Source organism: Ischnura elegans, chromosome 10 (genome assembly GCF_921293095.1).
Source record: "Ischnura elegans chromosome 10, ioIscEleg1.1, whole genome shotgun sequence".
Taxonomy (NCBI): domain Eukaryota; kingdom Metazoa; phylum Arthropoda; class Insecta; order Odonata; family Coenagrionidae; genus Ischnura; species Ischnura elegans.
Window position 1 is genome coordinate 66,294,498 of NC_060255.1, and position 115,507 is coordinate 66,410,004.

The window sequence follows — 115,507 nt, forward strand, 5'->3', positions numbered from 1 at the left end:
CCTTGTCAAGGCGGGAATTCTTGTATTATTTGTTGAATAAACTCGATGAAACCTTGCTCCCGGACAAGGATAAATTTTACAACAGATTGAACGATGAGCATGTATCTGACGAAGATTATCAACATGTAGAATATGTATGGGATGTATTTAAATGTAGAAGACTTGGTGATTACAGCGATGTGTATTTGAAAAGTGACGTCACTCTTCTTGCTGATGTTTTTGAGAACTTTCGCGACGTATGCTACGGAGCCTACAAATTAGATCCTGCATGGTATTTTACTGCACCAGGTTTAACTTGTGATGCAATGCTAAAATATACTAAAATAGAATTAGACCTTTTGACCGACTATGATATGATACTCATGATTGAGAACGGTATCCGTGGTGGAATTTCACAGTGTTGTAAAAGATACTGTGAATCTAACAATAAGTACATATCAGGTTATGACCCAGATAAAGAAACGATATATTTAACCTATCTAGATGCAAACAATCTTTACGGTTGGGCCTTGTCAAGACCACTCCCATATTCAAATTTTAGGTGGTTGAGCCGTGAGGAAATTGACGATTTTAGCGTGGAAAATGTTCCCGAGGTTTCATATGGAAATTTTATTGTCAAAGAATTGGCAATCATCGCTGTCCAGAATAAATGCTGTAATACGTGTGTGGCGGCACAATTCAAATCCGCGCGCCAGCCGTTGGTGCGTCTGGCGACCGGTAATTGTCGCGAGAGTTTGGAGACGCCACCGCCAGAGGTCGCAATGGTCGACCCACGCCGCTGACTGGGCACCGCCATTACTTTTCCGGGAGTCTGACCGAATCTTGTGAGCTGTACGCACGCTACCGTGACCACGCCAACCGGCGTTATTCTGTATCGAACGATCTATCACGAAAATACATTGTTATTGTTAAATTGAGGTGGTTTATTTGACTCTACTGCACCTTCCCCCTTACGTGGTTATTTAAATCACCACAAAGATTGCTCTTTACAAAAGTCTTCTTGGCTGAGAAACAACTACCACGGCTTGTGCGAATACTCTGGAGATGTGGATTATTCAGAATTGGAGTGTATACTTCACAATTACACTAAACATTTTTAATATCTATTCACAAAGGGTGCTCAAAAAGCAGCTTTCTTAACCCTTAGGCTGCGGGAACGTTTTTAAACGGTCTGCATGTTGAGTGCGGGAAAAACTTTTTTCTACGTTTGACCAGATTTTCTTACCACTGGCAGCCTTTCCTGAAGATTTTATTGCCATCCTTTCCGCGGTAGCTTGAACTCGGCCCAACCTAGTGGCAGAGAGCACAAAGGCGTCTTTCGAGGACTGGATACCCTCACCACGGGGAGCGCTACCCAGATTATCCCTTCTTTGAGAGAGAGGTCTCTCTGCTCTCCGCGGCACATTCACGAAGAAAACAATTCCAATGAATCCTTGCATTTCCTAGGAATTTTTTTATCTTGTCATTGTCCATTAGCCGGGGAAACTTATTTGAAAGCATTGGTTATTCTTTCTTATACTTTCGGTGGTGGGTCTGTCGCACCTGCGTAATTACCAAGGACATTTATTTCCTTTGAGTATTATAATCTCGTTCTGGATTTCCCACCGAATGGGTTTCCCTTCGAATATCCTGTATTTTCCACATGCTCTATTGATCTTCGCTCAGTTTATCCAGAGTTTCGGTGGTGCACGTTTGCTCCTAATCAAGTACCTACTCGAGTGACTACATTTTGTGAATCTCTTCATTTATTTTCAATATGGATAGTGAAAATTTGCTATCTCGGCCAAAAAGGAGAAAGGTTTCTCTCGAGGATGAAGTTCTCAATATTTTATTCGACTCTGATTGTTAAAGTGAGGACGGAAATTTTTCCGATGTCTGTCTACCAGGGATACTGAGACGGATGAGGATGATGGTGGTCCATTCAATTTGGCTGAAGACATTGCATCCGCATCATCTTCTTGGTCCAGGACTGATGATTCTACTCCTCATATTTTCCAGTTCGACAGCTCCTTATCTGGTGTAATATCGGACCACCTTCATGAGAGAAGTAGCGAGGTAGATTTTTTCCCGTTGTTTTTTGGAACTGATTTGATGTCATACATTGTGGATGAAACAAATATATATGGATATGCTTTGGCAAGTTCCACTAATCTATCACCCAAAAGCCGAATGAAATCATGGGAAAATGTTAGTTTCAATTAGTTTTACGTATTTCTTGCCCTTAGTTTTCTTATGCCAAACGTAAGAAAACATTCCATTCAAGAGTATTGGTCCCGAGATCCGCTAATTCGCACCATGATTTTTGGAAAGTGTATGCCGAGGACAGATTTATTTTAATTTTGCGCTGTCTTCATTTTGTGGATAACAACAATCCATCAACTAGTGACCCGTTATGGAAAATTAGACGTGTTTTCCCACCTCAAGTTGAAATTTTCGGAGATGTTTCACCCATTCCGTAAACTAGTGATCGACGAATCATTAGTTTTATTCAAAGGATGCCTGGGCTTCAAGCAATATATTCCGTCAAAAAGACACAGGTTTGGAATTAAGATTCTTGTTTTGTGTGATTGTGAAACTGGATTTATAGTGGACATGATAGTGTACACCGGAGCCAAAACTGAAATTAACCACTGTGGAGATTTGGGATTGTCTGGTGAAGTAGTTAAGAGGTTAATGGAGAGTTATCTTGGTAAAAGACATGTATTGTTCGCAGATAACTACTACACCAGTCCTAAATTGTGCGAATTTCTTTAAAAAAATAAAACTGGATTGTGTGGTACGGTAAGAGTGAATAGAAAAAAAATGCCAAAATTTGAAAAACAAAAAATGGTCAGAGGTGATTACGAAATGCAATGCAATGGCAATGTACTCGCCATGAAATGGCATGATAAACGTGATGTTTGCTTGTTATCCACTGTTCATTCAGGCCAAATGATTGACAGCGGAAAAAATGTTATCGGACAAACAACGTAATTTTCAAACCAGACGCTGTTGTTGATTATGTAAAAAATATTAGATTGGTTAACAAATCCGATATGATGATTGGATCATTGGAATGTATGAGGAAGTCAGTGAAGTGGTACAAGAAACTGTTTTCCACCTGCTTGATGTAACTTTGTTAAACGCCTTTTATGTATTCAAGTTGAAAACTAAAAAGACAATTATTTATAGAAAATTTGTACAGGCTGTTGCAGACCAGCTACTAAAAATATAGTGTTTTAGGAACCGACGACACAATATTGCAAGAAAACTTTCAGGCTGGTGCTAACGTTCCTGAAAGATTAAAAGCTAGGCATTTTATTGAAAAAATACCTGATTGTGAGGGCAGAAAAAACACCCAGAGAGCATGTTTCGTGTGTAATAATACCAAAAAAAAGGGATCAAAAGAGAAAAGACACGCGCTTTTGGTGCAGAGACTGTCAGAAAGCTCTATGTATGGGTTGTTTTAGAGATTATCATTCAAATATTGATTTCTAAGTGCCAAATATACAATAATTTCTGAAAAGAATGCCTATTATAACCTTTATTATCCATTACCTTTACCTACCGCATCCAAACATACGTGACAAATGCTCCCCAAAGTTCAAATCGGCTGAAGTATGGTTGAAATATTGAGGAATATGGTTAAAAATCAATGGATTTTATTACTGTTTGATATCAAATCGCTCATAAAAATGTCATGCTGGCCAAATTTGAGGAAAAAAATTCATTTACATTCAATTTAGAAAAAGTAACGTTCAAATAGTTTAATTCCAATTACGATTCTTAGAAAGGGCTCAATTGTATTCATGGTCTGTCGTCAGGGGGTAGGGTGGGCATTCCCGGATTATGAGGGTCCACTACCTGCTAAACACCCGCCCGAGGTCGACGGAAAAATATCTTCCCCGCTCGTGTCCCGCGCACAGTGGATGAAAGATTTTGACGCTCCCGCAGCTAAAGGGTTAACAAGTCTTCTTCCCAAGGGAATTTGTGTGGCTAATCTAGAACTTTATGGGTGTCCCTCATTCACGAAATTAACCACAAATGAGGGTTGTTTAATTGAAATTCATTTGGATGGTAATCTACAGTGTGCCAGAAAAAATTGTTTTAAGCTGGCTGATTGGTGTATACGAAATAAAATTTGTTGAAATAAAAAATGTTAACCTATACCCTGTTATTATTTAATAAAACAACATAAAATCTTTTAAGACATTTTTTATTGTTACTAAATATACATCTTCAATTTTGAGTATAAACTTTATCACTCTCAGACGGGTACCTTTAATGGCGTCTGTGGTACCATATCTCACTTTTGATTGTCAGCGGTCTGTATAACACACAGGTTTTGGACCGTCAATACAATCACTTCTCGGGAGTCCTCGTTCCTCCTCCTTTTGCGTAGACTCGAGGCTGGTAGCACTCGTACACATCCAACCAGATGATTGGGTGCTGCTTGTCCGCGAGGCGTCGCTTTTCCGGATCGGTAATGTCATCCTGGTTAGTTACCGTATTTTCCGGCGTATAAGACGACTTTCTAGCACCTAAAATCTTTTTTAAAAAGTCGGGGTCGTCTTATACGCCGGGAATGTGGCAGCAAGGAGGAGGGGTGGCCGCACTGAACAAACACTTCACACATTTGCAGAACCCTAACCCTAACCCAGTGCTGAGATCTAATATACCAGGCTTTGTGAACTTCCATGTTAAAAGGAGGCCAAGGGAGAACCAAGCAAGACAACGGTCGGAGGCACTTCAACACAATCAGCAGAGGACAGTTGTGAATGCAATGCATTAACAGGCGCGTGAGCACGGAATATAAATCAGACAACTGGCTTTAACACTGACATACGAAGCAAAAGGCAGTACACTACCTCCCATTCGAAATATGGGCACCACACCCCGAAACACTACGATGGTGCTTCATTTTCACTTTATAAAATTAAAGACATCACACGGATTACGAGAGCTCCTGACTTGCCAAGACAACGAATTCAAAACGTGGTCACGTGGTAATAACGGCCGTGGGGCCACGTGAGCTCTACGGAAACCCTCCCCTACTTCCCCCTTCCACTCTCACCTCCCCTACACCTTTCAATATTTCTCTCAGATGGCGTTGGTGCAAGCTACCCGGAAGCCCCATAAGAGATCGCACTGGTTGTAATATACCGTATAAATGCCAAACAGTCAAGGCCCCAACATGGCTCCACTAACAAGAAGAAAGAAATATGAAGCCAGTTTCAAACTAAAAGTTGTAAACTTTGCCATGGAACATAATAACTGCGCTGCTGCAAGACATTATGGAGTAACAGAAAAGATGGTTCGTGACTGGAAAGCAAACGAAAAAGCACTGAAGAATATGCCAAGGGGTAAGTGTGCATTAAGAAGAGGCACCCCACATTGGCCAGAACTCGAAAAACATGTAGCAGACATGGTGAATGAGCATCGCCAAAATGGTTATGTTGTAACACGCAATAAAATACGCTTGTTTGCACTTCAGTGGGCAAAATCTAATCCAGATCACAGCAACAGATTTAAGGCCACTGTATCCTGGTGTAATAGATTCTTAGAAAGGCACAATTTGGTACTGAGGCAAAAGACAAAAATTGCACAGAAATTACCTGCAGATCTTGATGCCAAATTAAATAACTTCCATCGATACGTAATAAAACAGCGCAATAAACATGGCTATGCGTTAAATAGTATCGGAAATATGGATAAACCTCAATGAATTTTGATATGGTTGGAAATAAGACTGTCCATCTAAAAGGTGAAAAAACTATTTTAATTAAAACAACAGGACATGAGAAGTCCAGTTTTACAGTGGTACTAGCTTGCACAGCTGATGGCGCCAAACTGAGACCAATGGTTATTTTTAAAAGAAAAACAATGCCGAAACTCAAGTTCCCTGTTGGTTGTTTTGTACATGTGAATGAAAAAGGCTGGATGGATGAAGAAGGGGTAAAGCTATGGCTTGATAACGTATGGAGCAGGCGACCAGGTGGACTTATTAAAAAACGTAGCCTACTGGTGTGGGATATGTTCAGGGCTCATTTAACTCCCAGCACCAAGGAAAGGCTTGCGAGACTAAATACAGATTCAGCAGTTATTCCTGCAGGATTGACATCATTGGTACAGCCACTGGATGTGTGCCTAAACAAGCCGTTTAAAGATCGCATTCGAGAACAGTGGAATGAGTGGATGGTTAGCGGTGAGAAGTCATTCACAAAAGGAGGAAACATGCGTGCTCCACAGTTGGATGTTTTGTGCAAATTTGTTATAAAAGCCTGGAATGACATTGATGCAAAAACAGTAATCAAGTCTTTCAAAAAGTGTGGCATATCAAATTCGTTAGATGGTATGGAGGACGACTACTTGTGGCAAAATGAAGAGGAAGTCGAAGCTGAGACCACACCATCTGATACGGAATTTGATCCATATGATGATTGCCTTACAAATGTAGAACAAGACGTTATTGATGTACTGATGATATCAAATGACGAACAGGAGGATTTTAAAGGTTTTTAAACGGAAACTGCGTTGCTGACTCGCAGTGACTTGCGAGCTCTCTCTATCGTTTGTTAACTTCCTTGTATCAGACTGCTTTAGGAAAAGTTTAATCCACTTGCACTGTTTTAGTTTTATATGTTTTATGAGGAACTGACTTATGTTTATTAGTGACCGTTTTCATGCTATCATGTCATGCCATGATGTCATAAGCATATTAATTAAAAATTTCTATATTGAAATCAAATCTGATGTTTTTTATTTACCGGTAGTGTGCGTTGGAAAAGGGGTAGTCTTATACGGAGAGTATAGCACGAATTATATATTTTAACAAAAAAGTTGGGGGTCGTCTTATACGCCCAGTCGTCTTATACGCCGGAAAATACGGTATATTAAATCTTTCCACTATACCATTCTCATTCTGAAAGCCGGAGAAAGTCACCTTCTGTCCGACCACTTCAAATGTCTTTCTCTGGTGTCGGAATACGCAGTAGTAAACTGCGTCAAAAAGTACCGAGAGCATAAAATCTGTGCCTCGATGAGGGATGTATACAATGTAAGTATCCGGATCTGGTTACTTCTCCACCTGGAGATTGGTGTACTCCAGGGAGGCTTCGGGATCTCTTTGCAGTATGATGGATCTGGATGTCATATTGTGCTTCTTCTTGTTCAATGAGCTCATTTTCCAAACGTGGATTCTTATATATTGTTAAAGAGAGGGGGGAGGGGAGGAGGTTGGGGAGAATCTTAAAACTAACGAATCACATTCTTTTGGAGCTGTGGCTTGACCTACTACCCTACTCCATCTCAGGGAGCGGAGGGGTGAGCGGTTGTGAAAGTCAACGGCGGTCCGTGGCCCGCAGCGAAAGCTTCAGAGTCGCTGGTAATATATATGGCTTTTTAGAAAGTTTAGAGAAAGCTTAGAACCGGTTCTCTGTCCAAAATGCCCAAATATTCTCTACTCTCCGGGAAGAGCCCTCCGGCGCAGTATGGGGATACCTCCGCTTCAGGGACGCCAGTGGGGCCTTCTTGGCGCTCCTCTACAACGAAGTGGAGGACCCGGAGGCGCCAGAGCTGCAGCTGCGTCCCTGCTCAGCGTCGGCAGTCCGGAGGCGGATCCACGGGATCAACTACAATGCCTTCAATTGAGAGCCCGGAGCGAGGGGAACCTTGTGTTTTTTGTTTCTATGATACGGGAATAGAATGTTATGTAAATATGAAAAGACATTAAGTGAATAAAGAGGAAAAGCGATGGACTGGAGGGTGACCCATACACGAGAGGCCTAACAAAAATTAAATTAAAATGTGAGCAGTCTCGTAATAGAGGCTGCTCAATTTAGAGACAGCGGGGAGTGGTGTGGTGACCGCAAATTTGGACGCGGAATATTTACGTCTAATTCGGTCACGGAAGTATTTACACCCACTCTAACGCGTGCGGGAGGCGGGGAAAGCGAAAGCGACATACGGTAACAGAAATACACTTAGAGAATGCGGGAAGAGGGACACCTCAACAACATGGAGTTGTTGCAACAAACACTCCACTTCCTTGGTTACTCCGATAGGTCAACTTGGGGGGGGATAAGACCTGGGAGGTCAAGATTTTGGGTATAAAAACCCTCAAAATCTGAAGGAAGTCATTTGGTGTTGGGGAGGGACAACCGGGGCGTGGACAGCGAGCAGTAGTTTGTTGGACAAGAAGAAATCTCCCGTGTTCTCCGCGCCGTATTTCGCAACTCTGTCGGCCGAAGTATCTATTGCCCAGGGCGCAATCCGAATAGACAAGGGTAAGAATTCATACTCACAATCAGTCAGAGAGTCGCAGCCCTGCAGAAAAGTCAGCCTTCAAACCGCCGCCGCGATCATCGCCAGAGCTTCTATAGGGGACCCGAAGGTAAAGTGCCTTTTTCACTTTCTTCACAAAGTAGAGTTTGAACCACTTCATTGCTTCCTGCACCCAAAGGCAAAGCCGAGTTCAACCCCCCGGCTCACGAGGGAGACCCGGGCGGACGCCACACATGCATCCTATACGGACGTAGGCCGTGGCCTCATCAACCTATCAGCCCTACTTTCTTCATAATGGAAGGTTAATTTACACCTAGTTCGACTCTCCACACCTCATTAAGTGCTTCCGTAATAACATTGGTGCTGAGGTAAAATTGAAGGAGGTGGTTGTGGACGAGAATGGCACCTGAAACCACATCATCCAAGCATACCAAATCCATGGAATGCCAAAGCACCACATGCATATCAGGAAAATGACCTACGATCACCTGACACCCACCGGCTATCTCAGCATGAGAGTTTCACATGCCGCCCAGGTACAAAAGGAAAGCACCAAGAGAAGGCCTTTCCAGTGGTGACATTTCATTATTATCTCCACCCCATCCGCGATCCCCTCACTTCTACATACTACCGAAAATTCGCAAGACCAACAATCCTGGTCGCCCAATCGTCTCCTCTTTCAATTCCCCCACAGAACGAATCTCATCCTTTGTTGACCATTACCTTCAGCTTCTTGTACACTCCCTTCCATCCTACATTAAAGACACCTACAATTTCCTCAATCGCCTCCATTCTACCTCCCTCCATGTTGATCAAGACATCATTATGACCACCATCGACGTGACCTCATTATACACTTCTATACCTCATGTAGAAGGCCTTGCCTCCCTTCGACACTTCAATCGAACTGCACCTCAGATACCCAGTACTGACTTTTTAGTCGATCTCTATCGCCTAATCCTCACTAAAACGCCTTCTCTTTTAACGATAAACATTATCTGCATATCAAAGGTTGCGCCATGGGAAGCAGATTTAGCCCTTCTTACGCAAATTTATTTATTGGTCTCCTTGAAGAATCCTTCCTATCTTCCTACCCACTTCAACCCTTACTTAGGCTTCGCTATATAGATGATATTTTTCTTCTCTGGCCTCATGTATTTATGTTTGTCTCTTTGTTTCAATTTCTATTATCAGCTTTTATGATTGTATATTCGCCTGTGGCGACTTGTGTGAATGTGTTTGTTACCTCTACGGTTCGATTCCTCTTGTTGGGATCAGCGTTCCCCGAAACGCATGTGCTATATCTATCATACTGTTTGTGTGATTGTGACCATCTTTAATTTCATTTCATCTTGTGTGTGCGTTGAATTCTTCGTTCGTGGTGGGACCTACGACCAGAGCCATCCCTTGGCCAACTCATATGGCTAGATCTTGAGGGAATTGGTTGCATAAACCCCCGCCGAAAACACTGGAGATAAGATTAGCCTGGATGGCTCGGTGGTCTGAGCATCTGCCCGGAATGCAGAAGGTCCGTGGTTCAGTAGTGGATGCATTCAGTTCCGAAGGTGTCTGCGTGATGAAGTGGAAGGATAAGCGGGATGTACTGATGATCAGCTCTGAATTTGGGAGTGGCCCGATCGATGTCCGTCGCCGGCGAGGAGGTGGCGTCACTTCCAAACCGGAGGCCATTGCTCGGTACAACGAGTCAATGAGTGGCATCGATCACCATGATCAAATGATATCATATTATCCCATTGAGCGCAAGACACTGAGATGGCATAAAAAACTAGGCATCCACATACTTCACCTCGTTTTATTGAATAGCTTTTTCCTATTCCGAAAAACCCATCCTAAATTTCCTCTCCATGATTTCCGCCTGTCATTAGAACACATCTCAGTCCGAACCTATTCCTCGTTCCTCTCCCAGCCTAACCTCCAGGGTCCTTGGATTGTCTAAGCACTTTCCGGAGACATATGACATCGACCAAAAACGAAAACGTGTCCCTCAACGACGCTGCACATTCTGCAAGGGTTCAGGAAGGATACAGCATATTTTTGCCCCGTCTGTGAGGCATGCCCACCCCTTTGCTTCAAGCCTTGTTTTGAACAATTCCATAAAAACCTTCAATGTTAGATTGTACGATGATTTAATGTATTTCATGATGATGTTCATGATTTAATGCATTAAATGTTATTAATTAAAAGTATTAAATGCTAATAATTTAAAAATATTTTTTTCTTTTGCCTGGTGTCCCGTCCCCCCGCCGTGTGCCGAAAACCGTTCTCTCTTTTAAGGAGGGCGGGGGAATAGCGAAAGATGTAAAATTCTATTGTTTCCTATCTTTGGTATTCCCTCCTGGAACAGGTAAAAAGCATTAGCGCAAGTTCCTAGAAGATAGGGATCAGCACTCGGGTGGGGTTCGGCTGATTAGCACTTCGGAAGTAGTCGTCAAAACCCAATTTTTTAATGCACTTGGAATGTCGTCTCCTTCTCTGTATTAGCCCTCCTTTGTATGTTTCAATACAAAATTATATTTCACGGAAAGTGCGCTGAAAAAATAAAAATGTCTGAAAAATTATGCATCGAAATATTTTATGTATTTTAATCGCAATGAATGAAAACGCATTGTTTATTGTAAATGTTTAGAGCAGATCCTTTTTTCCATTTAAAACAATGCAATTTTGAAAATAGTGACCTTAATTTGAGACTCATATGTACTCATTATTTTCAGAAATAATAATTACGTATTGTTTTCAACTAAAATACCATAGTTAATGGCTATAAGATAAGTTTTTAAAGAATGGATTTGAACAATATTACAAGAAAACCTTCTACGGGTAGAACAACGGCATTGAATTCGATAACTGTGATTGTGGTAAAATGTGACCCTCTATTTTATGCCTTGTATATATTTATGTATGTATGTATACCTGACGATTTCTATGTTGCATAATGTAACCAACAGAAATAAAATTATATTATTATTTATAAAATGAATTTCTGACCTAACGACCACTAGCCATCCTTCTAGGTGGAGCGAAACTCCCGTCCTCTTTAGTGTTAATTTAAAAATATGAAATTTACATCTTTATTTGTTATAAATTCCCTCCTCTGCTTTGAATTGAAAGATATATTCCTCGTCAGATCCTTCAAATAGAAATTCAAAAAGTTGAAATAGAAAAGGTTATGCGACATAATTCTCTATCAATGACTAAGAAATTCGTATTTTACACAGCCATCAACGTTCTTGCTAATTAATATTTACGGCACGTATCAATTTATATTCAATTGACGTGTCAGATTAGGGATAGAACATGGCATAACGGTAAAAAGAAAAAGTCCCCGAAAAAAAATTGTCTCGATTATTCAACCACGCATTACACTACGCCAATGCTATGCAGTGATATCGGCCGACGATCGTCGTCAACTTTGAAATTGCAATTTTCCATAAAAAATTTTTTTTCCATAATGAGACCAAAACCATCAAAAACCAATGAATTAAAATTCAGTCACTTGCAAAACTTTAAAAAAATTACTGCCGCATTGAAAGTGTTAATGTAAACAGCATGCAATTAAATTTAATGTAACTCCACTGGGCCGTTTCATAAATTGTAACATTGTACTTAAGTGATACATATTGTTCATTTACTTCTAGTTGATTAACCAACTGTAGCCCTACACACAGCACACTATGCTTGATATGTGAACAAGCGGTTCGACAACTATTATGGCAGATTAGCTGAACCTTCAAGTGCTGAAATGCCAGCTAAGGACATAGCTTGAAACACTCCACCTCAACTTTCAGAAAGATTCCACCATGGAGATTGGATGAAATTTCTCCAAAGGGGAGTGGAAATGGAGGTTCATCTGCTGTCAGCATTCCTTATCAGGGGGTGATTGAGAACCTCGAAGGCAGCATTGAACCTTAAAATGAAGGGTTTTCTATCATAGAGACTAGGTCTCTTAACCAACACCCAATATAAAATATATTTGGATGTATACGACATCAGTGTGGGTGAAATACTAACCCATAAGTTCCCCAGTTCCTAGGATAGAGACTTAAAGAAAAGTGAGAGATCTGCAGTAACTGTCAAACCTGCGACAGTTTCCCACTGCACCCACCCCCAGTGAAGATTCATCTCTGGATGCCCATCAGCAAGTGGGAGCGGAGTTCTAACCACATTCATCAAATGTCTTCTACAATGTTGCATTTGGTGATGGGATGAGAGGGAAACAATATTTCCCGAGTTTAAATAGAGATGCACATCCAGCACCATCCCTTCCACCCTTTTAGTCGCCTTGTACGACAAGCAGGGATACTGTGGGAGAATTCTGAATGCCCCTTCCCACAGGGCTAAATGTATATTACACCCACCCTTTAACACATTGCACTCTGGCACTAAATTTGCAGACCTATTCGACACAACACCAGTTAACAATCTCCAATCAGCTGATACCACGGCTGCTGGAAGATGAGAGTTTATAAAGTACAGTACACTCCCGATTATCCGGGCTAATGATGGGGAGAGACGGCACGAATAATCGGAAAACACGGATAACCCAAACTTTCTGTTAAATGTCTTGCAATGCTCATAATTTACCTAAAACATACAATATATTATTATTTATGCAGTTATTCTGTTATTTTAGAGTGCTTCCCGGGCTCAATGAGAGCTTTCTTCGCCAGTTCGCGATCTTTTTTTTCGGAGCGCGGTCGCGCACTGCGAGGCTTGGTAAACAGGAACACGGTGCTCCCGTGAATGCAGCAAGCGCGCGATCGCTTCCATTTTACGAAGGGGATTCTTGCCCGGTGTATCCTAGCATTAATTTCGATGATTTTGCGTCCGATTTTATTTTTTTGTGAAATCGCGGAAAAATTGAACGAGAGTAAAAAATCATACACGGATAATCCGAAACCCGGATAAACCGCAGCCGGATAATCGAGAGTCTACTGTATTTATAAAAGCAAGGCTACAGTAACCGATTTTACACAACAGGAATCTCCCGACTTCTTCTAGATGTGTTGTCACACACTGCGCATTTAAATAGAATCACAAAACCCATCACTCATTCTGCTATAGCAGAATGATCTTGTAATAGGGGAACGGATCTCTGAGAAAAAACTATAAATAGGGTTTATAAAAATGCAGTCATGATGGAGTTATTTTTAGAATTCACAACTTTTTCATGCTAATCCTAGTTATTGCAATTACTATATTGCAAATACAGAGAATAAGACCTAGAGAATAACACTACACCAATCACCATGCTGCTGATATTTTTGAAAGCCAATTACAATGCACCCTAACTGGCAATGCACATAAAGCTTCAACAGGGCATATTGGTCCCTCCAGTAGGTAATCATCTTGGTCATACTTATACTGGTGCACTAATGGCTGGTTTCAAAATCTTAGCATTCCATCAATAAGATTTCCATTCATAAAATGAACATGGTATTTTGAAGTATTATGTACTTTCATGGGTTTGGCATTGAGATCTTATTTCATATTTTGTGTTTTTCCTCTGTGAACTTACAATGCCAAAAGAAACTGTAATTAATGAACCCGTAAAGCTATTATTATTGTCACCTTAGCAGTCAGGGCCCATCATTGCTAAACATTTTTGTCAAAAACATGTTCAAACAATGTGTAATTTGCAATAGACTGATTTTCAATACCTAATTGTATTTGAAAGACCACCGAAAAAAGATATTTTCAAGGACTTTTTAAGTTAAAACAAACAAGTAATTAGGGTGCATATTCCATAAAAACATCCAAATTTTCATTTGGAAAGAAATAACACAGCAAAAATTTCACATATTTTACTCAGAATACAAGTGTTCATTCGCATACAAGCAGAAAACTAACAAGAGCATGAAATAAAATACTAGTATTCAAGCAAATAAGACTTCTAGAATAGAAAATTCTATGACAAATAAATAGAAAATTTACAACATGTTACGATTAAATGATGAATATCAGTAGTAAAACAAGAAATATTTGCAGTGCAATTAAATATGATGAACCTCGAATCAATACGTTTTCACTCCATTATTCCACCGGATGGCTTCACTATGCACAGATGTTATGAGTAGCACAATCCTCAAGGTACTCTGAAAAAGAATCATTCATCATTCAGCAATGCAAGATGTCACAATTAACATTACTTCTAATTTCCATTTGGCATGTGACACATCATGCACATGCGAGAACAGTAAAGGAAACTGGATAGGAATAGGATTACTCAGTAGTTCCAATCTGATTAGAAAGGAATAAATGGCTAGGCTCAACTGTTAAGTCACTGGCTGGTGACTAGCATGGATAGGAAAACAGAAATTTAATGACTTATGAAAACAAAAAGTAATATATATTCTTTTTACTCTTTTGCTGCACTTGCAAAGTGTAATAATGGACTTCCCTCCTCAAAAAACCTTTGACTCTCGGGGCCGATTTGTAAAATACTATATTAGCAATTTATTGTGAATTTAAATAAAACAAACACATTTATAATAAATTTAAATAAAAAAATACAAATTAAAATTTGGCACTAAACAAAAAAATTAGTTTCACAACTCTGAAAGTTCATTAGAAGAAATATAATGCGTATTTAATGCCCGATATCATTCTTTTGCATAACTAACAGCAAACTGCCACACACAAAATATTGAAACTGAGCAGCTTTTTTGCCACATCAATTTCTTTTCCAGAATTTGCTACACAATCACACAATTTGCTCATGTTATTTATTATTCCCTAATGTTCATCAAGATGATTAACATTTTTTGAAAACATGTCTTAACAGCAAGATTTATTTTAAAAAATCTCTCAATACGATTGAGAAAAGCAAGCAAACATTAATTACTTCCTTTCATCAATAGGGTGGTTTCCTATTATTTTTTTATTGCCTAAATCGAAAGATTATTACTCCTGGTGTACGTATTTCACGCTTTTAGATTTCTAAATGACAATATCTATTTTTCGCGATTAAGTGAAAAGTGAAAATTTTCAAGCGCGCGAAAACGCGACGCTTAAGTATGAATGCCGGGAAATATCTCCGTACGTCGTATTTCTGGTTCCCCCTCCCACCCGGTGAGGTGACCTTGAGGCGAGGCTTAGCGCTGATACATCGCAGGCTGCTAGGGGGTAGCTGAGTACCTTGCTGGATGGTAGCGCTTGGCTTAAAAAAGGTTTATTAATACCTTATCAAACGAAGAAAACTTTTCGACCTTAGCCAGTTTTAATTGGTGATTATTAAGACATGTTTCCCTGAGCTCTGTGCCTCATGCATGCATTGGTAACCTCAGACGATGTATAACTCCTATCCTCTCGTGTAGAAACTAGGTCCCTGTGACGTCATGTGGAGTGGAATCGCATGGGCGCCAATCTGGCCTTTTTCAAATGAGGATAAAATTTGACTCTTGCCATTCGCCTAAACCGGTATTTCAAAAACCAAATAATTTGTGTATTATGAATACACTAATGGTGGGTAACGAATCGTAATCAATGCCTTTCGTTTTCTTTGATGAAGGAAACTACCCTTTTATAAATTAAAACATCCAAAATAACTGTGAAGACACCATCTCACTTCATAATAATGGAAATCGGTGATAAAATGAGACACTTTCCCCTAGCCAGCATATGAGTAGGCTCCTCATTCTTTAACCTCAAAGCATTCCTAACTGGCAATGCATAAATATGACACCCATATTAGAAGAATAGAAATGTATAACAATAAAAACAATAACATAATTTAAACTTTTTTCAAGTAAAGAAGTTGTTCCACACAAACTCTTACAAACTACCATCAATTCACTTCGAGCTGTACAACTCAGAATTTGTCATGACGACATTTTTTATGGCATTACAATAACTTTGAAATATTCCATAATAGAAGCCAGAAGCTACTACAGAAATTGTAAAATGACAATAAAAAGAAATAGTTAAGACAGACGTTTTGAAAAAATTCAATTAACAAAGAGATAACCAGCATAACACATACATTGAGATGACCCATCCATTTCATCATGAGGAAAGTGGAACGTCTTCCGGCAAATCTTGGATCATATTTCACAAAGTTATGGCTTGGTACTGGTAGTTTCTTCAGAGAGGTAGCATAGGCCTTCTTCAAGCATTTGCTCAATTCCATGCATCATTAGCCTTAGAAGTTTACTGTTCCCACTTGAAAATGCTCACCTTATTCAGGTTCCTCTGCTTCCTAGCATCTCTGGAATGAAGGGGAAAAAAATGCGGCTGTCACTTTTTGAGTCCACCAACAATATAATCACAGATAGATACTAGCAGTGCAAAATACACTGTAGGGAAATATGCTTTAAGTACTATGTGCCAAAAAAGCCTTCTAAGAAACTGAAAGGCGGATCTTAACGCTCTTTCAGGAAATAGGACTTCCTCCATTTTCATAGATGGATTTAGGGCATGGGCACTTACCCCTGTAAACTTTTCTGCTTGCTGAAATAGATTTTTGAATTAATATACTAATCAAAATAAAGTTTTAACCATATATTTAAATTAACTTTGAAACATAGCACAAATTACAAACAGATATCCGACCCGTAAATTGACTGCGGACCTGAACCATCGCATCCTGTTCATCGAACGCAAATGTTGAAATGAACATTAAATCAAAATGAACATTAAATCAGAATGAACGCAAGATCCCAAATGAAGAGCCAGAGGAAATGAGCCTCCAAAAAAAGAACGCCCTCCGAGGAATGAATACCCTCTGAGAAACGATTATCCTCTGCAAAACGAATGGCTAAAACGAACCTAATATTTTGAACACCTGTTCTAAATATTAGGGCCGTCCTGTTCTTTTTCGTGGACAGAGGGGAATGGTAGAGAAAGAAAGGAAGAGGCTGGGTCGTCTATGGCTCACTTTGGTGGCCTTGGATGGTCTGCATCTTACCCACCATCTGTTGTAGCTACCATGCACTTGATGGAGTAAGCTGCAGTTCAAAATACTTCTTGGTGAGCAAACCTGATGGACTGAATACGCAGCAGGTGTGCAGTGTAGTCATTAACAGTGAACTGGGAGTTTTAGAGAACTGTTCATTTTATAATCGCTTTATTACAGTGAACAGTTCCTTTTAGCAGTTTGGTTCTTTTTGACCCATCTCTATGGTGGACAACAACTTGTGGTTTCCGAGGACTTTATAAGAAGAATTTATTGATTTTAGGAAAAAAACCCACTTAAGAATGAATAAAATCATGATGAATTACTCTCACGAGATGAGAGTTTATCAGAGGCTTAGCAGCACACCAAACAAGAATTTATAAAGCCTAAGAAGTATTGGGTAACTTAATGAAATTCATGGTGAAAATATTAAGACGAGGAATTAGAAGATTGCCAGCCTCGGTGGCGGCGAGGCAAAGTTCTCGCCTGCCAAACAAGAGGTCGTGGGTTCAAGTCGCACCTGGGTAAGTTTCCCTTATCTGGGGCATGGCTTTTAAGGCACGTGCAATAGGGTGGTTTGCAATTATTTTTTTATTGCCTAAATCGAAAGATTATTACTCCTGGAGTACATATTTCACAATTTTAGATTTTTAAATGATGATATCTATTTTTCGGGATCAAATGAAAAGTGAAAATTTTCAAGCGTGCAAAAACGCGACGGCTAAGTGTGAATGCTGGGAAAAGTCCGTGTGACATCTGGCTGTTGCTGTGTGATGCCACCTGGTTGCGAGGCTATGAACGCCACTACGATGCAGGCTGCTTCATGCTGAGCATGTGGTAGCATAGAGTACCCTGCTGGCAGGTAGCGCTTGGCTTAAACAAGGATTATTAATACCCTATCAAACGAAGGAAACTTTCCGACCATAGGCAATTTTGATAGGTGATAATTAAGAAATATTTCCCTGAACTCTGTGCCTCATGCATGCAGTGGAAATTTCAGACGAAGTAAAACTCCTATATATTCATATAGAATCTAGGTCCCTGTGGTGTCACGTGGAGTGGCATCGCATGGGCGCCAATCTAGCCTTTTTCAAATGAGGTTAAAATTGAACATTAACATTCGTATAAACTGGGATTTCTAAAACCATCCAATTTGTATATTATGAATACACTAATGTTGGGTAACGAATCGCAATCAATGCCTTCCGTTTTCTTTGATGAAGGAAACTACCCAATTGTAGAAATGTTTATCAAACCCAGATGTAAAAAGGCCAATGTGTGCTGTTTTTGGTGGAATGGAAAAAAAGAAGTTAAAGAAATGGACGAGGATCACTACAACGTATTAAAAAAAGAAATCGAAGCAGAAGTCATAAAATGGCCCTAAAGTGTCAGTCTGAGTGAGTTGATCAAGCGGATATGAGACAATTATAAAGAACCTAGGTGATTCTATTCTTCAAGAATTTCAGGACCAAGCCCGAGCATAGGTCAGGCTAGTGCACTTCAGCTCATGATTTGCCATGAGTATAAGTAGGGTTTGGCCCTATTTAATTGCTTTGCCTTCTTTTAGTTGATGTAGTTCCACATTAGACCACATTTGGCAGGTCATGATTGTAATGTGCTGCCACAGATGATGGATTTGTAAACTTCATCATTCAGATTGTGCAGCACATATATGGACTTTTTTATTTTTTTCAAATGCATACATTGCTTCTAAGAAAACAATTATTCAACTGTTCAACCATAGCTTTCCAAATTGTTCCCTATTGCTATTAAATCTTTATTCTATATAACTGGAAAATACTTCAACTGTGTCATTTATATATAATAAAATATGACCTAGTGAAAAACACTCAAAAACCTCAGTCCTCTAGAAAAATAACCACTTAATAGGCTTAAGGCTGAAAATGTTAATCAGCTGTTCCCCTTGAACAAGTTAATTAGCCAATCTATTAGCATCCAAAATTGTATCAACAATTTTTACGGTGCTTGAATCTTCATTGAATTTAAGTGGAAGAAGCAAATAAACAATAGAACTTAGCTTTAGCTTTGCAGATCAAAATAAAGCATTCTTTATTTCTCACTCTGTTAAACAACCTTACCAACCCATTTTGTAAGTTGAAAAAATATCAAAAAATGAATAAACAACACATAACATCCACTGTATGCAGTAACAATATAAGCTAAAAGATGGCACCACTTGCACTGTCAAACATGGGAAAAACTAAATGTTGAATGATTTATATATAGACTTTGTGTGACTTTGCGTTTATTAATCAAACAGTCATCGACGTGACACAAGCAAGAAAAGAAACAGTTAAACTCCAAGAACACCAACTTATTTACTGGTTACCAACCAGACCGCACCGACAATTAACAATCGATAGTATCGATCAAAGGTATCGATACACCCAGTATCATAAAATCATAGGAAATACATACATCACCAAATTTATGCATTCATATTTTCCAACACTAAAAGTTAAATATTTTAAATAATTATGACATTACCAAAACATTGTAAAAGGGCTGCACCTTCTGCATTTTTGTATTTTAATATCATGATAGAATGGCTGAATGAGGACAACTTTATTCTTCTCTCTGACTCATCTTACCTTCTATATCTACCAAATTCTATTAATGAATTGCAATTTTGGGTCTGAGTGAACAACCCCGTTCGCTAGTGTTTCCCAATATGAGTCTTTGGTGAAATAGATGCTCAGTGTGGCATGTTTGAACGATACAAAAACTTGTTCAAGTCCTCAGCACAATAGGCCCAGATGGTGGTGTAACCTTTATTCCTTATCATCTGCTTCATAGACACATAAGACAACAAAGGATCAGGAGTGATAATTTAAGTTGAATTAAAATGGATTTGATTTTGAATGCTGAATAGGGTTATTCACTGACCCGTAATCGCAATTCATTGAAAGATTTCGGTGAACAGACAGAAAAAATAATCTTTCTCAATCAGCCACACACAAATGAATTTAAATGAAAAAATGCACATATCGCCACCCACTACTAACAAGGTGACTTCATATATATGAGTTTCCTTAATTTTTCGATAAAAGAAAACCAGCGAACAGGCACTTTCCAAGGCGAACTAATTAAGGGTGCTTTCCTATCACGTATCTGCGCTGATCTATTTTAGACTATTTACCTCAGAGCGTAATCCAATCGCAGCTGTGCCATCATCTGCGCTAAACAGATGGAAACACATCCTGCACCATTGTTCGTCTGCGCTAGCAGACAAAACTTGTGATGGTGGGAAAACATATTGCTGATGGAAAATGAATTCCACCATCTCAAAGATAAATATGATGATCATTTGAGAATAATAAACAATAATTTGGTCTTAGGTAAGTTTAATTAACCTCGTAATTTGGGAAATATTGTATTTTTTATTCGTCAAGCAAAATGACTGATATAACATGAACAAAGGACAATAGCAAGAGGAGGCAACTAGATTTTCTCAAGTAATTGTCTTCATCAAAAAAACTAGGAATGGAAAATGTAAGCTAAACTAAAATGTTATATTGCTTAGATTCTAAGCAGAATTATTTCATTAGCTTACATGGATAGCTGGGCGTATAATATACAAAATTTCCTTTAAAGTTCATGTGGTGTTAATTGCATTCCATTACTTGTAATACAGTACTGCAAAATTACCATAGAAGCAGATTTTTTATACGGTGCTAACATTTTTTATGCTTTACCTGCGCACTATGAATGTATGTTGTATGTATATGTATCACAACCCAGAAATTCGGAATAAAATATAACTGGCGGCACTGTAGGAGTACAGGAGAGGTAATTATTAAGTAGCGATAATTCCATTATTTTCTTTCAATTAATACTCATTAGTGCTTTACTAAATACAAAATGAAATACACGAACAAGTATCACCTTTCTTCATTATTCATGTGGCGAAGGTCAGTTCATAAGCGGCAGGTCATTTGAACATTAACTTTTGCCGCCGATTGGTCCACCATTTGTAAACAGACCAGCGCAGATGCGTTCAAATCGTCTGTTTCAGTGTGCGCTAGTGTGTTTCAACCCTGTTAAAATAAACTCTTCCATTGTGGGAAGGTCTACCCTCTAATGAGGGTAAGGGAAGGATAGGACTACTCTTCCTATACCCTTCAGCAAGGGTAGATGGAGTATTTTAGAACATAGGTGGGCCTTATCCTTCCTGGAGTGTAGGGGAAGGGTAGAAGAAGGGTTTGGCAAGCCTCAAAGAAGGGTAGGACTATCCTTCCTATACCCTTCAGCAAGGGTTGACAGAGCATATTTTAGATCATTGGCGGGTAGGCATTATCCTTCCTGGAGTGTAGGGGAAGGGTGGGACTAATATACAAACTAAAAATCTATAAATTAATATGAAAATAAAAAAAATCACTAAGCAATTAAATTAAGCGAATGGGGATGAGGTGTAACAGTGATTTATAAAATTATAAGACAGAAAAAAATTAGCCTTTACATGGTTTTGAACCCAGGACTCACATGTTGGAAAATGATGAAGTAGCGCCTTCACAACCTCAGTTACCAACGGCACTTACAGTAAAAAATCTTTAGAGGAGAATATCTTTCGCACCCAGGCCTATGTGGAAGAAGCTGTGACTTTTTTCTACTACCTATTTCGTTTCAGAAAATAACTTCGGCATTCAAATACCGAACATCACTTTCGCAATGTCTCATTGTCAGCCACACAGATAGGTTACATCCTAAAAATGTGAATGGAAGCTCTTCTAAAAGAGCTTTTTCACACAATTATAGAAACTATTGTGCATATTATTGCTTTCCTTATGGGACTTTTAAAGAGTAGTTGTGCAGCCCGTATATCTTTGCTTTCAAAGACTGCTTATGTTCTTTTACAGAACTCAATACTCTTTAGCAGGTGAAAGTAGGTGAGGAGATACTTTCAGGATGTTTTCCTCAGCAATAAATGCCAAGTCCCAAGGAAGGGTAGACAAAGGATATTCCTACACTTGCCATACCATTAATTGAGTTAGAGGAAGGATTGACGGATGGTAAGGGAAGGAGTTCCAAGGAAGGGTAGACGAAGGATAGCCCTACACTTCCCTCACCCTTAATGGAGTGCAGAAGAAGGGTGGATGGATTGTAAGGGAAGGAGTTGCAAGGAAGGGTAGGTGAAGTATAGGCCTACCCATCCCTTAACCTTAATAGATGTTGGATGAAGGATAGACGAATGGTAAACGAAGGAGTTCCGAGGAAGGGTAGATGAAGAACAGGCCTACCCTTCCCTTACCCCTAATAGATGTTGGACAAAGGATATACAAATGGTAAGCAAAGGGTGCCAAGGATGGGTAGATGAAGTATAATCCTACCCTTCCCTTAATAGATGTTGGACAAAGGATATAGGAATGGTAAGCAAAGGAGTGCCAAGGAAGGGTAGATGAAGTATAGGCCTACCCTTCCCTTACCCGTAATAGATGTTGGACGAAAGATAGAAGAATGGTAAGCGAAGGAGTGCCAAGGAAGGGTAGATGAAGTATAGGCATACCCTTCCCTTACCCTTAATGCAGTGTAGACGGATGGTAAGCAAAGGAGTTTTCAGGAAGTGTAGACAAAGGTTTGTTCTTCCCTTCCCTTACCCTCCTGGGAGGATAGGGCATGGGTTGTACAAGGGTAACTACCCACCACGATGGCTACTACCCTTCCTTTACCTTTCTTTTACCCACCATGGGGGAGTTTATTTTTATCAGGGAATCTGTTGCGATGTGAGCTTATCTGCGCAAGGTGATTGGAAAGCACCCTAAATTTGAAAGCAGGCTGGAAGTTGGAAAGGAAGGTGATTTTTGCTACTTTATGGGCCTCTAATTCAAAGGAGTAGCATTTAAAAAAATATAGAATATGTGTTTGGCAAAGGCCATATAATGAGTACCGTTTCATAAGTGGCATTCAATCACTTTTCCATGTCATGTTTTGGAAAGGTATTTTTCAGTGAATACAGCAGGCACAGGGTGGACAAACTAATCTGGAAGTAAAAACGACTTACAACCCAACTTTAGATAGTTGTAAGTGCGGTCATAAATTGCCGTTGTTTAATGAGATAACATTAAAGGATTTTATTTTGCCCGGCACGATTTATGATGGAAGCTTCAAGAATGGACTAGTACAGGTAATTGCAACAGACAACACTTTTACCAAACAACCGTAAATCTTCTCCAATTTCTCGACGAAATTTTTCTAGCAGATTGACGGAATATTTTAGAATGAATCAGTGAAATACTATGCACATCCTGGTGAGCACAATGCCGTCTAACCCAAGATATTTCTTATGAACACTTACAATGCCATTTTAGGGTAGTTTGAACAAAAATATGTCCTACATATTACCTTTGGGAAAAGGACTTGCAGCTAGCTCGTGGAGCAGTGGACATCTCTCCTCAATACGGATTTCTCCGCTTAAGCATAATATCAACATTTCTCCAATTCTTCTGACAAGGGAGAAGTCATCAACATGGCAAAAATCCAACAATAGTGAAAATGGCGAACGCTGAGTAACCTTAAAGAGAGGTAATCACACCTTAAAAACTGAGATAAATAATCATATCCACATGCAATGTGACGAATAATCAGGTTTAACAAAAACCACTTCACTTCAGAAAATATCTTTAAGAAACTACACTATGTTTGAAAGCAGTGGGTAGAGTTAGATCGCTTTACCCGGTTGATTATACAATAATCTTGAGTAAAACATTTTCACGAATTTTCTACATTTTCTCTCGATAACTCACCAAAATTTCGATATAGCTTCAAAGGTTACAGAGCCCACATGGTAACATTCATCGCCATGAGTACCAAAAGTACATCCTTCAATCCAGTAGTAATAGATTTGTACGTGTCGCAGACTTGGATCTCTACATCTGTCGACATCCTCGGGAAAACACGCGGTAAACTGAGCACACGCACACACATTCTTAAAGTGAAATTTAAATAATACAGAAGTGTATAAAACTGTATAAAACTCTCTGACAGTAGAGCAGGTAAGAGTAACGCGGTAGCCGGTAACGCACACATTTCAGTGGTCTTCTTTATTTTGTTGACGATATCTATCATGGCGCTTGTGCGCAATTAACGATTACTTTCCGTTCGACAAGTATAGTGGAACATTTCAGGTTTTCCGTGAATCAGCTGCTTTGATCATTTATCCTGGATGGGCAGTAGTCGAAATTCATTTGACGTACAGAATTATTTGATGATTAGTTTTTTATCAATTTACTACTGCATTTTCGGGTAACGGAAACGATGAAGTTCGGAGGACTAACTGGAAGAATTTTATTTCGGATGTGAACCGAAATTTAAAACGTAAAAGAAACCAGCAATGCTTGAGAGGATTCAAGCGTCGTATTTTAACAATCCGATGTATATGCGAATAATTTGTAGAATGTTCAAATACTTGGAGTGAAAAGAGTTACTATAGTGTTGTTATAAACATCTCAGTACCCATATAAATATTGAAGGAGTCTCGGAGACACCGAGGTGGTGAGTAGACATCCCGTAGTACTTTTGTTTTGGTTTTCCTGCCTTTGCAATGGCTATATTCCTGTCTGTATTGATTACCTGGACTTGCATTTTTCTAATTGATAAAATGTACCCTTACTGTGGATATTAGTTCGGAAGATTATCGCTTTTTCTGGATTCTCATTTGAAGGAATTTTTGTTTAAGGTCCACTATGGCGCAAATTCAGCGACTCCCAATCTATGGAAATCGCCCCTCCTGTGCTGAAAGTTCCCGTCTGGAGGAAAGAAGAAATCGTGTTCGTGCATTGCGTTTGGATCGAGCTCGGAAGTCGGACAAACCAGATGATTTTATGTGCTATGAAGACAGTGATGACGATGAATTGGAAAGCACTCATGTTCTCAATACTTCGTTTAGTTTTGTGGATTACATTCGGAGCCGTGAGATGGGCAATCAACGATTGGAACCAATGTCAGTTAGTTCTGAGTATGGCACAAGGCATATGCTTACACACGAAATGTTTAAAGAGCACACCGTTTCATTGAGAAGCATGAACAAAGTATTTTGTTCTCAATGGCTCAGTGACCGACAGGTTGTTTTTGGAACCAAATGCAATAAGGTAAACGTTTATTTCATTCTAACGAGAGAAAATTTAATGCAGCATTCAATTTTTCAAATGTTCCTCTTTGGTAAATCTTGATCCAATTCCTACCATAAATTCTCTGCCACCTCTGAAAATGTTTATTGTCTTAGGTAGTAGAGAAGTGTTGACCATCATTGACTTCTCTTATTAACTTTAGGCTATCTTCAGCCATTTGGTGGCTACCTCTCAGAGTGTAATGAATTCAGTTATTTTAATTTAGCCGATTTCGATGTATATGTACCCCTCCTGTTTGTTAAAACTTAAAAGTTTTATTTCATCCTTTGATTACTCTGTCCTGGATAGAATAAAATTGTATTTTAGTGTATTTCCTTTGTCTCGTAAGAGTAGGAATAGGAAAATTTATGCTTAGTTTTTAATTGCCTTATGTAAATTATTTATTTCTTATGTATCATTTTGCCTTTTATACTGTAAATGTGTCCCCATTGTCTTTTCAATTTCATTTTTACGTTAGAATAATGTACGGACAAGCAAACTAAAAGTACCCTAATTGGAAGCTAAAGCGTTGAGGCCAGAATTTCAGCGATGATGGTCAAATATCTTGGTCATTTTTGGGTACTCAGTAATGATAATGTTATCCATTCTGTTATCATTTGGATTGTCTCTCGAAGCCAAGACACGCTGCTGTTGTATCTATAAATGCCAAGAGAAAAAGGGCTAATTATTGTCGCATTTATGGCAGTTTAGTCTCGTTGAAATTATTTCAAAATGAATTGTGAAGCCCGAAATAAGGATTTTACCTCTGTAATTTCTACTGATTTGAGTATGCAGCTAGTTATACCTTCTACGAAAGTGTCAGAGGGCATATTTACTCTGTTTTCTGCAGTGGCAATGATACTGTTCTGCTGGTATGATGATTCATCAATCAATTACTATGGGGTGTTCGGTTGATATTGGGGTCATTCACTGAGATTCAAAATTGCAATATGTGTTAGAAGAATTTGGTAGAAGTTTCAATGAAAAATGTTCTTAATTTAGCCATTCTGTCATAACCTGTAAAGGAGGAAAGCATGAATTTTGCAGCTCACTTTTCATGAGTTAGCGATGTCATCAGTGTTGGTTCAATCATTATTGGCCAAACTTTGAGGAATATTGTCATCTTAATCATAGTAATAATGACTCAGTAATTTTCCAAAGGATTTTTATTTAACCAAACTGGTTTCGACACTAATTGTGTCATTCTTTAGGGTGCAGCATATGAACTTGTATAAATATGACTCCTAAAAGCTTAGGAGTTGCACCCTTGAGAATGACCCAGTGTTGAAACCGGTTAGGTTAAATAAATGTAGCATGAAAAAATTACTAGGTCATTATTTTTCTCATTATAGTTCTTGTTCATTGACTCATTCAGGACGAGCTTTTCATTGAGAGAAACAATCTTTCACATGAGTGCAACTAACCACATGAGGCTGATGCGAGAAGCTTAGGAGTAGCCAAGAAATTGATCTGAACTGGTGATGTCATCAGCTAATCTGTGAAAGGTTTAATGCCATTGATTTTTTTGCGTCAAATAACATGAGAAGTAGGTGATGGATTGAGAAAGGGAAATATAGCTCTCTTTATTTTGGAAACTATCTGAATTGACAATAGATGAAAATTGATCAACAAGTCCTTTTGCCCCAGTTTAAGTTGTTGTTGCTTGAGGGATGTTGACAGTCGAGTAATTGTCTGGTAATTTGAAATTCGACTAGGAAATCCAGGAGATAGCTGGGAATGTCGTTGAGCTGTCAGTGAAAATGTGTGATTATAGTGTCATTCAGTTTTTGAATTTTCCTAGACTGATTGTCATGCTATCTTGAATTACATTACTTTATACAAGGACTCTGGTTTCAGCAACTCATTGTAATTTTTTGGGAAGATGCTAGGTGAACTGAGTTGTCTAAAGGTGGGTTGGTTTATATTAACTATTTGAGAGTGTTACTTACTGGTGTTTTTTTTTGACATGAATGTACAATAAGCCTTCATAAATTCCTAAGAAGAAGACTGAACTACTTACTTTGCCACATTAAGAGAAATGATGGTCTTATGAAGACAATCCTGGAAGGGCAAGTTGGTGGGAAGAAAGGCGAAGTAAGGCCCAGAATGAATTACTTAGTGTAGGGTAATATGGATGTGAAAGAGAAGAATTACGTAAATATGAAAAGTTTGCTCTTAGGAGATCAATAAGAAGTCAAGTGGATAAGAAGGTTATCGTTTTCCTGGCTGAGAAGTTGCATCTGACGATACCTGAGTGGCTTATTTATTTCTATTTAAGCTATCGGTGTAAGAAGTTGAGGAAGATTTTTACATAAATTTTTATTTTCATTGAGTCTAATATCTTTTAAAGAGGTTAGAACTGAGTTTTTTTTATAAATGATTGGTAGAAAGTAGTCAAAATTTCTTGTTTAGGTCATTTGACCTGATTATATCCCGACCCATAGAGTGCATCATAGTCTTTAATATAGTGATTATTCCAGTTCTGTAATAGATTGTGGGCTAGTTGCCATTGTTTCTCAGAAAGATTATGGGTTCTTTTGTGTTAAAATGGTAGTAGTTGGAGCTTTTTTCCTGTTTTCCCACCAAGGCGTTTTCTAACGTCGGTCCCATGAAAAACTTCTCATAAAGGTTCTACTGTAATTGTTGACCTATATTGAATATTCAGTCCTACCACAACAATATGCCAGAAACTATTTCTTATATTTGTGCTGTATATTTTGTTCCTGAGTGGCATGTTTCAAATGCTGCTTCATATGTTATTTTTCAGCTAATGGTGTATGATGTGGCGACGCAGAGGTTGGATCGAATCCCATCGCTCCAAGGGAGGCTGGGCTGTGGCCCTCCCGAGCAGCAGTGTGGCATCCATTCTGTACAGATAAACCCTTCGAGGACTCTGCTAGCCACTGGGGCAAGGAACTCGTGTGAAATAGCTGTCTATCGCCTCCCCACCCTGGATCCTGTATGTGTTGGAGAGGTGAGCATGCTCTGCCTAATGATGAGTTACTGTCTGTTGCAACATTCTGTCCATCTCTCCTCCTTTGTGACTTTAAGTGATGAGTTGATTGATTATTTCTGGATTTTAAGAAAGCTTTTGACAAGGTACCTTACGAAAAACTTTTATATAAATTGAAGTCCTGTGATTTTAAAGAAACAGTGGTAAACTAGATACAGTGGAACCTCGTTAAAGCGAGTACGGGCTATAGCGACACCCCCGCTATTACGAGAGATAGCCGATGCACCGTCAATTGACCCTATAATAAGCGTGTTAAAAAATTCGTTTTTACGAGACCCTTTCGGTGTTGGCTCTCGCCATAGTGAGGGTTTCACCCCCGGAAGACTTTCATCAAGACTCCTTAACCTCTGTAATTGCTAGCGATCTGTTAGAAATGAAGTTAATGGAGTGCTCAGTCTCAAATTTATGTGGTAAATTGTCGTTCGATAAATATAATGGTGAAGAAACAATGCTTTGCATAATTTTTATTCAGTGCGGCGTTTATAAATTGTTTGAATAGTTAGTCGTTATTTGAGTTAGGATATTTAGTGATGCAAAAAAACATCGCCTTTCGTCTGGATTTATGCTTACGTTTATCGGATAGATGTTTATCTGTCGCCGCACCACTCCTGTTCCTGTATATCTGTTCGCAACAGGTATATTGGCTATTATTTACTCCACCTCCGGTAAAGCGACAATTCGCTATAGCGAGTGTTTATTAGTGCACCTTGGGGTGTCGTTATATCGAGGTTTCACTGTATATGATTTTCAAAGTTGTTGAAAATTTTCAAAGTTGTCAAAAATTAGTCGCGCCATAATCGCAAATAAATAGTAGCGTATGAGGGCAAAGCAAATAACTAATTTCTAATGAAAGTCAGCTGAGAAGAAAAGATACAATTTTATAATCGCAGCACCTCACACCTGGTAGTTATAAATGGCATTGATGATGATGGAAAAGCCTTCGATTGAATCATTGGCAGAGAGGTAGATGGAGCACCTTACCCAGACAGACATGCGAGAAGAATTTAATTTGATCATTATTTAGTTTTTTCTATCTTCCTTCTGCTCAAATAATTATTTCTGTTTATAGAGTGCCTATTTCTAGCGCTAACACTTAAAAATCTTTTTTCTACACCTGCATTACGTGGCATCATTTTAAATCCGGTGAATAATGAAACCTGAAAGCTAAAGAAGGGCAACGTATTGAGGTATAATGTTCTAGAGTTCATGAAAGTAAACCAACATTGCAAAATTTTAAATCTACACAATATTTAGAAAATAATCAGCCCTAAACCCAAGGTATTTCTGGCATCATTTAAGTTTGTTGTTCATGTTTAGAGTAGGTTAACAAAACCAAAAAAAAGGTCATAATTTCAGATTGATGTCAGGTTTTGGCTCAATCTTTTTGAATAATGAGGAGATTGCTAATTTTTTAATCCCATGAACAGAAAGTAATTTATTTAAAGACTTGGTGTTTCGTTTTGTTTCCCCAATGTGCGATTCATACTTCTTAACTTGGCTGAAATGATTAGGGTCAAATACGGAATAGGGTAGTTTCCTTCATCAAAGAAAACGAAAGTCATTGATTGCGATTCGTTACCCACCATTACTGTATTCATAATATACAAATCATTTCGTTTTAGAAATACCGGTTTAGACGAATTGCAATGGTCCATTTTTATCCTCATTTGAAAAGGGCCAGATTGGTGACCATGCGATGCCACTCCACGTGACATCACAGGTACCTAGTTTCTATAGGAGAAGATAGGAGTTATACATCGTCTGAGGTTACCAATGCATGCATGAGGTGCAGTGCTCAGGGAAACATGTCTTAATAATCACTTATTAAAACTGGCTAAGGTCGGAAAGTTTTCTTCATTTGATAAGGTATTAATAATCCTTATTTAAGCCAAGTGCTACCAGCCAGCAGGGTACTCAGCTACCCGCTAGCAGCCTGCGTCGTATCAGCGCTCAACTTGCCTCAAGGTCACCTCACAAGGCGGCAGCGGGAACCAGAAATACGTCACACGGAGAGATTTCCCGACATTCATACTTCCGCGTCGCGTTTTCGCACGCTAGAAAATTTTCACTTTTCATTTAATCGCGAAAAATAGATATCGTCATTTAAAAATCTAAAAGCGTGAAATACGTACTCCAGGTGTAATAGTCTTTCGATTTAGGCAATAAAAAAATAATAGGAAACCACCCTATTGGTGAGGCAGGTAGCGCAGCCATATCTTTGCGTGAAGAGAATGGGAGGGCATGCTAATCCGCCAAGTCTAGCAAGAACAGTCTAAAAATATGTGAAGCAATGACGAAACACGTGTCTTAGCCAATAAAATTGATCTGGATAACAAAGTTTTCCTCTTCATTTCCTCAATGATGAAAAACTTCTCAAGTCTCTCTCCAGGTAGAAACCCCCGTTGCCGGTAAAAATGAATCATGCACTTCACACAGTCAGAAAACATTCCATGTGGGTGGGGTAAGAAAGAGTGGGATGGGATTTGCCTGGTCGAGGAAGTGGGGGCGGGATTAAGAGAGGTGCAGTGGGTGGGAGGAAGAGGGGTGGGTAAAGGGCCTTCAGCCTTGCCTGAGACTACGGGCCGTATTCTTAGTCGACCCTACATATCCGTCCCTACATAACAAAAGGCCCCTACATGCGTTTCTCAGTCGACCCTACATAAGTGGTGGGGGGTAATTCCGTCGTCAAGTTCTCTCAAATGACGTTGATGATGGCGCAGCGCCAATTTTCCACTCTGGTGGCGTAATGGGAACTAACTAAGAAAAGACGTCCGATAATTTTTGGGCGTATTGTTAGGGTAACAGCTCAAGGTAAATAAACAATCGGTTTCGTCCGCCAGGTCCTGTCGGTACCTTAATTATCGCTACAAATACTCTCATATCGAGCCAAAAGTAGAAACTAATTGTCTTTAAATTACTTTAAAAGCAGTCTGTACAAGATAGTAATAAGTACGGAGCAAATATGAGCATTGACGCGGGAACTTACGCTGCATCATCAAGGTTCTTCATCCGCTTTCACCTTCCGTAATTAAGTTTATTATGTGGCAAATAGTGGCTTGAAAATACGTTTTCCATGGTTATACAGGGTTCCCACTCAACCGTGAAAACCTTAAAACCGTGAATTAGCCGTGAATTTCCTCTACCGTGAAAAAACCGGGAAATAGCCGTGAATTTCGTCTTAAAACCTTAAAAATCTCTCAATCTTGATAATAATACCTTCCCAGAAATTTTCATCTTCGTTCGTAGCTAGCGCACTTCTATTCATTGTGGCGAGCATCGTCGCATGCGGTCGCATGGGTCAGAAAAGCGTGGGAACGAATGTTGCCTGAAGAAAAAAACATCTTTCCCCAGCGCAGGCCTTTTCTCTCCCCCTCCTGAAATATGACACCACTTCTCATCACCTTGTTTACTTTCCTCAAATGGCTTGGTTTCCCCTCTCTCGGTCACTGCTTAGTCCCCCTTCCACCCAATTAGACTTCCCACTGGCTGCAGCGACCACTTTCGAAACTAAATCTAGATGGCCATTGTGTCGAAAAATTTGAACGTTTATTCAACACCCTCAATCCTATGACTGGAAGACCGCTAGCCTTGACAACCTGCCATGCGCTGTGGACACTACGCTCCCTGCATTTGAACCGGGTGACAGCGAGCTTTTGGCGTGACGTTACTAATTCTCGCGCATTGCGGCCCTGAAAACGAGAGAAGATTTCCGCTTATGGCAACACAGCATTACACAATTGTCGCATGCGTCGACCTGGAACTTGCCAGTTTTACGTCGCAACCGGAAAGTTTGTGTGGAGTTATTTACTGTCGGTGGTGATCCAGTTCCTCCGCTTTGTGCTATCTAAGGTAATGCTGTCGTTTAAGCCTCAATGCCGTCGCGATATAAACTGCTACATAGTCTCACGAATACAAGGATCAAGAACTTTGCTATTTCCTTGATCCTTGTATTCGTGATATTATGGATTTCCACCAAGTTACGCCCTCTACGATTAATTATGCTACATAGTCGTTCCATTTTTCCCAGAGCAAAGGTAAGAAGGGAACATGATTTGCCTCTGATTAGAGAGATCGATTCAGTTTTGGTTTCAGAGCATTACGATAGCAGAGAAAAGAAGTCATTACACTGCCGCTTTCAAAAGAAAGTTATACGGTGGAACCTCGATCTATCGTTCCCGCATTGATCGTTCGCCGTTTCTGGTCCCAAATAAAGTTCCTTATAGACAATTTAATTTTTTCCCGCATCTATCGTTCCCCGAAGTATCGTTTCTCGCATTGATCGTTTGAAGATCGCGGTTCCGACGCAGAATTTTCCCGCATCCATTGTTTGGCGAAAATGAGACGAAATAAATACAATGTGTCATTTATGGCTAATAAGGACAAGCACGTAGTTGGAATCCTCCCCAAGAGATGGAACTACCATTGGGAGAAGCTCAGTGCCGTGGGAAAGTAACATTAGCGCATTTCTCAAGAACCTTTATCCCCCTCCATTCACCATTCGCCTCCCCCCTTCTGACGCTTTCCTCTTCTTCAAAATGAAAAAAAGGTCCCAGATGGCGCAGGGATCGTATTACGAAGACCTTAGCTTCGAAAAAAATATCGAGTTACACGAGAACAATAGAAACGTGTTTCGCGCTCCCCCCTCTTCTCACCAACTGACCTTTTTCAGCCTAACTGCTTCGAAGTTCCCAGTTTATGGAGGTCAACTGCTGCATGAATCACCTATTAGCCCAAAAGGTATCTAACAATGATATTCAGTAATTACTATTATGCTTTTATTAGATTGAAATGTTAGTAATTTGCACGTTAAAAAAAACGAGACCACACATGACGTATTTTAAGCAAGGAAATGATGGAAAAATACGATGGTGATTTTTGGCGAAACGCGATATCCTCGTAGCTGAGCTTACGGCAGTTAATTCGGCATTTTGTTCCGAAAACATGATACCAGGTTGTTATCAGTTATCAATTTACGAGCTATACTACTACTAGTAGTCTCACTTGTCAGAGTTACTGACGAAGGGATATCTTCTCAGGATTTTTGTTTCTCCCTACTAACAATCCGAATTCATCTGATCATCTGGCGCTACGCTAATTAGAAAAGAATGGGCATCTTTAGGGTAAAAAATTTCATGGCGCAGTCATATGGTCACGCTTCGCCCTCTGCTGTGTGCTCTGCGTACCCCCGTACGCGATAGCATCAGTTCCGAACTTCACCTCGTACGAGTGGTTCCCTACTTTCCGGGGTGGCTGGACTTCGAACCACCGAGTGTTTTCCATGTGGGTTTAATAAAGTCATTTTCACTAGTTTAATTTTAGTCGTCTTCCGACCATGGCACCTCCGAAGAAACTATTGTGAACTTTAAGAGATGGACTGAAAATAATTGAACATGAAGAAAAGAATCCGGGCTAGATGCGCGTGAATATTGCAGAGCGCCTTGGGTTGTCCGCTAGCACATGACGTTAGGGGTGGGGGTAGAGTGAGCTACCTGGAGAAAACAAGTAGAGATATGAAGGCGAAGATCCAGGTGGGCGTGCCGCTGACGATTAACGCAACATTGTTCACGCTTTACACACTACCGTAATTGTATTAAAAATATATTCATTAGACAGGAACAATTCAAGTAATTGACTATTTTTGGCATTCGTGATCCACCTCACAACCAGTCACTGCACCGGCGAATGCGGTTGTTTTAGGCACAACATGCACATTGCTCTCGTGAATACGTGTACTGGAAATGGTGTTTGATGGATAAGAATTTTTACATCTGACTGAAATCCATAATAGCAGTGTAAATGCCGAGTGGAGAGCAAACATTCAGAATTTTGAAAGAGATATGGGTCGAATCTACTATATGACGTATGTCTTGATAAAGTACTACTATTCCTGTTATTATCTAAAATATTGTTTTGAAACCTTTAATGAATTTCTTAATCACTCGCCAAAATCCTGCGTTTCCTGGGACATAGGCAATCTAGCAAAAAAAATTAAGCATTGATCGTTTTTCCGCATTAATTTTATAATCGTATCGTTATTAATAAAGAAAAGTTGTCCCCTAGTGGAGTTCCAAAAAAGTAGGGTAGTCTTAGAATCGTGTTCGTCTTAGATTCGTGCTAATACGGTGTATGAAATTGTTTTTCGATTTATTATGTTCTATTAACAATTTTCATAAAATATTTTCCGCTGAATAAGAAAGAATCAATTTATTATATTCTATAAACAATTTAAATAAAATATTTTCCGTTAAATAAGAAATATTGGTGTGGGGGAAATTCGGTTACTGTGCAGTAATAACAACGTGTGCAAAAAACAATCTCTCAGCAAGGAATTAAAAAAGGACCTCGAGTGTCCGGACGGAAGAAGGTCCGAAGGGTATTTGGCGTCCGGGCAAGAGCGCGGTTGGGCTGGTCCTTTAGTCGGCCCTGAATTTTGCAAACGATAGATCACGTCATAACAGATATCACTTTTCATTGTGGCGTTAACATTCACAGCGTTTTTCGCGTACGTTAATTTTCTGTTGATATACGGCCACTGATTTTCTTATTGTTGGCTTATTAACGGACCGTGAATTTAGCAAAATTGAGACCGTGAAAACCTTAAAAAAAACCGTGAAAACGTGAAAAATAACCGTGAAAACCTGGAAAAAGCCGTGAATTTCATTGTTCAGGTAGAGTGGGAACCCTGTTATACGTAAATGAAGTATTAGTTCCCAAAAGTATACCAAGTGCCAAACGTGAAAAATATAATTATATATTCGTAGAAACAAAATGATGTGTACCGCTATATTGTTCTTGTTGGTTCAGTCAATTTTATAACTATTTAACTTGGTGGTTATAAAGCGGTAGTATTATTATATTTCCGTTGTGTTACTGTACATTTTAAAATGGCTTGTGTGAGGTCGTCTCCCTTAATATCCATTGTAACGTAGATTCTTTAATCGTAGTGATCAGCAGACGATATTTGGCGGCCATGTTTTTGTAGGGTGTAGGGTTGGTTCGGGTACCCTACATCAAATAGGGCCCATTTAGTACCAAAAACGGCCATATGTAGGCCTTGATTTGGCGTATGTAGGGCGAGATCGGTTTATGTAGGAGTTGATGACGTATACAGGGTCGACTAAAAATACGGCCCTACGTTTGGGGGCCGTGTTTTTTTATCACGCACTCAAGCTCCGTCACCAGGGTGGGTTGGGAAATGATAGGGAAGGGGATAAATGCTAGTGGAGGGGGTTTGGGATGTGTAAGTTGGGTGCCAGGAAGATCAGCCAAAGGCGGTAGGAGAGAGTAAACAAAGGTTTTGGACAGAAAGATCTCTCGGAATGGGGAACGGATAGGAGTGTTACAAGAAAGTTCTTGGTTAGAGTTGGAAGTGCCTCTTCATTACAAGTAGCCTGCAAAAAAAATAGGTGTTAAACAGAGCCCAATACTTAAGACACCCCCCTTCACTTTCATCTTCGTCGTCACTGCTGTCATGTGTAGTAGTCCCGGCCGCAGCTTCTACTCCGGTGTTTGCTGCTTAGACACTCACTAGGCACCGAATGAAGCCCTTCACTCACTCTCTCATGAATTTAGTTCAAGCCCATACTTTACAATTCAGCACTTTCAGGATGAAAGACAGCCAGACAACGCCTCCCTCGTGGATAGGTAGCAAGGTAATTACATGAAAACTTAATGTGCAGAATTGGCATATTACCATTCAAACTGGCAATAGAGGAGCCATTTTGCCCTCAATAAGGGCTGGTGTGTAAAGTATTATATCATCTGTGGTATCCTTACTACATCTCCCCACATAGTCGTTGACAACCGCAGTATTTTCCCCGACCTTTCCCCCCTCCAAAATGTAATGTTGTCTTTAAATTAAAACTTAAAGATGAAAAATATTTCCTCTATCATTGAGTGACTGAATTCTCTTCCTTCCTTATATGTCCAACTGTTTATTTGTAAAGTGGTGTCACGAGATCGCTTATTTATAGGCAAGAATTTTGAAATTAGAGCAATTTTCTTGCTATTAGTCAATTATATGACTCTACTACGAAGTGTTATCGAAGCGATGTTTACGAGTATGCGTGCAAATAGTAAAATTTTCTCAGCCACAATATTTTTACTGAAATCCTTCTTCTCCTTGATTCCTACCTTAAGTTTTTAGGTGAACCCTTTCCCTCCAATGTTGCTCTATCATTTACGATTTCATACCTTGAATATCATAATCAGAAGCACTGACTTTTTTGCTGCTTTCACCGGAGTAACTAGTTTTTTTGATAAATTTTGGTAAATAAGGTAAAATTTTATGGATCAACAGCTATTGCCATTTTAACTTGAAAGTATCTGTAATGTTACAGAGAAACTGCTGAGGAGAGCTTCCCATCTATTGCAGAATTGGAATAATAATTAGATTAAGGGATGTGCTGTAGTAAGTGGGTCAAGGTGTTACTAAATCATAGAAAAAAATCATCACGAATCACTTTGAATGATATTGGACATAGTCACAATCATTTCAAAATCTTCCACAACTTTGAGGGGAAGTGAATTAAATAGCAATTCTTCATTTGGGTACCCTCATTTAAGAATTCCTAGCCAGGAAAACTTGTTAAGGGGGAACAGAATATCCAGAAAAATACAACCTACAGGATTTAATTTGGGACTTAACAATCAAACTTCTTTGAGGAGAGAACTCTTATCTGTGTTCTACAGTAAAAATTTTGTGAAAATTATAGAATACCAGCAGGCCACCCGGCATCGCTCAGAAAAGATAGTACTCAGAGAACTGGGAAACTTGGAACTTGGAGTTCATGGTCACATAGCAGGATTTTTAGGCACGCTGAATAGCTAACAATGGAAAAAACAATTTCTATATAACGTTGATAGGATCAGCTTATACCCCACTCCACAACATTGATCGCTATGCGTGTCTATATGAGTGCAGACCAGAAGCGTCTTGTGAACTCATACCCCAGCAAAAAGGTTTGCACCAAGAGGATTAATTGGTGAGTGAAGTATAATATGAGTTATGTTTTCCCTTTGAGCGAGTGAAGAGATGTGACTACCCAGCAGGATGTCCAACCGCTGAAGTTGCATGATGTGACGTAACAAATGATAATGAGAAAATGACATAAAGGACACGTTGGATGCTACTGAAAATAGCATTATGGGATTTGGGGGTATGAGATGAACCTATGTACTAACTTTGGTCGCAATTTGTGCAGCTATATGGAAACATATAGTTGGCAGACAAACGGACATCCTCTTTTATATATGTATATAGATTTTATGAGCTCACACCTTCTTTCAGGAGGCCCACCGTGATTGGGTGTTTGACATGTGCTGGCTCGACGACCAGTTCCTTGTGTCTGGCTCCCGAGACACACACATGGCACTTTGGAAGATTGAGGATGAGCCAACGGGGGTCAAGGAAGAGCGGCACAAGGCAGCGGGCCATGTATGCCGCTCAAGCGGAGAGTGGCCCAAGGGTGGGTGCGGCCAGGAGGGTGCCCCCTTGCAGGAGGACGACGAACAGTCACCCAACGGCGCGACTAAACTGCACATCCCGTCATACCAGCACATCAAGGCGGTGGCCGTGAAGGAGTGTAAGGCAGCACAGAAGGTGCGATCGCTGGCTTTCAATCGCTGCTTTGAGGAGATTGCAGCCCTCTCACTAAACGGCTACATCCACATCTGGAGCGCCTCCAACTTCAAGCAGGTACAAGCTGTCAGGGTTGGCTCCTTGGCTGAATGTCAGGTTTTTCTGGCAAAGACTTATGTGGGGATGCATTTGTATGGTTCTTTTGTCCCCAGTTCCACCGGTCCTTGAATTTAGAAAGGTTTGTTACAGGCAGACGTGTAGCTGGGGGAGGTGGGGCATTTGGGTTTGGGTATGAACTAAATACCAGTTTACACAACATACATACCAACCAAGCATTCCCTGAAACAAACGTCTAGTTATGATGCCTGGCTATAGGCCAGGGTAATCAAATACAGTAGAATCCTGATTTAAGGTTTTTCAGGGGGGACAAAATTTAAAACACTAAATGCGGAAAAACACTAAATGAGGACCTGCCATTTTTTCAGGTTTTAGGGTCTGTAATGATTGGAATGGCTTTTTATGAATAAACAATATTATTTTAAGTAACTAAAAGGTGCTGAATGCAGCAAAAAATTCTTTAATGAAATGTTCTCTGCCCTATGAAGGTTGGATAATACTTTTCAGGAATCAGCTAAAAAAATGGGTAGTAAAAATAAGTAATGAGAGGATGACAATTGTTTTAATGAAATATTTTAAGAAAATTCTAATAAACATCAACTTAAAAGCATTCCCACACAGATTATTATTATGGACATTAGTGATTCCATTTTTATGCATATTTCAGTGGTCTCGATGAAATTAAGAATTTTTTCTGTAAAAGTGACATGTTGGTGACTATAGCATTTCTAATATAATAAGAAAATGTGTAAGTAGGTACTCGAAAAATCATGAGGAATGAGTGAAATAAAGGGACAGCAGAAGATCGCTAATCCGGAATTCTCAACTACCGAATATCTAGTAAAAGGGAGGTTTTCTGGAATTTTGCCAACTTAACGTTTTCTGTTGCCTCGGCGAAACAAGGGATTTATGAGCCTTTAAAAAGCCTCCTATGCGCACATTTTGGATTTCGAGGTCATCCAAAAAAGTAGAATCTTATTTTAGTATGCGTACAAGTCGATGGTGATTCAACTTGATGATAACGCCAGATTCGTTGTCATATATCCGCGGCCTTATGCAGGTCGAATGGAGCCGGGAGAGTTGCTTACGCGGCGCGCTGATCACCTTGACTCCGACTCGCCTATTGTTTCTCGGCAGCTTTTAATAAAATTTGGTTGGACCTTGAATAACGATTAGCTACACTCTGTTAAGTGAAAAGGTTTAATCTTCAACAGAACTGGATTTCATCCGAAAAATTGTCAGTGCCTCTGGAGTTTGGCAATTTCGTCAGGGTTATGATGTCGAAGTCAACCACCAAGGGATACCTGCCGGATTTTCGTATTTTTCCGTGCTCATCTATTCTACCGTGAGTATGCGGTGATTTTTTCCAGCATGAGCGATTTATTTAGAGTCATGGACCGTGATAGTTCGTCAAAACTCCGATTGTCATTCTCTTTTGACATTAATTAGCACCAGATAAATATTTTTGAATCGACAGCGATATTAACCAGCCGCATGTCGAAAAATTGGCTCCGGGATATTTAAATTACGATATAAAATAATGTTGTTCCGTAGGGAAAGAATGCTCTCACTCACGGTCATGACAGGGGAAACACTTCCTCTGTTCTTTCGCTGTTCCTCCGTGGAAACTGACCTTGGAATGAATTATAGAAAGAATCTTCTAGTGAACTGCGCAATTGATATTGGGCCTCCTCTTTTGAACAGAGAAAGCAGCCGACAGAAAAAATATTGGGCTAATAATCGACTGCCCGTAGGGAGTAGAGTTGAAAGGGGCATAAGCCATCAATTGAAAACATAACGAGAAAACCATTATAGTAGCGACCCTTGGAGGATAACTCGTGTCATCAGTCGTCACATATCATCGAAGTCAAGTTCAAGAAGTGAAGGATAAGGTAGTTCGAGGTTATTAAGGGATGACTTTGCTCCATTAGATCCGATCTGATACAAAAAAAGCCTGGTGTTTGGATCAGAAGGGGAGCGAAACGTTACGAGAAGACAAATCACCCAACTTGAGAGTTGAAGGTCGCAGCGCTGCGCTCGCGGAAGAAAGCAGTTGAAGAAGGGTTCCCCGGTAGATTCTATCGACTCTTGGTAAACTTTCATGAGACTGTTCTTGTTGATGGGCATAAATTCGAAGATCTGGATGAACCGTCATGAAAAAACGTTAAATCGGGCCAAAAAATCTTGAGCGGGACAAATTTTTACGACCATAAATGCGGAAAAACGCAAAATGCGGAAACACTAAATACCGATAATTTTTACATTGTCCAAATAGGGAATGAATCGGGACCCAAAAAAATAAACGCTAAATGCGGAAAAACGTTAAATGCGAAGACCTTAAATCCGGATCCGACTGTAATTTGCACCGCACAAAATCAGACGGGTCTGTGGTGAGGCTAATTTATCGAAATCAGGAAGCTCTCAGCGAGATCAACAATTTATTTGCAGAAATAAAATGCAGTAGAACCTTGATACATATGTTGAAATTCAAGGGACCCAAAAGATAGCGATTTCATTATTTTGAAATTGGTCATTGTAGAGCTAAATTTTTCACTAAATCTTCTATGATGTTGTAGCTTGTATTTTAAGTTTCTGTGAAGTTGACATTATTCATTAGCATTGAGGACCTTCTACCCATTAACTTTTAAATTATGTTTAGAAACTCATAAAGATACCTTTTTTCCATGATTTCCACGTTCTGTGAATGTTTGAAGACATACATTAACTCTTTTCCGAATGTTATGAATAAAATTATTTTTAGGAAAGAGACTATCAGTCATATTATTTGTTGGTGACAACATATGTGAATTTTTTTGGGGGTTGTGCTGTGGCACTCCAGCGTACATTGTTTTCTATGTCACATATTGGTAAGCAACAATTGAAAATTGAGCTCCGGGTAATAGAAAGTCCACAACAATAATTTAACATCCATTTTGCCTTCTAGTGCTGAGTAAATTTTGGGAGTTCTAGTGCTGGGTAAATTTCAGTTTTTGATCATAAACAGGGTTGTTACATGACAGGCTAATCAAGGAAAATTAAGGTGATTTGAAATGGGTCAGGGAAATCAGGGTAAAATTAGGGAATCTTGCCCATGGCACGAGGGGAAATACAAGTCATAACAAGCAAATCGTAGTAACCACCAGGCTTCTGGTTGGTTGGGATAATGTGTTTGACGCAGTTAGATTCAGCAAATTTGCCTTTAGTAATATAGTAGACCCCCCTCTCTATGATGGGTGAGGTATATGATAAGCTGAATTTGTGCATGCTCTTTGAAATTTTGCCGATTTTGTTTTCACTTGCACAATATGCCATCAATTATACATTTCAATGCCTTTTTTGTTTAGGAAATAAATTTATTAACATTGCAACAATTACATGTGCTTATGCTCCTTAAAATGATTCAACATGCCATGGAAGTTGCTTTATGATTGGTCTTCCTGAATGGATTAATATTGTAAAACAAGGTTAACTGTTATTTAACCACTAGAACAAATTATCTTTATGAGTTTTTAAAAATAATTTACAAGTTAATTAGTAGAATGTCTTAAATTTTAATGAATACATTGTGCATACTTCACAGAAACTTAAAATACGAGCTACAACATTGCAGAAAATTTGAAAAATACAACCATTATAGTAATTGTAATTGGAAAATTTAGGTTCTGATAACATTGCTATGTGTAGCAATGTTTATTCTTTGTTGCCAAATATTAACTATTTTTTCATTTTATTATTTCCTCCAACAAATCAGAGAAGCAAATTCCTCTGGCAAGCCATCAGCTTCGATATGTTTCTGTAATCGTAAATTTGACTGCTGTGTGAGCTTCTTCAAGTAATTAATTTTTAGGGCTGTGCAAGTCTTGACTAAATGAGATTTAAGCGCGATAAAAGTACCGCTGGACTCCCACTCAATGTCAAGGTTAATTTACTTGAAAAACCGAGTCTCGAGCTTGTATTTAAAAGTTGCAAGATCTCCATTGTGGAGGACATAATTTTTCCAGGCTTTTTTATTTTTACCAGTTAGTAAAGTAATATTGATTCCTTTAAATTTGTGTGACAATGTTGTGTATAATGCCACAAAATATCAAAACATGAATCAATATAACTGGCATTGCTCTGAGTACACCGTTTTACATTTTATCAAAAGAAGTCAACACACCAGTAATAGCAAACAGCCAATATTTCACACTGCTACAATATTTATATTCTTTATTTGTACTAGTATTATAATCTGGCAATCTTAAATACATTTTGGGTCTCAGGAATGAGTAGCTTTGTTTAAATAATTCTGTTTTGGGCCTATGTAATACAGTGAAACCTGTCTCAAGCGGAATCTCTCGGGCCCTTCACTTTTTTCCGGATAAGACAGTATTCCGCTTAACTCAGGGTCTGACAATTCAAAAAAGACCGCGAAAGTCATATCACGTCCATTGAATGCGTTGCCTAAAAGGTTGGTTTGACTCAAATTCTACACGTAGACGATTATGAAGTGATTAATTATAATTAAATTATAAAAGAACAGCATCGCATTATTTTTAAATAGTTTATTTGAAGTAATCAGTCATTTTTGTCTGTCTTTACTTTTTTCCTGTAGAATACAATTTTCTACGTTGCCAATGGCCCCATGCAAGATGTTAAACAAATCAGTGTAATCTTTGGTGAGACTGCATTCTTCTAATTCTTTTGACGAGACCAACATTTCTCTATACGATTTTTTATTTTCTTCACATATTAAGGTCACTTCTTCGTCGGTATCACAGATTTCCTCTTCTTTATTATTGGCTGTTAAGGAACCATCTTCATTGCTCGTGAGAAGATCGTTGTCGAAATCCACAAATCTCTCAGCACTCATGTTATCTCAGTTTATTACTTACTTCAAATTCGCTTAGATCCACCATTGGCTCCTAAATAGCAAAGGTCATATATATAATCCTGTAAATGCGTAAATATGCAATTACATTGGTGATATGTCAGGATGCAAATTATTTTCTTTACCTTCCTCGGGGATCAGCTCTGGCAGAATTCCAGCTTTGGCGAAAGATTGTTTAACAGTTGATGTTTTAATATCTTTCACTGCCAAATTAATCCAATTAATAGCATCCAGCACTGATACTTTTTATACCTCTGATACTGAATTCGCAGTATCTGCTGCAGCTAATAATGATCGCATCATGTTCTTCCTATATTGTGCATTCAGCGATCTAATTACTCCCTGATCCATTGGCAAAGTGATGCTTGCTGTGTTTGCCGGAAACCAGGCTAGCTTCACATTCGCCAGGTGAATTTTAGGGTAACAGGTTGCATTGTCAAGGAAAAGTATGACTTTCCTATCTTTCCTCCTCATTTCGACATTGAAACTTTTAAGCCACTCTTCCATGATTGAAGCCGTGTTCCATGCTTTTTTATTCTGACTCCATTTGACCTGTAGCTTCTCAATTTCAACGTTTTTAAATCGTGGTCGAGCTGATTTCCGGATGACAAGAGGCTTTAGGAGCTCCCCTGCCATATTCCCACAAATGAAAATGGTCAAATGCTCCTTTGAGTGCTTCCCTCCCACAGAATAAAGAATTAGTGTAAATAAAACATCATTGTTTGAATTTTTACACTAATTTATATAAATAAAACTCGGAAATGCATGTAAACTCTTGCAGTTGTCTCCTTTTACACACATTGATTTAGACGGCAGAGCCCTAAAATACATTCCGGTTTCATCTCCGTTGTAGATATCACATGGTTGATAATCTTTAATTTTTACTTGAACCCTACATTTCCACTCCACGGTTTCCATGTCAACGTCATTTGACTCGCCAACAACACTGCTCCAAACAACATTGTGTCTTGCTCTGAAGCTCTCTAACCATCCATTGGAGGCCTTAAAATCCAATTTTCCTAAAGAAACTGCGACTTCCTTGACCTTTTCTTGGACTATTGGACCTGACATTGGAATATTCCTCGATCTTGCCCGCACAAACCATTCCCAAACTAAATCGTTTATTTCTTCATATTCGCAGAGAGGCGTTTTCCTCTTTGAATGTAAACTAAGGCCTAAAATAATCGACGGAAACAACAATTATTTTATGGTGTGTCGTTTTGCAAACTATTGTGGCATGGGAAAAGAAGAAATATGTTTCTTAGAACCTACCTCTTTCAAATTCTTTCTTAATTTCGTCCTTCTTCTTAATTGCTTCGTAAACTTGAGTCTTTCCACACTTCAACTTCACTTGTATCTGCTGCAAAAATGGTTTGGCGGATTGGTTAAGAAAGGAGATAGCAGGAGGGAAGAGGGGTGGAGTATTGTTGAGCATTTGATACAATGTACGTGAAACGAAACGCACTGCACTTTACATTAGGGACGAGGGACATAAGGCACTGGAGGAGGATTAACATTAGGTTTAGGGCGACGCGGAAGTGCTGTGGTCAAGGTTGATGCAATATTGTCATAAGTCCCTCCTGCGACGTGATGTCAGTCAATAATGACGTAGACCATGGTGAACGTGCGACGCATTTAGCTGGTTCCGTTGGATTATTTTCTATGGAGATGGCTTTACAAAGCATTTTTAGTATTTTATTTCCTTACGGTAAAAATTGTCCATGGATTTTTTTCTTTGCAATTCCGCTTAACCAAGAAACACGTGCCCGGAAATCGATTCCGTTTCCGCGTTTGACAGTTTCCGTTTAACAGAGGGCACCAATGCACGTAAAACCCTATTGTGACCGCCAGGACCAACAAAATTTTCCGGATAAGACAGGTTTCCGCCTAACTCAGGTTCCGCTAAAGGCAGGTTTCACTGTATATAGAATAGCAATCACTGATACATTTGGTAGGTTGATAAATAGATAGATAGGTTGGTAAATTGTCATAAGATATTGTTACTATTTTGTCATCTAATGAAATGGATTTTATCTAACTTAATTATTGGTGCTTAACATTTGTGTCAAAATTTAAAAGTGGTAACTTACCAATCAAGTATTTTTAAATAATCTAACTACTGATCCTGGTTTTAGAGTGTGATGAAAAATTAATAAAATTTATCTTCACTATAGTAATTTTTTTAACAAAATTTTAGGAATCCTCATCTATTTTGATATTTGTTTATTTCAGAAACTTTCGCGAAAACTTCCATCTTCCCAGGAGAATGTATGCCTTGCAATTCAAGAAGGAGGCATGTATGCTGTGGGATGCAGGTCGTATACTCTACTGCTCGATGCCAGAACATTACAAGCTGTGAAGAAAATATCCACTCGATACAGTGGCTGTGGTAATTTGCCTAAGACATTTCTTTTCTTTGTTGTGAATTACTGAGTTACTTACGTAATGTCTGGTTTTTTTCCCAGCGAACAATGGCAGTAAAGATTTCTCGGGTTTTATATCGAGTAAGGTCCTTCATATCCCCTTCAGTCGTTTCAATGTGAAACTCGCCCATTGTCCTCAGGGATTCAATTCAGGGACAGGGAATCCAATTGGATTCCTGAATCCCTCAGGATCATGGGCGAGTTGCACATCAAAATGTGGGAAGGAGATATGGAGGACCTAACTCAGAGTGAAACCCAAGAAATCTTCCCTGCTACTGAGTTAACTGCTGTCCATTAAATTATTTATGCATCCAGTAAAAATGTCAAGTGTAGATCATCAATTTGGTTGATTAAAAATCAATCTTTGATATCATATCGTAATTAAATGATTTCAGCCTATTTCACAAAATTGATACAATAATATTTGAAATAGGTTATGAGATCTATGTGTTTTACCCTCGTATTTACCACTTCTTCCTGTGGTCCATGAACAAGGTTTGCAATGGTGTGCTGGAAAACTATCTTGCTTCATATAATCGAGAGTTAACTCTTATAAATAGTGGTTGAGACTGTGACCAATTATTTGTTAGTGAGTGTGAAATATTATTACTACATTTCCACTCATTCTGTGTCAAGTGCTGGATGTTTATATGAAAAACTACTCTTTTTTCGATTAGTTTTTTCACATATATCGAGGTAAAGAGGTATACATTGGCAGGAAAATGCCAGGTTTTACTTGTACATATTTTGATAAATATATTTTATGAAACAGGGAAGTCTTGTAAGAAGTCAGGAAATTCTGGAAGAGTTATTTGTTTTACTTTGTTATTTGGTTGGCCACTTCAAAAATGCTGAGCCAATCCTTGATTATTGATGTAATTTAAGTGCATTATTTAATACATGCATGAGGCATGCCTGGGAATGTCACATGAAATATTCTGCTCTTCCTCCTTAGGCATTCGGTCTGCCAGCTTCCAGCGGAATGTGCTCACCATCGGAACAGGACTGGGCGTGCTCATGTTTTTTGATCTACGTGCTGGCAAGTACATGGAGTCGAGCATCAACTCCAGCCGGACTGTCGTGATGAAAGCATCGAGAGGATGGGTGGTGAGTGGCTATGTTGCTGAAAATCGTGTCTTTTCAGGGTGTTCACTAATCTGGAAAACTAGGAATATGCTGGGAATTTGGCAAGTGTCTTGGAACAATCAGTTTTTGACACATAGCGTTTGGCAAAAGCTAGCCCAATGCATTGAATTCCTGTAACAAACGCAAAGCAAAGTGAAATGTTAAGTAATTTTTATTAGGTTTTTGTTCGGATGGTCGCTGAAATCAAAATCCTTGTAATGGAAGTACCTCTTCCAACTACAAGAATTTTCTTTTAGGCTAGTTTCTTTCCTGATGTTATTTAAATATGCACATACTTTTGGTGCTACCAAAGAATGGAAGATAAAGTGGATTGAACAAGTAAGTCATGAGGAAATACGAAGAAGATTGGTAGTAAAGAGGAGTCTTCTAAAAACCCTAAGTAGGAGATGGGACAACTTATTGTTAGTTGGCCACATAATGAGGCATAATGGCCTGATGAAAGGACATCTTAGAAGGACAGGTGGACAGGAAGGAGGGTGAGGGATGGCCCCGAATGAGTTTCATAAGACAGGTTATAAAGGCTGTAACAGAGAAGAAATTGGTACATCAATATGAAAATGCCAGCAGATACAATGGAGTGCTGTGTCAAACCAATGTTAGAATTGTTGACATATGCACTTGCGTCTCATGTTTGGAAACTAGTTTTTGGGACTGTTTTGTGTGCTGGGCTTTATTGCTAAGTCATTCTAGTTCGAATCAGGACTATTTTACTGTCGTTTTGAGGAAATTTAAGTTTCTCCTCTTTTGGAAGAGGTAGTGAATGGTGTCATCCATGATATTATGGTCAGGCTGATGTGATAATTCCTGAGCTATTTTTCTCAATACATTTTCATATGTTAGCTGAAGTTCAATAAAATAAATCAAACCTCATCTAATTTGGGTCACTTACATGTGTGTATGAGTTTCTATCATCTTAAGATGCTATGCAGAGCATTAAAATGACAACTTCACAACAATTTCTGTGTCAAATGAATGGTTTACGAGTTCACTTCGTGGAATGGTGACATGATAGATTCTAAAATAAATGGTGTTATATTTCACACAGTATTGAAAAATCTACTGGTTTTCACATTATCAGATCATTATGAAGAGGTAACAGAACGAATCGATAGACAGAAAGGGCGGTACAGCCAAGTCCCGATTATCCAGCTGTGGTTTATCCGTGTTGCGGATTATCTGTGCGTGCGTTCACATAGTTGACAGTTTAGTTTCCGACGTCACACAGTGGTTTTGCTGCATCTGTGAAAAATCACTGAGCGAATCTCTTTTCAGAATCCATGATCTTGTAGCCATGGATGGTGAGTTGGTGATTGGGAAGCTATGAAAATGGAGGGGGGGAAGGAAAGGTCATGCGCAGACAAACAACTGGTGGTGCGGGGATCAGTTACAGCTTATCTGATTATGGGGGTGGTGGTGGGTACAGTTACGGAGTACAGTGAGTCCTCGTTTAACATCACTTACCGTTCCTGTAAAATGTGACGATAAACGAAATGACGTTAATCGAAGCATAATATGCCATAAGAAACAATGTAAAAAGTGAATATCGGCTCCTAGACCTCACAATTCCTACGCGAAAAAAATGTTAGCGTATCATATCTGGGGCATTATTTACGATGGGAATGCCAATCTATTGCATAAATACGAGTTCCTCTCTTCATCGACGACAATAGCAGCAGTGATGTAAATCCTTCTCCATTTTTGTATCTTCCAGCATTTGCTTTTCGGCTTCGCTATGGTGGTCGCCTGGGCGAGCGTCGCCTGGGCATCAATCTCGCTGAAACATCGCCGCAGTTACAGGAACCAAAATTATTGTGATCTCGGCGAAGAAAGTGACGACAAAAACTCCGAGTTCTACACGGAAAAATGCCTTGAAATCACTTTTTAGGTTCCTGAAAACCATTATGTCAAGTAAAACCTAACGCACCTACGCAAGAATTCATTTTGCAGAAATTTTTGCTAAAACCGTAATCGCAATTAAGAATAAACACACCGTTTTACACTTCGCTTAGACTCACTGTATTACCGCCCACATAATGAACAACCTGCTACGCCCGCTGCTTCGCCTTTTTTTTTTTTGCGCGAAATTTAAAAGACTTGACGTTATCGTGAAGCGTAGGTGCGATAAACAAATGACGGTCTCAAAATTTTCGTGACGTTATCGCGAAATGACGTTAAACGGGGTGACGTAGAACGAGGACTCACTGTATACAGGTGAGGGGTTGGAAGGACTATGTCATTTAACACATCATTCTCATCTCTCTGGTCAATAATTTTTACCTTATTAGCAATATTTAGCCAAAAATGCTTTAGGCTGCTGTTTATGACTAATTATTTTCAAGGAAAAGAAAGCACCTGGGAATCTCTGGGACTTTGTTAATTGCTATGCTGTGAACACCCTGCTGTTGTAACAGTCAACTTGTGATATATTTATATTTTATCCTCTTACCTATAATTATTTCTTGTGTATGGGGAAATGCTCTGTGTAACCACTCAAATTATGCAAATGCATGAACAGAAAATTGGACCTATACTTAATCGTTTCATGCATTCGTACATGTTCTATTCTGGTCCACCAAAATTGTTATTGCTTTCACTCATTGTACACTCTCACTTATCCTAGTAAACCTTTGGATTGAATGACTGAGTATGTATAACCTGGTCATTACAGCTCGCATCTAACGGCATTTGTCCAATAGCTCTTTTAGTCTTAGCGTCACTCAAGTGAATATGCTGTATAAAGGTACATTCTATCACACTTCCTCTCTCATTCTCACATAGTTTCCGGATGATGAATTCCTTGACGTGATGCAGAATCTGAAGTACACGCCAGCCATCTACACTCACTGCTACGACTCGTCTGGTACGAGGCTGTTCACGGCCGGTGGGCCATTGCAAGCGAACCTCTATGGCAATTACGCTGGAGTGTGGCAGTGAGCTCTGCACTTCATGGCTAGCTGTTGAAGCTATGTGAACTATGAGCAAAACAATCCTGGCAGCTGGAAAAATATGCCCTCCCTTGGTATAATATTCCACTTTATGGCACATCAATGCTACACTTGCTATTGTGCAATATGAAATTTTGAAGAAGTACATGTCTGATTTTTAGGCTGGACTCAAAAGTATGTGCATCAATGGGAAAATCATGTTGCTGTTTTGTCTTTACCTTTCTTTCTGAGTTAATCTTGCGTTTGAAATCCCTATCAGTGTCACCAGAAAGGGGTAATGTGTCCTTGCCAGATTTATTTGACGTTGATGTTGGTCGTGTGTGTTTGCGTGTGCCCAAAATCGTGGTCTGCATTACAAATTGGCTGCTTGCAGGAACATTGTTGAAAACTGGGTGTACTCATTTTGGTAGTGATGTCCTAATTAAGTGTTACTCTTTCAATTCACTGCCATCTGTTAAGGGAACTTCATTGAGCTGTATGACACTTACATCGCTTATTTTTTAGAGTTAACTTTTGGTGATCATCAATTTCCCCAAAAAAAATCGAAGTTAGTCACCAAGGCTGCAAGTCCGAATTTGAGAAGTGTGCGTTTGCTTCTTCCATCACGCTGAGTATATTTGTGAGAATTTTTTCTGGGTCGATTGTGAATTATTTCAGTTGATTCTTTTTTCTTAGGCATTTGAGAGTATTTATTATATTGAGGTTGATCGGGCAGCTTTAGGTTGGTGTTCCTCATAGGAATGTCTTTTTTATGTATGCATCCACTCGTAAGAAAATGCTGTACGCAGTGCATTTGTAAATTTGTTTTTGACACTTTATGAGTCTGATATGTATACACTTATATTCATATATAGTATTGTTGATTTCATTATGAGCTAAAATCGTGCTCATTTTGAAAGTTGCATATATGATTTATAATTTTTGTTACTGAAAATTTTACTATATATTTTTAGCAAGGTTTTCTTAATGTCTAAAACATGAATAATTTCTTCGTGGCGTTTATTTTATCCAATCCTAGCATGGCTTTAATATTATAATATCATGAATTTGAAAACGATTTTGTTCATTGTAAGCCTTTTTGCTCTCCTACATTTATGATAAGAAAGAAAGAATCTCTCCATGGCAATTTAGTAATGGAACAATGCACATTCAAACTTATCTCCCACAGTGTAACTCATGTTTGTTCCGTTGCTTAAATTGTTCTGGTTGTATCTTACCTGAGCAAGATTTGAATTTATGATCGTATTGTAACTGTTGAACATTTGGTTCTCAGGTGTAAAGAATTCTTAGGCTCTATGAAAAGAGAGGAATGTACCCCATATGTCTTTGCTTTTGCAATCATCATCAAAATTTTGGTTAGCCTCTCTTTTTGAATCTATTTTAATTCCAAGAAACAAAGTTCAAATGAATGGTCAGTGCAATGCACATATATGCGGCGAATTTGACATAATTTGGCTGTTTGCCATGTTGCAGTTCTCAAGAACCTTATGTTAACAAGTCACTGACAGAATTGTTTTTTCAAGGTGTTCCACGTGTCTCTAATAGTCTAATAATGTTTTTTGTCCTTACCATTACTTTGAAATCATCAATGGAGAAATTGTTCAGCCATGTACAATGTCAGTTGTGTAATATTTACCCCTTGAGCATTCTAGGTATAATTTAGGTGTCATGCAAAATTTCTTGCAGGCCGGTTTGGCCATCGCAACGATGATGGTTTTCATTCTGTAGATGTGGTGCTTCCTTCAACACTGACTTTATGCAATTATTAAAGCATAATCAATCATGTATTTTGGTGAAGAGTTATAGACTCACTGTGGAAAGTAATCCTGAACTACACGTGTTAACTTCAGGTTAGCTATATAGTTGCAAATTTTGGTTTGAGAAAGGCCCACTGAGTGTATGTGGTGAGTTATTGTGTCCCTACAAGGCAAGGACTGAAGCACCACTAAGGACAAAGAAAGGCTTTAGGGAAAGGGACACTATGGCTGTCTCTCTTTACTCTCTCTGCGCCTACTAGTGAAAGTGTGGATATCTGGATGGTATTCAAAGGCAATTCCTACCCATTGGTGATGCTACCTGCGGAAGAAAGCCCATTTTTGTTGGCTTGCCTGAATAAATTGAGTATTATCCTTGGTGACAACTAGGTAGCATAAATGGAAAGTGAATGCTGATGATTAAATGAATTATTGCATACTTGTTCTTGTCACTAGAGAATGTTTGAAAGTAATTAATTTCACAAGAAATGCCTTCTCAAATGCCTTGAGATGGTATTATTGTTATTGTCTGTAAGTGTATGATCATGGAATAATAAGAGTGAATGGAAAATAATGTGTTTTTATCATTTGATGGTGTTCACATTTGTTCAAAAAGCTCCTTGATGCAGATTATAATAATTTAGAAGGGATCTAAAATAATGCGTACAACAAGTGACTGGCCAAATGCCAAGTACGCCACCTTAGTGTGTACGGTGTGCTAACTTAAATACATTTTTGGGGCATATTACCAAAGTGGAAGATGTTTTTTCACTCTATATTAAGCTTTCCCGTATTCTCATAGAATTCGATACATGCACTCCTGGTATTTTGAGTCCATTTTTGTCCTTCACGCTAACAAGATGATTCTTTAGCTTCGGTGGCAGTTTGTGAATGGTCTTCACCCTGCATTTCTAATTTCTGTATCAAATTCCATGTGAATGTGGGGAAGTTTTTAGGGCACACAGCCCAAGTGAAATAAGCCAATATGGCCCATGCACATGTGCATATTTAATATAACAAGTTTATTCCAGTTAAATATTAAATTCAATACCAGAATGTTGAGCAGCTTTGTATAAACTCATACAGAACATCAGCTACCTCATGTGATAGTTTGTGGGCAGTTGCAGATCTAGGACCTTAATCCAGCCCTGCTTTTGGGCATGCACATCTCCATATAGCTGTGACTAGGAAATACAGTGGGAGCTTGGTTTAACGAGAGCTCAAAATCCCTGGAAAGCCACTCGCTATGTTGGGAGCTCGTTATATATCCAAAGGTGAAGACGAAGCCCCTCAATTCCCCTATCACCATTACTTACAGTTTTTCTTTTGTATCAGTGCCATTTCACATAGGAATAATATCTGCATTTGCCTTAACTTGTGTATCATTACATAATTTTGCTAATGAGATTTTGCAAAATAATGATTGTCCTTCGCTCTGCAAAACCTGGCTGTGCATCGTTTGATGATCACATCTGTGGCTGCATATCGTGTGATGTGTAGATAAAACAAGTGGAAAACTTACTGGCAGCGGTGTGTCGACTCAGAAGGAAACTATTTCAAAGATTTTTTGTCCTCTACATATAAATGTTTAATAAATTTCTTTTCCTGAGACCAGTCTTGAAACTTAATTAACACACCCTGTAGGATTGTCCAGGTTTGTTGAAAGCATTAAATCGCTGTGTGACAGCCAAAACCATGTTCTAGATGCAGTGCCAATCTACTGCATCACATGAAGTTGCATGAGAGGCAGTCGTAGCCAGACACAGTCCTGTGAGCACATTGCAAAATTGCACCATCTTTGATACAATTAATGTAAATCTCCAGCGCATGGCCTTGGCGAGAGCTGGACGTTGGCGCCGGTCGACGCCAGGCAGCCCGATGTGCAGATGGAGTCTTCTGCACTCAGGTTTGCTTTAATGCTATGGATCTTTCATAGACTCCGTTCCCGCAAGATGGGAAGTCATTCAGTTGAGTAGGAAATACAGCCCAATTCTCCAGGCTTCAGAGGTGAGTGTTTATGCTCCGGCTATTGCCAGCTGAGCGGATTTGTATTGTTGGGCTACTAGCTGAGCGGATTTGATTTGTTGGGCAATTGCCGAGTGTTTTTGCAGTGGATGTATCGATATTATCCCTCTTTGTGGTAAGGTCATTCAATTGTTCATTCAGTCAGTTTTGGAAATAAATGTGTGTTCCTTTCCCAAAAAATATAAACTAAGAATTGAATTCTTTGTCTTTTGAGCAGCATTTACAATTTTTAAACAAAATTCTATGATAAATATTAACTTACACCTCAATTTCAGTGTAAACATCAACATGGTAATGGTTGCTGCATTAAATGCGTTAATATTGACAGTAGAGCTTCGTTCAAAAATTTAAAATTCTCAGAATAAAATGAGGAATTCAATTTGAAGTCTGCCATTTACATGCAAGCAACAATTATCCATATAGCTGATTAATATAAACGAAGCATGATTGACCACGAACCAATGCCGCTGGCAGAGATGGGCAAAATACATGTCAAATGTATTTTAGATACAAAATACAAATTTATTTTAAAATCTGTATTTCAAATACAAAATACAAATTGCATCTAAAAATTGTATTTTAGATACTAAATACAAATGTAATTTCAAAATACTCTATTAAAATACGAAATACATGCCTTCACCGAAGTTCTTACCTAATAAAAAATTAAAATAAATTCAAATATGAACTATTTTTAGAATGAGAGGCTCAAACATTCTTGCAACACGTCTATAGGAAACTGGCAATTTGACCATTATCCATGGCGAAATGTCTAAAATAAAATTGAGACAAATGTCTCCTGCACCTTTGAGAACAGCATCAGATTCTACAAGTCCCCTCCAAAAATTATTCAATGCAAAACTTCGTTTCGCAAAATACTCCACACGCGACTACGTTTTGCAAGTATACAAGGGCCTACGGGTGTTACAGAAGTAAATTAAGGGGCAATTTATTTTCCCATGGATGGCAGGCTAATACAGACTCATTCGGGATCCCTGCCATCTCGTCGCACGCTCTTTCTACTTATGCACAAAAAACATTACATGTATTTTGATTTTGAAAGTATTTAAAAAATACAAACTACTCTTTAGATGTATTTTCCTTACAAAATACTCTCAGAAAACGTATTTCCGATACAAATTACGAACTATAAAAGTATCGAAAATACGTATTTCAAATACAAGTATTTTCGATACTGCCCATCTCTGGCCGCTGGTAGGGTTATAAACCCCGAAAGGAGGGAGCCCAACTACCCTTGGAGTGTGAGATAATGCGGAGTCCCCGCTAGGATGGGTCGAAAAAGGTGGGTGTGGAGCGTGCGTGATTATCAGCAAGACCCCTCTTAACGAATGTCCTGTAAAAATGCTGCATATGGAGGGGACGGAAGAGTCTCTTGGGGCTCGGTACAGCAGCCCTAGCAGCAAGGCGAGAACTCCACCGTCTCATAAGGGTTAATATTGATGCATTGCTCTAAAGAGATATGCTTCGCAACCCTGGGGACATAGCAGAGACTTTCGAACTTGGTCTATCCATATTTTTTCAGTGATTCCCCAGTGTTAACATCCTGCTCCAATCTCATGAGCCTCTTCAATGTACGACCACAGTGAAAAGGATTTTTTATTATTATTTGGATTGTCGTGAGAATGTAGGTACGTTGGTCTTCACACACAGTTTGGAGAAATGAATAGGCTCTCATAATCAAAGGAAGATCAATGTTTCATCATGAGCAAAGGTATTATCTCATCAGTTATTGGTTTGATGTAGCTTGCAACTCAAATCTCCTGTTTTGAAGTCTTTTATCATGAACACAATTCTTTTACTTCACATCCTTCATTGCCTGCTTTATGTATCTGATCCAAGCCTTCCTTTACCATTCATCCCTTCAATGACTATTTTATTAGACCATTATGACTCATGATGAGGCTGATTGAGCTGTCCCACCTTCTTCCTAAGATTGCTCTTAAGTCCTAATGAATTGTTTCCATATTTCAAGGCTAATATCCCCAGCTATCAAGAGACATCTCTTTGCAAATTGCCTTCTTCACTTGGGGTATTCCAGTGACTATTGGTTGGGCTATTCCTTCTGACTTCGTCCATTGCTGGTCACTCAAGTCAGCCGATCGGCTGCTAGCATTGTGCTGGGCCTCTTCTACTGCAAAAACCAATATCTCAATTTTCTTAGCTTTGATTTTTAACTCATACTTAGTCATTGTCTTTTCCATATTTACTAGAATTTATTTTCTCAACACTTATGTTTGTAATAGATATTTGGGTAAATCACTACCCTGTATGGAGAGTTTTCTATTCTAATTATTTATATGACCATTCACTCACTCATTTTAGCTCAAGCCGCACACATAATAGTTATGTCACAATAAAATTATTATTTTCCTCTCACAAGATAGGTGGAACCAATCCTTCAGGAACATACAAAAATGAGAAACAAGCATAGGCAGAACATAAGCCTAGGTCACAGAAAGCACTAGTACCTAACCTAGCTGTGTCACAGTGAAGGAATAACAGAGAATGTGAGAATTGATGTAAGATTTCCATTGGTAATCACATAGAATGAGTCGTAAGTGACACTTTAGCTGCATACCATTGAAAAATTAACTAGAAAGCCTTATTCTGAATTATCTAGAAGTAAATCCTATTATCAGAATTTATCTGATTCATAACTTGTCAATGCTATTCCTCGTAAGCATATTCTATTGCAAATACTATTGAAAATAAGTGGATTGCTCTGCACTCCTCTCCTCACTGCTGGAATTTAAAACAAACCGAATAAAATGCACCCTGGGAGGCAACATAAATCGACCTCGGGCAGGACGGACTGGGACTTCCTCATGTATTGTATACATGTTAGAGACACCCCTATTTTGAGCATCGAAGCTAAAGAAAAAAAATTTTGCGGCATTATTTTAATACTATTGCACTGTGTTGCAGACGTATGCCAGGACTTTCGACCGTAATCAAAATTTCCTCTTTCAATACTAAAAATTTACATGGCATTTTTTCAGCTAAATTTACACGATATGTATGGTGCTCGGAGGTATGTCGGTATTCATTTGTAGTCTTAACCTTATGGTGCTTATCAGGGATGGTCAGATCGGATCCAAATATCCACAGATAATTCCCTTCACCTTATACTCCGGATCCAAATTCGTTGAAGAAATAGAATCTGAATCCAAAATTTTAAATCAATGCTTTCATGAAATCAACGATTTCACATAAGAGGGAGTAGAGATCGTTCCGATACTCTCGTCGAACAATTTTGTTTAAAAGCTCTCATAGGAGTATTGCAATAGAATTGCAGCCATGGAAAATTTTAAGGCAAAACACGACAGGCACATAGCATGAACCTTCCCAAGAAATTGAACAACAATCGGGGGAATCTCAGCCAATGCCTCTGCCATTTTTTTTCCTTTCCGAGACCCCACAGACTATAAATCACTTGCCTCAAAGGAAAATATCAAGTTACGTGGTAACAATAGAAACATGTTTCATCCTTACCCCACCTCACCAACTGACCTTTTTCAGTCTACCAGGTTCAATTTTCCCAGTTTCTGGAAGCCAAATGCTAGGTGAGTCACCTGCTGAGCTCGAAGATATCTTGATAGCTTTCAGCAATTGTATGATTGTATGACATGTACGAGGTTCAAAAAAGAATGAGACCTAACGTGACTCATATCTGACAGCATTTAATATTTTTTACGCTCCAATTTATTGACCCAAAGATTTATAGTCGCAACAAGGCTACTAATATTCAACATAGTCCAAACAGGACCATTTTGGAAGAAACAAGCATAGCATGAGTGCATTCAAACAAGACGAGATGGACTGGAATCTTCAGGCAACAACGTCACATGCGAGATCGGACGTGTTCTTCCCTTGCTCCTTCGTTCATAGCCACGTTGCTTGAAAGACAGAGGGATCGCGCTCCTTCCACTCAACCTCTCCGTCAGCACTCTTCACTTACAAGCATTTCCGATTTCTTCTATCCACCATTAATCCAACAATATATGTGCACACTCGTTTGAATTTTTCAAACCACAGGTTTTGACACCAATATAATTTTCAGTTGGAATAATCCTCATAATAGTGTCTGAAGATGATTTTTGAAAAATCACATCCTTAGCGTAATGGAAAGTACTCGGCAAGACAGATATTGACTATTAACCAGGTATTTTCCTTTAAAACTATGTGTTTCTCTAAGTTTGATATGCAATTACTATTTGCAGCATAAATTCCGTGGGATGCCCACTCATGGCAGTAAATTTAGTGGCCCTCCGGAGCGAAAAACCCGCACTATCTTTTCCATGTACACCTCTGAGTTACCGACATGACTGCGCGATGCTCACAAGTAAGAAAATCAAACAGGAGCATTTTAAAAATACGTCACTAAGGGAGACACTACCCCGCATGCCACTTGCTTTTGACCTAGGGTTTCAGATGACTGACTCACGCTGAAAACCATGGCCACTCAGTTCCCCTCAGACTTGCGACCAGTGAAGGGGAGGGAGGACGATAAGAATTTTGTGTAAGAGACGCACCCCCATTTTCAGCGGCAATTTCTGGGAAAAAAGGTGCACTTCTTACACGCGCTTATACGGTATTCCCCTTGCTTTCTTAACATGAAAATTTCTAGCATAGACCAATCTGGAGTCAATAAGCAATTCAGTAAAAGACAAGCAGATTCTGGTGAATGGCTAAGGTAAATGGAGCAAACAATATGATGAAAAGATAAATCACCAAAAGTAAAAATCTGTAAGGTTCTAAAGTTGAAGTATTAGAAATATTAGTTGAAAATCATACTCAACATAAATTTTAACTGTTGAACGCTGAGATGAACAAATGAGAAGGTTAGTGATCAATTGAAGCAATTTTTTAATTTTCACTCTGACATATTTGAACATGTATTAACACAAAAATCATTTTCCTTTAATTTTGTTCCCTCCTTTTGAAGTAGGAAACTGTTCCCATCAGCAAAAGTGATAACAATACATACCTGGATTGGTTTCTGTTAATGACACCATTGGTCATTCATTAGTCATTTTAAAAATATTAAGCAGCATATAGTTAAGCACAAAGAACTTTCTTCAACAATGGCCTTTATCACCGATACAAAATAGAGCACTAACATTGGAAGTAAGCCAACATATAACCCAATATTTTAAGTCTTGCACAAATCATAGACTTTGAGAAGGGAATGAAACACAGGGAGACCCTAGAAAAGACAGTCGCTCTCAACATCGTCCACAGTCTCCTTGAGCGAAAGTCAGTGCTTTCCATTCTTCAGATGATGCCTCAACAGGGACTACCCAGCCAGCGGGAATCGCAGAAGCAGATGGAGATGTTGAAATAAACTGGTCCCATTGCCTCCTGAAACAGAAAGAAACATCTTCAGATATAAAAGAGATCATTGCAAATTTTAATCTGAAAATTTTCCTTAGGGAGATAGGGTTAGAGTAATGCTTGGAATGTTGGCATCCCACCCTGAGGGTTTAGGTTCAAATCCCAGCGGCGGCAGTGATTTTCAATGTCTGCCTGATCCCATACTAAGGTAATCTATTTAAAATCTCATACAAGATGAAGCAATTTGTTTGCCACCAAAATAACTGCTCCAGCTCACTTGTGATTCCATTACCAGTTTTCATTACATGTATTTGTAAATTTTTATGGTGCATGACTGGGTGGAATTTCCACTAGTAAGATGATTCTACATGGCATCAGCTATTATATGACATTAATTACATCTTCTATTAAGGAAGTTCATTATAAGAAGGTTTAATAGCGATAAGCGATTTCTTCTAGTTAACCTACGTAACAGGGGCATGTTGGTTGGGTGGATGGGAGCTTCACTCAGAATATGATCTCTTATAGCATCAATTTCATCTTCATCTAATTGGAAAGTATGGCAGGGTGACTGTTATACACTATACATCTCATCTCAGTCATACTGGGCAAGGAGAACATAGGATTGGACGATCGTAGTTTCTTGCCAAGGTTCTGAAGTTCATGGCTTTATCTTAACCCTTGAAGGGGTAGCGTGCCCATATGGGCACAGCTGCAATAGCCTAAAGAATTACATAAATATTTCGACCCGAACATCGTAGAGTATGCTCTCTCTGCCAGAAATGATTACAGTAAAACCTCTCTTAAACGAAACTCAAGGGACCGAAATTTTGCCGTTTCGTTGATCGGGAGTTTGTTCCCTGGAGGTGATACGCACATTGCATCATCCTAGGGGTAGGGAAATTGAAGCAAGTCTGCATGCTTTATCTTCATTCTACCTTTGCATACTTCAAAACAGTGCTGATTTCTTCAACTGCAATACAAATCGCGGGCTATAGACCACATTTAGGAAGCCTCAGTTCGTATTATTCAATCACTTCGCGTGCTTTTTAATCGGTTTTCAAAAATTTATGCAGCGTAGCGGTGAGCGCGAGGCCATCCCTTAATTCTCAATATTTGAAATAGAGTACATGTATTTGCGATGTTTACACTGAAAAATTAAGATATCGATAGATTTGACCATTACTAATATAAAGTTAAGATAACAGCGCCAATTACAGCGTCATCATGAAATTTAGATCGCTCTACCATAACAACGCGAGTTGCGACTGTCGTCGACCCATGAAAGCACAGTGGGTGGCAGCATTTCTTTATAGTAGTCGAATCCAGAATACTCCATTGCAATATTTGCGGTCGCGAGCTTCGTAAAAAATTCATTGTACTAGCACCATTTCCATCGTATTCCGGATAGACAACTGCCGATAAGAGAACATCTTGTAAAGCCTTATGCAGGAGTTCTCTAAGTAAAATACGTCACGATTTTGAAAAATGAGTTTTCGAGAAATTATATTCTGCAACCCTCAGTTCACTGGCTTCGCGGATAACTAAATTTTAGTCTATTCTAGTGAACTCATCAAACGACCCTTCAATATTCATGACTTTTGAGAGACCCTGCCAGGATTCACGGCTTTCGTCATCACTCTCCATCGCGTGGTCGCAGTTGACTGCAAACCGGATTGACAACTCCCGATAAGAAAACAGCTTGAAAGGCCTCATGCATGAGTTCTTGAAGTAAAATAAGTCACGATAATGATGCTGTTGACTGCAAACCCGGTTTTTGCAAAATAACTAAATATGGTGACACGTGCGACATGCTTCCAAGCTTTGCAAAGCCGCTGCATTACCTGCAAAATGGTCCTCTTCAATGTCGCCGATCCCTTACATCCATTTGACAAACCAAAAACTCCACTAAAATCCGACAGTAATGCCGCTTTGCCGCAGAAATGACCCCTTGGTCGAGAGGTTGCAACTTAGCTGGTGCAGTTGGGGGGAAGAAAATAACCGCACATTTCTTATTGTTAGTGCTATGTTGGGGCCCATGCAGCGATCGAGGAAGAAATCTACTTTCCCCATGGGTGCATCAACTCCCGCCAATCACCGCAGAATTAATCCCGCTGTCATTCATGAATTTTTGTTGCTACCACAGGGGTGAGGCATCACTCTCACCAGTGGCCCAGTCTAAACATGACGTGTTTAGACTGTGCCAGTCCATCCAGGGGAGGGGTCCAGGGGGGTACAAAATATTCATTTGAAAAATGAAGTTTTTTCGATTATGAAAAGTGTTAAAATTGGTTTAATACTCTCTACTAAGTTAGTACTCTGTTTTTAAAAAATTACCCCCCATGTTTTGGACCCCCCTGAACGAAATTCCTGGATACACCACTGACTATATTCTTAAAACAGCGGGGTTTCACGTACTTCCCCACTAAAAACGAAGGTAACTTCTCCGAGCCATCACCATTGGTGCATAGGAGTACTATAAAACGTTCTTAGCTCATTTTTCCCCCGCGGCCCGCCTATTCCTTTAGAGTACGGTCAGGAAGCAAATTAAGAAAAAATCGGTTCGTGAGCATTAAATATGTCCTTATAACTGTTTTTATTCAGCTATCCATTCCCAACTTCTTGCTTGCTCCTGCAAGATGAGCCCTGAAATGGGGATCAGCTCCAGAAAGAGTTGAATGCATTTGTTCATTGACATTGGTAATGGAGCGTTTTCGGTTAGGCCCCAGGGACGCAGCGCTAACAATTTCTGGCCGTTATGCAATAATTGTGTGCAGTATTATGACCGAATGTCATACTTAATTACGACTGTTGTCTTCTTCATGCAAAAATTGGCGGCCGTCGCAAACCTTTTCCTCTGGAGAAAATCAACACCGCTTCACATCACGTTAGGACATCGCTACAATTGTATGACAGAGACCGACCTTTAGAATAAAGCACTCAATTCAAGTAACGTCTGGATCAATGGGAAAATGTTGGCTTTCGTCTCTTGAGTGCGAATATTTTTTATCCAAGATTGCGGCAAATGCAAAAGTTTTTCCTAGTTTTTAGATGATATTGAAATAAACAATGTGAATGAAACAAGAGTTACTACTGAGTCATATTCAAGATAATTAAGAGAGGCAAATTTTAGCTTTCACCTTCTATTGTATTTCACATTGTATCTTCCGTAATTTAAAAAAGTTATCCAAGATGGCGGCGAGTGAAAAAAAATGCTTCTCGGAATTTACGCGTTGAAATTCTGTTAAGTATCTTAAACAACCGTCAAAAGAATGCGATCGAAGTACATAGTTCTAGATTTCATATCTTTGAGCGTGTAAATATTGGGACATTGAGTTATTTACGAAAGTCAGCATTAACATTTTTTGCAATTCGCCGCGGGTTAGGGTCGGCGGAAGCACACCACAGAAGGCTATGGTTACGGTTAATAATGACGATTCCGATTGGCTCATTCAGTGGAAGTCTCTGGTTGGCCCTACAACGCCATGAATATAAAATTATTCATATGAAAATAAAAATTTAAACGGAAAAATTTGTTATTAAGAGGTGAATTTCACTCGATGGCGCCAAAATTTCATTTCGTTGATCGGGAGTTTTCGTAAAAGAGAAGTTCGTTCATCGGGGTTTTCACTAATGTGTTTACATAGGCAATTGGCCGGACCAATAGCATTTGTTCGTTGAACGGAGTTCTTCGTTTAGCTGGAGTTCGTTAAGGTGAGGTTTTACTGTACTACCTATCACTTTATTCAGTTCATGTGTTTACGGCCTCTATTTATACCAGCAGTTGACTGTGGGACGATAGGTATTCTTACTCACTCTGTTCGAGGCGGCAAAAGAGGAAAAATGGAAAAGTGTCTTCAGTAAATGCAATTTTTTTCCTTATTGCTTTTGGCACTCGGCTATGTATTTAATATTATCCTTATAATCAATGTTGTCAACTTCAGCTTCTTTTTCCAGCATTATGATATCTTTTGTATAAGACAAGGAATTTGAATTTATTTTTGGAAGATCCCGTATGGGCATGCTAGCCGGGGGTGTCTTTTTTCACGGACATTCATGGCTACAAACGTCGTTATTGGATCTGTTATCACATTATTTCAATGTAAAACGCTACGCTTTTGTCAACCTTTCATTTTTTCCTTATGTCATCCAATTTTAACAACCCTTAAAATTTTTTGCTTCATTTTTTTGTAATATTTCTGTTAATATTTAGTAAAAAAAACTCTTGAACCATTCCACAGATGGTCCTCCTCCAAAACGACCATATTGAACTCATGGCCAAATTTTCCAACCAAGTCAAATCCCTGGTCATAAGTCGCAGGGAGACAATCTAGGAGAAAGTAAACAAACAACCATTACAAGCTCCGTCAGTTCTAATTCTGAACAGATAGGAAGTGACAGCAAAATGACCAAAAGGTACACATAGGCACAAGATGACATGTCATCCGCTAAGAATATATTCCCCAAAATGAATTTTGCTTAATTTCCTGGTAAATCCCTACTTGAGGTGCTCAAAATGTTCATGACCGAAGAAATTGTATTTTTTTCCTGTTCTATTCTATTCAATTGTGAGTGGTTATTTCAGCAGGAAGAGCATTTCTGGGGGTGTGGCGATAACGTCTGAAACACTCTGGTGTATAATGACATTATTCATTATTCATGTGGTGAAGGTCAGTTCATAAGTGACAGGCCATTTGACCATTCAACTTTTGCCACTGATCGGTCCACCAGTTGTAAACACACCAGTACAGATGCGTTCCAATCGTCTGTTTCAGTGTGCGCTAGTGTGTTTCAATCTGTTGCAATTTGAGCTAATCCACACAAGGTGATTGGAAAGCACCCAAAGATGATGATGGTGAACAGACCTGTTCTCCACCAGCGAATCCAGAGACTTTGAAGGCTGCAGGTAGAACCATTGACATGAGTCAACTCCAACATCCTTCAGGTCTTCACTCACACCACCACCAGTGCCAAACAGTGCTGTTTCCCATTGCCGCAGACTCCTTTGCAGGTCACCCATGGCACGTGCTGCTCGGCTCTTGGCCTCAGTGCCGTGGCCACTGTCCCCTGGACTGTCTGTCAGCATCACCCTCAGTGCCCTCTCCTCTGACTCATACTCGGACATCTGCCGCTCCCACAAGTTTGACAGTTTATCTGAAAAGAAGCATATGGTGTCACTAATTTCATAAAATGAAATTTAAGTTTTTTTACCAGTATTGTTCAAGAGTTTTCCACAATCAGGGTAGCCATTCAAATTTAAACCTATAATGAGGAACTTGCATGGGTCGTAGATTGCTCTAAAAACTATTTTGAATAAGTCAAATGGATACATTAGCTCGCAAAAATACCTTCAGTTTCTCCATTCAACATCAAAAGAAATAAAAATGCATTTAAAATCGAGAAAAATTTCTCTGAGCCGACCGCTGCGCGAAGACACCCGAGCGTTGCCGAGGCCAGGCGTGACGTCATAGGTGCCTAAACAGCCGTATGGAGTTGGGAAATACGCTGAGCGCATGGTGTAAAATTTGTTTTGAGGGAGTATTTAGCCGCTCATCGTCACTTTATTTTGTTCTGTTATTCTTGGGCAAGTTTTCCTATTTCTATTGTGCCATGATTATTACTTGGGATATTAATAATGCGGCATCAGGATGATGAAGTACAAGCGTTTCACTTCGTATGTTTTAGTTATCAGAAAAATGGATGATAACGTTGCCACTCGTTCGAATAGTACACCTGAAATTCATCTACATCTACATAATACCCCGCAAGCCGCCTAAAACGCGTGTGGCATGGGGTGTTAGGACACCAGCCTTTTTTTAGGACACCAAAATTGATGACACGACCCTCATGGAATTTGTTAAGACAAATTAGTCATAAGACGTCGACGATAATTAGATGTCGGCGGCAAATCGAGATGTAAAAGAAACTTGTAATACTGGAGGATAACGATCGTAAGCTGTGCTGTTGACATTAGAGTAAGCTGTGCTGTTGAATTTGGCAACGCCGAATTAGCGGAGAAGGTAGTCCTATCCGTCCTACGGTACGAATTCACAGCAAAACAGTCTGCACACAATCCACATGTGAGATCGCGAATCGTTTCCACTGCCAACACACACAAGCTACAACCTATTTCAATAATATAGGTAAATCCATAAACAATATACTAGCATATACCATAAAAATATAGTGGGAAATAGCAAATACTCTAATCAAAAACTGGAAGTCACCGTCACATTCTTATATTCATCACGTACAACTTACAATAACAGAACTCGTTATGATGAAAACAACTATTTATTCACTGATTTAAACCCTTAAATTAGCCCACACAAGTGACACAGGTTACTTTTCTCACTACTATTCTTTGAAATAATGGAATAACAAACTACACACACAGTTTTTATTTCAATAGCGTGATCGTGAAATGTCATATCTACGGTGAACAACGGAGATTAGCAAGCCACTGACAATTTTTACACTACTGTTAGACATTTATCGATAGCGTAATATTTAGCACTTTTTACAATTCAATCACGATGGAACACTGATAACTCTTGGCCGATATTTTTCAACCTTGTCAAACTTTGTGCATTACAACCACTGGCACTGTGATTATTAGCAGTAGCTTTAAGGGAGATGTCACGTTGAAAATAACACTATTTTGGCACAAAAATTTTCCTAGATGCCTCCAATCAGCGAGCAAAAGTTGCATTGACTGGAATGCACCCCATAATACAAGCACAGACAGTCCTAAACGACGAATTCTCCGGTACCTACGAATAAACGGATAAAGTTATTGTATATAAAAGGTAAGCGGACATTAGTAAACATCAAAATCGTTCTAATTACATACTTAAATGCCGTCGATAACATCAACTTACAATTAACGTATCCCCCTTCCAATGGCCGCGGCTCAGACTCCTACAACCATGTTATTTAGGTACTATAAAATTTATGGTTTAACTCCTCCAGTTTTATATTTTATGCCCTTACTCAGATATTAATATTATAAATAATGCAAAATATGAGGGCTTCCAAGCCTCTATCGTCGGATATTTACCTTTAAATATAAAATAATCAACACGTCTAACAAACGAAGCTCTCACAACTGCTGGCAACTATTACAAACAATCACAACATTAGCTTCGCGTGATGTTTAGGCACCTTTGACGTCATCGAGGCTTCGTCGGCAGTGGCTTGGGGGGTGAGGGAGTTTTTCCCGCGCTTTAAAATTCGTTATATTTATCATTAAATATCTCGCGAAGGAAAACTCAGATAAACACGCGGTTTTCTTTGTTGTATTCAGAAAATAATTTTCAGTCCGCCTGTGAAATAAAAAAAATTCATGCAAGTTCCCCATTCCCTCCTTTGAAGTCATACCATGATATTATTGCATTTTTAAAGATAATTTAATGACTCATTCTACAATATATTCATCTTAACATCTTGCCTGAGTCTACTGTTTATATATTTTCACCAAAGAGAACCTAAATGAGACTATACCAATTATGTTCTGAAACTGGTCTTCATTCTCTGACAGTGCCGGATTGGAATCAGGGTCTCTTTTCTTCACACGAACTTGGTAGAGTTTCACAAGAGCCGAGAGCAGAGACAATATCCTTCTGCCCTCCGACTGCTTTCGTCTCACTTCCCACAAAACACCATCAGCCTCCTGCTTCAACATCTCCTCCTGGGCAAGGAAAGAACAGAAGAATTAGGAAAAAAAACATTAACATCACACATGAAATACTACAGTAAGCTCCCATTATCTGGGCGAGTAATGGGGAGAGGCAGCAAGAATAATCGGGAAACACAGATAATGAAAACTTTCTCTTTTATTTCTTATGATGTTCATACCTTACATGAATCAAACAATATACTATGACACATGCACATTGTCTGTTTTTTTGGATTGCTTCAAAAACTTATCGAGAGCTTTCTCCTCCTGACCATAGGTCAGTGCAGACCATAGGCCAATCGAGTGAAAGTTATCAGATTACTTTTCAGTAATTTGTACCTGTAATGATTACTTTTAATAAAATGCAATTTTTATTAATAATTTACTCCTTATGGTGAAAGAGGAATTGTTAATTTCTTATATATCTTTACTTACTCAAAATCGATGAATACTTTACTGATTTACCTAGGCCTCCAGATAATTCAAGTCCCTGAATATCATAATTTGCTCATTTAGGTTTACCCACTCTTATGATGAAGACAAATTATCATGGGTACAAACTGTGACATCCCGTGTGTTGTTATAGAAGTTATAATTGTATGTATAACAAATTAAATTACAACTTAGACAATTTCTATGACTAAGTTTCTCTATAGATTTAGATAATTTTAATCCAATATTTGATGGTTGCCAGGTGGTCTCAAGAGTGGACAATCTAACAATAAGTAATTGTAATTAATAGTAATTTTACTGATTACTTTTTAAAATCAGAAGTTTGTGATAAAATAAAATCAAGCTACCAGTTTCGATGTGTTCTACGTCATTTTCAAGCTAGACTGCCATCTCCAAACAAGTCGAAGTTCATTTTATACTGAAAGGTGGGGGAGAGAGGAAGTAGGTTATGTGGAAATGAGGTTGGTCGAAGGTTGTTGGTTTGAATGGTGAAGGTCACGTACTATTGGGATCCGGGTGTGGAATTGGGAGGTATTGATGGAAGGTTACCACTGAGGAGGGGTGACAAGTGGGTAGGCACAATGTCATTGAGCAAATTATTACCACATAGTTTTGAATATGACACAATTTCGAAATTTTCTAAAAAGTCCAGTTTTCTTCCATTGTCACAGGTGTGTAAAATATAAGGATCAAAATTAGCCTAGTGTGACAAGTCACATAGATGCTTAGCAAAAACAGATTTGTTGTCACCGTTTAAAAACAAATTAAAATGTTCACGAGCTCTAGTCTTTATTTGGCGGCCAGTGTGGCCAACATAAAAACAGTCACATCCAGGAGTGTTACATCTAAGAAGGTAAACATCACTTTTCTGTATGCTCTTCACTTGCTCTTTTGAATTAAAAAAGTTTGCACTCATAATTGATTACTTTTTCACTAAGTAACACCAATTGAGCCCAGTTACTTTTTCTCAGTACTTTTACCAACACTGCGGTCGACCAAACTGAACGGACAACCCTAATTTACCCAGATGATAGCAGTACTACTGAATTAAAACCTGAGCCACTTTACACAGTTAACTCTTGATAATGTCATTACGAACGAAAAATAGGCACTTTGTAATATCACAATGTTATTTCAGTAATTTTTCACAAATCACTCCAAACATTTACCTCAAATTTCCTTCTGCCATTTCTCCTTACGGAATCGTTTTAAACATTATTTGATGTTACCTGTGAATGTATTCTTTAATAAACTACCTGGGGTAGATTGAAAGGCATAAATTATCATAAAATACATATTCCACCTAGCATTAAATAATATATCATCTACAAATCTTCAGGAGATTTTTTTCTCATCCTCGAGATGGCCAAACTACCTCTGCAAAAGAGACCATAAATACAGCCGCAATTACGTTCATGGAATGACATTTTCAGCAATAAGTGTTTCACGCTTTTTTTCTTTTAAACCTTTAATATGCAGTAATTTTCACGTTAACCATTAGTTATGGCCATTTTGTTTCATATGAGAGCATAAGTAAGTTCAGTAAATAAGAAAAAAGATGTCCAACTATCCTAATCATTTTAAGTGACTGTTAAATTAAGAGAGATCACATCGTTTTTTCTCGAATCATGGTAAAAATCAAGTGATAGCACTTGCTTTCTCTAATTATTAAGTATGTAATAAATATATGCTCACTAATTCTTGCATGCACTCACCCGCCGCTGTAGATCCACCTGCGCCTGTTTTCCCTCCAGCCACATGTCTGCCTCAAGGTGCAGCTGGCGCCTACGCTCTGCCCTTCCTTCCACCAACTCCCGATCCAGGGCCCTCCGACCCCTCTGCCTTGCCCGCTTGCGACCTCGCTTCCACAAAGCACGCTTCACCCTCTGCAATGTGCCCTTGTCCAATTCCCCCAATTTTTCCATCAGCTCCACCTTCAGCACCACAAGAGAGAGATAGAGAGAAGTGGAAAAATAAGCCTCGTCAGCAATGGACACCATAATAAACAAGGATAATAGGGTAAGGTAAAAAGTTCTCAGCCTGACCCAGAGATCAGGAAAATACTTGTTTTCTGCATTGTTGCATTTCTCAGTAGTTCACGTGGTTAAGTTTCACACAGTTCTCCCTAGTAATTCGTTTACATGAATCAGGGCAGTTGCGAGTTTTGCTTTAATGAATAAACTAAAATGTAGTCCAGTCATTAAATTCTTTGTTTTGGATTAATAAACCCATGATGAAATTCATCCAAAGTTGGCATAAGTTTACGAGGACTCTGGTCCTTCCAAGTCAACCGTTTTAAAGTGAGCAGCTGAATTAAAACGTGTTCTCACATCCCCTAAAGATTATCCAGGTGAAGGACAGCCAAAAACCGCAACCACATTGGAAACCATTACTGAACAAGTGTATGATATCATCTTGGATGATAGGCGAGTAAAGGTAAGGGAGAAATCTGAAGCTGTGGGGATATCAGAAGAACAAGTGTAAAAGATCTTGCAAAGAAACTTAAGGATGCGAAAGCTCTGAACAAGATGGGTACTGCATATACTAAATGCCGATCAAAATCAAATGAGCAAATGACTTACACAGCAATTTTTGGACTGATTCAATAAGGAACTAACCGATTTTGTGAGGTGAATTGTCAGCATGGATGAGATATGGATCCACCACTACATACCAGAAGCTACTTAGCAGTCCATACAATGAGTGCAGGCCTGTGGTTCAGTGTCAAAGAAAGCAAAGTTGATCGCTTCTGCCAGAATGGTAGCATGTTTGGGGATACGAAAGGGACCCTATTAATTGATTACCTTGCAAAAGTCACAACAAATACAGGCAAATATTACTCCAACCTACTTGACAGCTGGCTGCCAAAATTCATAGAAGAGAAAAAGCATTATTCACCAGGACAACTCACCTCCACACAAGAGTGTGCCGGCAATGGGAAATCTGTGAGATATGGGGTAAGATTTGCTTAGTCATCCCCCTATTCTCCTGATTTAGCATTCAGAGACTTCTATCTGTTCCCAAACTTGAAGAAATTTGTTTCTGGGAAGCACTATGCCACATCCAATGAAGAAATTTAGAGAACCATAGATGAATACTTTCACAACCTTCCTAACTCTCACTTATAGGAAGGAATACCGATTTTGGAGAAATGCTGGACCAAGTGGATAGAAATCAAGGGAGATTATGCTGACAAAAAAATTTTTTAACTGAAAGTCACAGCCTGTTATTGTCAGACTGAGAAATGTTCAATTTACCCTTGTATACCCTAAATTTGCAAGTATAAAACACGTGTTATACATGGTTTTCTCGCAAAATTTTGGAAGTTATTTAGGGAGAGCTATGCATCATGTGAACAAGTGTGCATTATTATGCATCTGAATTACAAAGTAGGTGCTTCGTAAAAAAATAACTAAGCATTCAAATATTGAATCAATGAAAAGATGACACTGCTCGGGAATTTCCATAGTTCTGAGAATATGAATTTGTAGTCAAAGTTCTGCAAGTTTTCTACACGTAATATGGAGAAAAGGGTGACTTTAAATTCTGGCGAGATGCTAATAAGGGGGCATCTTTTAATGACGTGAGGTGACGATTAAAAAAAAAAGTGGACATACACAAATTTTTTTCATTTCTCATTGCAAAATGTTCCACAACATCTCACAGAGCACCATTGAATGCAACATGAGGTGATTTTAGGACCTCCCATCCCCCTTGGTGAGATATAGCGAAATTCGGCTCGACCCCCTTCCTCTAATCTCAAGTGAGATTGTTCAAAATGCATATTTTCAGTGCAAATACGTAAATCTATGGTTCATTGCATTGGATTTGTTATCGGCTTGACCCTCTACCCTCCCTAAACGCCTCTTGTAATTTATGGATGCTTCATAACAGGCTAAGGTTGACCTGCACACCACATTTGAATATTTAGGATATATGGCACAAGACCAAGTTGGCTCACTTTCTTCCTTTCTGCCTCCTCCAGCTTGTGATTCCATTCAGCCTCATCCATCACTTCACATCCTTCGCCCAGTTCTCTCTCAAGTACTTCCAGCTCCCTCAAAACCACTCGGCAATTCTGCAATGACTGCTTCACCTTCCACACCTGAAAGGAAATGCAGTACCAAATTTAAATGGAAAAATTAAATACAGATAGTCTGCAGGTTACAAAAGAGTAGTAGGGTTGTTAAAAGACTTCTAAATTAAAATTCCCCGACAAATCTCTTACAACCTATCAGCAATCTCCTTTTGATCAGCACCTATATTTTTTTTTAATAATACGAGTCAATAAAAAATTTCTTTTCACAAGTATTTCTTTGCAATAAATAATTAGAAAAGCAAAAACATCTATATTTCATTCAAATCAAACAAAAGGCAAAATATGGAATCAAGTTTAAATTAATACATCAAACAAAAATTCTTTCAAATAAACATTTAAAAAGCTACAACAATTTACTTTGCAAACTTTATCGCATCATAAAAAAATGGAAAATGTAAACTGGATATTTAGCATTATGTTTCCATGCAAAATATATGACCCCCAAAACTAGGAATTGGAAAATCGATGTCTATGCAGTGCTTTTTACAAGATTTATGTAAGTAATATGTAATTATTAACCTGACGATTGTGTCCCAGGTCCCTTTTGCCATCAGAATAGCTTGAATTTAAGTTTTCCCAAGGCCAGACCAGCAGAATATGACATACACCCATATCCTAAAAAAACCCAACATCCTAATCAGTGTTGAAGACCCACTACTTCAATCGGGACTTGAACTCACGACCGGGTCATTCCACGTCAAATCACCCAGAAATTTTCAAAATGACACCCACCGACTCGGATTTTGATGAAATTTTTGTCACTAGCTACTATCACCTATCTAATGACCCATGTAAAATATTTCTTCTCTCACTCTCATAGTTTGCAAGATATGAGGAGTCAAAGTTTGAGATGTTTGCTCAGAAGTGGCGCTAGTGGGAGTCAAATTCCAGAGTGCAGGGCACAGGGTAAAAATTCATAACTCAGAAACCACATAACACATTTGAATGAAATTTTGACCCCTTGTCTATCCAAGTACATAGCTTCCATAGTAATGTCTTTTATTCCCCTTGCATTGTTATGTTGGCCAAAATGATGTCAACAGTTGTTAATTAACCGATTTTTTTAGCTCAAAAACATTACTTCATATTTTCAGAATTATCACCAAAAGGCAGAGCAGTTAACTCATCCAATTTTTTTTTTAATTGAAGGTTAATATGTGCTCCAATATACTGTGAAATAAAAATTGTGGTGTTTTGACTGCCACTATGAGTATTTCAGGTTTTACTTTTTTTTCTGCCCCTGTGAGAGGGATTTTGGACACGTACTGTAAGATAATAAGTATAAGTGTATCCATACCTTCATGAGGATATATTTGAAATATTGGTCAGTAAATCTAAGACCAAACATGTAGTCTAGTGAATGTGGCTCTTGTTCATACAATTTTTTTTAATAGCAATACTTGGCTTGTGGCAGCTGAGGGTAAAAAAATCCAAATGGCTCAGAAATGTGAAATGATGCTTTTTTCCTGGAATTTACCCATTTTTCAAGTGTGTAGTTTATGGAAAAATTGGTATCAAAATACATTAGGCTCTTACTGTGCATTAGAGGATAAATGGAAATACTAATTTAAATAAAATTATTTAAATAATACACTTCGATGTGTTTAAGGCATCTCCCGAACATCTCTGGAGGCTCTCTCGGGCAACTAAATGCTTTATAATACCACCAATTCCATCACATGGGGATATTCCATTGCTTGTAGCAAAGAATGTCCATGATGCCATTAAGGAGAAATCCTGGTAATGCTTGCAAAGATTGAGAAATATTTTGCAGTTCTTGTACCGTCCTGCACAACCATCACTAAAGTAACTCAATTTTTTGACTAAAGTAAAATTTTCCTTAACAAAGCAAAATATTATTCTTTGGGTTTCATAAACAAAAGCTACATCATGCTCCAAATCATCTGACAAGATGCATAAACTGGAAATAATAAGCTGTTTAGTCCGGTGATCTAGAGTATAAATCACAACAGGGTGTACCGTACAACTATCACTTGTCCAGTGATTCCCTTGTGCCTCATCCTGGATAACATATGAGTAGCTCTCACTGAAGTCAAAGAGAACAGCTGCTTCATGGGGTCCAAGATTTTCTTTCATTTTCTTAAGGTAGTTTGCCTGTACCTTCGTAATAAATGATTGGGGCACCAGTTTTTCCACTCTTTGAATTTAAATTGATAGGTACTCATCAAATGTCACCGTGAACTTCACCAGTTGATATCTGTCACTGGAAACCCACTGACTGTATAAAACTTCATCTCCGGGGTCACATTCTTCAAACTTTTTCAGCAGTAAGCTTTTCAATTTTTCACGTGAAGGACACTGAGAGCAATGTCGCAGTATACAGTCCCTATTATTTCTAGAGCACACGAAATAACCAATTAGGTCCTGGCTTGTTTCCTCTATATTACAGGCACTAAGCAGTAGGTTGACATTTTAATGAATTGTGCAAAAACACACTGAATGCGTTCCAGGACATCCTGCTACCACAAACCATTTTGGACCTAGGTTGCAGAATTTAGAAAAGCCAATTTTAATTCTGGGGAAGTCAAATTTAAAAGTGGAATACAATTCCTTCAAGTTAGCAAGTAATAATCTCTTCTGAACATGAACATTTTTGGAGATACTTATGGAATCTTTCTTTCCAGGCATCATTCTTGAGTACTCATCACTTTCATAGAAAGTCCTAACTAATTGTAATGTTTTATTTTTGCCTTCCCTTTTCTCAATTCAGGTGCAGCTAATTTTCCATTGTCTCTGAAAAGTTCTCTTGCTTGGCGGGCAGTGTACTCACTCACATGAAACTCTTCCATTACTTTCTTCCTGCTCCATAAAGTTGGTACCAATGATAACAGATGTACCTTTCCTTGATGGGTGCTTGATGTGTCAACTTTTTGTTTGATTAACCCGTCAGCGTCCAAAGTTTTTTTTAAATTCACGCATATTTCACTTTTAAAAAATATGATACTTATGAACTTCACACAAAGAACACAATTCAAACTGACTTAATAATGGAGGAAACCTTCTACTAAGTATGTGCACTGAAAGGTATGCTAAAATTCACATATTAAATACATTGCCGGAGCATTGGCTCAGCACTGCACTGGGTGCCCTATGGCACCCGTGGGCGTTGACGGGTTAAGTCTATGAGCACATCTATATCATGAACTTTCTGAAGTAGTTCTTTTGGCAGTTTTGGGTCATCCTTTTCTGGAGATAATTCTTTATCAAGAAGTCTTTTAACTTTCCTTTTAAAATTACTGCGTGCTGACTCTACTTTCCTTTTAGCGTAGGTTGACCTTCTGTGAGATGATATGCCATGAAATTTTAAAGGTGACTCCTCTATATCTTGCAGCGTTCTGTTAAGTAGCTTAGATGATTTTTCTTGGGATACTGTTGTTTCAAAATTCAAAATACTATCATTGCTGTCACTTTCTACTGCTTCAACATCAGAAAGCTCATTTCCAAACCTGGAGTGTTTCTGTACTTCCTCCCTACATGGCTGGCATACTTTCATTCCTGGCACTAATTTCCGAAGAGTTGGGATTTTACAGGCCTTTTCTGCAAATTCAAGACTTACATTTCTCAGTGAATTTGATATTTTCTTCTTGTGGCTCTTAAAAGGATCAAGACAATATATTTGGTAGATTTCATACTTTTTCAAATAGTATATTCTGTGATGTTCGCAGACATTGGATAGGACTTCCCCAGGTACACCACTTCTGAGAGATAACAGCTGTTTTTCAAGCATACTCATGATCTCAATTTTGTTCAGTTGCACCACTGGTGTGTAGCTTTTTTTGAGGCAATCAGATGCAGTTACTTTTCCAATGCTGCACAGTTCAACAATTTGCTCATTTTGAAGCATAGTGGAGACACTAACCTTTTTTAATGTTGAAGTTCACAATGAGCAGCTTTGCCTAACTCATAGCACACACAATTAATGTACAGGTAAAAATACACTGATCGTACACACAGAATAAACTTGGACACCCAGGGAGCATCTTTACACAAGAAGACTTGGCAGAAGACCAAAAGTGGTACCCTAGAATCCAGGGGCGGATCCAGGATTTCTTTCTGGGAGGGGCACAAGCAAGGCCGTATCCAGGATTTTGTTCAGGGGGGGGCACAAGGATACCTTGTTATACAAAACGAACGAAATTATAATGGGACCGTATTAAAAATCTATCATATTTTTAAGGGTCTGGGGGGGGCACGTGCCCCCGTGCCCCCCCCCTGGATCCGCCTATGCTAGAATCTATTTTGATTTATCATGCCCTCACTGTGATACATTGTAACACTTTATTCTTCCTAGAGGTTGCACTTAATGCTCTTATTCCTTGGGGAGATGGAATAACACTGAAAAGTGAGGCTGAATAGGTGGGATTGTATTACCTTCTCAAGTTTGTCATGTAATACAATCATATGTGAGGCAGGGGAGAAAACAATGTGGCACATAATGTCAGCATTATCTCTCCCAGTGAAATAGAAATTTAATACTCCAGTTGCCATCAAAGAATGTGGATATTGGTGACAACCTGCTACATATCTATAAGTAATACCATTTGCTCTGCCAGCTCTTCCATCACTAAGGGTTTGGAAGACCATACTTCTTCTGTGAAAATGAGGCTAAATTTGTACAACTCCAGTTCAGCGGGACTCATTTAATCACTTTTTCACAGACCTTAACAAACTTGTACATTGCATGTGCTTATGATGACCACTGGTTTTTTGGATGAGTGCTTTCTAAACACAAGGAAGAACAAGATGTAAAAGTGAAATTTATGCACCCATATCGAAAATCCCCATGTGATGGAATTGGTGGTATTGTAAAGCGTTTAGTTTGCCCGAGAGAGCCTCCAGAGATGTTCGGGAGATGCCTTAAACACATCGAAGTGTATTATTTAAATAATTTTATTTGAATTAGTATTTCCATTTATCCTCTAATGCACAGTAAGAGCCTAATGTATTTTGATACCAATTTTTCCATAAACTACACACTTGAAAAATGGGTAAATTCCAGGAAAAAAGCATCATTTCACATTTCTGAGCCATTTGGATTTTTTTACCCTCAGCTGCCACAAGCCAAGTATTGCTATTAAAAAAAATTGTATGAACAAGAGCCACATTCACTAGACTACATGTTTGGTCTTAGATTTACTGACCAATATTTCAAATATATCCTCATGAAGGTATGGATACACTTGTACTTATTATCTTACAGTACGTGTCCAAAATCCCTCTCACAGGGGCAGAAAAAAAAGTAAAACCTGAAATACTCATAGTGGCAGTCAAAACACCACAATTTTTATTTCACAGTATATTGGAGCACATATTAACCTTCAATTAAATAAAAATTGGATGAGTTAACTGCTCTGCCTTTTGGTGATAATTCTGAAAATATGAAGTAATGTTTTTGAGCTAAAAAAATCGGTTAATTAACAACTGTTGACATCATTTTGGCCAACATAACAATGCAAGGGGAATAAAAGACATTACTATGGAAGCTATGTACTTGGATAGACAAGGGGTCAAAATTTCATTCAAATGTGTTATGTGGTTTCTGAGTTATGAATTTTTACCCTGTGCCCTGCACTCTGGAATTTGACTCCCACTAGCGCCACTTCTGAGCAAACATCTCAAACTTTGACTCCTCATATCTTGCAAACTATGAGAGTGAGAGAAGAAATATTTTACATGGGTCATTAGATAGGTGATAGTAGCTAGTGACAAAAATTTCATCAAAATCCGAGTCGGTGGGTGCCATGCCTGGGTGAACTGACATGGAATGACCCGACCCCAAGATACACATGTCGGATCCCACCACCACTGGGGCTGACCATATATTTCGTATCATAATAGTCACCTCCAATGACCTGAAAACTACTGTTTTCATTTTCATTCTTACCTTTACTTTACCTTCAGGGCATCTGGTAACTGAGGGTTGGGACGCAGGTCTTGGAGGGAGCTGGCGAATCCAGGAATCAATCCACGCCTGATCATCCTCTTCTTGCTGTCTAGGAGCATCAGCCTGACGACTGGTATCACCGACCAGGGTTCCTAAGTATGGGGCTTGTGGTTGGAATGTGGACAGGGCATCAAAACGGGGGGGCAGCGGGGGTGGGACCGAAGTGTCAATGGTGAAAACCCCAACGCTCTCAGGCGGGAGGATGGGCTGGGATACAAGGTGATGATAATTGGGAGCCACACATTGCGGCCCCCCGCTCGAAGGCCATTGGGGTGCGGGCTGCTGGTACGGTGGTGCAGCGGGCATAAAGTTACCGCCAGAGTTGTGCATAGTGACAGCATCAGGAAAGCCACTTGGACGATCGGGAGGCACATAAGCTGGGGCGAAATTCGGCGGCCGATACATCCCCATGCTCGGCAAACTGTGGGAATTGCCGGGAAAATTGATGTTGCCTGAATAATGCGGCCCACTGCTGTCGCTGCCCGCACCAGGAGGAAAATTTCCTCTGGGCCACTCACCCATTGCTTATAGTCTTTCACAACGAGATAGTAAACACAAAGGAATGTTGAATACTGTTATAAAAATCCCAAAATATCAAAAATGAAAACACGTGTTAAACAAACAAGAAAAGCGTAGAAAATATAGCACAAATAATAGTAGCTGTTAAGCTTAGGTTAATCCGAAAATTTTCCCTCAGTCCACACTAATTACTCTCGCACGTAAGGGCCTTGACATCATCTAAAATAAGCCTGGCATTCTTGTACTCATCTGCTTCTTTTAACTCTTTTTCTGCTTCCAATATACTACTAAGATCTTGAAATGCTGAGAGGAATCGCTTCTGCGTCTCTGGGACCATCATCACGCATTCTTGTATCACTTCTTCTTGCTTTCTAATGTCATATTCATCTTTCCCTGAAAATAAAGTTTCCGGTATCAACCTAAAGGCAATCAAGACATAAAATAATAACCTCCGCGAGAGAGGAAAGAAGACAACTCCAAAAGTCCACCCGTAAACATAAATATGTACAAGGCCATTCAAAAACAGATCCCCTTTCTGCATGTTGGCAGAAGATATAACCAGTAAAACTACCACAGCTCAAGTGAACTTTAAATAAGATCAATCAAGAAGAGGATACCTTGGTCTTTGAATTTCTGTAGCCTGACTTTTTCCTGTTCAACTTGTTTCTCATACATAGACCTTTCCTTCGCCAACCGCTTGACAACCCCTGATTTTATCTTGATAGTTTTCAAACGAGGATCTGCCATTTCGAACGAAGGACGACACGAATGTAACTTACAAGTACTTAAGTGGATACCTGTTGAAATCGAAAGAACATGGACATTTATAAAAAGGCAAAATTATCTCTTCGGTCTTGACTTATCACAGTTATCATGAACAAACCGCCCACATGTTACCATCAACTGGATTAATATTAAGAGGTTAACTGATATAATAGCAGATGCGTAGTAATTAGACAGAGGAGGGTTAAAATAATTTGTTTAAAAATCATACCAAGAGTGTTATCGCTTCACTACCATTATTTAAATAACTATGAGTGCAAACTACAACGCACTTCAAAAACTTGAAGATTGATGTTCAATCGATTTAGACGATCTATCGCTAAATTCGTCAATCGAAGCTGGTCGAAGTTTGATCGATACTGCCAAAATCGAATCACGAGTCAAGTTAAACATGACGGTATGTAATGCCCCAGTTATTAAATCCAGTTACTCAGAGATTAATGTTTTGATTAATACTCACGTTGTATGTTTGTAAACACACTGAAGTTAATATGCAGGATAACCCATTTCCTGCCGCTGAAAGAATTTTGGCTGACATTGAATCAATTTTTAAGAAGGACCCAAAATTGTAAGTATCTACATGATTTGGTCTTGTTGTTACAATGGATTACTCTTAGATGGCCATTTCTCTCAGAATGTGTTTCCAGGGTTTATGTTAAGAATGTAAGGGTCCTATTACTTGTTAATGCTCTTCAAAGTAATTCAATTTTGTTTATTGTTTGTCAATTTTTGCAGATCGGAGTTTGATATAGTTCCTGTGAATGAAAATCAAAACAAATCTCCTGTTTTGCATGCTAGTCACTCATTGGGGCTAGAATCATGGTGTGTCCGTCATGTATTTTGTTTCATCTATCAAAGGTTGATGGATATACGGAAAAAGAGAGCAAGAGAAGGTAATTTTCATATTCACAATATCCTAACATCCTTTAGAAAATAATATCCCAAACAAGTATTCATGGGTCTCATCATTCTGTTAATCATTCCTCTCCTTGTCTGTATTTCATACTGATTTTGAAAATATTTATTGTGAACTTCTATATGAATATTGGACTCATTCGTGTCATTGCATAATGGCTGTGGACGTAAGTGCCTTCCTTTGATGTTGATGTTTATGAGTTATTATGTCATGTTTTTTGTTGATTTAATCTCCTTCTAATTCCTTCTCATACATTCAACCATGTATCATAAATGTAAAAATTAAGTGCTTTCCTAACGTGTAACTTACTTTCACTGTTGTCAAAATTTAACTTGGTGATACAAAAAGATCATATCATTATTTCTTTGCTTTGCAAGTTTAAACAGTGCTGTTGAAATTGCCAGGTCTTTGGTTTAATTTTTCTTTGTTTCACAACCATCTGTTCTGAAATTGAGTTTAAAATATTTTTATTACTGGTCATATTTACATGTGTATTTTGTAGTCTTGCTTCCCTCAACTTCTATTATATTTGCTAAATGGCCATTGGTAAATCTTCATTTTTTCCTGGCAATGAATAGCAATTTATCTTTTGAAAAAGCATCAAACATATTTTCCCTCAAAATTTGGCTGAAACAATTTAAATATCGATTTAATATTCCATTTTCACATGGAAATTAGCATGTGGATAGTATATATTTGGGTCGTTAACGTCCCATATATCCACATGCTAATTTTATGTCACTTATCAAATGTTTCCATTCCATCCCATTATATTCAGTTAACTGTGTGAATTGATTCTGTGTTTGAACTGCTAAATGCTGTTTCCATTGCAAAATATTACGCATCGCCATTAGTCAGCAATCCTAAAGGCCAATTTACATGGGGCGCGGAATTGTGCAGGTTGGAACTGCATTAATTTTTAAAATGGCGTGGAATTGCGCGAATGCATGAATGAAATTAGAACGGGCTATTTTGCCATCTCACGTCCACGCATTCTCACATGTGTTCTAGCAATTCACCGCTTTGCACAACGCAATTTTGAATGCGCCTTAGTACACACGTCAGATAGTGCAAGTACGTGCCCCGTGTAAAACAGCCTTAAAATTGGTTTGATGCAGCTCCTGTCTTTCTATGGTTTTTTTTTTATCCGGGCAGCATGCCAAATAATGTGGCCAACTAAGTTTTCTCATCTTCTCTGAGTTTTAAGAAGACTTCTCTTTTCTCGAACTCCGCTAAGTACTTTCTCATCACTTAGTCGATCCCTTTTATCCTCATCATTCTTCTGTAACACCACCTTTTGAATGCATCTACTCTTGACTTCCCTGCAGCTGTCAACTTCCAAGCTTCACTTCTGTTGAGAAATACATGCTATATGTAGCATCTGATGAATTGTGTCCTTTTTTCAATAACTTATCTTCTTTGCTGTAAGTAGATTCTTCTTTTTTTAGAAAGCCCTATTCGTCAGTGCTATTGTATTTCTTTCTTGCTTCATAATCGTTGGTTCTAGGTATCAAAACTTTTTCGTCTCTTGAAGCTTTTGCTTTCCTAGTTTTATGTTTGTCCAAACCTCATCTCTTTTCCTGCATACATATATTGTAGTCTCGTATATTATCAGCTGATATCTGGCCATTGTCCTTTCCATGTTTGTTTATGTCTTTTTCAAATCATTTTGTCTTAGCGAGTCTGCTATGTCGTCAGTAAAGCACAGCCCACTAGTTCTCCTCCCTCTGTACCTTGGCAACCAATTCACTTATTCATGGGAGATGAATTTACTTGGCAATGCTGGCTTTTAATAATTTATTTCAATTGGGAGAAATGGGAGGGGGAGGGTAGTAAGAATTGGAAGGGGGAAGTGGAGAAATATTGCAGGTGACTGGATTCCATGCACTACTTATCTTCAATCCAGTGCCTGTATTGGTTTCTGTTTGTTTTTCTTGATCTCGATGGTTTCATGGAGGAGTCAGAGTTTAAAATTTTTCCACCTTTGCTATGACTGTTTTTAAAAATTAAAACTCCATCTGCTCGAATAGTTCAGATAGCACAAAATTAGCAGTACGTGGGGGAATACATTCACATGATTGCTTATGTGTTTCCTACTCTAAGAGCCAGTAGCATAAACTATAGTGAGATAATGCATGCTCCAATATTGTTTAATCATGAGTATAAGCTTATATCTCCTCTAAATTGTGTAATATCTATGTGCCTTGAAAGAGAGCCTTTTTTTTCCTTGACCATGAATGAGTATTTTTTTTAAATAAAAGGAACGCCGGGCTCATAATTTTTTTTCATCAGGATCTTTGCTCATACATTAATGATTACTTTAAACCGAACCATGAGTCTGTATTCACATGGCCTTTCCCTGTGGATGCTGACAATGAAAAATGGTACAAGCGAGATTTTTTTGTAAACTTTTTTTGCAGCTGAATTACTTCATGCAGTGAATATTTAATGATAATCGTGGGATCATTATGGATCAGTTATCTTTAGAAAAAAAAATCATGCCTTTTCATCTCACAGGAATGGAGTTATGGATGAAAATAAAAATCACAATGTGTTGCACGTTGCGGCACTTTAGGGGTCACGCCCAAATTTCAATTGCTCATATTTCATCAACAATTGAAAATTGGGGGCTAAAATTGTACATAATTTCTAGTTATACCAGAATGTATGACCATGGCAAGTTTCATGAAAATCCGAGTCGGTGGGTGTCATTTGGTCAAAATATTGGTTGATTTGACATGGAATGACCCAATGGTTTCCTTGTGGAACATCATCATCAGATAAGAACAGAAGGCCGCAAATTTCTGCATATTTTTCCATTGTGAAAAATAAACTTACCAATGTAGATTCAATGCATAGGTAACCATGTATTTGTTACCTTTTGTTTGTTCTTAATGATGGCGCTATGTTGAAACCAAAGTAAGATAAATTATTTGTAACTGCAAAGTTCTTGCATTTTAATCACAGAGATATTCAGAAGAGGGTCTCATGACAGCAGATACAATGGAAATGTGCTGTATAAATCCTAAAATAAGGTTAACACAGCTCTTACCTCAATTTGTTTGGAAATATTTCTGTTGGGGTCGTTGGCTTTTCAAACAATATATAATCACCAATCTATTGTGTGCGTGTTGTCTCTATAACTCCCCTTCACCCAATAATTTTTCTCCTCTGCTCCAGAACCTGGAATACTGACTCGGCTACTGCGCGGTGCCCTTCTCCTCAACCCAGATGTGGCCTCCTTCTGGAATATGCGCAAGGACCTCGTTCTTTCATCCCATGTTGACCCCTCAGCTGACCTTCACCTCTCCGCCATCGTCCTTTCCCACAAGCCCAAGTGCTCTGAGGCATTCATCCACCGCCGGTGGATCATATCGCACTTCCTCCTCCCTTCCTCCTCCACCAAACAAATCGAACCCTTGGAGAACCGGATGTCCCCCCTCGGCACCCTGTCACAAGTTCTTGACGGTGAGCTCAAGGTGTCTGCCTTGGCAGCGAGCCGCTATGCCAACAATTACAATGCTTGGAACCATCGCATATGGTCGGTCCAGAATGTGTGCCCAAGCGGATCGCTCTGGAGTTTGCTTCTTCGGGAATGGTGCCAGACAGGGCAGTGGGTGGCGTGCCATGTCTCAGACCACAGTGGCATGCAGTACCGACAATTCCTGCTGGACCGCATGATGGTGATCTCCTCGGAAGGCGAGGAGGAAAGTGTCCTGGACAGTGCTCGCAGCCAGGGTAGCTCTTTCGTTGCAGTCCTGGTGAAGGCACTGAGCAATTTCCGTGAGACTCCTGGCGATAACTTTGCCTCTATTTCCGAGGATGGAGGTTCTGAAGGGCACATGTGTGAAAACCTCTTGAGGCTCGCCATTGGTGAGTTGCTATTCAACACAGACCTTATTTGTCAGTTTGTTGGTCACGAAGCTCTCTGGTGCCATCGTCGATTTGTGGTCAGGATTGTCATGAGGCTGAATAATGACTGGGTGAGGGTGGTGTGTGGGGAAGATCTTGCCGATGAGCTCACAAAGGCTTTGCAAGCCCAAGAACAGCTTTTAGTGAATCACTGTACTCTTCATCTTCATTCCGATGTTCACCAGGTTCGTTTTGCTAAGCGACACTGTTTGTGGCTGGGTCGTATCCTCAATATTTCTGTTTCCTGTGAATGTAATTAAAGAAGTTCCTGAGAGAAGGTTTTGTGTTTCTTTCAAACCTATCTGAATGCGTTTCTTCCTGATTCAATCATTCTGCACGAAACAATTAGTTTGTAAGTTCATCTCATGGTATCTGGACAGTATTTATTTATTAATTCCCATGCCACCGAAAACACCTTACATTGACCTTTACTTTTGTGGTTTTCAACAAGATAGCATTCACAAGTGCATGAACCACCATGCCCTGGGTATGGGTAACCTAACCATATGGGATTCGATCCTGCAGCCGATTGTGTGGCAGGCAAGGACTTTACCACAAAGGCTGGCAATATGCTGAGGAATACACTTTTTTTAAATTCCGCTTGATACTTAATCATTTATCCCCATGACTGTGTCTGCCCAGTCATCTCTATGTTCACCAAATGAACTCATATGGATCTGAAAAGAGAAAGTGATCCAACTTGGTGTGTTGCATTAACCTGCATGGATTTGCTGTATTAATCTCCCTATCAATTCTTCTATTTGCCTCCTTCTCCTCTGCTTACATTGTGTAGTGCGTCTCACTGGCAAGTCAATTAATCTAGTTTATTAATCTGTTTAGTGCTGCGGGCTGATATATCAGCTTTTGCTTCTCAGCTGTAAAGTGCAGGGAGGTAAAATTTTGACTTTGGGGTGGTTGATTGGTCAAATAAATAATTATACTGCAACTAAACTCTTGAATTAAAAAAATCAAGATTAATATGTGACACAGTTAAAAATTAATGAGAGTAAATAAAAAACCAGCAGGTTGATGTACCAAAAACAGGCATAACAAATATTTTCTCAAAGATGTTTAAATGCCTTTGGCATTTCACTACAGTGCCCCACTGAGAAAGTGGCACTAAGAGGGTTAGAATGGAATTAGCGAAAAAAGCATCAATGTTTTATCATCATAACCAGGCACTGCTATGGCAAATTTGAACCAATGTTGGGCATTAGTGAATTCTAGGAGAAAGATCATTTGCAGAGGTTAATTGCCTTTTTTAGGGAATACGGTAGTTTCCTTCATCAAAGAAAACGAAAGGCCTTGATTGCAATTCGTTACCCACGATTAGTGTATTCATAATATACAAATTATTTGGTTTTAGACATCCCAGTTTAGATGAATGGCAATGGTCAACTTTCAAATGGACAAATTTCTCTTCGGGGGAAGGGGGCCTCACATGCACCCAAATTCTGCCCCGGGCCGCAAGAAGTCTGTGGGTAGCCCTGGCTCGGTGTACTCCTGCTGAATGTGCCTATTGTTTCCGTTTACTGCTATTGCAACTGTATTTCTCGTCTTTTCCTTAAGTAAATTGAGGAATTCAAGCGAAAAATTGTCACAGTTGATTTGCGGTTGTCTATATAGCCTATTGGGAGAGTCCATCCCAATGTATAGATTAATCTGTGCGGGGTAATTGGGTATTTAAGAGTCATAAAAAAGGTCATTTGCGAGGCTGTAATCTACTACTGCCAGTATGGTTTCACCATGTCAGTAAATTTATTTGATGAAGAATTTAAGAAACTGAAGATACAATATCTATATGGATACATTAAAAATATTAAGGTCTAATCAAATTTTACATGATAGTCAGCCGTAAAAAAACAATATCCTTGATGATCAACCGCAATCAATAAATAATGACTGGAATTGAGGAATCACTATCCATGTTGCTTGTCAATTTTCGAATCTCGAAATCAATTCGAGTCGAATAGGGAAATTAATTTTTTAATGTCAATTAATAGGGAAAAATTAATGATTAAAGCATTTTAATAAAGTCATTTTGTTTGTAATGTTTTAGGTTTCTCATTACCGTTTCGTGACATTACATCCTCCCGAAGAATTTTCCTATTTCACTTTCTATTCATTCAACCATCCATCGCATCCATCGAAGTACCTATTTTGAATCACGAGTAAGTTCGCGCTTTAAAGAAGCGGAGTCTCCATTGGTCTCCATTTGCTGGCATCTGCGGAACGAAGAAAGAAGAGCGGAAATCGCGGAAATGCATCTGGCCATGGCCACCGTTAATACTGGTTAATACTATATACCTACAATACCTTTAATACTATGTACCTATAATACTCCCTACTAGTAAAAACATCTTTGAGTAAAAAGGAGGCCATGGCGTAATTCAAAATGGTGCATGCCGCGTATCGGAGCAGGTGACACGTGAGAGACGTGAAGGCCTTCGGAGTGGATAATCGTTGTTAAATAATTTAGAAAATGAGTAACTTAGACCTGGAAAATTATAGTATTCCGAAATTTCCGGAGGTATACGTTGATGTAACGTATACGTCTGAAAATGATGAGGTAGGTCAATAGTAGATCAATCGGTCTTGCCTGTTTCTCTTCATCAGGCTGTGTTCAAGTTATTATACAGTTTTGTGATACTTTTTTTTCCAATTAGGTCGTAAGCGAACATTTTCAAAATGACTTGCCATTTCCTCTTGCCGCCAGCGAAGTTAGGTGTATTCCCTTTAAATCAGTGGAACTACTGTCGGTCAAAGCAGATGTGAAGGATGTGATAGAAGTGAATTTGGATTTAAAGGTGGGTTGGAGTTTGGCCATCTTTTTTATAGTTGGACTTATGATAGCGCCGATTATGGTAATCTTAGATTAACATATATTTATGAGTCTGTCATTATAGAGTTAAATTTTTGACGTTATTTATCTTTTGATTCATTTCGACGTTTTCTTGTTAGTCTCCCAACATGTATGCGGCATGAGTAGCATTCTTGAATGCTTATCAGTCTTTGCTATACATAATTCTCTAACTTGATGACGAACCCTACAGCTGTGAGGTTTATTTCGCACTTAATGCGCACCCTATATACACAATTATCTGATTGTTGACTATGTAAGAATCTTCCTACAATGACAAAAAACTAATACCTAGGTGCTTCAAGATGTCTACCAAAAAACAGCAGAAATGGCTATCTGCTTAAGGTCATGAGGATAATGATATTGTACAGTATACGAGGGGGGACTTTATTATTTTAGTTTTAAACATTAGTATCCCTCGAAGTACTCTCCGTTAACACTGATTGGTTCAAACCTTTTTCCACTGCGTGTAACAGCTTTGGTACTCTTCCTTTCCGATGCCTTGCAGTATTGCCTTTGATTCTCATTATCACCTCTGTAATGTCATCAGAACATTTGCCTTTCATCTCCTTTTCATCTGGGGGAACAAAAAGAAATCACAAAGTGCAGGATCTGGTTAGTAGGGCTGGCGAGGAAGCGCATAATTTTTTTTGCCAAAAACGGATTTATCAGGAGTTAACAAGTGGGGGATGAATTTTGCCACGATTCATCTCATTTGCATATCTTCAGCTGAAGTGCACTGCACAGAACTCCGCAATAGACCAGATTGTTCAGTGAGTTCATCAATAGTATGCCTCCTATTCTCGTACCCAAGAGCACAAATTTTTTCCATTTTTTCATCAGTTCTGGATGTGGTAGGCAGGCATAGGCATTTTAAATCGCGAATACCACTCGTACCGTGGAGTTCTTTTTAAGACATGTTATTTTTTAGCTGTAGACAACATATTAACCTCGTCCAATGCACTTTTATCAAGTAGAAAACAAAATTTCAACGCTACACACTGTCTCCAAATATCAGCCATTTCCAAAATCGAAGAGGTTGAAAAACTCTTAGAACAAAAACTTCTGCAAAGGCTCGCTGAAACCGTCTAAATCTATACTGTTTCACATATTGACTCAGAAAGGGTGAATTATCACCTATGTAATGGGAGAATCCCAAACTGTGAGAGTGATGTGCACAATGACTCTTCTAAAGACAAATGTATCTCAATATAATGCATCTAAATACATGTGTTGATGGAGAATTGTTTTTCAGTTTAATGCCACATCTACTCAGTTTTTGTGGACAACGGTTTCGGGCGCATTTATTTTTGGAACCGGAGGCAGGAGCTGGAATGCGACCGACACTGTTGTCCACCAAAAATGAGTCGACGTGGCACTAACCCGAAAAACAATTATCAATTTAATTACTGTGGAAGCATCTGTAACAGTTGTTAATGGTTATATCATATCAATGAACTTAAAAAAACTCATATTTGCTTAACTTGATGATTTGATCACAATGTGGAAGTAGTATTTGGCTGCTCTCTATAGAAACAGATGAAAGCTCATCTGCATGTACTTCAGTTATTGACTGTTGTATTTAAAAAAAATGATACTTTTCTTGCACTGAACAGTACTTATAACAATTGTAATTTCTGTGTAAATTCATTGAGTCTTGCTTGTTTAAAAACAAATAATAATCATTACATAACTTTGATTTTTGTCATTATTATCTGCTCTTTTCCATTAGCTGGTATATTAAGTTGACATTTATCGCTAGGTGCAAGGTTTCCAGGTTGTCCTACGCATCGATTCATCTTCGTGGTGACAGTTTCAGAGGCATTACAAAAGTCTTCAAAACCTGATGATGCCTGCTGCAACAGTGGCAAAACTGTCGTTATGAAGATGAATCAACACGACAACCCAGAATCCTATCTGCACATAATGCACCACTCTGTGGAAGCCTACATCGAAATTTATGGATATTTAATTATGCTCTAGTAATTATTTAACATTCTTGAAAACAAAAGACTAACTGATAGTGGTAGTTAATATTTACTCTACCTAATGTTCAATACACTCCTTTTTTATCCTTTATTAATGATTTCAAAACCTGGCGCACTTTCATCATTATTCACCAGTTGACATTAATTTCTTTAGCTCAGTGTGGGTGCAAGTTCAGCCTCCAGAGTGATCCAGTCAATGCATGTACTTAGTAGACACTCATAGAGATCAACGGAAGTCTATTTTTCAGAAAGATACTGCCCAAAAAAAAAAGATTTCAGCTTCAGTTGTAGCAGGTATACTTTTCATTCAGGGTAGCTAGAAATCCTCCAAAAACTTTTAGTAAACAAGCAGGTCTGGAGTTAATTCTGTGGCTGAACATGCCTTCAAATAGCTACCTGAACGAAGTAAGTAATAGGTGAGACAATTGAGTATTGTTGCATCATTCGCGTTGCATGTTTTCAAAGTTCAATTATCTTGAGTGATTTGGTTTTGCTATTCTGGTGAGTATGGCAGAAAAGCGGTTGAAATTGGTACCTCCCATTGCTAAGACTAGAATTGATTTCAAGGAATAAATAACGAGAGATACAAAACTGCAGATACATCCCACATAGCACAAAATTTCTTCTAGATGTCTAGAAAATATCTAGAATGTCTACAGCTAATGTTTAGAAAATATATCTTGTAATATCTTCTAGATATTTTGTAGATATCTGAATGTCTGCTTTTCCGATATCTACAAGATATCTTTGAGAAGATATTTTCTAGACATTCATATTCAAATTGGATCCATTGGGAAAATTCAGGGTAAATGATTCACTAATGATCCCAGCCAACATAGGAGGATTTATGGGGGAGAAGGAGGCACGTGCCCCCTCCCCCCCCCCCAGACGGTTTAAAATTAGGCAAGAATTTCAACACAGTTTATCATTATGATCGTTTTATTTTGTGTATTACAGAGCCTCAATCAGTGGAATAGCGAGTGGGTGGGTCTGGGGGGGTCCGGTTTCCCCCCAATTCCCACCCCCAAATTTCAAATTTATTTTCTTTAATAAGGCAAGAAATTTTTTATATTTTGGGGGGGTCCGGACCCACTGGACCCCCAAAATATAAAACTTGATTTTTTTCAATTTTTCCTTTTAGGAGGCAAGTGAATGTTTTTATATTTCGGATTTTTGGGTGGGGGGAGGGGGTGGAAGGACCCCCCCCCAATGAAATATAAAAATTGATGATTTTTCATTTTTTTTTAAATGAAGCAAAGTAAATGTAGTTTTATTTTTCAGGGTGGGTCCGGACTCCTGGACCCCCCCCCTCCAAATTTAAAAATTAATGATTTTTTTTCTTTTATGAAGCAAAGTAAATGTGTTTTAAAGGCTGTTTTACAAGGGGCACGGAATTGCGCAGGTTAGAGCTGCATTAATTTCTAAAATGGCGTGGAATTGCACGAATGCATGAACGAAATTAGAACAGGGGCTATTTTGCCGTCTCGCATCCACGCATTCTCGCATGTGTTCTAGCAATTCACCGCTTTACACGACGCAATTTTGATTGCGCCTTCGCACGTACGTCAGATTGCGCAATTCCGTATACCGTGTAAAACGGCCTTAATATTTCGAGGGGGTCAGGGGAGATCAGAACTCCCTGGTCCCCACTGCAATCCAAGAATATTCTAGGCATGATAAAGTAGGATATATTATTTAAAGTATCCAAGACATTGAAGATATTTTCTAGACATCTAGCAGATATTTAAAATATCCAAGACATTGAAGATATTTTCTAGACATCTAGAAGATATTTAAGATATCCAAGACATAGAAGATATTTTCTAGATATCTAGAAGATATTTTGTGCTATGTGGGTATTTATTTATTTTGTGATATGTAGTAATATATATTACTCAAAAATTGTGTGGGATTGCAAATAGTTGGGGATATAACCAAGATTAATTATATAAAGGCCTAATTACAATAAAATATTTGCCTCTTGACCAATAAACCTCACTTTCTGTTGACTTCATCAATCATATAAAGACATTAATTTTTATTTTCCCAGCATAGAATATTTTGCTTTTTTTTCTCAGGATGAAAATTTCAATTTTGCTCCAGGGGACACTGTGGGAATCATTCCTAAAAACAACTCAAAAGAAGTAGAAGAAATACTGTGTCACCTTGGTTTGCGGGACAAACTTGATGGGAAATGTGTTTTGTCTGTTGTGGGATCAGACGAAAGTGATAGCAAGAAGCGTAAAAAAATCCCTCCTCATCTTCCTAGGATATCAACCCTTCGTGAGTTGTTTGAAAACTGTGTGGAGATCCGTGGCCCTCCCAAGAAGGTGTGTGGATTTTTATTTTGCAAAACATAAATATTTATGTAAGATTTTACACTTTCCTGGCAAAAGATATGTATAAACTTCTAAGGATACCACGAGGAATCAGCAGCTCTTGGAATAGTACTCTTTAAAGAATTATGACTGCCAGAGCTAAGTCTATGCTGGTCCACTGTCCTCCGCGACGAGCAATCTGGCCCCACCTAATGCTGAGCTTCATTGGTCACTTCAAATATTCTTTCAATAGCTCTGAGAATGGGTAACGAGACAGTACCCAAAACGTCGCTGCTCTTACATAATCTTATCTGCGCAGTATCCCGTGAAGAGTTTATGCAGCCATATTTGTTATTTACTTTTATTTATTTACTTAATATTTTTCTCCTTCCTCCTGGAGAAATTCTCTGCGTGAACAAAATATCTGAATGACCAAAAATTATACAGAAAATAAATTGGATTGCTTTCTACTCTGAATCAGATTGGAAATCAATGATTAGCTGAGATTGATTGCTGTTAGGAATTGATGGCTACCTTGGCCTTGGGTTAATGTAGACATGAATAATTTAGAATGTATCACAAAAGTTTCCTCACTAATGGAATGATGCCATAATCGCTTTCGTTGAAAATTCAGCTCCATTTTTAGTGTTATATCTATTATTCACAGGTTTGCTATTAATAAAAAATTATTGTGTGTCATTGTTTAACAATGCTATATGCTATATCATTAATCAACTTGATGAAGCTTGTATAAGGGCCCACACGTCCTGGCAACTTATACAAACCAACTAAATAGTTGCTTTATAAAAGTTAGCAGTGCGCGGGGGCCCTAAGATGAAACAATTAGTTTGTTGCCAAATTACTCTCTGCCACTAAACTATGATCATTCCACAGTAGTTTTTTGATAATTTTGTTAAAGTAAAAGGGTAAAGTGAGAGGCGTGTTTGTTTATTTATTGCTTAAAATAAAAGGTAGATAATAAAACAAATAAAAGAGAGTGTACATTTACATTCTCTATTTAAATTTTATTTTTTTACTTACTTTTCCTCAAACAGTGGAGATCTGGGATCCTGGTTAGTGGCATAACAGTAAGGTGTTAGATTTCGATCTTTGTAGGCTTGGCCGTGGAATAGCACACCACAATTAGAGGGTACCAAAAATTGTCCCCTGACCTGTATGGCACTGAATCGTTTGTTGGGAAACTTTTTTGATTCATGTTACATGTATGCACATAGGCAGATAAAGAGGAGGGGGAGCACGGAACATGCCCCACCCTGTCGCTTAAAAAATAGGTGAAATTTTTCATGCAACTATTAATAAATTTTATATTTTAATATAAAAGTTATTAATGTTTACTCATGAATAACTTTTATATTAAAATTAATAGTATATTTTGTAGAGTAATAGAGTATTTGCACCTGGGAGGAATACGATTGAAATACAGTTGATTCGATAAAGTGTATCATAAATACCATTAATTTCGATTAACAGCATTAATTGTTGCTTAGTTTGTGTAATAATTAATATTTAATATGCATTGTTTTTGCATCGATCTTGAGCAGACGAAAATGCTCATCTCATGGCTCCTTGGTATGTGATGTCATTCTGTTCTATCTCATCAGCTTTTAAGGTGTTAATGATACGATGAACTATGTGTGCATTGGAAAACGTTGGTGGATCTGATCTATGTAAAGGGAAATACATTTAAGAGCATATCATGGAATCAAGTTTTATAAAGGTTTCTTCAATTAATATCCCAAAGGGGGATGCTTCAATGATTGGCCATGATGATTATGTTGGACTATATGTAAATGCCATGGCACGAAGTTTTAATGTAATAATGAGCTTATTTGACATCCGATTTTGAAAATATTTGCATCACTTTGTTTGGAATTGATTGACAAACATTTTAAATATGTACCCAAACTATTACTTTATCGAAAATTAATTTTCCATTTCTTAGTTAATAGTACGGGTACTTATATTTAGTGACTTAGTTTTCAAGAATTAAGTCATAATACAGTAGAATCCTGATTTAAGGTTTTTCAGGGGGGACAAAATTTAAAACACTAAATGCGGAAAAACACTAAATGAGGACCTGCAATTTTTTTCAGGTTTTAGGGTTTGTAATGATTAGAATGGCTTTTTATGAATAAAAAATATTATCTTAAGTAACTAAAAGGTGCTGAATGCAGCAAAAAATTCTTTAATGAAATGTTCTCTGCCCTATGAAGGTTGGATAATACTTTTCAGGAATCAGCTAAAAAAATGGGTAGAAAAAATAAGTAATGAGAGGATGACTATAGTTTTAATGAAATATTTTAAGAAAATTCTTATAAACATCAACTCAAAAGCATTCCCACATGGATTATTATTATGGACATTAGTGATTCCATTTTTATGCATATTTCAGTGGTCTCGATGAAATTTAGAATTTTTTCTGTAAAAGTGACATGTAGGTGACTATAGCATATCTAATATAATAAGAAAAGGTGTAAGTAGGTACTCAAAAAATCATGAGGAATGAGTGAAATAAAGGGACAGCAGAAGATCGCTAATCCCGAATTCTCAACTACCGAATATCTAGTAAAAGGGAGGTTTTCTGGAATTTTGCCAACTTAACGTTTTCTGTTGCCTCGGCGAAACAAGGGATTTATGAGCCTTTAAAAAGCCTCCTATGCGCACATTTTGGATTTCGAGGTCATCCAAAAAAGTAGAATCTTATTTCTAGTATGCGTACAAATCGATGGTGATTCAACTCGATGATAACACCAGATTCGTTGTCATATATCCGCGGCCTTATGCAGGTCGAATGGAGCCGGGAGAAGTTGCTTACGAGGCGCGCTGATCACCTTGACTCCGACGCCTCGTTTCTCGGCAGCTTTTAATAAAATTTGGTTGGACCTTGAATAACGATTAGCTGTGAAAAGGTTTAATCTTCAACAGAACTGGATTTCATCCGAAAAATTGTCAGTGCCTCTGGAGTTTGGCAATTTCGTCAAGGTTATGATGTCGAAGTCAACCACCAAGGGATACCTGCCGGATTTTCGTATTTTTCCGCGCTCATCTATTCTACCGTGAGTATGTGGTGATTTTTTTTCCAGCATGAGCGGTTAATTTAGAGTCATGGGCCGTGATAGTTCGTCAAAACTCCGATTGTCATTCTCTTTTGACATTAATTAGCTCCAGATAAATATTTTTGAATCGACAGCGATATCAACCAGCCGCATGTCGATAAATTGGCTCCGGGATATCTAAATTACGATGTAAAATAATGTTGTTCCTTAGGGAAAGAATGCTCTCACTCACGGTCATGACAGGGGAAACACTTCCTCTGTTCTTTCGCTGTTCCTCCGTGGAAACTGAGCTTGGAATGGATTATAGAAAGAATCTTCTAGTGAACTGCGCCTCCTCTAGTGAACCGAAAATGATATTGGGCCTCCTCTTTTGAAAAGAGAAAGTAGCCGACTGAAAAAATATTGGGCTAATAATCGACTGCCCGTAGGAAGTAGAGTTGAAAGGGGCATAAGCCATCCATTGAAAACGTAACGAGAAAACCATTATTGTAGCGGCCCTCGGGAGGATAACTCGTGTAATCAGTCGTCACGTATCATCGAAGTCAAGTTCAACAAGTGAAGGATAAGGTAGTTCGAGGTTATTAAGGGATGACTTTGCTCCATTAGATCGGATCTCATACAAAAAGTGCCTGGTGTTTGGATCAGAAGGGGAGCGAAACATTACGAGAAGACAAATCACCTCGCGCTCGCGGAAGAAAGCAGTTGAAGAAGCGTTCCCCGGTAGATTCTATCGACTCTTGGTAAACTTTCATGAGCCTGTTCTTGTTGATGAGTATAAATTCGAAGATTTGGATGAACCGTCATGAAAAAACGTTAAATCGGGCAAAAAGATCTTGAGCGGGACAAATTTTTACGACCATAAATGCGGAAAAACGCAAAATGCGGAAACACTAAATACGGATAATTTTTACACTGTCCTAATAGGGAATGAATCGGGACCCAAAAAAATAAACGCTAAATGCGGAAAAACGTTAAATGCGAAGACGTTAAATCCGGATCCGACTATTAACAAGGATCATCACTGTTTAAGTGCCTCTTAATGTTAATGTCAATATAAAACTGCAAATGAATGCAAAACCAAGAACCGAAGAGTGGGAAATACTATTAGGTAGTTCAAGGTAGAAAAGTAGATAGAGAGTCTTGTCGTCAGCATAACCGAGAAATAAATGAATGAAAGGATGTAGATGATGGCATGTACACACATTTAATCTAGTCCATAAGCCATTCCATGGCTTTTTTCCAAACTCTGTTTATGCTGTAGAGGGGCGTACCCTGAAGAACAAGGTATGCCTGGAAACACATAAAACAAACTGACATCACAGCTCTGAGAATATGGCCACCTGGTGTTTCAGCGCATCATTAATTTTGCAAATTTTAATAATAGGGTAGTTTCCTTCATCAAAGGAAACAAAAGGCATTGATTGCGATTTGTTACCAACCAATAGTGTATTCATAATATATAAATTATTTGGTTTTAGAAATCCTAGTTTAGACGAATGGCAATGGTCAATTTTAACTGCATTTGAAAAAGGCCAGATTGGCGCCCATGCGATGCCGCTCCACGTGACGTCACAGGGACCTAAATTCTGTATGAGTTGATAGGAGTTTTACATCGTCTGAGATTACCAATGCATGCATGAGGCACAGAGCTCAGGGAAACATGTCTTAATTATCACCTATTAAAACTGGCTTAGGTTAGAAAGTTTTCTTCATTTGATAAGGTATTGATAATCCTTATTTAAGCCAAGCGCTACCTGCTAGCAGCCTGCATCGCAGCGGTGCACATATCCTTGCCCCAAGTTCACCTCACATGGCGACAGCAGGAATCAGAATGACGTCACACAGGCTTTTCCCTGCATTCATTTTTAGACGTCGCGTTTTCACGCGCTTGAAAATTTTCACTTTTCATCTAATCGCGAAAAATAGATATCGTCATTTAAAAATGTTAAAGCGTGAAATGCATACTCTAGGAATAATTATCTTTCGATTTAGGCAATAAAAAAATAGTAGGAAAACAACCTATTAATATCTCTCTTAAAAAGTTCCTCACTATTCTCAGACTCGGAAGTTAGCCTAATTGAGGTTTAAATTTTTTTTAAGATCACTTCCTAAGTACGTGCAAATACTCTATTGTTGCATGTAGTTTTTAATCCCAAATATGAGAGGACCATTTGCCTGTCAGACTGTGGTGCCCCCTGCCCTAAAAAATCTAGGATCCGCCCTTGTGTATGCATGCTCAAATGAAGCAGGCAGTGTCCTGAGTTGTTTTCTTTGCCTTCCCACTGAAGGTTTTCCTTCGTGCCCTGGCAGAGTATGCATCGGATCCTCCTGAAAAAGGCAAGCTGCTCAAGTTATGTAGCAGGGAGGGATCTGCTGAGTATGCGAAGGTGTTTAATGCCTCATCTGGGGATAGTCCTGGCTTTGGTCTCCTCCAGTTTTTTAAAAGTTTTCCATCATGCACCCCACCTGTCTCAGTTTTACTTCAGCACCTGCCACGCCTCAGGCCTCGGCCATACTCAATTGCATCATCCCCACTTGAAGGTAATTGGTAAGTCATTAGCATTTCATGACCGTCCTTCAAGTTTGTTGCCATGTTTAAATCATCTTTTTTTTACCTTCCCTCTTTAACTCCTCTTTAACTTTTGGCTAAGGGATACTACTTATTGTAGTTCCAATATGCTATATGATCCTGCCTCAATATCATTATTTGAGTTAAAATAAATGATTGCTCCACTTTTAGACATGGTTGTGTGATCAGTATAACATAGTATATGAGGAAATTTACTCAGTCCTGGTGAATAACGCTTAAGAAGACTTGTGCTCAATACTGGGTATTTGATGCTTTAAATTATATATCACTAACAAGCAATTCAAAATGCTTCCCATGGTACGCGGTCCTGAATTCCACGTTGAGGTCCCAAACAGTAACAAGCAAAATATTGATAATTGGGAGTATTTTTCTTAGCTAAAAGCATCTTCCTTTTTGTACTCTCTCATAACTTTCCATGAATGTTTGAAACATTGGAGATTGTTTCTTGCACAGAGTTTGATGGTTGAATTAGAATATTTTTGCTTATATTTTAGCCTACGGATAATCTTCAGTGTATACAAGGAGAATTCATCAAAAGGTGTGTGCACTTCATGGCTTGAGAGCTTCCTTCCACCTGTGGATCTAGACGAGCAATTATCGTCGTTGAGCTTGAACCCATCTCAATCTGAGGTGAGTTGTTGAGCCTCGAGCCGGTACATGCTCTCTTGATTTTGGAAGCTGAGTCATGTCTCATCATCACTTTCCACACTATGGGTATTACATTTGCCCTTGGCCTTCCAGCTGGGCTTTGCTTGAGCTAGTAAGAATATAGTAAACATTAAAGGGTGTTAATACAATGAATTCAGCCACACGGATAAATATTGCATAAAATGAGTGGATGTCCAGGATGTCGCACCTATTCTCATTTTGTGAATCTCTCTGTGCAATTGTCTCTCCACTTATTTGCATGTGTAACATGGTTATATTGTATTTTTACGAAACATTGAAGCAAAATTGTACAGAACAGCCATTAAAAGAGATTTTTTCAGTGTAATAATTCAATAATTATTTAGAAAACAAGAAGCTTTACAAGAAATTGTAACATGAAGGCTACAGTAGCTGAGAACCCCAATCCAAGTGGTACTCAGGCTCTGTGAACTGAAGGATAGTGGCCTGCGCAACTGGTACTCTGGCACCGTGGGGATAGTGCCAATGAGAAATCTTGTTCCTTATTCTTTTTATCCAACAATCTCATGAATTAACAGTACAATTTCACTTAGGAAAAATCAATAACTTTGACACCACCGAGTCCTCTAAATCCAATAAAACTCGGCTAAAGAAAGTATCTTGGCAACTTAACTCTTGTAAAGCAGCTTATGCAAATTTGGGGGTTCTGGGTTTGTATCACTGGTGATGCAAATGATTTTTTTTCTCTGTCAAATTCTCCACTTTCAGTCCATGCAAAAAATAGAGATACCCAAGTTTGAAGTGTTGTGTAGTGGTTACTTCTCTGCCATTAGTTATGAATACTGCAAATTAAGGTAAATTTATAGATAATATGACAAAAGATATGTACTTAAATTTTTATTTGAATCATTAGATGGTCATGCTTACCCATGCTTAGCATTTTAATGACTCTAAGTCCTAACTGAATCTCATAAAGAACATATAGAGACCATAGATATTTCAGTGGTGTTCTTTGCATGCATAGCAGATTATTTTTCGTTGTGGATATTGCATCAAATCATATCAAATGAAAGAAAGCATCGGGGGCAGGATCTCAATCCTGTGTTCTTTTTGTTTGCTGGAACAAATACGAAACGTTTTTGCAAATAGCATCCATGAAATCTGATTGAGTGAACCATGAACGATAACAGACAACAGAAATGGTAAAGGCAGGGAATGAGCACAATACAGTTTTGATTACTCAACCATGGTTGAATTTTATGTGATTCTGATTAAAATAATGGAGCGGTCAAATAAATGCCCTTCTTATATGTGTGGCTCGGTTGGTTGTGCATTGGAAGAAAGGCGGGCATTGCGATAATTTTTACATGTTTTCAACTCTGCATCAAGCTTGTAGATTGAAGGTTAATAGGTAAATTAAGTAAGGATATGAATCGCTGTAAAAGCTTAAAAGAGGCGTTTTTTTTGGTTTACAGTGCAACCTCGATAAAACGAGACCCCACGGTGCTCAAATAAACGAATATTAGCGAATTGCGAATTGTCGCTTTACCGGAGGTGGAGCAAATAATAGCCAATATGCCTATTGCGAACAGTTACACAGGAACAGGAGCGGTGCGGCAACAGAGAAATTTCTATCCGATAAACGTAAGCATAAATCCAGACGAAAGGCGATTTTTTTTTCATCACTAAATTTCCTTACTTAAATAACAAATAACAATTCAAATAATTTATAAGTGCTGTGCTGAATCAAAATAATGCAAAACATTGCTTTGTCAATCATTATGCCAATGTACAACCGATGAAGCATTTTTCGATGTACTTAGTTAGTGCATTTACGTGATCATTCTATTATGTATATTGGTATCATACACTGAAAATTCAAAAAATAACTGACAAAACTGTATCGCGGTTATTTAATGCCACAAATGCTTCCATGGGTGTATGTTTCTTGCTCCTGTACGTTAAGCGGCAGTTGAGTGAAATAACGTATTGCATTTGTTTCTGCAGACGAAAACGGTGGAAGGTTGTATAACGATCCTGCCTCAGAAGACTTTTTCTATCATATAATGTAATATCTTCATGCTCGCGACGTATTTGAAATAACACACTGAGTTTACCACGGCACTGCAATAAAAATGATTTGAATTAAAACTGGTAATGTAAGAAAATATAATTAACGTGATATTATTGGACGAAAAAATACAAATCTGATATTATGCTCATGTCACTTAAGTAAAACAAAAGCAAGATACAAGAAACTGCGACGAATATAACTCACATGGGTACTATTTGCGACAAAGAAACGGAAAGGGATATGCATCTGATGGACCCTAAGGCCAAAAAAACTTAAGAGTATGAGTATGTATTGATTTAACATTCTTAATAATCACTGAGAAACATGAAAATAGGAATGCAGAGTTTTTTAAATTAAATAAACTAAAAGCGCAGCATCAGCTCTTCACATATGCCATCTGTGGCGGCACCAAATGCATACGACATGGCAGCAAATGAGAGTCGGTTGTTCTGCGAGTTCTTCCAGCGACCATCAGGGGATGCTGGGCCACCCGGGTGACGGAAGAGAGTGCCAGTACAACTTCGGCCACTGACGCAAATAGTTCACCCATGCGAATAGTACAATGTGGTCGTGACTATTACTTGTAACCACAACAGAGAATAAAAACGTCCATCCGGACAATTCACTCCGAGTATCATTGTATTGTACATCCTACACCATCGCTAAGGCGCACTACTTACCTCTAGAAGTATCATTGCAAGAAATACCTCGTACTGCAAGGGTTTTGTTGGGGAGTAGGTTGTAAAAGAGTTCCGTTTTGTCTATGTTATATCACGCGGGGTATACTTCTTAAGATAATTAGGATCGGAGTCCTTTCTTCCACGACTTGGGGTTTGCACTGCAGGCATCAACAGCAATTATCCCTGAAATACTCCGCATTAGGCTTAGGCATAGCCCCTTTCTCAGAAGTTCCCGCTGATTGAAGTGGGCAAAACCACCCGAACAAAGCTCCTCCTAACTCTTTATGGTCTACATTCCTTGGGCGCTTATAGATAAAAAAATGAATTACGCCAATCTCATATTACTCTATTATTTTTATTTTTTTGCTTGGACGTGTTTGGTGTTTTTTGGCCATGGTGTCTACCATCAAATGCTCTCTATTCACACAACTCATGGACCTGCAGGTATGCTGCCGACTGCTTTCTGCCGCCCGAGGAACAAAAGATCAAGCATTCGCGAATGTTAACGACACAATATTTTCACCAAAATGAACTACTTATTTATCGAACGACAGTTTACTGCATGAGTTTGAGACCGAGCACTCCATGTTAACTTCATTTCTAACAGATCGCCAGAAATCACAGAGATTAAGGACATTTGGTGAAGGTATTCCGGTGATGGAAACTCTCGCTATGACGAGTGCCAGCAACAGAAGGACCTCGTAAAAACGAATTTTTTTTACATGCTTATTATAGGGTCAATTGACGTTGTCTCGGCTATCTTCCGTAATGGCAGGGGTCTCGCAATATTCCGTACTCGCTTTAACGAAGCTCTACTGTTCATCAATAAGTGCCCTAAATGGGTGTACTCCCGCCAACAAAATAAACCCGGCTCCTATAAAGATGTTGACATAAGTTTTCATGGGCATTATTTGCTCCTCCCGCTGTAAAACAATAATTTTCCGTTGTGAGGGCTTATTTGTGCACTTTGAGGTATCGTTTTATGAAATTTCCTCTGTATTTTGTTTTATCTCTTATCATTTTATCTTCAGGTGCCCCTTTTCTTCAGAAAAAGCGCTGGATTTTGTTTGCCAAATGATCTTTCCATGCCCATCATATTGATTGGGCCTGGTGTTGGTGTCGCCCCTTACATTGGTGAGTGCATTAAATACTTTAATTATTGCAATAATATTTTTCTTTAATTGAATGCTTCCATTAAAGAGGAGAAAAATTGGAGACATACCAGTATGGCAATCTCATACTGTTGTGATACAAAAATTGAAACGACTACTTTTGGTCATCGGATGATTTAATTTAGCCAAGGAAGTCATGGAATGTCTGGGAAATAGATTATGTCATCCAGAGGGAACATTCTTCCTGTGTTTGTCAAATGTTGATTTTTTCTTATATTTTTATATGAAGGTATAACTATTTTTGAATATACCATCCCCGACATATCATTCAGATTATGCACAGTACTTGTGTTCTCAGCAATGGTACAAAGTTAATTTTTTAAATGCTCAACAATGTTCAAACTTATATTAAATGGTATTTTTGTTTGATTGTTGTGTAGTGCCATTGCTAGATACATAATGACTTTTTTGTTTTGCCAAACTTCAAGTATTGTTTTTAACTGGGTTCAGATTGGCATTGTAGCATGAGTGTTAGCTCCCCACCCTGTTGGCCCGGGTTTACCTCCTGGCGGTGGCAGGGTTTTTTCTGAGACGGCCACATCCCTTTTTGAGTGCGTAGTGGAGGGTACGTTAAGCACAGCATTCTCACATTTAGATTGGATGTCCAGCTGTGGTCCCCTTGGTGCCTTTTGTTAAGAGTATGTGAATGCTAATACGTACTGGGTTTCTCTCTACCCTTTCCACCCTACCCTTCCCTAATAGTGCTAATGACCTTAGCTGTCAGTTGCCTCCTCCAAATACCTTACCACTTAAAAACTTCTATAGATCAAAAGAAATACTTCTCTTACTCAGTAAGATTTTCCATATTTTTGCACCGAAAGTTATTAAGATTTTAAATAATTTGTGATTCCTTCGAATGATATAACTCAAGTTTTTGGCGATGAATGCCATTGCCTTGTACAACATTTGTCCTTCCTATAGAGGTAGTATAAATTTCATTTCTACATTACATTTCAAGCTTTTTTTGTTCTTTAAATACCATTTGTTCTTTAAAATGGTTTTGGAGCAATATATTCCAAGATCTAATTAGGTTTTTTAGCTCAAAATTACAGAAAACCTATGCTATGTAGTAAAAAAAGTGAAGGTTCTTTTAAAAAATTCAGAAATTGAAGTTTGTGTGACTGTAATGAAAACCATTTAAAAAAAAGCCAGTCTGTATAACATCCTTAATGTGACTCCTTAACCCTCTTAGTGCTATCCTTCTTCCTGGGGTACTGGCGAGAAATGGGGAGGGTATTTTCATAAAATGTAGCAACTAGGAAAAAAAAAACATTACAAAGCTATTTTATTACATATACATAAGCATTTTTTTATTATTGCTCAAGGTTAAACAGTTTAATATTGACAAAATATTTTTATGTTTACTAAAACAAAATATATCAATGTACAGTAAAACCTCTTTACATCATAATGGAGGGGACCAAAATTTGGGCAATTTGATGTATGGAGGTTCACTATAGAGAGGTTTTAGTATTAGGCACCATTTTTTCATATCCTTCGGAAATGAAAGGAACCACTGTCTTTTAAACCATTATATTTATGTGTTTAAACAAACATGCATGCATTAGTGAACATGTATCTATTATTTAATAATTACAGAAAGCGAGCGCTATCGCATGATTTTTACCATGATTCGAGGGTAAACGATGTGATCTCTCTTAATTCAACAGTCACTTAAAATGATTAAGATAGTTGGATACCTTTTCTCTTATTTACTGTTAGATATGCTCTCATATGGATCAAAATGGCCACAACTAATGATAAATGTGAAAATTACAGCATATTTAAGGTGTGTAAGAAAAAAAGGGTGTAACATTTATCGCTGAAAATGTCATTCCATGTACGTAATCACAGCTGTATTAATGGACTCTATTAGTCTTGGTACAATTTGTGGAGGTAGTTTGGCCATCTCGGGGGTGTCTCCTTGGTATGATAAGTGGAGGTTTTACGACATAAAGAGGTTCACTACAAAGAGGTTTGCCTATAAATTTACATGTAAATCTGATGGGACCGTAGGGGTGGTATGAAGTACGGAGGTTTATGATGTAAAGAGGTTCACTACATAAAGGTTTTACTGTAATAAGTTATAGAAAATTAAATAATGGACTACGTAAGAGCCGATATATCGGCCTGCCGCGCTTTTCGCCCGAGCTGCAAAAGCCGATATATCGGCCCGCCGCACTAAAAGGGTTAAAGTTGGAAGAGCCAAAATTTTGGTCCCTTAGAGTTTCGCTTTGCAGAGGTTTTACTGTTATTCCATTTGGCCAGTCCCGGACACTTTAAAGTCTGATTATTGATGAAGTCACTGGCGTTCATCTTGGCAGGCTTTCTGGAGCACCTCTCTGCCCTGAGGAAAGTTGACAAGTCTGGGGAGTGTGGGGAAGTGTGGTTGTTTTATGGGTGCAGACATCCTGATGAAAATGGCATTTATGAGAAGTACCTGAAAAACTTTTCGGATAAGGGAGTTATTAGTAGACTGTTCCTGTCATTTTCCCAGTATTCTGGCTCCTTTGATAATTGGAATGGATCCAGATATGTTCAGGTAAGAATGTTTTTCACTCTCTCAATGTAATTACATCTGTTTTAGTAATTAATTAAAGTATTCTACTACTGGCAAAGTTAGGTTTTATATAAAGCTTGCTTACATGAAGCTTAATGAATTAGCTCGATTTGTTTCCCCTCCCAGTTTGGACTTCCCTTTTCAATTCACCATGAGGAGAGGCATGAAAAATGTGGGGTTATTTCTTATGGTTAAAGTTGGGATTATTGTAATTATTTGCAAAAGTGTGTTATTGTACCCTGAAATCAGAGTTATTTCATTGAAAATGTAATGGATGTTAACCCTTTCGCGACGGCAGAGTTTTCATCTTACAAGGGGAGACCACGAAACTTGCTCCGCCTTTTTCAATGCCGTATTTTTTATGGCCTTCGGAATGGTGAACACATCCCTGAACTAGTAGTGGTTCCGTTGAATGGGCCTTAGTTTGGCTGTAATTAATTAATTTTCATGCGGTCCTTTTCACAAGCCGCGTATAGTTCCATGGTATCGCAACATTTTTGAATTTTCAATGAAATAACTCAGATTTCAGGGTACAATAACACACTTTTGCAAATAATTACAATAATCCCAACTTTAACCATAAGAAATAACCCCACATTTTTCATGCCTCTCCTCATGGTGAATTGAAAAGGGAAGTCCAAACTGGGAGGGGAAACACCTCTCAACAGGCGGGTCGGGTGGGGTAGTGGTTAGCGTTTACGGCTACAACCCGGGGGACTAGGGTTCGAGGCTTCGTGATGGCTTGATATTTTGTTGTCTTCATTGTGATCATACGGCGTCGGCTTTTTATAAGTTTTAATTGTGACAAGCATAGACATGAGACTATTTTTTTATCATCATAATGGCGTATAGGTATTTAAGCAGTGTCATTGTCAACGTGGACAAGTGAAGGCTCCTTTTTTCTACTCTCCTCAAAAACATACCAAAAGGTTAACAGTGGCTTTTTTTTTTCGAAGAAATGACATTTGTTGGTGGGCATCTTGTTATCATATTGGATGGGCTACGGAAGATTTTGGGAAGCGGCAAGCACAAGACACATTTGGTGTAATTGTTGCTTTTAACCCTCTAGCGGGCGCGACTGTTATTTCTACGCAACCGGGCGAATGGCGTACTTTGCCCGTGTTATGTGCATATATGATAACACTCGATTTAAAAAAAAATTATCTTTATTTGTGGAAATTAGTAAAATCTTGTACATTTATAGGTAATAAAGATATAAAGGTACACAGGTGGTACACGGCCGGTCGCGTGGCGTAATTTATACGCCACGTGTGATGGGTTCCTTTTGCTGATCTAAAAAATTAGCTACAATACCTCGAAGTTTGAAAACTCGCAACATAGAAAGTCAAAGTACATTGTAGGAATACACGAGACAATTTTAGCCCAGAATGTACGTACGATGTTGAAATCCTTGGTTTTCGAAGATTGACTACGCCACCACCCCCGGTCCATGGTCATCAACTTTTATTTCATCCTATTTGTTAATGGAAATTATATTTCGGAATGGTTCTTTTAGCACATAGGTACTGTGTAAGTAAACTCCCTTTGGAGTAAAGTGAATAACAAGTGTTCGAGAAATATGGCATTTTATAATCGTTTTGTGTTCTTATTAATTATGTCTGTACGCATGTTGTTGATCGCCGCGAGCCTTTAATGGCATGTGCTCTCGCAAGAGTGGTTTTCATTTTTAATGTGGAAGTTGATTAGTATAAGCAATGAAAAATTAACATTTTGGCGCACACCAAACCTTGCTAGTGTAGTCATCGTATCTCCGTGTTTGAAATGACACTGCTTAAATACCCAAACGCCATTATGATGATAAAAAAATAGTCTCATGTCTATGCTTGTCGCAATTAAAACTTATGAAAAAGCCGACGCTGTATGATCACAATGAAGACAACAAAATATGGAGCCATAACGAAGCCTCGAACCCTAGTCCCCCGGGTAGTAGCCGTAAACGCTAGCCACACTACCCCACCCGACCCGCCTGTTGAGAGGTGCGATACCATGGAACTATACGTGGCTTGTGAAAAGGACCGCATGAAAATTAATTAATTACAGCCAAACTAAGGCCCATTCAACGGAACCACTACTAGTTCAGGGATGTGTTCACCATTCCGAAGGCCATAAGAAATACGGCATTGAAAAAGGCGGAGCAAGGTAAGTGGTCTCCCCTTGTTAGCACAACTGCTGTACTGAGCCCCAACAGACTCTTCTTTCTCGTGGTACGGAGCATTTTTGGAGGGCATTCGTTAAGGAGGGTCTCGTTGAACCTTTTTGACCCCTCCACGCTGGGACTGCATTATCTCGGACTCCGAGAGTAGTTGTGCTCCCTCCTTTCCTGGTTTACGACGATACCTGCAGAATTGGTTCGCGGTCAACTTATGTATTGCTTATATGTATTTAGCAAATGGATAATTGTTACCGGCACGTAAATTACAGACTTTGAATTGAATTCCTCATTTTTTTCTGAGCATTTTCAAATTTTAATCTAAGTTCTAAGGCCAATATTAACGCATTTAATGCAGCAACAGTTTCCATGTTGATTTTTATACATAACTCGAGATATAAGTTAATATTTATCGTAGAATTTCGTTTAAAAATTGTAAATGCTACTCAAAAGACAAATAATTCAATTCTTAGTTTATTTTTCTTGAGAAATGAACAAATATTTATTTCGAAACCTGACTTGATAAACCATTGTATGACCGCTGTCCCTTACCGCTAAGAGGGGTTATAAAAGAGCAGGGGTCCAGGTACCTGCTCCCGTATTCCGAGGGTAAATTCTAAACCCCACATGGTTGGGTCACGAGACAAAGACGACGTAAACCCGCGACCGTCCTAACAGGGGGAGAGCTAGAAAACGTATATATAAGACTTTCGTTTTCCTAGCTTGGAAAATGTCACACGTAAATATACGCTTGTCGTCTCCCAGGTCAGGAAACGTCCACATGTATATATACGTGTATAGTAGGGAAAAGGTTAATAATTAAGTGCCATCTTCACATAAGGCCTACCCATTTACTTTATGTTCCTTGAATCATTAAGATGGGTAAATTTGAGCATAAAGGTAGTTTTGATGTAGATGCTTTTTGATAAGTTTCACTTCCACTAATAGAACATTTATGAGCATGAGACTTGTTTATCACTCAAAATGTTTTGTGCAGCTTTCTTTTCCCACAAAACAATATTGCAAAAAAATCGCAAGTAATATTTTGTCATCAGTGCTCTATCTACACATTGTTGGAATTTTACTTAGTGGTCTTTTTGCCCAGTTAGGCTTAATAAGTTTGTGGAACATGAAAGAAAATCACTGTGGCAATGGCTTTAGCAATGGTGAGCTGCTTTAAGCACGCCATGTTTTTAGTCTTTCCAGGAGGAGCCACTTGTTGCGGTAATATGTAGTTCGAAATAGGCATTGTAGACATTACCTGGGAAGAAAGGCATCTTTTTAACTCAAATTGTTAGTTTGTGTATCATATTGAACAGGGAGGGGTGGTTATGCTACATGATCTCTTCCCCTACCTTTGCAGAACTGTTTCCTGCTGCGGGTTGGCAATTTTTACATGCTATTTTAGATATGTGGCAGAATCAGGAGTTTTGGGAGATGGAGGAAAATTTCCATAATTTTATCACTCAGGTTGTAAATTGGTGGGATTTTTGGGTTGCCTGTCGAAGTGCAGGTTTGAATACCTGTTACTCTAGATTCCAGAGGCTAATGGAAATTAAAACCACACCAAACAAAGAACCAATAATTCACATAGGTTAAGACCTCCCAAGTGCACTCACACAATTTCGAATTATTTTTTCAGCGGGAAGGGGTTCCAGTTTTCTCTTGTTCACTTTCTCAAATTCCTTTTTAGTTCCCCACCTCTACACCAAATTTCAGCTTTCTAGCTCTTCTGGAAGTGGTCAGCAATTCATATCAATGGTTGAGTCTGTCAGTCAGCCACACTTTGAGCTTTATATGTTATGAGCATGCATTACTATTTACCATGATCTGATTTTCTCGTTCCTTAAAGATATATCCTATCAGGACTCCACTGCAACTGCTACATTTGAGACTCACCTTTTCAATCTATGTGAACACCTAGATTGTTCTGCAACAATGCAAGCCACAATCCATCTCCGTATGATGTGCCCCCTTACAATGAAATCCTCGTTTTACAAGTCCTGTCAAATTTGTTACTTGGAGGTTTTGCCTGTAGTGTTTGAGTCTTCGTGTGTATCCCATCTGTAGTAGTTATGTATGCATGTGCATCTGTGTTTGTGTGGTGATAACCTTGACCTGTGTTTTTGCAGGATAGTATCTGCTCTCTTGGAGGTACATTTGTTGAACAGCTGGTGGACAAGGGTGCTACCTTGTATATCTCTGGTGATGGGAAAAACATGTTCAAAGATGTAAGGGATAAAGTGGCTGCCTTGATTGAAACTCATAAAGGTAATTAAAATTATCCCACGTGATATACCGTATGTGTCTGAATATAGTCCCCCCTTTTTTTCCAAAAATGCCCGTGATAAAAGTTAAGGGGGGGGGACTATATTAAAACCCATTTTTTAAGTTTTTTCCCGAAACCCAAGCCTCAAAATTAGGGGGAGGGGACTATATTTAGAGGGGGACTATATTCAGAGGAATACGGTATTTGATTTTTATTTTATTTGACGATGATATTATCTTCTAATTTTTCATCAGACTAGTAACTGAACTTGGATTCACTAAGTGACCGATAGGGTAAAGTCCACTTTTTTGGAAGAGATTTTTTAGATCAGCATTGTGAAAATATACACAAAGGTATCGTACCGTCTACTTTTTTAATTTAAAACTCTGCAACACGTATTTCAACTGGCAAACACCTGATGATGACTGCAAGCCAGTTGAAACATGAGCTTTATTGTTTTGAAATAAAAATAAGTTGACAGTACGATGTTTTTGTGTACCTTTTTTTTGGCCAATAGAACTATCTTTTTAATGGCTTGATATAAATATCATTTTCACTTAATTACTTGTTTCTCTCAGTTTGATTTCAAAATAATTACTATTTTCATTATTGTGTGAAAGCATGAAGCAATGCTGTGAAAAAAAACATGTATGATGTCATGACGGTCCACCCCCTGCCGCTATATGGTGTAGCAAGTGCGTGCAGATGATCAGCTATGGAATCTAAAGAAATCAGGCGTGGCAGGAGTGATTTGCTGTTAAAAACTTTTTTGATTGTACTTACGTTGATATTATAGATGAAGATGATGCATTTTAATGTGGTAATTTCTACTAGTATTTTGCATTAGAATGAGTCTTACAGTGTAATGGCATGAAAGAAAAGAAAAAAATGTGTGGCTAGCTTAGGAGCTTTTATCACATTGACTGTAAGTTAGATGTGATTTCCTGTTGGATTTCTAATGGAAATGGAAATTAAAATACCCAGCTTCTGGGTATGCTGTCGATTTATGCCTTGATGACCCCCATCCGTGTGCTTTATTTTACCTTCGATTTATTACTTTGTACCTATCATTTCAGGTGTGACAGCAGAAGAGGCCTCTACAATAATTAAAAATTTGATCTCTAAGAAAATGTATTTGGAAGATATTTGGATATAATAGTACAGACTAAAAATTGTTGTAGTTTTTAAAGTTTTTTTGTGTATTATAAATTTATCTTGATAATTATTGTGACATTTTAATTGAGTGCCAATGGGCTTTCACTATCTTTTTTTCACCATTCAGTGTTTAACGTCTTTTACCTATTGAACCTTACTGTTGTTAAAACTATTGTGTTTTTCTTAGAATTAAATTTTACTCATTTTTTAAGGCTTACTGGCTTTCAAGTTGAAATGGCATTTCACTGAGCAGGTGCATCTTGACAAGTACAGATGACACCATCCTTACCTATGGTGCGGCACTTTTTAACTTTTCTGAGAAAGTTGATGGAACTGTACAGAATTTGTGGCATTCCTTCCATCAACATGTATATGCTTCATCCACACCTTATCTGTGAATCTCCTGAGTTAATTTCTTGTTCTAACCCACCACTTGTAGAAATTCCTATTCTCTCCATTCAAAGAACCTCCATTTTCCTCCTTATTGAGGGTACTGTCTATCATGATCCTCCTTTGTCACCATCTATGATCCCACGCCATACAGTGCTATGATCCATACAAGTCTGAATGCTGACCCTATCAACATCACTGTTTTCATCTCCATATGTGAGGAACCAAGGAAAGCAATGGGCTTGTTGGCCAAATGTTTTTATTTAGGATTGTGAATTGAGTGTGATAAATGAATGGACTGGCATTTTTCCTTTCTTTATCCTTTATTACTTTTATATCTACTTTCTACTTCAAATCGATGGCCTTATCCCTCTTGCAGTTAAGTTGGTGATGTAATGAATTACTGCTTCTCAGCTACTCCTTGGCCTTGTGAATGGCCTGTTATGGTCTGTGCAGTCTTTCAGAAAGTCCATGGTCCTATTCCCTTTCTAGAGGATTTTTTTCCTGGTATAAGTTGGGTTTTAAAGCATAACCTCATATGATTCCGTCAGTGTAAGCGAATCTCTCTACAACATTCACATTGACGCTTGTGATTTCAGCTGTAAGTTCTTGTTTCTGGAAAGCCTTGAGGGAATTTTTGCCATCAGTAATGTTACTGCTTTCTCATTTAGGCTGGTCAACCTTTAAACTCAGCCTTGCCTTGAATTCATAGTTAATGAATTTTAGTTTAAAAAAAACTGCAAACTCAATTCATTTAAGGCAATTTGCAACCTAAATGTTAGCCCTCTAAAATGCTTTGATATTGCACAAGCAGGTGCTTTTCACTTGAATATGTCAATGTATTGACGTCGGATGGAGGGACTTGGAGTTGGTGGTCTTTGAAAATAGTCCATTATACCGCACTTGAACAAACGATTGCTCAACATCAAGGAAAAAGGCCTCCTGAATCAGTGATTGAAACCGTGGCTTATTTTCTATGCCTGACAGAGAATTTGGCTAATGGCTGACATTTTGTGTCAATATCCAAGCGGCTCAGCACGGATTAAATTGTTTAGAGTGGTGTCACATTCCAAACAGGGGTGAATAATTTATTGGTATTTGGCATTAGGGCATGTCCTCCGCTTAGGCAGGCATTGTTACTATCTGTCATCTAACAGTGTTGGAAAAATCGTTTTACTAACAATAAGTAGCGATTACTTTTGCATTAATTTGTGCTTGCAACGATTACTTTTTTGAAATGTAATTTTCATTCGTAATTTACCCCTTATGGTGAAAAGGTATCGTTAGTTTTGTTGCATTCGATACTTGGTCGTAATCGACGATTAATCTACTCGCTCCCACGTAAGCTTGAATTACTTTCAGGCAGCATCGCTGGCTGGTATACAGGCTTGAAGAGGGAATCTTCAAGGTTGCTGTTTGGCTGTGTAACCCGGCCATTCGTGTGGGGTGGCCTTTAGTGTTTGGTGTTAAAGTTGGAAATGTGCTTCAGAAATCCACAAGACAGGCACGTAGCGAGTAGCTTGCTGTATGAGGCTTCAACCCCATCTAATTTTTCTGATGTATGGTCTCTATTTTCACAAGGACATTTTAGGTGGTTTAAACACATTGCTGCTTGAACGGAAGGTGTGACCCCATGATTTATTATCCCCATTCAACCCCTCTCTCAAACCTAAAAAAGGCCTTCAGTGCTCAAAGATGCTTCTCTCTACTCACATTGCTGACTCGGCTGTGTAATGAACTCCTGAACGGTCCAGTGTGTTCCGACAAGATCGGATTGCTGGGTACAGATCAACAGAGGAGGCCCTCTATCCTTGCAGAATTGAGGCAGCCTGATGATTGATGATTTATGCCTTTCACTCGGCTCCAAGTCAGGGGTCCATGATTGATCCTCGGGACCAGACTACAGATGGAAAACCATGCTGACCCCCATGATCCCACCCACCTGCTTCACTTCGGCATTCAGATGACATGAGAAACCGAATATGCAAATAGTTATGCTGCAACACTCAAGTAATGAAAGCAACGCCAAACGCAAAAGTAATGAAATGCACCCACATGCCTACATAGCCATTGCAAAGTCTAAACAACCTTGTGTATATTGTGGCCATGATGATCAGGGGCGCAGCCAGGAATTAAGGCTAGGGGGCGTTTCAGGCGCAACTAATACTGGGGGGCTTGGGTGTATTGCATACCTGCCAGGGTAAACGGGAGATGCGGAGGCCTTCCGCCGGAAAACATTAAGATAAATGGTTCAAAATGGTGATTTTTACTGCCTTCTGAGGGATATTTTATTAATCCTCACACTATTCTATAAGCAATATTAGTCCAATCAAGTAAAATAGGTTTAACTTAAAAATTTCTGTGAGCTCTGGGGGTGGGTTAATCCCCCAAAACCCCTCCTCGCTGCGCCACTGGCTTGGACTATGTGGGATAAGTTCACAACTCGAAATCGCCAACGTAAAGTACTTTTACCTATCAGATCCGCATCAACCTCAACAACATACAGCCGAGACACGGTTCCAAATCAGCAATGCTTGGAGACCAATTTTGATATCCCTTATTTGCAACAAAAATGGCGGGAAAAACACGACATGAGGGATCCAATCAGGTTACACCTGACCATGGATGGGGCGTATATATACTTTTCAAATTTTGAAGAACGGCATTAAGAAGATCCCCTGAGGATGAACAGCAAGTCGCTGCTCGAAGCGGCGGGAGACATGGGGAAAAAAACCGGTGGAAAACCCGAGAAACTTTTCTGCTCCTGATGCGCCGGGAAAACCGAAGATCATATATCACTCATTTTTTTATTTCGAAGTTGTAATAGCGCGGAAAAGTGTCGAATTATAAATAGAAAGCAAAAGAAAAAATTTTCAAAATCAGTTGACATCTTCCGGTCGCGCTTCGGCGCTAAAGTTTGACAAAATATGAAAAAAATCTTCATTTTTGCGATAATTTTTTTTATTTTTGATTTAGACGTTTTCCTGATGTTATAGTTAGTTATGAAAAGTTGTATGAAAAAATTTTCAAAATCAGTTGACATCTTCCGGTCGCGCTTCGGCGCTAAAGTTTGACAAAATATGAAAAAAAATCTTCATTTTTGCGATAATTTTTTTATTTTTGATTTAGACGTTTTCCTGATGTTATAGTTTGTCACCACTTCAAAGAGAGCCTTAAAACGTGTTTTTATTTGATTAAAATCAGTAGATATCTTTCAGTCGCCCATAGGGCCTAAAATTTGCCAAAATTTCACGTTTATTAAGAGTTCTTTTTATATCTTTAATATGCCTTTTAATGCGTAATGGTTTTCAGTATTTTTTAACATAAAAACGTGTTTTATTATAGTGTGAATAAATGAAAACTTCCGTTCGCTCAATGACCTCAATGCTATAGAAAAATAGTAGGCGTGGTGGCAGCTGTAAAATACTATGAACACAAATGAAATTGTGATTGACTTGATCATGCCAGGTGAGATTTTTCATAGGAACTCCTAGATTCCTGAAAACATAAGAAGACAACCGTGTGACTATCCCCAGACGGCACAGAATCCTCCGTATCTAATTCGTATGCAGATAGTATCCATTGACGAAAAGCGACGGAGCGGTAGTCAAAGTATACTATCTGCATACGAATTAGATACGGAGGATTCTGTGCCGTCTGGGTCTATGCCTCGGCGCGGAATGATGTCGTAGTTGATTTCGTGAATTAATTTAGAGCTAACATTACCTAATGATGGCTTTGGTTTTTGCACTATTCAAGATTAATTGGTTGTTTTTGACCCGCGAGGAGACAGCTTCAGCATGACTTTGGATATTGGTTATTCCATCGTGTAGGCCAGTGGTGCAGCGAGGGGGGAGGTTTTGGGGGTCAAAAACCCCCCCGGAGCGCAGAGAAATTTTTAACTGAGATTTCTCCTGACATGACTCCCCCCCCAAAAAAAACTTCATTTTCACATTATTTGTTCCAAAATATTAAAAGTCTAAAAATCTCAGCGTCATCGATCGGAAAATAACGAAATGGTGGGCGAAAGAAAAAACGCAAACGGTCAATTGACCGCCCTCGGTCATCCTAGTGTTAATTGTTAGCCATGAGAAAAAGTTTCCGATGGAGTTAAGGTTTTATTAATTTGGTGTATGTGAGGGCACAACTTTTCCATGTGATTCAAGCCATCGTTGTGTGGAACGTTACTTACCTTTCCAACTGGCATTTCAGCCCTAAAAAAGCCCGTACCGCCTCAATAAATTCCTCTCCTGTCATCTCTCCACAGGAAGGGGTCGCCATCTCCGAAGACCAACCTGTATTAGGTCATCTTACATATCATTCTGCCACCTGTTTCGAGGCTTATTTTTGTTTCGAAAGAACGGATTTTTACTAACAGTAAGTGATGGGTATAGGAGCACGCTTAAACCCCAGCCTGGAGAACCACGCATTTTGATTTTTAGGAATTCTTTCCCTTGGCGGATTGACTTCTCTGTGGCGTAAGGGGCATGCTTACCCTCGCAGTTCATCTGCCATCTCGCCGACTTTCAACTCCGCAAGTTCACCCATGTCACGGCCCCTTTAGGCCGTTTTACTCGAGGCACGTCATTGCGCAAGCTGACGTATGAACGAAGGCGCAGTCAAAATTGCGTCGTGTTGAGCGGTGAATTGCTGGAACGCCAGCGAAAATGCATGGATGCGAGATGGCAAAATAGCCCGTTGTACTTCCTAGCTCGAAAAAAAAACATCAGTGCTAACCTGCCCAATGACGTGCCCCGTGTAAAAAGGCCTTTGCTGACGATTGCCCCGTGCCATTACTGGTGATGCTGCTGCCCATCACGCATATTGCATGTCGCCCACCCAGCCTAGAGGAGGTAGTACTTGTGCCTTTTTCCTCTGTTTTCGGTTATAGCCGTGCCACCTCGTGCAGGGCGTGGCTCATCAACCGCTCTCACTCCAACACTGCTTCGCGGACGGTCTTGGGAATAGCGTCCCCAAGGTGGCTAGGCCAACCCCCTCTAGTACTTACCTGAGGTCATGCAAGAACCAGTGTCACGTCATCCCGAAGAAAAGTCTTACCTATCCATGTACCCTTGGACTCAGTGAGAAACATTCTAAACATGATTTGTATATAGGTATTTTGTGCGAAAAGTGCAAACTATTTATGTAGGTTAACCTAATATTGTTCCAAATCTATCACGTCTTATTGCATAATCATCTGAAGCATAGTAGGAATATGGTCTTTGCTCCCTAAAATACGCCGTCTGGGAACTGAGATGTAACCATTACGGAAAATATTTCCCAGAAAACATATACATGTACTAACACTAACTTCAAGGCTTTCGTCCCCTACTTGCAACAAATAAGTTTGAATATTTGACAGCGATATCAATCATCTTAATATCCAGACATTATTATAAATATTTAGTGTGGGTTTCTATTTTCCGAGATGGACTGTTACGGCTCAGCAAAACCAACGGAAATACTCTGTAGTTGGCGCTGCGGGAAGTTTGAGGAGCTATTGTTCTCCACTCCGTTCTTTGCGGGAGAAGGGAGTAAACCTAATACTTTTAAAAGTCTTTTAGTAACCAATATTCGTATTAAAAGGAAAGGAGGACATTGGGTGCATTTAGCCGTACTTAGCTCACCGATAACTTGATAATGACATCAGTGTTTTTCAGTTCATTATGGCTCGGTGGGAGAATTTCGAATTCATGAGTTGGCAACATGACTTTCATTTTTGTTGTCTTCTACCTCATGCCAATAAATAACAATGTATCGATGCACTCATTACCGCAAGAAGATGTCTACTAATCTGTGCCATGATGTCGCGTAATTTCCCCTATCATGTCACAGAACAGCGCAGGCCTAATAGGGTAGTTTCCTTCATCAAAGAAAACGAAAGGCTTTGATTGCGATTCGTTACCCACCATTAGTGTATTCATAATGTACAAATTATTTGGTTTTAGAAATCCCAGTTTAGACGAATGGCAATGGTCAATTTTAACCTCAATTGAAAAAGACCAGATTAGCGCCCATGCGATGCCACTCCACGTGACGTCACAGGGACCTAGGTGCTATACGAGTAGGTAGGAGTTTTACACCGTCTGAGATTTCCAATGGATGCATGAGGTACAGAGCTCAGGGAAACATTTCTTAATAACCACCTATTAAAATTGCCTATGGAGGGAAATTTCCTTCCTTTTATAGGGTATTGATAATCTTTATTTAAGCCAAGCGCCAACTGCTAGCAGGGTACGCCACGCAACCGCCATGCTCGTCAGCAAGCAGTTGCATCGTAGTGGCTTTCATAGCCTCGCACCCAGGTAGCCTCACACAGCAGCAGCCAGATGTCACATGGGCTTCTCCCAGCATTCATACTTAGCCGTAGCGTTTTCTTGCGCTTGAAGATTTTCACTTTTCATTTAATCGCGAAAAATAGATATCCTCATTTACAATGTAAAAGCGTGAAATATGTACTCCAAGAGTAATAATTTTTCGATGTAGACTGTAAACAAATAATAGGAAACAACCCCATTGGATATCGAAGGGAGTAGGTCAGGGGGGTTATTCTGTTTTCTCCGAATTTGAGCTCACATCCGGATGACATCACAGATTTATAGAAATAGGTCATTGTTCGAAAGATGAAAAAGCTTGACTCCCTATTACGCGGGCAACAGCTCACTTCCAGGGGAATTATTTCCATCGTGCCATTATTTCTACCTCCAGCGATGCCACTTATTTGAAGA

General features: G+C 38.8%; 5 protein-coding genes and 1 long non-coding RNA gene across 7 annotated transcripts; 3 read left to right on the forward strand and 3 right to left on the reverse strand.

Moving 5' to 3' along the window:
• Positions 1-14,069: 14,069 nt before the first annotated feature.
• On the reverse strand, positions 14,070-24,207 carry LOC124166404. The gene is made up of 4 exons (XR_006866435.1): positions 23,935-24,207; positions 23,534-23,702; positions 16,262-16,486; positions 14,070-14,375 (listed from the first exon to the last, which is right to left on the reverse strand). It is a non-coding gene; the product is annotated as an uncharacterized LOC124166404 (long non-coding RNA).
• An 81-nt stretch (positions 24,208-24,288) lies between these two features.
• LOC124166403 (DDB1- and CUL4-associated factor 12 homolog) lies at positions 24,289-51,718 on the forward strand. The gene is made up of 7 exons (XM_046543928.1): positions 24,289-24,682; positions 24,867-25,278; positions 28,064-28,270; positions 37,599-38,006; positions 45,109-45,265; positions 46,255-46,406; positions 49,224-51,718. Exons 2-7 carry the CDS (start codon positions 24,874-24,876, stop codon positions 49,377-49,379), a joined length of 1,485 nt encoding a protein of 494 aa, XP_046399884.1. The 5' UTR covers positions 24,289-24,682; positions 24,867-24,873; the 3' UTR covers positions 49,380-51,718.
• Positions 51,719-58,039: 6,321 nt separating this feature from the next.
• LOC124166394 (programmed cell death protein 7-like) lies at positions 58,040-77,242 on the reverse strand. Its single transcript, XM_046543919.1, has 6 exons — positions 76,660-77,242; positions 70,617-70,760; positions 68,371-68,589; positions 66,028-66,214; positions 63,390-63,678; positions 58,040-58,551 (listed from the first exon to the last, which is right to left on the reverse strand). The coding sequence occupies exons 1-6, from the start codon at positions 77,239-77,241 to the stop codon at positions 58,416-58,418; spliced, it is 1,557 nt and encodes a 518-aa protein (XP_046399875.1). The 5' UTR covers position 77,242; the 3' UTR covers positions 58,040-58,415.
• A 173-nt stretch (positions 77,243-77,415) lies between these two features.
• Positions 77,416-78,324, reverse strand: LOC124166396 (tubulin-specific chaperone A). Its single transcript, XM_046543922.1, has 3 exons — positions 78,233-78,324; positions 77,856-78,035; positions 77,416-77,631 (listed from the first exon to the last, which is right to left on the reverse strand). The coding sequence occupies exons 2-3, from the start codon at positions 77,983-77,985 to the stop codon at positions 77,423-77,425; spliced, it is 339 nt and encodes a 112-aa protein (XP_046399878.1). The 5' UTR covers positions 77,986-78,035; positions 78,233-78,324; the 3' UTR covers positions 77,416-77,422.
• A 76-nt stretch (positions 78,325-78,400) lies between these two features.
• Positions 78,401-83,126, forward strand: LOC124166395 (protein prenyltransferase alpha subunit repeat-containing protein 1). Its single transcript, XM_046543920.1, has 3 exons — positions 78,401-78,589; positions 78,757-78,914; positions 82,118-83,126. The coding sequence occupies exons 1-3, from the start codon at positions 78,513-78,515 to the stop codon at positions 83,107-83,109; spliced, it is 1,227 nt and encodes a 408-aa protein (XP_046399876.1). The 5' UTR covers positions 78,401-78,512; the 3' UTR covers positions 83,110-83,126.
• Positions 83,127-85,147: 2,021 nt separating this feature from the next.
• LOC124166861 (methionine synthase reductase) lies at positions 85,148-108,617 on the forward strand. Of its 2 annotated transcripts, none has more exons than XM_046544570.1 (9): positions 85,148-85,418; positions 85,516-85,656; positions 89,776-90,027; positions 95,381-95,640; positions 96,177-96,312; positions 100,095-100,197; positions 102,560-102,777; positions 107,098-107,236; positions 108,311-108,617. In XM_046544570.1, the coding sequence occupies exons 1-9, from the start codon at positions 85,332-85,334 to the stop codon at positions 108,388-108,390; spliced, it is 1,416 nt and encodes a 471-aa protein (XP_046400526.1). In that variant the 5' UTR covers positions 85,148-85,331; the 3' UTR covers positions 108,391-108,617. The 2 variants fall into 2 exon arrangements, with proteins under 2 accessions (XP_046400526.1, XP_046400528.1); XM_046544572.1 differs by lacking the exon at positions 85,148-85,418 and adding an exon at positions 87,852-88,102 and having other exon boundaries at positions 85,544-85,656.
• Positions 108,618-115,507: the final 6,890 nt, after the last annotated feature.

What these genes read in the sequence shown, in the direction of transcription:
- LOC124166861 (XM_046544570.1), top strand. Translation starts at nt 85,332, where the DNA reads ATGAGTAACTTAGACCTGGAAAATTATAGTATTCCGAAATTTCCGGAG. An exon ending in ATACGTCTGAAAATGATGAG is followed by an intron (nt 85,419 to 85,515) that starts GTAGGTCAATAG and finishes TTTTCCAATTAG; the next exon opens with GTCGTAAGCGAACATTTTCA. An exon ending in TGGTGTCGCCCCTTACATTG is followed by an intron (nt 100,198 to 102,559) that starts GTGAGTGCATTA and finishes TCATCTTGGCAG; the next exon opens with GCTTTCTGGAGCACCTCTCT.
- LOC124166396 (XM_046543922.1), bottom strand. Translation starts at nt 77,985, where the DNA reads ATGGCAGATCCTCGTTTGAAAACTATCAAGATAAAATCAGGGGTTGTC. An exon ending in ACAGAAATTCAAAGACCAAG is followed by an intron (nt 77,632 to 77,855) that starts GTATCCTCTTCT and finishes CTTTATTTTCAG; the next exon opens with GGAAAGATGAATATGACATT.
- LOC124166403 (XM_046543928.1), top strand. Translation starts at nt 24,874, where the DNA reads ATGGCGCAAATTCAGCGACTCCCAATCTATGGAAATCGCCCCTCCTGT. An exon ending in ATCCTGTATGTGTTGGAGAG is followed by an intron (nt 28,271 to 37,598) that starts GTGAGCATGCTC and finishes ACCTTCTTTCAG; the next exon opens with GAGGCCCACCGTGATTGGGT. An exon ending in AAGCATCGAGAGGATGGGTG is followed by an intron (nt 46,407 to 49,223) that starts GTGAGTGGCTAT and finishes ATTCTCACATAG; the next exon opens with TTTCCGGATGATGAATTCCT.
- LOC124166394 (XM_046543919.1), bottom strand. Translation starts at nt 77,241, where the DNA reads ATGGGTGAGTGGCCCAGAGGAAATTTTCCTCCTGGTGCGGGCAGCGAC. An exon ending in AGGAGGCAGAAAGGAAGAAA is followed by an intron (nt 68,590 to 70,616) that starts GTGAGCCAACTT and finishes GTGGTGCTGAAG; the next exon opens with GTGGAGCTGATGGAAAAATT. An exon ending in AGGTGGATCTACAGCGGCGG is followed by an intron (nt 66,215 to 68,370) that starts GTGAGTGCATGC and finishes TTCCTTGCCCAG; the next exon opens with GAGGAGATGTTGAAGCAGGA.
- LOC124166395 (XM_046543920.1), top strand. Translation starts at nt 78,513, where the DNA reads ATGCAGGATAACCCATTTCCTGCCGCTGAAAGAATTTTGGCTGACATT. An exon ending in TTTAAGAAGGACCCAAAATT is followed by an intron (nt 78,590 to 78,756) that starts GTAAGTATCTAC and finishes CAATTTTTGCAG; the next exon opens with ATCGGAGTTTGATATAGTTC. An exon ending in GAAAAAGAGAGCAAGAGAAG is followed by an intron (nt 78,915 to 82,117) that starts GTAATTTTCATA and finishes CCTCTGCTCCAG; the next exon opens with AACCTGGAATACTGACTCGG.